Source organism: Rutilus rutilus, assembly GCF_951802725.1.
Source record: "Rutilus rutilus genome assembly, chromosome: 17".
Lineage (NCBI taxonomy): Eukaryota > Metazoa > Chordata > Actinopteri > Cypriniformes > Leuciscidae > Rutilus > Rutilus rutilus.
In genome coordinates, this window is record NC_140230.1 from 3291209 (window position 1) to 3435387 (window position 144179).

Consider the following 144179-nt stretch of genomic DNA (forward strand, 5'->3'; position numbering starts at 1 on the left):
TTCCGATTTGAAGCTTGTGACATATAAACGCGCACATCAACCCAATCACTTTATTTAGTGTTCATGTAAACACTACATTCAGATTCATCAATCATCAATCAGAATGAATTCAGTCCGATTGAAACCAAAAGGTAAACATAACCAGTGTCACAAGATCGTTTGAATGGATTGGCCAAAATTTCAATTGAGCACCAAAGCTGTCGCAAATTGGATTATTCCAAGATAATTGAAGAGTTCGCAGAAGCCAAAGCAAGAAATGTCCTCTTTTAAATGGTGAGTCAACTGTATTAATTCATTACACCCTTCTTAAGTCAACAGTAGGGGTCAATATGTGAGAAATTGACATTTTTTCTTGAAAAAATTTGAACACAGGGGGCGGCATATTCCTATTTTGCCCAGAGCGCTGGATTGTCTTTCCCCGGCCCTGGACACACATTTTGATTCATTTAAATGTAAATGAATAATATTTTTTCAATGATTCAAATATTAAAAGACTCTAACCTTCTTCACAAATGATGTGACTTGATCAGCCATTTTGGTGCACCAAATTTGTAGAACAGCTTCACAATGCAGGCTGATACCTCATCCTGATACCTTAGTTTTAGTGGGAGAGCCTCACACCACTTTGTGAAATAGTCTACAATTACACAAATGTGGCCCTCTTTAGTTGGTGTGAGCTTTCTGCTTTGGCCTTAAATTCGACTTGTTTTTTCTGGCATGCTGCACAAGTGCATAACCTAAAACATTTTGTAGTTTCATTTATGTTTGATAATGCTAGGTAAATGTTAAGACATGAATTAGATCTCATTTAATTGCACTCAGCCAGGCTGTAATATCCACAGTCATGGCAGGCCAATAAAACCGTTTACTAATGGCATCAGTTGTTTTCTGAATGCCACAGTGTGCACTAACTGGACTGCTGTGGAACACATCAACACTTTTTGGCCTCCTCTGTTGAATCCAACCCTTTGGCCAATACACCCTCTCCTCTTCGCCTTATAAACCATCTAAAAGTAATATGTTTTGGTCATTAAAGAGACTATCAGAGAAATCACTGAATGTGACTTAACTCACCTTTGATTGTGAAGTTTTTTGCCCTTCTAAGACCATGAGGGACCTGCCCAGATTTCTTTCAATTCATACAAGGTTTTGAACATTTCCTTATACATATTGACAGCAAAAATGACAAGTTTAAAAATATGTATATGTTTATTTATAGGGATTTGGGGTCCATAGACTTATTCATTTAACACATGACCAGCTCACTGGATGTTGAATGCTTCACAAATTGTTTTTGATGAACAGTTATTTATTGTCCAGAGCTATTTTTTTTATTTTTTTTATATATATATATATAAAAAAATATATATATAGTGTAGGCTAAAGAAAAAGTATATGTTAAAGCAGAACTCGGCAACTCTAGCGAACTCTAGTCACTTCTTCGCTGATTTTCCCTTTTGTTGTTGCATGTTTTCCCCACGAGCTCCCCCTACAGCTGTGGGAGGGTGTATATTTCACAACACGGTCGTAAAAAACTCACTTGCGGCGGCCTCCTCCCCCTCTCTACCGCTGCTCATGTGCATGTTTTGATCGGAGCAAGCCAACTGTATCGTGTGGAGCTATGTCTACCGAGGTGGGTAATCTGGTAATACATCATACATGCCTGTGTGTTTATGTCGAATTACCGTAAAGCAATTCGCGCTCGTTCTCGTTCCCTTTCGAAGGGAACTCAACAATACGTCATTGACGCTTTGGGGAACGCCTCAGGCGTGACAGGTGTCTGAAATCAAATATCAACTCACAGCAATCATGTTGACCGGCGACAGCCCGTGCATCATCAGCTTGAATGATGAGTGCGCGACCTGGATGTATAAAAGGGAGCCTTGCACACATGACAACATATTTTCGTCTTCAGGGACTGTTTGTCTGTTTGGAGAATATCGCTGAAACGCGCAGAGAAGAAGGAGAATTTTCGCAAGTGTGCAGACCCATGCCCAAAATATTTGACATTGGGTGAAACACACACGATCTGTGCGTTTTTTTGCTTGGGAGAAGAGCACGCATGGGAGGCTCTCGAGAGAGCCTCTTGTGCAAACTGTGAGCGTTTTTTCATTTGAAGACGCTCCGCTCTCGTCGGACCCTTTTCTCGAGGGAGGAGGGTTCAGCATCTGAGCCCCGTGGTGCACGCGATCTGTGAAACAATACTGTTTGGGTGCGAGGCATTCACAGTCAGCTCCTGAGGGTGCTGGCAGTGTTCATTGAGAAATATCTCGGCGCGCGCGCATACTTGCGCTGGCGGATGTTTCAACCTCGCACCTGTTGACTTTCTTCTCGAGGGATGAAAGCCAAATATATTTTAAATGGCTCGTATCTCGCGTTTGCCGAGGCAGTGTGTAGATTACGAGAACGTATAAATATCAGAACAGTATTATCTGGTGATTATGGCTGCATTTAATTCTATGGAATTAAAATGATGGAATATTATCTGACTTTGAGAAGTTAGATATTTTTATTCAGCCTACCATCCAGACCGTGTTTCACTTATCCAGTATTTTAAAAGAAAAGACTGCATTTAATTCTGAGGAATAAAAAAAAAAAAAAAAAAAACGTATGTGGTGTTCAGGTAATAGGCTTTACCAGGCCTTCCTGAATATGAGCTCCCATATACTGTGGTTTATCAGGTCAGAGGCCTCACTAGGCCTTCCTGAGTATGAGCTCCCATATACAGTGGTTATCGGGTTATAGGCCTCACCAGGCCTTCCTGATTATGAGCTCCCACATACTGTGGTTGAATATGAGCTCCCACATACTGTGGGCCTCCACATGTCAGGTTACAGGCCTCACCGGCCTTCCTGAATGTGAGCTCCCACACACTGTGGTCATCAGGTTACAGGCCTTACTAGGCCTTCCTGAATATGAGCTCCCACACACGGTGGTCGCCAGGTTACAGGCCTCGCCAGGCCTTCTTGGTTATGAGCTCCCACATACGGTGGTTGAGTATGAGCTCCCACATACTGTGGTCGCCAGGTTATAGGCCTCACCAGGCCTCCTGGTTATGAGCCTCCACATGTCAGGTTACAGGCCTCACCGACCTTCCTGAATGTGAGCTCCCACATACTGTGGTCATCAGGTTACAGGCCTCATCCGGCCTTCCTGGTTATGAGCTCCCACATAATGTGGTCGCCAGGTTACAGGCCTCACCGGCCTTCCTGGTGATGGGCTTCTACATGTCAGGTTACAGGCCTCACCCGGCCTTCCTGAGTATGAGCTCCCACACACCGTGGTCGCAGGTCTTCCTAGTTATGAGCTTCCTCATGTCAGGTTACAGGCCTCATCCGGCCTTCCTGAATGTGAGTTCCCACGTACTGTGGTCACCAGGTGTCAGGCCTCTCCACCTTCCTGAGTGTTAAGCTCCCACATTCAGTGGTCACCAGGCTTCAGGCCTCCTAGGCCTTCCTGGTTATGAGTTCTCACATGTCAGGTTACAGGCCTCACCAGGCCTTCCTGAATGTGAACTCCCTCTCACTGTGGTCGCTAGGGTATAGGGCTCACTGGTTGTGAGCTTCCACATGTCAGGATGCAGGCCTCATCAGGCCTCCCTGAATGTGAGCTCCCACGCATTGTGACTATCAGGTTACAGGCCTCGTCTGGCCTTCCTGATCATGGGTTCCCACATGCTGTGGTTGCCAGGTTACAGGCCTCACCGGCCTTCCTGGATACGAGCTCCCACATTCTGTGGTCGTCAGGTTATAGGCCTCACCGGCCTTCCTGAGGATGAGCTCCCACTTACTGTGGTCGTCAGGTTATAGGCCTCACTAGGCCTTCCTGAATATAGAGTGATGAAGTACATGCACCTTTACTTCATCTATTTTTCTTTTTGGTACGTACGCTCCGTACCTTCTTAAACCCATACTTATGGTAAGTCACACGACTGACCGTCTTGTGTACTTTCTCAAATCCATATTTTATGATAAGGGTCATGCGCTTTACGCTTCGGTCCCTTCCTATGTGGCTCAGACCCCGGTCTTTCACCTCGGGTCCCACTTTAGATGCGTCCTGTTGTCGAAGTATGCTACGACAGACGCCTTTCTCTAGCTACTTCCACATTCTGATGGGCTCCCACACACTGTGGTCACCAGGTTACAGGCCTCACCGGCCTTCCCGAGTATGGGCTCCCACATGCTGTGGTTGCCAGGTTAGAGGCCTCACCAGGCCTTCCTGGATTCAGAATGGCTAAGTACACGCACTTTCGTTTCGTGTACTTTCTAAAAAAAAAAAAAAAACATATTTATGGTAAGGGTTATGCGCTGTATGCTTCATTCCCTTTTTTACGTGGCTCAGACTCCGGTTCTTCACCTCGAGTCCCACTCTAGATGCGTCTTGTTGTCGCAATGTTTTACGACAGACGCCTCCCTCTCGAGCAATTTCCCACATTCTGTGGTTTTCAGGCTACAGGCTTCATTAGGCCTTTCTGAAAGTAGCCCCCACATGGTGTGGTTGTCAGGTTACAGGCCTTACCAGGCCTTCCTGAAAGTAAGCTCCCACAGGTTGTGGTCACCAAGTTTCAGGCCGCACCGGCCTTCCTGAGTATGAGCTCCCACCTACTGTGGTCGCCAGATTACAGGCCTCATAGGCCTTCCTGAGTATGAGCTCCCACATGCTGTGGTCGCCAGGTTAGAGGCCTCACCAGGCCTTCCTGGATTTGGAATGGCTAAGTACACGCATTTTTTGTTTCGTGTACTTTCTAAAGTCCATATTTATGGTAAGGGTTATGCGCTGTATGCTTCATTCCCTTTTTTACGTGGCTCAGACTCCGGTTCTTCACCTTGGGTCCCACTCTAGATGCGTCTTCTGTCGCAATGTTTTACGACAGGCGCTTCCCTTTCAGGCTATCTCCCACATTCTGTGGTTACAGGCCTCATTAGGCCTTTCTGAAGGTAGCCCCACATTGTGTGGCTGTCAGGTTACAGGCCTCTCCGGCCTTCCTGAATACGAGCTCCCACTTACTGTGGTCGCCAGGTCTCAGGCCTCACAGGCCTTCCTGAGTATGAGCTCCCACTTACTGTGGTCGCCAGGTCTCAGGCCTCACAGGCCTTCCTGAGTATGAGCTCCCAGCTTTACAGGCCTTCAGTTTCTGGATGCCTTATCCAAGGCAACTTCCAGAGGCTCTGTCTTGGACAGACAGGCAATGGCCAGACTGTGTGTCTTAGTATAGATCACCAGGCCAGCCTGGTGGCATTTCAGGAGGCATGCTCCCCTGAATAGTGACTGGCTGGGAGTCCCTTGGGTCCCCTAGCCACACTCCCTAGAAGGGACCCCTTCTATTGGAAGTTGTGGTCCTAAGCCTTTGAGCTGGCCCAGATATACCCCCATTAACTATGTTCTGGCGGTTTCTTGGTTCATTAGCTTGGGCTATGACCGGTAGGGAGTGCTGTCACTGACAGCCCGAGGTGACCTAAGGGTGAGTGGTTCCAGTGTTTTCTGAATTACTGGTTCTGACAGTTGTCACTGCCTTTTGGCATGCACTCCCCTTAGCATGGCGGCGTTGGTATATCGTTCCCCAAAGCGTCAATGACGTATTGTTGAGTTCCCTTCGAAAGGGAACGTCTCAGGTTACGAATGTAACCTATGTTCCCTGAGAACAGGGAACGAGACAATACGTCTCCCTGCCATGCCTCGGGGCCTGCCTGCAACAGTCCCTTCAGACGATAGGATGTTGTCATGTGTGCAAGGCTCCCTTTTATACATCCAGGTCGCGCACTCATCATTCAAGCTGATGATGCACGGGCTGTCGCCGGTCAACATGATTGCTGTGAGTTGATATTTGATTTCAGACACCTGTCACGCCTGAGGCGTTCCCCAAAGCGTCAATGACGTATTGTCTCGTTCCCTGTTCTCAGGGAACATAGGTTACATTCGTAACCTGAGACGTTCAAGTTGCAAGGTTGGTTTTCCGCCTGGGAACGCTGGGGGGAGCGGGGAAAGTCACCAATATCACCAGAACAGGTTGTTTAACCATCCAAATGATTTCTAGACAGTTTTATTAAGTTAAAAAAGTTACCAAGTTCTGCTTTAATTATATAATACAATATATGTAAAGTTATCCAATCTTAATACTACCTAGACTGTTTAAACTTGATAAGAAAAATCATCACCCTCCACATATTTCTATGTAAAATTAATTTTTTAAAGCATGTATTCATTAACTGGAAATTACTTTTATAGTAAGATGTCTTAAAAGTACACATTTGATTTATATTCATCTGTAAAAATTAGAATGTTAGACAAGAGGAATACATGGGATCAAGGAGAAAATTACTACAGCAAGAAACCCCACAGACTAATACAAAATATTTAAAATAATTCCCTTTATTTCTGTGCATACGTGTCTTGTACACCCATGTGTTTTTGTGTTCACTTGTTTACCCAGCAATTATAAAAAGATTAGATAAGAAGGATCACATTGCTAAATTAATTAGATGTAATTTTAATGATTAACGGTTAGACAATAATAAAACTGTCATAATGTTCACTTAATTTGACCAACATTATGAAGCATTGCTATATAAAACAACTGTTGATGCAAATTCATCTTAAATAACATTTATGATAACCTTTGATACTAAAGGTGGGTTGTGTATCAAAATGATTTTCAGATGGATGAACAAAACATTGAAACAACATTCAAATCACATGCAACTTCAAGTTCTTGTGTGGTCTTGAGCCATTAGCCTATAATTTAAAGGCTCTTTATAATAAAACATAAAAAAATCCTATTATTTTCATAATATGCAGACGACTTGGGAAGGTACAGAATAACAGCTCAAGAATATAATTGTAAATATTTATTTAAACAAGCAATCATACACATTTAAAAAGCTTAATTTCAGTAATTCTTACGGTGGCCCAGTAGAGCACAACACAACGAAATTTAAAAAGCAAACATAAGTTCCCTTTCAATGACGCTATGGGAATGTTCCCCATTGCACTCGAGGGAAGAGGGACAGGCATCTGGGCTCAGTGGTTCGGGTCCCGCTCGTGCTGAGGCACAGCGGCGACTCGGATCATGGGGTTCCCAGATGGAGCTTGCTGATGAGTTTGAGATCTCATCAGGATTTGGAGATCCCCCTCTGAGTCCGACCCACACCTCAACGTGGTGAGTAGGGTTAAGTAGGGGACTGCCTACTCGGGCTATGCCATCAGTGATGAAGGTGCTCGCACCAAAGTATCACCTAGGGTGATAAAGATAAAGATTAAACTGCATCTAGCCTCTTGGAATGTGTGCACACTTTTGGACTCTGCTGATCATCACGAACAGAGAACTGCAATCATTGCCCGTGAACTGGTGAGATACAGAATAGACATTGCTGCTCTCAGTGAGACAAGAATTTCTGGAGAAACCAAACTCACAGAAGTCAACGCTGGCTATACATTCTTCTGCACTGGGCATCCCGAAGGTCAGCCAAGGCAGGCTGGAGTTGGATTTGCAGTGAAGACATCATTGCTACCATTCCTAGAAGTGCAACCTCACGGCCTGTCGCTAAGGCTGATGACCTTGCAGCTAATGCTCTAGAATGGCAACAGTGCTGTCTTGATTAGTGCCTATGCACCCACAATGACTGCCAGTGATGACCAGAAGGAGTCTTTCTATGAACATCTTAACACTGCCTTACGTTCAGTGCCTTCAGTGCCTTCATGTTCCTCAGTGGGAAATGAGAACACAAACGGCACGCTGCTGCTGGAGATATGTGCGCAACATGAGCTGCCGATCACAAACTCCTTCTATCATCAGGTGAACAAGTACAAGACCACGTGGTAACATCCTCGATCAAAGCACTGGCATGTGTTGGATTACATCATCACCCGGCAGGAACATCTCAGGGAGGTCCATATAACTCGAGCCATGCGATGCACAAGCTGTTGGTCTGACCACCGACTGCTGTGTAGTGTGATGTCTCTGGACCTAGCTCCATCTCGTCAACATAAAGCCAAAAGGCGGAAGCAACTGGATGTTTTTAAGCTTCGTGTTGACTCTTGCCATATTAACTTCTGTCAGACTCTTTCAGACAGGCTCAGCACCTTGGAAAATCAAGCTGCCTTTAATGTTGAGGAGACATGGTCCAAAATCAGGGATATCACATACAACACAGCTGCTGAAGTCCTCGGCTTCACCACATCCAAACATAAGGACTGGTTTGACTATCAGGTGTTGAAGCGCAAGCCCTGTTGAACACCATGCACACAGCTCACTTGGCGTGGGTCAATGATAAATCCAGCACTGCGAAGAAGTCAGCATACACTCGGGCAAGAAATGCAGCACCCGCCTGCATGAAATAAAGAACAGATGGTGGCAGTCAAAAGCTGAGGAACTTCAGGTTGCTGCAGACCGATATGATATGAAGGCATTCTACCACATTCTATCACTCTTAAGCTCAGTCACTATTCGATTGTTTTCGAACTGCAGCTTCTAGGTTTGGGCTCACTGTCAGTCTAAAGAAGACAGAAGTCATACTTCAAGCGGTGAACAAGTTAAACTCCAATCCACTGGTAATTACTGCAGGTGAGACAGTGCTGACGGCCATTGACAAATTCTGCTACCTCGGTAGCATTCTCACAGCTGATACGACAGCGGACTCCGACATCAGTGCCCGCATGGCAAAAGCTAGTTTTACCTTCGGTCGACTGTCCAAGAGAATATGGGATGAGCACGGCATTCGGCTGGACACAAAAGTGGCATTATATAAGGCAGTCATCCTCACAGTGCTGTTGTATGGATCTGAGTCCTGGACCATTTGTCGCCGGCAGATTAACAAACTTGATCAGTTCCATACAGCTGTCTCCGTCGTATTGCACGTCAAATGGCAGGATAAAGCCCCAAATACTGAGGTACTTCAGACCTGTGGCATCACTGGTATTGAGGCCTTCCTGCTTGCTGTGCAGTTTCGCTGGTCTGGACATGTTGTATGCATGGCAGATTCACGCCGAAGCAGGTTTTTTTATGGCCAGCTCCAGATCGGCATGCGCTCTCAAGGAGGGCAACTAAAACGCTACAAAGACGGCCTTAAAGCGAATTTGAAACTATGGAACATGGACCCAAATGACCTTGGAGAGATGGTTGCAGACAGGACATCATGGCGAGCACAGTGCCATACTGCCATACACCCCTTTGAGTTCAGCCACATCACTACTACAGTAGACAAACGAAGACGCAGAAAGCACAATACCTTAAATCATCTATAACAACATCTAGCCAGTTTGTGTGCAACACATGTGCGTCAAGGATCGGCCTCTATTCACATCGTAGGACGCACCAACAACAACAATTGTGACAAGATATGTCGTGTCGACAGCTCAGACCATTCATTCATTAATTCAGGAGTTTGTAAGACGATCTGCAATTTTTTCGGCCCGAGTCCCTCAGTATTTGAGCGTAGGCTCTTTAGAGTTAGATCATCTGCAGTCTTTCTCTGTAAGGTCTAGTTTTTCCCTGGTATGGCCTCCTCTTTCTACAAGAGTTGTATAGCCTAGGCCCGCCTTTCTATTAGGGGATAATGCTAGTGGATGTTAAGGGTAGAATAAATAGCAGCATAGGTAGGCCTATTCCTAAGCCTCCCATGCGGGTATATTCTGGGCATTGTCAGACCTGTCTCTCTCTTGGAATAGAGTTGGAAGCAGTGATGCTGAGGTCTCCGCTTTCAGAGCTGTATAAATTATAGCTAGAATTTCCCAGCCAGACTTTAAGTTGGTTATCTAGGCCCCTCGAATAAATCTTTTAAGTCATAAGGTTAAAATGTCGTTGGCCTCATAGCTGAGGCCTCCATTTCCCATGGGCTTAGTGTTTTTTTGCTACCCACAGCTTTAGTTTATTCACCCTGTTCTACCTGGGCTAACTTTAGTACTCCGTCCCATTTGGGATGGGTTTGAGTACACTTCCTTAGAGCCTAAGCATGCCATGGGCTGACGCTTTTTGATAATTGAAGTTGTAGGCGTTTCTACAGGTCTCCTCGATAGTCAGGTAGCGTAAGACTGTACTCCTCTTGTTTAAAGGGTTGATAGCGCTCAGGCTGAGTGGACGGTCCATTGGCAATGTAACATAGAAAACCAGACGCACAGTATTTCTGTGAAAACACCTATGATATCTGAGGCTAGTTCTGCTAACAAGTATCACTATCAAGCAGCAAGCCTTCACAGGCCTCCTTGAAGGTGGCTCCACCATCAAGTGGATTTTAGCAATAACTAAGATCATCACGTTGTAGGCTCCCTTAGAGCCTCCCTGATTCTAGCCCAGAGTCTGGCCAAATATATATATATATATATATATATATATATATATATATATATATATATAATTTCCTAGCTAACCCTAAGTCTGGTCAGAAGGTTGAAGGACTCTCATGAGGCCTCCCTGTTAGATCAGCCCTAGAGCTGGAGGCACTCCCCTTATCTAGGGTCCCTTGTTAGAGTGGTTATGACTAGGTTGTAAGGAAAACTAATTTTACCACGATCCAAGAGCCCTCTAGTGGTCAGGAGCATTTCCGTTGTGTTGTGGCTTGATTTTGTTGTGTTGTGGCTTATTTCCGTTGTGTTGTGGCTTTATTTCTTTGTGTTGTGCACTACTGGGCCACCGTACATTCTTGGCATAAATACAGACTAATCAGAAACATGTTACACAAACAATGAATTATTCGCAAAATGTGAACGAGGGTAGTTTAAGTTTAACATCGTTCAACTTTATTACCTTATGGGAAATAACCCATAAGACAAAATGCAACCTGAGGCGGTCAAGCTTTTAATTTGTTCAATTCGCCTGTAGTAGTTGCCCATGATAGGGTATACTCATGAATATTCATATTAGCAGCACCCATTGGAACCGAATATATTGTAACAACAGTTGTCATTAACGCACTTGACTAAACAACATCCCTTAGGGTTTTTAGTTCAAAAGCATGCACATTTGGATTTATTCTCATACATTTACTTCAAATAGATAGATTTCTATTCTATATAAATAGATTCAAATTCTATAGAGAGGAGTAATATTTGTTCCATGTTTACTGAAATGAGGCGATGTGAGCAATATGGAGCGCTAAACACTTTCATGTAAGGTCTGTTTCACTCATATTAGAAGCCGGAGGGCGCCCTCGTGCGGAAAGTCCACAAGTGAGACTCATAAAGTCATAAAACTTATGACGTTACAAGAAAACCCTTATATAGACAAAGGCATACAGAGATCGCTGTGCATATAGATAGAGATGTTTTAACTGATGAAACATGAAGTCAATAACAGACAATTGTGATGACATGTTTCATCTGTTTTCTTCAAGCCATTCCGGGTATTTTCACACCAATAAAGTGTAATTATAATGCAGTGCTAATCGACATAGCCTGTATCAAAATGTATATATAATACTGTGAAATACTATATTTGCTGCCTCATTCTGTGATAAGAAGCCACATCGGATTACAGAAGTTTATTTTAAACAATTGGCTGACAGTATAGTGAGTTTGGAGAAAAAACAAGGTTTTAATCTCATAAATTGTCGCGTTTTGATGCTGTGTTAAGCTAACATGCCAACTAGCCCTTATGAACCTGTTACCAGCAATTATGTTTTGTGAATTATTTTCAAAATTAAACATTGAAATGTTTTTTTTATTATTATTATTATTATTATTATTATTATTATTATTATTTAAGATGGGCATTTGATACAAAGTCAAAGAAGAGTGAGAATAGAAAGGTAAATATATTACATAATTATATCCTGGCCGGAGAGGTGTGAATGTGTGCAGGTGAGACTGAAACTGCATATGGCAATAATATGTATTATTTATAAAAGTTTTATAAATAATACAAATTTATAAAAAGCTATATTTGTAAACGAAAGAATCCATTAATAGTATAAAAGCGTGCACATTAAGAGAAATAAACAGCTGATACTGCCAATTTCAGATGGTTCATGTCAGGAGTAGCCTACAGCTAATCATAAACACCACTTTAACTGATCTCTTTTTTAACTTAAACAAATGTGCATGTTTTAATGATAGTGAATAAAAGGAAACGATCCGCCGGCATGCCTCTGCTTATTTTCATTTGCAATACTTTGTTCTGCAAATAAATGTGGCATGAATTTGTTTTTATATACATTTGGTGCTTGGCTCCTGATTATCCAAAACTTACAAAGGATGACCACACGTGTTCCAGGTTTCCATTTCCATGCAGTATGTGTTATGTCTGTACGAAATAGCCTGTTGGCAAACTGCATCCTCATTTCCAGGGCCACATTTTTGAAGAGGTTTTTGTTGTACTCTAATGGGATAAACAGTTGTTTGCTTAGATTTTATTTTGAGTTTCAGTCTGTTTTCTTATTCCACTGAATACTCAATCCTACCCAGTCTGTGCAAAATAAATCACAAGGTCAGATTTTATGACTGTAATTTCAGATTTGAGCGATGGGTGAAAAATGCAAAGCATGCACTTCTTGAGAACATTAATTTATTTAATTCATTTTTGAGACCATTAGGAACATTATCCATCAGTCAGCAGGAATGATGTTAATTTGTTGTGGATTTTATTTGTACACTTCCAGAATAAACAGATCGTGAGCGTGTAGCAGATCTGATGTTCATTTCCCATCGAGTCAAACCACAGAACATGCAGCTTCTTTCCAAACAGTTTTATCTGCAGTGTTTTAAAAATTATGAGAAAAAGCGCATCCTTCTATGCTTATTTAAAATCAGATCCAGTCTTGATTCACAGAGGTTAATGTCAGATGACAAGCTGCCGGTTTATGAAGATGCTCTTCATCAAATACAAACTGATATCTCCCTCCCTCCCTCCCTCCTTCCTTCCTTCTTTAGAGGAGAAAAAGTGCTTGTGTGTCTTTTCCAAGGTTACTGAATGCCTACAGCTAGTCTTTTGATGTCCAAGAAACCTGGAAGAAGTTATGGATTGTGGAACAAGTCATTTTAGGTAAGAAAACAAATTTGTAATTCAATCTTATATAAACTTTAAAAAACAATTTGCACACCTGGACAATTGAGTCATACTTCAAAATGTGTACATGCCAATTCCTGGGATAAAATATCAAAACAAATGGCATTTCATTTAAACGAGTACCGCAAATGCACACTCTTCGATCATAATGTTTCTCAAAAATATAATTTGTTGGGTTTTAAATGATAAAAGAAATAGAAATAGAGCTGAAAAATGAAGATAAAATGTATTGTGAGAATGTATGTGGCTGACAAACATTTCTGAAACATGTCACATTTAAAACACATTTTAATGTGATGAACCATGCCAATGCCCACTGTATAAATACTCCAGCGATGGACCCGAGGGACCAGTCTGCTTTCAACCTCCCAAAACCTGATTGACAATCCAAATTGATTTTTAAAACACGCTCATACAAGGGTTATTATATAACCAGTGTTTTGTTCAGAACGAGCGCAGGTCCTGCCGATTCGTCATCATGGTCGCTGCCGATTCGCTTATGATCTGCTGGTCATCACTGGATGTTGTTTTAAATGCTGGTTTCACCTGAAGACTTCTTAACTGGATTAAAGGGTTAGGTCACCCAAAAATTACAATTATTTCATCAATTGCTGTACTCACCCTTATTTCATTCCAAACCCATAAGACTTTCGGTCACTTTCGAAACACAACTTAATGTATTTTAACGACGCAGAGAGTTGTATCCCTCTATTGAAAGTCCATTCCACCAACATGTCAAGCTTCAAAAGGTTTATAAAGACATTGTAAAAGTAATGCACATGAATTGAGTTGTCTTTTTGAAAAGACGTGATCACTTTATATTATGAACAGATTTAATTTAGGCTTTTGTTCACACATAAACATTGATCAATACACACATAGAGCACATCAAATATGGAAAAAGGCAGCTTGACGCACTTGCTTGACGCATGAGAACAAACCTAATTTGTTAAGACCTCAACAAACCTCAACTTTTCCAATGGATAAAATCAAGTCCCTGCCTACATTTTGGCTCCTTGAATATCATGTTCTGTAATGCATCCGATTACAAAAATAAAATGGTATTTCATAGACTTTACAAATGTCTTAGGTCAGGGGTGTCCAATCCTGTCATCCAGAATTTCGTTCCAACCTGCCCTAACACACCAACCTGGAAGACATTAACTAGCTGGATCAGGTGTGTTTAATTAGGTTGGGACTAAATTTTGCAGGATGGTGGCCCATCAGGAGCTGGATTGGAAACCCTTGTCTTAGGTCCACCAGCTTCACTACTTTTCCACTTCACAAGGCTTTGCTCATTCGCCAAACTTGACTACTTGACCTTACTGGTCAACCAGCTAGAACAGCACCAACAACTGAATCCCTCCCCTCACAAAAAAAAAAAATAGGGATGTTACAGTCCTCCCTATTTTTCAGAAGGACTTGTAGTATACGAAGAGACTTTATAAGGTGTGAAGGCCAATTTGAGCTGTACAAAACACAGCTCTTATCTGCTGACTCAAGTTTTCCATCACTTCCTACAAGCTCCTTGAATATCAAAAATGTCACACTTACAAACCGGAAAGAGTGTGTGACAGTGCAAAGCATTCTGAAATGGGAAATACAACAAGGCAAATGTTTTGTCGTGTGAAGCCCTCATAAATATTCAATAAGGAAGTGACAGTCGGATGGTGCTGCCAGCGATGGCTGCTATCTCCCCAAGACTGTAGTAGTTTAGATCAATTAGTTCTGCCTTCAAACCACTGTTTGGCAGCAATGTTCTCTGCCTGTACATGTAGCTGAATATGTCAAAACATTTCACTTCAACGTCCCAAAAAGTAAGTTCACTTTAAAAAGTACTGGAATTAAATTGTTTTAAGAGCAATTTCCTGACAGTGTCTCAGTAGAGATTTACTATGAACAATAACCAAAGAGGAATGATTGTTCAGTTCTTCCATAATTGTATATGTTATCAATTTGCCTCATGAAAAGCTTTAGTTTTATCCTCTTCACTCATAGAGATAGTTTTGAGGGATCCCAAGAATTATACTGTTCTTCAGGATAATAACAGCATGTCAGTAGGCGCGTTTCCATTACAGATTTGCGCAAAATTTTTGCTTTTTTTCTGTCGACAAAAAACTATTGCGAAATGACGGCGTTTCCATTAACTGATGTTATGCCACTAAAACTTAATTTTTCCTCTCATCATCCAAAATCATTCCAAAAACCATGGTGACGGACGTTGGTAGGTTTATGTACTATATCCCAGCCACTGCACTAGCCATTATTATTAATCAAAGGAGATGTATGTGTGTTTTCCAAGCATTAATGGTAGGGAACGACCCTTATTATACTTGTGAGCGACACGTATGAGGTGTTTCTGGGTGTTTCTCCCTCATATCTGCTTCGAGGTCTTGATTGTGGCATTTATTTGAGGTTTAGAATCCATTATTCCTGTAACTCTTTTGTCTTATATGAATTTAATAAAGAACTCTGTCTCGTATTCTGTCCAAACACACCGCGTCATCTACGTCAGGTGACCTGCAAATGCGCAAAAACTGTTTCCATTGCAGTTTTGCAAAATATTTCTTTTTCGAATTGCCTGAAAAACCACCTCATGCGAGCGTAAACACTTTTTTTGCGATAAATGGGTGTTTTTGCGAAATTGACGTGTTTCCATTGGGCGTATTTTCAATTCGCAATTTCAATTTGCGCAATTTGAAGGGTAATAGAAATGCAGCTAGTGTCAGGGTTCTGTTACTTCGGTCTAGTTTATTTCTTGGTTTTGTGACAGAGCCCTGACACTACTGTACAGTCTTGTCTGTGTGTGAGCGTGCGGTTTCGAACGTGCTCGAGCCGTGCGCTCTTCTGTCCACGTGTTGTGTTTTGTGTAGCACGCAGCTTGTGTTTTTAACTAGCTGTGTGCTTTCATGTTGTCATGTTTTGTGTGAACAAGTGGCTTATGAGTGTTTTCATTAGCTACGTGTTCATGTCTCGGTTTGTGTGAGCACATGGCTAGTGATTTGTTTTACTGGCCATGTGCTTGTGTTCTAGTCCTGTTTGGTGTGAGCACATGGCTTGTCATGTATGTTTCCTTGTGTCATATGCTCTCCTGTCGATTGTCTAACCCCACCCCGGTTACCTGATTATTGATTAATTTGCCCCACCTGTCCTCCCTCGTCACCTGCTTTGTTTGCTCTCCCTATTTATTATCCCTGTGTTTGCAGTCCTGTGCTGGATCGTTGTTGAATGTATCTTGCGTGCCGTGCCGTGCCTCGCGGTTTCCCCCTAGGGGTAGTTTTTGTTTGTGTTTTGCTCTTGTTTTTTAGTAAATAAAGCCCATTATTGTTTCCTGCACTTGAGTCCTCACTACCTTCACTCAACCTGACAGTCAGATTGTAAAGCTCTGCTAAAAAAGCTTGTCTTGCTGTTTACCGTCATAAGAGGCTGCCCAGCAAACACAGAACGTTGGCACAACGTAGCCAACCTTCTAACAACGTTTTAACAACATGGCCAAAAGGTTGCTATAACTACGTTGTGTGGTGAAGTTGTTACAGCGTTGTCACAATGTTGACATTAAACCATCGTTCAGGGCCATTGCTTAAGGTTGTGCCTAGGGTGTCTTGGCAACCACTGGACTACATAATGTACTCGTCACTGCCCTGAAGCGGGAAAATCAGCCTTTTAAATTCCAACCACCTGTTGTTGGGCTCATTGTGTTCTCATTCATCATCGAGCAAGGATACGTGAGTATTGCGTTTAGCCTACTTCAGCTATCAAACACAACCTACAGCTTTAATTTCTAATGTGATTAATGAAGCATCACTCGCACTGTTTAGTTTTTCGTTTGATTTTTCCGCTATTTAGTCTCATGCGTTTCTTTGCTCCTCTGGATTTGTGGATATGTTTCCCCGGTGACACCTGCTCGGCTACTGTCCGCCATACAGACCCGGTTTTGTTCATTAAATGTTCTGATCTGCCTTTGCTTTTCATGTTTTATTTATTATACTTAAAATAAATGTGTATTCGTTTATTTTTTTATTTTTTATTTTTATTTTATTTTTTTACAAATGTATGACTTTTGGAAGTGCAATTTGATTATATGCTATTTTAATAAAGTTGAATTAACGAAACCTTCTGTCATTTTTACTCTTTAAAGTGTAGGCTACACTTGTAGGTGTTGATAGCCCCATTAAATAATATAGATAAACAATAAACGATAAAAAGTATATAATTATCTAACAAAATACACCATATAAAAATATTGTCAGAACGTCGTCTCTCAGTTGCTGGATGTCGCGCAACAACGTTGCTACAGCCCTGTCACGTCTTACAATTCTACGTTGTTACAATGTTGCGAGCACGTAGACAGCGACGTTGCCATAGCAGAAATGCAACGTGCCAGAGACGTTGCCACAACGTAAATGTGTTTACTGGGTGCCTTCCGAAGCCGGGTTCACTCTGTATGATTTAGGGGTTGAACGACGTCTTTTTCAACATTTATGTGATGAAAGTCGAGTCGACGTCGACTAGTCACTGATGACGTCATTGATGAACAAATAAGCCTGAACCTTGAGCTGAGACTCGAACGCATGCTGCGTTGTTTACAGCTATGGCATATATGACACAACGCTTCTATATAACAGCTTATTTTTATCAGTACTTTTGTCTGTGGGTCGTTATATTTCTCACAGGTGTCTGCTCGTTCTAAATCAGATATAGGCAAGGCAAGTTTATTTATATAGCACATTTCATACACTATGGCAATTCAAAGTGCTTTTCATAGAAAATAAGCACAAACTTAAAGCAAGGGAAATTAAAACAGTTATAAAATTAATTGAAAGAGATAAATGATACAGTTATAAAATGAATTAGAGTAAAATGAATTAAAGTAGTAAAAAGATGATACATAGAATAAACTTCTCATCTGGCAAAACATTCTGTATATACAGATATAGATATAGTAGCACAGTAAATATTACTTTAATACGAATGCATTAGTGAGAGCGATTGCGTGTGAATTGCACCTGGTAGCGTCTCTCTTGTGAAGCTGTGGGTTTTAGTTACAAAGAAATATATGCTAGAACTTTTCAGTTTCTAAGCTATTTTATTGATAAATCACAGGACAGTTTACAATACATTTCTGCGCTACTGAATGAATCTGTGTGCGTGTGATCTTTACGTGATATGAGCGCTTCTGTCTGTGTGTGTGTGTGTTACAATCCAGCAGCAGTTTAGAACGACGATTTACTGACCTGTACAAAAAGCTGTGTAAAATGTGCATTCACGCGATCAATTTTGAGCATCCATATAGTATATATAGTATAATCAAATGGATCTTGTGGAGCACTCTCTGAGTATGCATTTATTTGTCGTTTTAACTGAATCGGTGTGTAAAAGTGGACTTCAAAGTTTTATTATCCGGTTGCGTCCTCTATAGGACATGAATGATCAGCGACTAGTTGACGTCAATCTTAAAGTGTCATGGCAGAGCATTAAAGTCGACTTGTCTGTTCAACCCCTAGATTTTACCCATGATTTGGCCGTCTGAGACAAATTGTGAGAATCCTTAAAGATTCCTCTGAACCTAGGCCAAAATCTGAAGTTTTTGATTGCTAGTTTGACATGTTTGTCGACAGTTGATTAATGTAAGTACCAGTAAGCTGGTGTGTGGTGGGCGTTCTGGCGCAATATGGCTGCCGTCGCATCATCCAAGTGGATGCTGCACACTGGTGGTGGTTGAGGAGATTCCCCCATCTATGTAAAGCACTTTGAGGTCTCAGAAAAAGCGCTATATAAATGTAACAAATTATTATTATTATTAATGACCATTGTGATCAAATTTGACCTCCAATGAAATTGTGGCAGTATCAGAAGTTTTGAGGCACAGTCCTGCAGTCATTTCTTCTACAACAACCATAACATCAAACACCAACATGAGTGATAAGTGAGAAAACAACAAACCAGCACTTGCTAAACACGCACATCATCGTTGTCTTTTCAACAGAAGCCATGATCAAAATTAATGCTAGAGATTGTTTTTGTCTGCTAGCCACCATTTCTATCCCACATGTAATGCAACTCAGCCACCGAATGTGCCACGGATTGATGATGTCAAACTCGGGATGAGTCTTCTTGCGTGAGTCCATTTTTAACTTGTCTCGACTACTGTATAAATGACATCTGAGATCCTACAGTGTGACACGGCTTACAGCACGGATCATGTTCGTATTTTTTCATCTTAAAAATATATCTAAATTACGTCATATGCTCTCAATGAAAAATGCCGCACAATTAGTCCACTCGTTCATGACATCAAGGCTAGATTATTGTAATGCTCTTATGGGTGGTTGCCCTGCACGCTTAATAAACAAACTACAGCTGGTCCAAAACGCAGCAGCTCGAGTTCTTACCAGAACCAGGAAGTATGACCATATTAGCCCAGTTCTGTCAACACTGCATTGGCTGCCTATTAAACATCGTATACATTTTTAAATATTGCTGATTACTTACAAAGCACTAAATGGTTTAGCTCCGCAGTACTTGAGTGAGCTCTTGACGCATTATAGTCCTTCACATCTATTGCGATCTCAAAATTCCGGCCAGTTGATAATACCTAGAATATCAAAATCGACTGCTGACGGTAGATCCTTCTCCTATTTAGCACCAAAACTTTGGAACAGTCTTCCTATCATTGTCCGGGAAGCAGACACACTCTGTCAGTTCAAAGCTAGACTAAAAACACATCTCTTTGACCTAGCATTCACATAACACATTATAGACTTTTATAATTCAATGTTAGGCTGCATAGTTTAGGTCAGCCGGAACCGGAAACCCCATAAATCCTGATGTACTCGTTACATCATAAGAAGGATGGTGTCTATGCTAATATTAGTCTCTCTGTTTATCCAAGGTTTACCGCAGTCCGCCGGATCGAAGCCGTATCCAGATCTGATGAAGGACCTGCGCCTGGACATGATGACAGCGCAGTCCTGAAGTGTCAACTAGTCCCTCCCCTGTGAAGGCCTCCTTCCCTTCCCTTTACCTCTGTACAGATAAAATGTTGTCGGGATAATTGCGGTTCACGTGGCTACGCAGACACGACAAAAAATGTCTGCATTATAAATTTTTACGTTTATTGAAGGTTGATTTGTAAAGAAGGACTACATGCCTGCGCACATATATATATATATATTCAAACGCGCATACTTTTGGACTGAACACGTAATGCGCATGTGCGCAATGTCTGCGTTTTCGCGGGTTTGCATTTTTGAGGTTTGCGCAGAGATAATGGATAATCATTTGTACCTTCAAACCTGTTTCAGGGAGTGTGTTCTCGAGACACCAGGCACTGTTTTGTGCGGATGGGCGGCCGGAGCGTGTTAAGGGTTTTCCTGTTAGAACGGTGTTGTGTTAGCGGCTCCTAAGTTAATAACTAATGATCTTCGCAACGGAAGTGAATCAATCAATCAAAACTAACTTTAGCTGGACAATAACTTTATCCTAGAGCTGTTATAAAGCCTAAACAATCTGATACAGTAATAGTCGAAACAATCCATATTGTTAAAAGCGCTATATAAATTAAGGTGACTTGACTTGACTAAAGTCTGACAAACAACATTCGCAAATAACTATTATAAATCGTACAGTGTGAACCGGTTTAAGGCAGCATACTACCTAAATTGAACCTCATTAGTGACGGATTTGAAACATTCATGATAGACAAGATCTCAGCGCTCCTCGTGAGAAGTGCATGAGAGACCCACTGTTGATTCCAAAATAGTTTGACATTCAATTCAAAGTTTATTTGTCACATACCAGTTATAGGTGATACAACGAGCAGTGAAATATAAGTCTGGCATTGACTTACACTGGCATTGCTCAGTTCTAGACAAAATACTGTTTAAACTAGTCAGGAATTACTTTGTAATCAACATTTTTTAACTCGTCTTACATCTTGCATGGATTTTGTTTTATCGTGCTTGTTGTAATAAATGTGTAATAAATGTGTAATAAATGTGTAAATGCAAAACATTTTGAGATGTATGCAGTGCTGACTTAAAAAACTGTCAAACATTATTTTGTTGCCAAATCCTACACTATGTCTTACAATTCTGTTTTATTATAGGAAGCTCAATAAGGAGACAACACCTCTTACAAGACATTCATATTTATCTTTGTCAAATGATGTCAAAAAAGTGACAAAAACTAATAATGTTGTTGTGTCGTGCATAAACCTGCAAGCCTCTGTGTTTCTAGCCCTGCGCTTTGTTCTCTTTAAGAAGTGAGCCATTAGCTATTATCCATGTGCCCTTTAATTTGAGAAAGACTCTTAACCCCTGGTAACTCCAGGCGGACTGACCCTATAACAAGTGTACTGGAAGTCACTTTAGATAAAAGCATCCACTAAAAGATTGCTTGCAAAATTGGATTGTTTTTTTTTTCTCCCAGTTTTATCACTCACACACATTCATAGGGAATCAAAAAGATGCAGTTATACTGTTAAAACGGCTGTCTTGATTATAGGACCGGTTGTGATTAGGCTAATATAGACGTCAACTTATATTATGAGTGTGTTAGTGGTATTCAAATTTCAGTGTTTTATGTCAAGGCCTATAAATGTCCAATGAAAAGTGCACTGCTGTCATTATCACCACCGAACTGTTTTACTGCCGCCAATTAAAAAGTAATGATCAACCCATATACCTTGTCTTCTGTAAGAAATAGCTAGCTGTATAATTTATACTCTCCATATGGCATCCTAACGTGGGAATCCATCAAAAAACAGATGACGCCATAAACACGATAGACACCACATTTATTTGAGTTCATTATATATGCACAACTATAAGGCTTATATTACAATGAGACAATGAAATCTGGCATGTTTGTAACTAGTTTTTTTATTCATTTAGTATTTTTTATTTTTGTTAGAAAGCACTACTGTGATCATGTTTCTGACATCAAATGTTTTAAAGTGACTTTACAGTTCAGAAACATAAATAGCATGGCATGTAATGGATACACAACAACAATACACAACTCTTTTTTTCTGACACTAAATAGTTGCTTGTGAACATAAATTTTGTTCGCTTGTTAGCCTGGTTAAGCTTGTTCTGTTATTATCAGCATCAGATCATACAATAACAATTTTAGCTCTACAATTGCAATTTTTGCACTATATTATGAATTTAAAATTCACAAAAAAAAAAGACCTGGAACAACGAAAATAGATTTTGATTTCATACTGTCTTTAAATTCCATGACCTGGAGATGAAAATTAAATGTGGAAATATCTTTATACAGTAAAAAAAAAACTATTTCTGTAACATGAGTGAACATGTCAGGTGCCATTAACATCCCCAGTTAAAACCACTCTGTGTCAGGAGGTCTTCAAACAAGAGGATTTATTTGGCAGTGTGAAAGTGAGTGGCTGGGAAAGGTAATTAAACGTTAAGCACACAGACACTGGGAAGCCTGTGTTTAAGGATTGTGGGACAGCTGACCCTTGCTAACTCCTCCTCCATCTCTTTCCCTGTAGAAATTTGATCTGGCAGGAGAGGCGTTTGACTGGGCCGGGGTGACGGTTAGTGCTGTTGCATATGGGCAAGTTTTGCCGTTGCACAGGCAGAATTGTAATGTGGTCATCAATAACCCCAAACAGCTGCTCGGAAAGAAACACTCATGTGAGTGAATGCCATGATGGAGCACCTCCTGAAAAAAAAAAAAAAAGAGGTTAAATTCAATTGGTAAATCCAACATTTATTCATTGCCTTTTAGATTAGTTTAAATCGCTAGTATATGCTGTGTCAAACTATTCATTTTGACCAAAAAAAAAAAAAAAAAAGTAGTCGACTAGTCTTATTTTGACCTTATATGAATGACGTAAAAATTTCAGTTCAGAAATGAAATATCCAGTGAGTAGCGCTAAAAGATCAACGCTCTATTGCATTTAAATATAACATACTACATACACTAAACCCGACCGATAGTGTTAACAGAAGGAAATGTGAGGTAAAATGCATTTGCTTCAACAACCGTGCCACTTTAGCTGCCTCTACAAGTCTTTTATTAGGACTTAAGTTTAAATATTTTAAGGTCATAAAAAAATATTGTGCAAAGAACCAAGCAAAAAAAAAAAAAAAGTCTTTATTTATCAATAATCTGACTTGTTTTCTTGTATTATACTGCCAATAGTTTTCATTTCATCTGGAAACTGCACTGAATTTTGAGTTCAGCAAAAACATAGGTAGAAGCACATTTTCCCATTGAGAAGTCATATTTTGACTTCTTACGCTGTCAGTGAAAACACACACACACACACACACACACACACACACACACACACACACACACACACACACACACAAACTGAAGTCCTATAGTTAAAAGGCATCCAGAAGTTCAGAAAGTTTTGCATGAACAGCGTCCATTGACGAGTGAGAATGCCAGACAGACAGGTTCACTTGTGCTTCATTTCTAACTGACCTGACTCTTTCCACATCATTTAAACATGTCCGATTCAGTCCTGTCAGTCACACACTCCAGTGTGTAGTCATCGTTACAGTGATGCAGCCATGTGTAGGGGTGTTTGATATATCTTGAAAGAGTTTTGCTAGTTTACCTGCTATTTCAGCTTTTATCAGCCATGGCCATATGGTGGATTTGTATGAAGCGCAGTCTGTCATGTCGATAAAAGTGTTTCCTTTCCTTTAGATGTATGACTTTTAACCTATAACTCCAGAGGTGTCTTTCCCTCCATCTTTCACCCTGTTGTTGTTGTTCTGAACCCCTCTAACTTTAGTGTAGCTCCTTCGATTGGCTGTCTTGTTACGTTAGAAGGGTCTACATTCCTCTACACTCAAAAAAAATAATGTATTGGTTTAAAAAAAATAAATAATAATAATACACAATAGTTTGCATACATTTTTTTGAGTTATGACAAATTTGAGTGAATTAACATTCAACCAACAAGCTACACTGAGTAAGAGGAACTTAATAATTTGTAGCATAAAGACACATTTTTGAGTTAATTACTCAAAAAAATTAAGTCGCTCCAACTACCAAAGTTGTTGCCCAGGAACCAATTAATCTGATCTATTTCAGTTCAAATCAACAGCTATCATAGCACATGCTAATATAACTTATTTAACATATTAAATCAAAAAGTAAGATATTACTGGCATTATTGCAGACATTGCTTATGTAGTGTTTACCTTCAGCACAATGGTAACCACAAAAACTTCAACATTACAGAAACTACAGAACACTAACACTAACACTTAATTTCAACACACTGTAAAAAAATTCTAACCTCCCTAACTCAAAATTTTCTAGTGACTGATAACATCTAAATTTTTCAATTGGCCCAAGTGAAATTCTGTACATTTAATGTTATAATTTACAGAATTTCACTTGGGCCAATTGAAAAATTTAGATGTTATCAGTCACTAGAAAATTTTGAGTTAGGGAGGTTAGAATTTTTTTACAGTGCATGTATTATCCATTTCCAGTCCTATACGAAGCATGCTGGGAACTAGAAATCCCCTACCTAATTTCCGAAGTTCAAGACAATTTAATTAAGTTACTAGAACCTAAAAAAGTTAATTAGCGCAGAGATTTCAGTTTAAATTACAAACGATATTAAGTTGATGTAATGATCTACATTATCATGTCAACAGAACTCTATAAAATAACGTTTGCCACTTAAAAGGTTTAATTAAAACAAATTCGAATTTTTGACTTGCAACCATATTTTAAGTTGTGGTAAAAGGTCCCCTGAATTACTTTTTAGAGTGTGTGTTGTGTATGGGGAAATTGGATTTTGGTGGTGGACGAACCTAATAAAACATAAAATGTTTAGAATATGGTCCTATCATTAATGAATAACTACACAGGAACAAACGAGTAACGCATTATTCATATTCTAGTAACACCTATTAACTAAGAAGAAACTCTGCTTAACGTTTAATTAGTAGGTAATAGCGCTCAGTTGTTCACTATTAGCTAATCAACCACACTTTTTTGTCCACACCTCCCAGAGGAATAATAAGAACTACTAAGAGGTTCATAATTGATGTGAATAATGCATAATGTGTAATTAATTCTAAAGTGAAGATCATGGTGGAGTCTGAGTCATTACTAGTGGCTTAACGCTCTTCACTTTAGAATCCTGTTCCAAATAATTAGTAATTCCTTTAGAAGGATGTAGTAACACTTGAGTCATTACAGAGAAAACATAATGGTTATGTAATGAACTTAATTTTGAGCAAGTACACTGCTAAATGAAATCTGCACTGGCACATGCAAGAAATAGAATAGATTTCTTTTAAAACGACCTAATTTGATTCAAAGATCCCGGAACCATTATGGGTAATTCTGGCCCAATTTTAACCCCTGCCCGTGTTTCTTTCTCTCAGACACTCTCTCTCTCTTTCTTCCTTTCCTCTTCAGGTCCTTGTCCAGTGTGTAGTTGGAGACGACAGCTATGAGACACAGGTGCAGCTGCTCTTGCCAGATCCCAACGATCGTTTTACTTGTGAATGAGCCGAGGTAGAAAATAACCCCAGAGTGCTTGTCATTACCCGTTTATGTCCCCGCCAACTTCTCTCACTCCGTCCATTCGTCATTTGACTGGAACACCGTGAGAACTGCCCATTGTTCATTGTCTGTGTCACCACTCTCCTTGTCTTTTGATAAGGGTCAGTGTGATCCGTATATTGTTATATCTACTTATAGGATCTAATCATAGCTTTGGATGAATTCTGGTTCCCTCCGCACAGGCCTCGGGACATTGTGTCCCTGTTCCTGTTGTGAGACTGAACCCTCTGCTTGAGAGCCATCTGTGGCGCTCCCGACTTGGACAGATGATTCTCGGACTCATTATTCAAAGCTGTACGACAGATGGAGGAAATTCATAAAACAGTATTTCGATTGAGGTTTCAGCTCCTCGTGCTGCACTTCAGAAATTTGTCACCTGAGAATTCCACACTTACACACAGAGAACGTAGTGAGCCATCCAAGTCGTTTACTGACAGACATTAGAGTTGTACAATTAGTATCAATATTTTACTCTAACTACAGTTTTGAAAGACTACAAAAACATATGTGCACATACAACTCACTGCAGTTTCCAGCTGAAATGGACACTAGTGACAGTAAAACATCATCAACTTTTGTTGCGTTTCAAACAAATTATGATTACAGGGGCAAATGATTGATTAATAAAAAATACAAAAATTTGCACTGTTCCTTGCACAATACTATGTAATGACCTCAAAACACTTTCATCATAGTGCATGATTTATAAAATAATACATTTCGATGTTTGCATCACATTATGAGCTCATATGTGTGGCTTCTATGAGGCAGTAAACTTGCTCAGTCTCTCACCTGATACAGCAGTGCACTTGGGATACGGAGTCACAATAAAAGAAATGAAGGACTTGAAGAGGCAGACTAAAATGTCATGGTTGTTTCAGCAAATTATTATTTTTGTTCATCATCTGACATTTGCTTTCATTAACACTTTCGGTTAGGTTTAAGGTTATGCTACAGACCATTAACCTTTTAACAAACTCACCAGACATCTCATTTCTGAACTGCTGCGAAACATACAACCAATATAATTAAACATGGCCAGCTTCACTTTCATCAGTTTCAGATAAAACTGTACAAGCTCACTGGACACTTTACTTTGTTCCGAAATTGTATATGTTATAGAAATGTCGGCACCGACTCGTTTCTTCAATGAGCCAGAGTTGATATTTTATAAATGATCAATCACTTCATAGTCTCAGATGACACGATCTTGGACAATTTGTGTACTGATTTAGCTTTACTAAAAATGTACTTAAAATTGTATATTTTTGCAAATGCGATTCAAACCCCATTTAAGCAGTCAGACTGGGGTGCGTTTCCCGAAAGCATCGTTAGCCAACTATGGTCGCAAGTTCCGTCGTTATCAGCATAGTTTACATTTAGTCATTTAGCAGACGCTTTTATCCAAAGCGACTTACAAATTAGGACTAAATTAAGCGAGTCATCATGAAGAGGCAAAAAACAACAACAACGCAAGAAGTGCTCAAAATACGAAGTTCAGGCATTATTCAGAGTAGCATAAGCACGATAAGTGAGGTTTTAAAGGGAAAGGTTTTTTTTTTTTTTTTATGAAGTTAGGTGCTCACGGAAGAGATGGGTTTTTAGCTGTTTTTTGAATGTTGTCAGGGATTCTGCATTCCGGATGAGGGTGGGGAGAGTGTTCCACCAGCATGGAACTGTGAATGAGAATGTTCTGGAAAGTGATTTTGTGGCTTTCTGTGATGGAACCACGAGACGTCGCTCGTTGATTGATCGTAGCCGTCTGGTAAGGATGTAGGCTCGTAGGAGTGAGTGAAGGTAGGAGGGAGCTGAGCCTGTGATAGATCTGTAAGCAAGCGTCAATGCCTTGAACTTGATGCGAGCAGCGAGAGGTAGCCAGTGCAGAGAGATGAACAGAGGAGTGACGTGGGCCCTCTTGGGCTCGTTGAAGACAAGACGAGCTGCAGCATTCTGGATCATCTGAAGAGGTTTGGTTGCACATGCTGGAAGTCCGGCCAGAAGAGCATTGCAGTAGTCAAGCCTAGAAATGACCAGGGCCTGGACGAGGAGTTGTGTTGCGTGCTCAGTTAGGAAAGGCCTGATCTTCCTGATGTTGTGCAGCGCAAACCTGCATGATCGAGCTGTCTTTGAAATGTGATCTGTGAAGGTCAGCTGGTCATCAAACGTTACTCCCAGATTTCTGACCGACCTTGATGGGGGGATTGATGATGAATCAAGCTGGATGGTGAAGCGATTTGGTGTTTCCCGAAACCATCGTTCCAACGAACGTTCGCGAACTGCATCGTAAACTTGTGTAGTTGGAACGACAGCTCTCGAGCTGTGGTTAGAAGCAGAGTTTCTAGTTTACATGAGATGTAGACTGAATAAATCCTTATCTTTAGCACAATAAGCAAGCTGACATTCAGTACAAACCCGTGTTATTTATTTAGAATGCATACAAATGTAATTTACGTCTTTTAGTTTGTCAAGAGATTTAAAGCACCGTTTTTGAAGACTGCGCATGTGCGAACGTGCTCTACTATGTAAGAACGAGCCAAATATTGAGTCTGGTAATAAAGCAAAATAACTGAGAAAAATTAGAAATGGTCTTCAGATGCCATGTCTGTAGCTTATATGACAAAATCTAGAGTTAATTCGATCTCAAACAGATTAATTAAAATAAGTTATTAGTCCACCACGTGCGAGACGTCATAAACCAACGTGGTTGAACGATACTTTGCGACATACGGTTTCGGGAAACAGTCGTGACTACCTAGTTAATTTCTCCATCGATACATCGTACTATGGTAGTTAAGCAGCGAATATAGTTGTACGGGAAACGCACCCCTGGAGCGTTGTCCCAATGTCATGCAAACAAATGTAAAAATGGTTGTTCATTTAGCATATGCTTCCTGACTCACTGTTGAGCAAAAGTGCAAACTGGAGGAAAGGCTAGAGTCGGTCGTGTGAAGAGCGTGTCTGTGTGTGAGAGTCGGGGTGTTGCCTGCCCTCCTCTTGTCCTCCTGAGAGCTTCAGCTGTACTCAACATCATAATGCTGCTATTTACAGCGTCTACTCAATAAGGCAATATCTTCAGATCGATTTTTACAGCTGCTCACCCTCAACCCCTTCTCCAAGCACACTGGGTTTGATAACTCAAGTGCTATTGATTTCTCTATAAGCAAAAGTAGTCTTTCTCAGGGCATGCATAGACAACTGCTGTGGGGACAGCCTCCCAAAGTTTCTTTCTTTCTTTTCATCTCACACGTTTCACCCATTTTTTTCTCACACACTTTTCCCTCTCTCTCTTGTTTGCGGTTGCCTTGTCCACAGAGAAAAGGGTCATATACTTTGAGCATCTTCACAGAGGACATGAATCTCCAGTGTCAAAAAATCTCTATACTTTGTTATCATACAGGAGTCATTCTCATATTCTCATATTTCTCATACGCGAGAAAGAATACGGTTGCCAACTTATAACTCGAGGTGCTATATATTTTAAAAACAGTATCTTCACCAGTGTTGTGCTCATTACTCAAAAATATATTCTATTACTTATTCTTTATTGCTTTATGTAACTAGTAATGTATAATTGGATCAAAGATATGTGGATGGGAAAGCCATGTAATGCCACAACTTACATTTGACAACGGTGTAACTGTAATATTACTGAAATCTTATTTGTAACTTGTTACACTACTAGTTCCTGCAAATAGCAGTATTATTAGTAATGCATAACCGTCCAACATTGATCTTCCCTGAATTATATTTCTAATAACCTGATCAACAAAGCTATGAATGGCTAAATTAACTTATAATTAAATTATATAAAATAGAAATATACAATTAGTATTTATGTTTTATAAGTGTATTTATGCCATGCATAAAATAATCAGTATTTTTATGATGATGATGATGATGATGAGATTCAGATGTGATGAATAAGGGAGACAAAATGTGCAGTGTTTGAGGACCGAGAAACACTGGTTGATGGTTCCCACTGATGGAGATTTTTGGAAATTATTAATATTTTAAATTCTAAATATTCTAGGGATTTTCTCAAAAATGAATTAAGTTAATTGAGTGCCTATCTATCTATCTATCTATCTATCTATCTATCTATCTATCTATCTATCTATCTATCTATCTATCTATCTATCTATCTATCTATCTATCATTTCACTTACCAGAACATTTTTTCTTTTAGAATAATAATAATTTTTCAGTTGTATTTCTTGTAATGATTACTTTCCAGAGAGAAATTAACTGTACAATTTACCTTTTTGAAATGTAAAAATATAAATGAAATGAGTTCCTTTTCCATTTCAGTCATATGTTACAGAAACCCAAAAGTACAAACTTACAAACGTACCTGTCATGTTGTGGTGAAGATGAGGCATAGCAGATCTACTTGCAGATAAACATTTATTAAATGAAACTAAAGAACAGAATCCAAAACGACAAGTAAACAAAACAATGTGAGTTTAATCAACACAAGACAATGCAAAGAGTGCACTGAAGGCCTTAAATACTCAAGATAATGAACTCAACACAAAACAGGTGTGCACTAATCAATCAAACAATAAATTACCATGACAACCAGACAAGACAGGAAATACTGATAACAAGTCCCTAAAAATGAAACCAAAAACACAGACATAACGTGAGAGGACCATCATTTGGTCTATAATACACAAGCACAGTTTTACATGGCTGTGGAAATGCCAGAGCAGTTACTAACAGGAAGCCCAACACGTATTTAAAGGCTTTGACAGATAAGCATGTGATGTGTGTGTGAAGTTTTTCACCCACACCGCTGAAATGGATACAAGCAGTGAATGGTTCACACCAGATATAATAGTCTTAGCTGTATCTCTAAAAAGGTTATAACGGCATAAAAAGGAGGAAGAGAAGCGAGAGGCAGCACAAAATTCAAATGGATGATAGAGATCAGGCTTCATCGGCACAAGGGTGTGTGTGTGTGTGTGTGTGTGTGTGTGTGTGTTGCGAGGAGACTGACAGAAAGTAATGGATTTCTGCGTCTGTTGTGATTAAGAGTGTGTGTGGAAGCTGTGATAATGTGCTGATATCTGTAGGGAACCGCCTGATGTTGGTTGCTGATAATGTGCACACACTCAGACGTGCTTCACTGCTGCTCAACACTAAGAGATTTATTTTCTCACTTTCTCATCCTTATTTCGCTCTAAGGTCATGAGTTTAGATGGTTAATATCAGTGTTAATCATGGCAGTTTTGGGCAGACAATGTTCCCGCCAAATTTGAGTGACCCTGCCCTTGGCAGAAGATACGATCAGGCCCCGATGATATAAAATATTGCTTCAGCTGTTTTATTGTTCATCTATCCAGTAGTGTAATATGATCTGTCAGACTCGTCTCAGAAGGGAAACGTCCCGCTTCGACACTGCTCTGGTCACATCAGTTCGCTGGGTCATCGTGTGTTTGAATGACGCAAAACGCAGAAAATTGTTCATCACATAAAGCTATCATATGTTTTCAAAAGACTTAAAATATAAAGCTTGGAATATATATATTTTTTTTTTCTTGTTTTTGAAATGAGTATTATGCTCACCAAGGCTGCATTTATTTGATCACAAAATACATTATAAACAGTAATAATGTGGAATATAATACATTTTAATTTAATTTAAAATTTTACAATTTTAAATAACTGTTATACATATTAATGAGGCCAAACTTTTGATCAGTCGTATATTTGTGTTCCACAGGAGAAGGAAGGTTAAATAAGTCTCAATATGATGTTGAATACACAATAATGCCATAAAATTTGACCACAATCATTTTTTAATCTTGTGTAAATGGTTAGACTTTATTTTGATGGTTCACTTTAGACATTCTACTAACAATGAGTAACTTTGCAACTACATGCCAACTAACTCTCTTAGTTACTTACAGTAAGTGTTATAAAGTTGTAAAAGAAAATTGCTGTAAAATTGTTGTTTCAACTTAAAGTAAGTGTTCCTGTTTGACTAAAATTTTAAGTTTAGTCAAATTGAAATGTGAAGTTGTACGAAGTGACAACTTGGATATTTGATTTGACTGAACTTAACATTTTAAGGCAGCATGAACATTTTTACTTTTTTAAGTTGAAACGTTTTATTTAGTGTACAACGTCTAAAGTGTTACCATGTAAATTAACGGATTCCTCAGAAACAAGTTGAATACATACAAAGTGACATTTTAATGCTTTGAATACGGTTGAAAAAATGTTTTGGTGGGTTTGGATATGACATTTGCTCATGAGAGGTTTTTGGAAATATTGTTTCAGCTGTTTCATTGTTCATCTATCCAGAAGTGTGACATGGTCTTTGGCATTGTGGCTTTGACATTTGAAGGGCATCACCTATCGGCTTAGGCGGTTATTAACATACATCTAGAAACACGACAACATTGAACAATTAATCATGACAGTACTTCATGGCATCTGAACAGACGCTCTGACCTTCTGATTTACTATGAAAAGCTCTTTAATATTGGGTGAATCTGATATCCATTCAAAGAGCTGTGAATTCAAGAATGGGATCTTTGTTTCCTTCACATATTTCACCATTTGCTTATACTATGGCAGTGTATGAGCGAAACTTGTGTAGATGAATGTGCCTTTGTTGTTGTTTTTTGCACTGGTGCCTATATGCTAGTTACAACCTTGTACAAGAAAGTTTCAGAAAATGGGTTGCACATTATTTTACCGTTTGTGCAATTTCAATGTACTTAAGGTAACAACATGGGTTAAGGTTAGGTTTAGGGTTAGGACCTAGTTATTACCCAGTTAATGTGATTACTACAATAAGTACATAGTATGTACATGCGAAACAGGACTGTAAAATAAAGTCTTACCAGAAAATGTTTTCATAACACTGTTCGCAAAAGAAATACTGTGCCATTATTTTAATGAGATTTTTTAAACACAGGCCTATTATTGTATCATCAATTTCAGTGTGAGAATTATACAATGACTTTAACGGGGGCTGATTTTTTAAAAGACGTTCTGTCAGTAATAATTGGGGAACAGTCTGTTAGGTTAATCTTTGCACAACTCAAATAGTCTTTTGGCGCTCCTAGCACAATTAGCTAACCATCAACTATCCTAAAACTTTTTAAACATGCCACTATCTAATGTTTTTGTTATTAGATTTGCTGTATGCATACCTATAATAAAGAGATAATTGTAGTACTTATGTTCAGGTGGCATACTGTCCAATAGAGAGAACACCTGATAAGTATACTGTCACTATACCTTCTCAGGCGATCACGAATGCTGTGCTGTTGAAGTCTATTTAGCGCGCACTGATGTACTTGTAATGTTACTTTTAAAGTTCATGAAAGGTTGTTTGAAAACGCTATTCACTCTCAGAAAAAAAAAGCACAAAAGCTGTCACTGAGGAGGTACCCTTTGTTCCTAAAGAGTGCATATTAGTGCCTCAAAGGTACATATTGGTATGAAAAGTGTACATATTATTACCTAAATGATACATATGTGACCCTGGATCACAAAACCAGTCACAAGTCGCACGGGTATATTTGTGGCAATAGCCAACAGTACATTGTATGGGTCAAAATTATCGATTTTTCTTTTATGGCAAAACTCATTAGGATATTAAGTAAAGATCATGTTCCATGAAGATATTTTGTAAATGTCCAACCGTAAATATATAAAACGTTTATTTTTGTGAGTGAATGCAGCACACTCGCGAATGTAAATGCACGACTTTAAAGGCGATTTTCTCAATGTTTCAATTCTTTTTTTGTACCGTCAGATTCCAGATTTTCAAATAGTTGTATCTCAGCCAAATATTATCATATCCTAACAAACCATACATCAATGGAAAGCTTATTCAGATGATGTATACAGCTCAATTAAAAAAAAAAAATAATAATAATTACCCATGTGACTGGTTTTGTGGTCCAGAGTCACATATTATAACCTTTTGAACGGGTACCATCCAAGTGACAGGTTTTGTACCATTTATTCTTAGAGTGTTGGAATGTATACATTTAACACTTTTATGATTATGGGGGGGTTCAAACCTTAATTAAGGGATTCAGACCCAGACCTCAATTAAGGGACTCAGACCCTATACATTTACATTATGTCATATATCCTTTTATAATTTCTGATAAGAAAGAAAGGTCTTTAAATGTACAACCAAACACGTTTCCATAACCAATTTATATGGTACTGCCATTACTGTTTAACTGATCCCGTGGGATTACTTACACAGGGAAACAAGTTATTCCCTCTTCTTGCCATATGTCCCTCTTCCCGCTGGGAGAATGACTCTGGCTGCCGGCTCGCCTTTAACTTCATTACAGACTTAAGAGATGCACATTTGACAACTAGTGTATATATCTCAACTCCAGGTTGCTTATGAAGAATATAAATGACTTACATGTGTACACTCAGATCATTAGTGAAGGGAATGAACATTTATTGTCTCAGCAGCTTTTAGGGAGAAGGAGGGGTCTTTGTATGGAGTTAGACATGACAGATGGCTAGTGCTTGTTATGAGTGACTTGTGCATGCGGCGCTCTTTGTTGTAAACAACAGTAGCTCTATTATTGCCTAACAAAGCTTTGCATGCTTCTGTTCTTAGATTAGATATCTCTGTTGAGTCAACCCGTGATTTAATGATATGCCTATTAAGTTAGCCAGTATTGGACTGGCCATCTGGAGCTCTAGACAAATTCCTCATGGGCTCATCCATCTGTGATCAATAGTCAAAATCATAATATTAAATAATCAAAACAATATATAAAACCAACAAATATATACAGTGGATATAAAAAGTCTACACATCACTATTAAAACAGATGGATTTTGTGATGTAAAACATGATAAAAGAAGAATAATCATTTAGAACTTTAGCAACATATGCAATGCCACTGAAAACCAAAACCAAAGTACATAAGTGTACCCTTTTATAATTTAGTTCAGAATGACTAATCATCAAGATCATGTGAAATAATACACACCTGTCTTCACTTGTAAGTTTGCTACTACAAGAGCCATCTTAATGTTGAAAATTAAGGGCAACAAAAACATTTCCCACGACATTAGATATATCATAACGCAGTGAAGACAGTCATCAACAAGTGGAGAAAGTATGGCACAACAGTGACATTGTCAAGAACAGGGCGTCACTTGCCGGCAAGTACTGGTTTATCCTATATGTGACGACTATCGCCTAGGTTACTAATGTAACCCCCGAATCCCAATTCGTCAGTCACTGACGTTAACGTTGAGCATGACTGACTAATAAGGAATGTCTAGGTACTAATGTAACCCCCGTTCCCTGAAGAAGGTGGGCCATCTAGACCTCGTCCTCCCTGACCTTGCACAGGGTCTATGCGAGCAGACTCACTGGGGGAAATGCGTACTTGCGCAGACCCTGGGGCCAGCTGTGTGCCAGTGCATCGGTGCCAAGGGTCTCCTCAGTCAGGGAATAGAGCCACTGGCAGTGGGTTGTCTCCGAGGTCACGAACAGCTCAGGTCTACCTGAGCGACCCAAACGAGTTCCCAAAACAGCTGGACTGTCCGGGAGTCTCCACGATTGAGCTCGCCGGGATGTAAATGACCTGAGTCGCTTCTTACTCCACAGAAGGAGACGGTGGGTGAGTTGTGACATACGACAGGAGCGTAGACCACCTTGACGTTTGATGTATGCAATGGTCGAAGTGTTTTCCAGACGGCAGAAACCAGCGCAGTGCAAGATGTACTGCTAGCAACTCGAGGCAATGTACTGTATATGCCACTGCAGGTGGGGTACTGTCTAGGAACCCGAGGCTGCTTACCCGTCACCGACAGCACCTCAGCCCGTGCTGGAGGCATCTGTTGAGACCCTTGGACACTTGTACTAGGGGAACACCTGCCCATAGAAAAGTACGGCAGTCAACCGGAGTGATTTCCACTCGTTGTGTGCCGTGGTGCCATGCCCATCTCAGGACGCAGTCATGAAGCCAGCGCTGAAGTGGTCTCATATGAAGCAATCCAAGCGGCGTGACTGCAGCTGTGTATGTCATATGCCCCAGGAGCCTCTGATACCCCTTTTCCACCAAGGCAGAGCTGGTGCTGGTTCGGAGCCAGAGCCTAGTTTCAAATCGGTTCTTTGTTTTTCCACCGCCAAAGCACCAGCTCCGAACCAGTAAAACTGGTTCTTAAGTAGCACCAAATCATTGCAGGGTCTAGAACGGAGCCAAGAAAGAACCGCTTGCGTCAGAGGCTGGGGGCGGGGTTACCGTGGCCAACAAGACTGAAGAGAAACTTGTGACCGCCATTTTCAAATAGCAGCTAATCGAGCTAACAGCAGCTAAACACGATGGACGCAATCTAAAATATAAATCTAAGGCTAAAGTCGGCATCTTATTGTTAAAAATAAATGTTATGTACATGCCGTTACTCTCGCTTGTAATCTCCATCTGTACTAATGGCGAGCCGCGCGAACACGTTGGATCCGCCGTGTTTGGATGCCGATGTAGGTCCGCAAAGCCATGAACATCAATAGCAAAGCAACGTGCGCCATTGTTGATGATGTGTTTGTGTTTGGCGCCGCCGCGCTAACGTTGCTGAAAAGATGAGACGTAGCTGTGACGTAAGACCTGGCTCTGCGTTGGCTCTTTTAGCCTGTGGAAAAGCAAACCGGTTCTTTGGAGGCTCGTCAGTCGAACCAACTCCGAACCGGCACTAGCTCTAGCTCCGAACCAGCACCTGGTTCTTGTTGGTGGAAAAGGGGTATGAAATAATTTCAGTGGAAACGCTATCCTGCTCTTGAACAAATTCAAGGAGATCAGTATTGACTGGGCATGCTCGTTTGTGAGGCATGCTGTCATGCCGACCAAGTCCAACTCCATACTGAGAAAAGAGATTATCTGCACGGGTGAGAGTTTGCTCTTTTCCCAGTTGACCCGAAGCCCCAAGCGGATGATGTTCCTGTGTTCGTATAACTGATCTCGCGACTGGGCCAGTATGAGATAGTTGTGGATGCGAATGCCTGCCTCCTTCAACGGAGTGTGGGCAGTCTCCACTATCTTCGTAAAGACGCAGGGTGACAAGGACAGACCGAAGGGGAGGACCTTGTACTGGTATGCCCATCCCTCGAATGCAAAGCACAGAAATGGTCTGTGTCGAGGTAGGATCGAGACATGAAAGTATGCGTCCTTCAAGTCGATCAATGGAAACCAATCTTGGCTGTGAACGCACGTGAGGATGCATTTCTGTGTCAGCATCTTTAGAAGGCCCCAGTTCAAGATGTGCAGATCCAAGATCGGTCGTATCCCAGCGCTTTTCTTGGGCACAATAAAGTATGGGCTATAAAACCCTGACTTCATGTTGGCTGGTGCGACCGGCTCTATTGTGTACTTTTCCAATAGGACTGCGATTCCACACGCAGGACAGGAGCATCCTTGTCTGCCACTGAGGTAAAGCAGACGCTACTGAACCTGAGGGGACACCGGTGAACTGAATCGTATAGCTGAGTCTGATCGTCTGAATGACCCAGCAAGACGGCCTGGTAAGCGCTAGCCAGGCTTCCAGACACCGTGTAAGGGGTGGGGCAGTGCTGTGGAGCTCAGGGGCCCACCTCGGAAGGCACAGCGTCCGGATGTGGGGGCCGTGAGTGTCGTTGCAGACGCGTGAGTAGGCGTTGCATCCTCGAACCGCATATTCCTGCCATTTGGCAAAAGAAGAGGGGAACTCTTTGAACAAACAAAAGATTCTCCGCCCGTCCCTCCACCGAAAGGAGTGGTGCGTTTACTATCTCCTGGATGGGAGACACGGACAACCCCGCAGGTGTTTTTTTACATTAAAAGTGGAAAAGTTTTCATATGATTTATCTTTGTTATCACAAAACCCTACTGTATTAATGGGGTGTGTAGACTTAGAATTCTGATATGGTTCACCAAATGTTTAAATGCACAACAAGAAGGCAGCATTTAGGAATGCCACACATCTGAGTGACACAAGTGACCCATCAATCTAAGAATGTCTTTGTTCAGCAAGTCACAAAATAATATATTTTGAGGGATGGTAAGGTCAAAACAAAAGTGTGCCCCATTGACTTTGTTTGTGACCCGATTGTTTGTCATGTTCTTTTTAATTTATTTAAAAATCATAAAGGTGATAGGGGAAAATCAATGAACTACCCATTGAAGATCAAAATGATCAAAAGAGGGAAAAAGATTGGGTCTCATTCACTAATAATTACATGGATAATTCATATTTATATGCACATGAGAACTTCTCACGAAAAAAAAATTCAACCTTATTTATAAGAGTATGAACATGGATTTGTTCTTAGGGTATGTTTACATGACAACGATGTACTAAACACAGAAACATATTAGTAGACTGTCTGCTTAATATCTGCTAACACTTTATTTTGATGGTCCGCCAACAGACATTCTACTGACTATATGTAACTTTGCAACTACATGCCAACTTATTCTACTAACCCTAACCTAACAGTCTACTAATACTCTAATGAGAGTTAGCTGACATGTAGTTGCAAAGTTACTTATAGTTAGAATAAGCCATCGAAATAAAGTGTAACCGAATCCCTTCTGATCTTCAGTCACAAATTCAAAGACTCCTCTCAAGTGTAGTGACTGGATTAAAATGAAAAGACATGTTCGTTCTTACTGTGTAGGTCGAATGGTAACTGTATTAGGTTGATTATACCAGCAGCACTGAGTTGTATGTGCATCACTTCTGTTCTAGAAGCTAGTGTTCCAAGTCAAGATCAAAATCATAAATCAAAAAGTTTTTAGTATAGGTCAGTCTGGATTTTTTTTTTTTTTTTTACATTTAAGGGATGTTAACATGATAGTACCCAGGAACGTAAGTGTCTCGACTAGTTTACCAACTGTACTGTTAATTATTAGTGACAGTTGGCTGGCTGCCTCTTGCAGGCTATTATCATCTTCACAGCCATTGGAACATTGAGCATCAAACTGCTTCAAGATGACTCCATCGCTCTTCTGAACCTATCAATGGGTTCATCGCTGCTGCTGATGAAACAGTGGTGTTGTCTGCACATTTGGTAGATAGCATGGATGGCAGTACAGTTATTTTTGTACTGGAAAAGTGAAAAGATAGACAGTGCACAACCTTGGAAAATAGATAAAAAAAAATTCACTGGCGGTTTAAGTTGGCTAGTTTGCTTAGAATGTAGGCATGATTAGGTGTGAATAAATGTTTTGCATCATTGACTTCGTTTACAGGCACCAGTAGTCAATTCCCAATAACCACAGTTTAAGGAATTATGATAATACTTTTTAGTAATTAGTTATGGTATTAGTTATGGTAAAACTAATTTCAGTAGTCCACTTTATACATTCTATTAACTATCAGTAACTTTGCACCTAAATGTCAGCTAGCAGTCATTAGAGTATTAGTAGACTGTCTGCTTCGTATCTGCTAACGCTTTAATCTTTATTTTGATGCTCCTCAACAGACAATCTACTACTATACGTAACTTTGCAACTACGTCAACTTATTCTACTCACCTGAACCCTAACCTAACAGTCTACTAATACTCTAATGAGAGTTAATTGCAACGTTATTATGGTTAGTAAAAAATGAAATATTGGGATAAAGTGTGACCTGAATTATTCAGATTAGTAACCTGTTTAGTGTGGCTTCTGTTCCACCTTGATTTAAAACCTGGGCATGATTGCAAGAAAAAAAAAGAAAAGAAAAAAGTATACCACATTTGTTAGTGCTTACTCTAATGTTGAGCATAATCACAAGACGGCTCCATAAGCAGAGAAGGAATGCATGTACTGGAAAACGAGAACAACGAGTGGGATGGGGGATTCTGGGGCTTTCTTTTTCTTGTACCAATACAATATTTGGAAGTTACTGAAAATATAGTTTATTGAAAATCTCACTAAAACACTTTCTTATTAAGCCAAGTGAGCAGACTAAAGCATGATTCTCTGAGAACAATTCAATTATTCCGCAATACTATGTGTTTTTCAAACCAAGAAGATATAAATTATTTGCCAAACAAAAAGAGAATTACTGTGAATGCAATTTGTGAAGTTTTCCGACAGGACCGAAAGAGTGGTGGTGGAAATCTAACAGCAATTATTAGAAGCAATTCAAACCTGTAAGTCTGTAATGGCTTCTCCATTCTGCAGTATTTTTCATAATGCTCCTTATTCATGGTTAAACTGGATTTAGAACAGCCTGTGTTTATCTATCACTATTCTTCTTTCTGAAACCTTTTCTCTGGGTATAAAACACAGATGAAGTTCTAATCTTTGCAGGACTAATTTCATCGTCTACCCAATTGGATTCCAGAAAATAACGGTTTAAAATGCACAGATTGACCACAGAGGTAAACTACAGCATTGCTCGTTTTTGAGGGCGTTTGTTGATTTAATAAATATTTCAACATGATCGATAAAACTTGATTACATTATTCTTTACTGAATCATTCCAATTGTTTCAGTAAGCATACAAGTTAGCCAGAGCACAAATTGTCACCTGATGCCAAATAGATGATAACGAACAGAGGTTGCGTTCTCCTGAGGCGGTAACCATGGTAACAGTGAGCTGCTTGAGTGCTGTGTTGCAATCAGTATCGGGCATTGCCTTAAGAAAACATGACAAGAACAGTTATTATCACTTTATTATACATGTAAATACCATCATTAATCAAAATACTAAAGTGTGTTTGTGATATGTGTATCTTTAAAGGGGTCCTCAAGTCTTGATTTTGTTTTTGGGGTGTACTAGAATATGTTTTCATGCTTGATTGTTCAAAAAACACACAAAAAAAATACATATTTGACGTTATTACAGCTCCTCTCTCCCCAGTCTGGCCCGGACATTTTGTTTAGTTCCAGTTTCGATGAAGCCCCTCCTTCTGAAATATGAAATGTGATGTGACACGCCCCTCCATAACTGTGAATTCTGCTCTAGTGTAAATGTTAATGATGGCATCAATTTCAAGGCAATTTGTGCCCAATTCAGACCCTGACAATGTTTAAGAACAAGAGGATCGTCCAGAGCGGATGTCATGCACAGATGTTGCAAGCATGGATTTCACAGGATGTTTCAGAGTGGTAGTTTTTTTTTTTTTTTTTTTATATAGTTTTTTGTTATTTTCTTATACATTTTAGATACGATGTTACACCATTTAATCATGATATTTGTCGGAAAACTATGGTAATACAGACAGCAATCGATCACAAAACCTTGAATTAATTAATTTTCCTAAGGGGCGATGAACAGTCTGATAAAAGCTATAGTAAACAACACTAACACTAACACTAATCTTGGCTAGCAGGCCAACTGAAGATGTGAAACACTGACAGAAATGTGCAAAGTTAACTCAAAGTCTAGATATCTCAATTGGTTTTAGCTTAAGCTGTTGATGATCTTTCCATGAAAGTGTATTTGACATATTAAACACAATGACTACCTCATTTGAGGGGATGGAGTTGAGTTGCTGCTCTTCCACACTGCATCTTTCTCTTGTTATTTTTGCCCATTAAAATGGTAGTTTCTTTTAATCTGGAGTCCGTCATCGTTCTGCATGAGTCGAGTCCATCTGCAGTAAATGAATGAACTGTTTCTATTAGCCCATGGTCATATCCCATGGTTTACATCATTATAGCGATGCAGCCTATGTATTCACACATTAAAGACTGCTGGAATTGCAATGAGCTAAAACACCAGATTATTAACTGATGAACACTAGTTAAATGTGCACTAAGGAATAGTGTTTGGTTAAAAAAAACAAACAAATGGTGACACTTTCTATGACCATGCTTATAATGAATTATAGCTCCATTTAAACTTATTTACAATTAAGTATTACTATTTTAGAAATACATTTATAAAGACTCATTAAGATCTATAATACATTATAAGAACAGTCATAGTTACATTTATATTATTTTTATAATTCCTTAAATATACATCCTCATAAACCATTGCACACTGATTTATAAGTATTAATTAGTCAGTCGTATGGTTCCATGAATGTATTTGTAAAGATGCAACCTGCATTATTATCAAATAAGTGAATATATTATGTTTAATAGCCATGTTGTGTTCTTATAAATACTTATTGTGAGTGATAATACAGTTACTATCCTCTATAGATGTATCATTGATGGCGTTAAGTAAAGTGAAAACATAGGATGCAATTTTCCTAAAGCAAATTTGAAGAAATCATGAAGATGTGCTCATTATACATTTTAAGTTGTTTACTTGTAAATGTAACTAATGAACAACACTTCCTGTAATAAAATAATGGGGGGAAAACAGAAATCATTAATACAAACAGTTGAATGTTTTATGTTACATAATAGCAAAACACTGCAACAATATTTTTTAAAGTATCATTTCAAACTAAGCAATGCCATGCATATGGCTGAGGAGATATAGATTTTAACAAATCATAATTTTCATTCGTGACCTCTAATGCAAACATTAGCTATTTAAGACATAATTGATAACTGATTGGTACAGCAAACAAGTGTCTCTGTAACTATTTTATATTTGATCATTTATAAATCTGTGAATAATGGATTATGAGCATGAACATTGAAAAAGTAAATGCATTTATAAGGAACTATAAAAAATTATATAAATGTAACTAACTGTTCTTATAATACAGAGTCTTTAAAATATATTTATAGAATAGTAATACTTTCTTATAAATAAGTATAAATGGGGCTATAATTCGCTATAAGCATGGTCTTCATAGAAAGTGCTACCAATTTTACAAATATTACATACAGTACATACAAAGATTGTTCAAAACTGTCCCGAGCTCATAGGTATAATGGTTATATTATTTTGCTATTCTGTTCTGTTTCTCTTAGTTCCTGTTTCACTGCTCTGTTTAGTTTTGGTTTTCTTGTTAGGTCCCTGTTAGTAATTATCACCTGTATCTCATTTAGTTCCATGTAATCTCTTGCATATATACGCTCTGTTCAGTTCAGTCCTCTGTCGGTTATCATCTTTATTTAATGTGTTGTTTATCTCCTGTGTACTCCTAGTGATCTCCTGTGTTTATTAATAAAGACTATTTAAAGTATTCCTTATTGTTCTGTGCGTGTCAACCAGTGGCGTCATGCCCATTCAAAGTGAGGGGGCACGTGCCCCCTCAGATTTTTCCTCCCTGATAATTTTTTTGTCACAACTTTATTCCTATTATGCTCCATAATATACCAGAGCCTATAACGACTCAAATGTATTCTTCTGGATGTGTAATAAATCGGTCAGCATCAGCCCGCCCCTTTTTCCTAATATGGTGTCTGTGTATCAAATCTAGAGCGCTACGCGCGTCTTTCGATAGGAACGCACGTTGAGCTGGCAATGTTTTACAGATGGTCTTGAAGTGGTAAGTGGGCAAAGCAACAAATCGGCATTGAATTAGTTATCGGATCATATTAAAAGGTAGTGGGATTATTTGTGGTTGACCTGGAAATTTTAACTTGATCAAAAAGTTATGGATTTGATATTAGCTGCGAATTCAGAGCATTAACTTAAGTTGTGTCAGTGTAATATTATCGATAGCTAGCCTAGTCTAACCGTAAACTAGTTGGCTAACGTTACTGCCATACAAAGCCATAGTAACGTTATCTGATCGGTTTTGAAACATAATAATGAGCAGTGTAACTACAGTATTTCAATGATTTTACTAAAGTAATGTTACATATTACTTTTTTACATTTCTGTCAAATATTAACCATTTTCAAATAAACGGGGTAGTGTTAACCTTATTCAGCACTGAAATCTGTCAAACTTCTTTCAAAGTCCTTCATCACATATTAAAATAAAATAACTTAATTTCAGAGCACCACAAAGTCAGACCTCAGCACCTTTATGTACCTTTAATGTAAGATCGTTCTTAGGTCACATACCAATTTAAAATCATAACATAAAAACTGCAATAGTACTGTTTTTAAAATCATGTGTAGTAGGCCTAAGTGTACAGTAAGTGTGTCTGTAAACATGCTTTAATGAAGTAGACTTCAAAAGCTTTTGAATTTGAGCTTACAGTTCTTTCATCAACCTGTCTTTTACATAAACTTACAAAATAGATACTTTAACTTAGTCCTCAGATAGAGGAGGGTTGCTGCTATCTCCGTTAAGGTATTTCTGTCCCTCCCAAACTGCATTGAAATGGTATGTTTAGCAGCCAGAATTTAAAAATTTTCAGGGGGAGAAACCCCCTGACCCCTCCTAACATGATCCATATCACCCGTCAGAAAACAATTGCAACGTCTCAGATTGTGCCCCCCCAGAATTTTGGCTTGCATGACGCCCCTGGTGTCACCAACTGAATGTTACAGAATAACCAATCAACTAACGAGTATTACTGTAAAAATAAATATGGATTTAGCAGCGGCCTTCACCAACCTCCACCACAAGGGACTTACTCTATTGAAATATTCCCTTCAATGTTGTGACAGCATGACTCCACCTCGGCCTGTCAGCCGTCTTGTAGAGGCAGATAAAATGGCACGGTTTCTTTAGCAAATGCATTTGCATCTCATGTTTACTTTTTTTAACACTATATTTAACTTATCGCCACTCACCGGACATTACATTCTCACCGGGTTAAATTTTAATTTGCACTGCATGACGCTTTATTTACATGTGTGTGATTGTTACATTTTTCTTCGAGAGTCTCAGAGCAGCTATGTTCACAGTAAATGCAGCTCCACACGAACTCAATCTCTACATGTGCTGTTTGACGGGGTCTCCAGTAACGTGCATTTGGAAACTCAAGTCTGACGCGCTTTGTGTTTCATAGCAAAGTGTTGCACTGTTATTATTATCATGCGTGGAGCATCTCAGCAGCTCAGTTAACAAACTCAATCTCTGCTTATGCTGTGAGTTTGGGTTGCTCATAACGTTCATCTTGGAACGCCATTTTACCAGATTTGTGATGTAAATAATTTATAAACCTGTGCCAACACAGAATACATCAACATTACTCAGCTGAGCTGCCATGTCCTTTTTCAGCTTCTTGTAGATAAGTCATTATTCTAATCAGCTGGATCTTGTTCCAGACATCTGTGTATTTTCCATATGCAATTCTTCAGTCAGAGCTGATTACCTCTGATTAACCCTGATAGATGTACCCAAGATTTGCCTTTACAACTTAGGACATAGAGTACATGTGATGGAATGCTTAAAGAAAGGCCATATAGAGCAAACCTAATGCCAGTTTGAGTGCTTTAGTATGTGTGCTTGTGAACATTTGTTGTGGATTTATTATTATTTTCCAAATGAGCCGCCTTTGTTACATATTTCTCACTGCTGCCAAATAAGAGTCAAAAGAGCAAACTATGCTACAAATGACAGAGTCAAATTAATGCATATGTATCAATCAAGAAAATGTAGATGAGGTTCATTAAGGAGTTAGACAATGGGAAACAAAGGCCCTATTATGTGAGCTCACAGTTGGGGACAAAAAATGTCCACATTAAAATGCATGCATTTCCCACCTAGCACGGGACCATATTAAAAACGTTGTGTCAGTACATATGAAACAGTCTCATTATTCTGCTATATGACCTGATCTGTGTGGGGGGAAAATGTGCACATCAGTTTTTGGAAATCTCCCTGGCTGTATATGTTTTTAAGTATATTATTGCAGTTCTGACTGTACATTGACTTGGTTTGAAGTTTAATAAAATAAGTTGTTTTAAAACAACAACGACCATTGAAGAAACAAAACAGTTTTTGTAAATAATGTATTAAAGTAACTTATTTACATGCATATGTAAATATGATGTCTTTAGAGTTCCTCATTTTGTTTTAGAGTCTCCTACAATAGGTTTACATGCTTCCAAAGTAAAATAATAATAATAATAATAATAATATCCATTGCAGCATCAGCTCTTTTCTCAAAGTGTCTGAAACGGTTCGGTCAAGGATTCAGTCTCTCTAAACCCCGCCTCTCTGAGAGCTGCTCTACTCTGATTGGTCAGATGGCCCAGTCTGTTGTGATTGGTCGACTGCTTACAGGACGTGTCGGATACGGAACCCTCATTTGCATATCTGAATTTCATCTCCGAGTCTTCTTCAGCACTTAGTTAGCTAGTTAGTTAGTTACAAACCTAACATGATCCCTCACATGACCGGAATTAGGAAGGTAACTGCATAAGAGGGCAGCCAAACAAACAAGGTCGCTAAACCAAAGACCAGATTGAAAAGTTACCTTTACGTGCTTACCTCAGAACATTTCATTGGATTGTCACTACAGTTGGATTGTAGTGTATATACACTGGTGGACATTTACACATTGAGAACACATTGAGATGGGCAACAAGTTTTTTTATTGACTGTTTTATAGTATGGTGAAAACGGACTCTTTACTTCTTCTAGTGTTATTGTGTTGTTTTGAGTACCTTGTGTTCATTGTCAATACATTTCATTTATTCATTCTATTTCTGTTGTTTGTCTCATCTTTTTAAAACACTCACAACCTCTCACAGTTAAATCTGACCCCATTTTATTTGATGTAGCAACCTATAAGGCCGATCGTTACAGGAATGTCTGAAAAAGCATAATAGGGCATTTAAAACAAACATGCAGATTAATTATAGGCTTTATGGGTAATGACAGGAGGTGCAGGTATGCAGTAACTTTTAACATGTAAAAGGGAAAGTCGTGTTTAAAACGATGTGTATTTTAACATTTATCCCGGTACAGTGCCTTGCCCCATAGACTTTCACTGTAAGTGCATTGCACAATTTTTGTTTTTACAAACTGAGGAACAAGCTGAAATTATTATCTGTGGTAAAGTTGTATTTAAACCAGAACTTTCATTTACACCTGGAGTGTGTTCAGAGGCTGAACTGATCTGTGTGTTCTCATGCTCCAAAGTTGCACTTCTCTACTGTTTGTCAGTCAAACAAAGGCAGAGCTCAAGAAGCCAGACAGACAACACCACTGAATCTATCAGATCTCTGTATCATCTCAAACTCAAAAGTAGACACAACTTTAACCAGTATGCAACTGAACTTATTACATTGATTGAATTCATAACTTGCATTTGATACCAACACAAACACCCACTAAATAAAGTCCTAGACATGCACATGCAAAAAAAAAATCATTTCAAAGCAAAAATCATGCATTTATCAGAGCACTATAGAGACTGGCTGTATGAATGATATGTAGACTATTACAAATGTAGTAGAGGTAATGTATAACCCTAAAGCATGCGAATCGGACATCTCCTCTCAGGTCTAATCTAAGTATTGAGATTCTGGACTGCCACTTCTAACATCCTTCTGCTGTATAATGAACTCTGAATTTATCTCACAAAATATAATATTTTCAAATTAACCCCAGTATTATGTCTAATTAAGTTAGCAGAAAGCCTGGCTGAAGCATTGAAACTCAAGGACTGAAGGTCAGCATGATGGGAAATGTAAAGGTCTTGAGTTCATATCGTTCTCATGGGGATTGACACAATTTCTACAGGTACAGTTAATTATACACCCATATCACTGAATATACTCTATACCACTATTTCATTAATGCGTATTTATCAACAATGAATATGCATTTAATGTATCAGGAATAGTCCACAAAATAAAATTTCTATTATTTACTCAAGGTATTGGAAGGAAGGCAGGCAAAAACCAGTGGCTCGAAGTGCAATGGTTTCAATAAGTATAAAGGGCTAATTAAAAGCCAGGAAACAGGTAACTTAGATGAAACAAAAACACGAAATATAAACATAACCAAAAACCAGGAACTCGTTAAATATCCAATAAAAAATATCCATTATGATCAGCCTTGGGTTCTACAAAGTAGGATGGTTCGATAATGTTAGACAAACCCAGTTTGAGCAAAAAGTCAAGTCAAGTATGTTTATATAGCGCTTTTCACAATACAGATTGTCTCAAAGCAGCTTCACAGTATTAAATTAAAATAATACAACAAAGTTCGTTTCTAGTGGAATTTATTGATTGATAAAATTAAATATCCCCAAAATATCCCCAACTGAGCAAGCCAAAGGCAACAAAAAGGACTTCTTTAAAATGTATTATGTTATTAGATTAGATCATATTTCGAATTAAAAGATTATCCAGACAACTGTGTTTTTTTTTTTTTTTTTTTTTTTTTTTTTACAAAATATATTGAAACAACCGAAATATCCATGTCCTCATCACTTTTATCCCATCTTGAAGTACGACCAAGCGTCAAGTAGTGCTTTACAATACACATAGTTTCCAAGCAGCTTCACCCTGTGATAAGAAGCCACATCAGATCACAGAATGTTATTTCAAACATTTGACTGATGTTATAAAGTGAGTTTGGAGCAAAAATATGGTTTTAATCGCAAAAATGTACATGTTTTGATGCTATGCTAAGCTAACATGCTAGCTAGCCATTATAACCCTGTAACCAGGAGTGATTATGTTTGATGACAACTTGTGTTAAAGTAAAGTTGTAAAGTAAAGAATATTGGGTAACACTTTCTATGAAGCCCATGCTTATAATTAATAATAATCCATTTTATAATTTATAATATATTAAGACATACAGTATACTGCACTATAAGAACATTTACATTTAAACTTTTTCATACAATTTTTATATAATTACTTATAAGTCATGCATTTGCTTTTTCAATGCACATGTTCATAATCCATTATACACTGATTTATAAATTATCACAAATAAAATAGTTACAGAGACACTTGTTTGCTTCATCAGTTAGTTATCAATTATGTCTTTAATGGCTAATGTTTGCATTAGAGGTCATGAATGGTAATTTTGATTAGTTAAAATCTATATCTCTTATAAATAAAATATAAATATAGCACATCTTCATGATTTCGTAACATTTTGCTTTAGGACAATTGCATCCTATGTTTCCACTTTACTTAACGCCATCAATGATGCATCTATAGAGGATAGTAACTGTATTATCACTCACAGTAAGTATTTATAAGAACACAACACGGCTATTAATAACAATATAGTCACATATTTGACAGAAATAAATCTGAATGACTAAAAAGTAATTGTAAGTATAATATAATAACATTATAGCATCATGGATCCATACGACTAATTATTACTTATTAATCAGTGTATAATGGATTATGAGCATGCACATTGAAAAAGTAAATGCATGACTTATAAGTAATTATAAAAAAAAAATAACTCATATAAATGTAACTACAACTGTTCTTACAATGCAGTATATGTCTTGATGTGTCTTTATACAAATATTTATAGAATACTAAATATAAATGGAGCTTCATTCATTCATTATAAGCATGGACTTCATAGAAAGGGTTTGAACATTGTTTCAAATGATCTTCTTAAAAAAAAAAGAAACAAAGTCAAAGAAGGTGAAGTGAGAAGTTTGATCAAAGAAATGATGGATTAAAGCAGTGTGGATACAAAGTCGTCAGTAAATATAATGAAGACAACATAATAATAATTAGATGCATATCCCGGCCGGAGAGGTGTGAAGGTGTGCAGGCGAGACTGAAACTGAATAGGGCAGTTTGCATCACAAAACAATTGAGACAATATAGACTGAATGCATCTTTAGAAGATGTGAATAAACATCAGTTAGCATTTTAGAGTCTTCTCTAAGTAAAATGATATGACATAAATACATTTTCCCCTCTACCGCATATCTCAAATATGATCAGATTTGATAGTGCATAATATTCAATGGCCATGTCAAATCACAGAGCTGATTGCTTGCACAATGCTAAACAAATGACTCACCCTTAACCTAAACCTTAGTATAGCTTTGGAAGCACATTCTGATAGATATCATTGCTGATTGTCGTGTTCAGATCCATTCATGATTGTTTTAAACTCCGAACAAATCCATTTAGTTGACCAGTGAAAACATTCTAACTAATAAAGGCAATGGAATTAAGTATAGTTACACTAAATGTAACTACACTATACACTATGTATGCAAATAACCCACACATTTGTACATAGAAAAACTGCATTTCAGATACAACATCAGTGATGAAGCTCACCGGAGTTCTGCTTGTTTTCTGCAGTTATTCAGAAGTTGTAATGTGGAGGTCTGGCCGTGACCTGGATTAACCTGGGATGAAATACATGGAAACAGGGAATCAATCTGTTTGATTTTTGCCCTGGGCAAAAGTTATAAAGCCCAACCTATCTAATTATTTATTTTACAAAACACAATTCACATTGAGAGCAGGGTTATCAAATTAACTAATATGAACAATTCTCACAGAGGTACAGAACAATATTGTTAATTGAAATCATCTTAGCTCATATATTCTCTTAGATGTTGTTGCACTCAATTCACAATCTGCAATCCCAGAGCACTTGGCCACAAACACAAAACCGAGCCGTGTTTTTGATGTGAAACAAGTCTTTTTCTCAATAATCAACCCATTCTCACTCCCAATGCGTCTAAAACCAAAGCTTGGTCAAGCGCAAAAATGTAAGAAACAACAAATGCTTAATTAAATGTTTGATAATGGGTTCAAACCAACACATTTAGCCTACCATTGCAAGTGCCTTTGCAGCTTTCTGTCTTCTCCGTTTACTTCTCCTCAAACAAGAATAGGCTGACTGAGTCCGAAAGGCCCTGTTGGTCATTTCATCTGAAGAAAGAGAAAAGAAAAGAACATTATTATGGTAAGTGTGGTTGTAAGGTTGTGGTTACTGTGCATTTACAAAAACAAACAAAAACATATATCACACTAAAACTACCAATACTGTAGTAAAAGCATGGTAGGTTTTGTGGTTACTGTCCTTTTACTACACCTGGCTATCACAGTAAAACTAAATTACTGTGGTAAAAGCATGGCATCTGTTGTTTTTACTGTGCTTCTACTACAACTACCACTTTGAAACTACACTGGTAGTTACTACTACTTTGAACCTGATATGAATTTGATTAACTGATTGAAGGTCTACATCCAGAGGCGGACAGAGTACACAGCTTCATTACTTGAGTAAAAGTACAGATACCCCTTGCTAAATTTTACTCAAGTACAAGTAAAAGTACTACAGTCAGATGTCTACTTAAGTAAAAGTACTGAACTTGTTTTTAAAAGTACTTGAGTATAGAGTACAAGAGTACATTTTCTAAATATTGCATTACTACTGCCACAGTGCTTACATTGGTAAACACAGCAAACACTTGAAGCGAAAACTATCATTAACTTGTTCAGGAAATTGAAATAGTCTGGCGAGGTGGGACCACGGGTTGGCACATTCCCGTGATGGACCTGCTGCGTCTTCATCCATTGTTTCGTCCATGGTTTCGTCTCTTATCTAAATCTGACCATGGAGTTGACTTTGGTGGAAAGCTGAAGGGGATTGCTGATAGGCTGTCCCAATCAGTGGCGCCTGCACAATCCAATCACGTTTGAGAGGGAAACAACAAATTGAGGGTTTCCGAGATGTTTCTTTTTTCCTTTTTTTTTCAGAAGTAGTAACGGGTACTCACGGTTATGGATAGAAATGTAGCGGAGTAAAGAGTACAATATTTGCCTCTCAAATGTACTTGAGTAAAGTCATGAGTACTCCCCAAAAATGATACTCGAGTAAAGTACAGATCCCTCAAAATTGTACTTAAGTACTGTACTCAAGTAAATGTACTCAGTTACTGTCCGGCTCTGAGTACGTCATGTGACAGACAGCGTTTAATCACCCTATTAGTAAGGTGTTTTGAATTAGAAAGCAATGAAATGCAGATATCATGCAGCGACTGAACGCGGGGGAGCTAATCTGATTAATAATGACAAACAGAAAATACTTCATATCAAACATTAGGACAGTGTATGTCCTACTATACTCACCAACATGTGCAAAAGTAAACTGATGGCAAATATCACAATGTGTTTTGAATGAACACGATTTCATAAAATTCGCGTCAGTTTTTGATGCCAAAGGTTTCCCATTGAAAGCAATGGAGTTTCCAGTTCATCTATAGAGTGACGCCGAGGGGATCCAGGGTGCGCGACCATGCTTCAGTTTTTGACGGCCTTGGGAGAATGTGTTGCAATAATCCACAGAGATTTGTATTTCTCCGTGTATATCTCCATCAATGAACGCCATGATTGCAAACATGACTATAGCAGTTGAAGACCCTCAGATTTGGAGCTTGTCACCTCCTCTTAAGCACATGTTTCATCATTGTCAGCAACAGATGTCAGGAACCTGACGGACCTCTGAAGGAGACTCTCAGTTGCTGTCCGGGGAAACACCAGGCAACATTACAGCCGAAGAGCTCTGACATGCTGACCTTGAGAGGAACCACTGCATGACTGAATGTTGTGCTGAGCTGAGAACTCCAGAACTGGGAGATATGAGCAGTGTAGGCCTGTGGAGCATATGAGAGTTTGTTTTCGTCATAGTATAAAACAATTCTGGCTTTTTTTCTCTTAGAATTGTGATTACAACTCAATTGCAAGTTATACATTTTGAGTTTATATCCAGCAATTCAGACTTTATAACTCTTTATACAGTATTTTACAATTCTGAGGCGGAAAAAAAAAAAGAGTTTTTTTTTTTGCCTTTTTTTTTATTTTTATTCCGTCGCAGAAACAAACTTCCATACTAGCATATTGTAAATGCTTTAACAGAGACCGTTCACAGATTTTGGAACACAACTGAGAATGTTCACTGCTTTGATAGACTAGTTGTGGTATTAATTGATCTCCAACAGAGATGTAAAGAACCAGACTAATTGTACTTCATTACGATTATTATTATTTTGGATAAACTGTTCTTTAAGTGAGTGCTATTAAACCTTTTCTCAATTAGATTCCTTAGGGGGGGGAAAAAAACTCATAACCATTTACTTAAAGGGGTCATATGATGCGATTTCTTGTTCCCTTTCAGTCGAGAACGTCAGACGTAGTCGACGTCGACTGAATGGGGATCACGCTTAGTACTGTCTTCTTCGCTACATCACGCCTGTCTTCTTCGTACTACTATTTAATCAAGCCAATTCAACATTGGCATGCGTGATTACACGCTCCGCCCCACAGCGCGTCAACTACGTCCTCCGTTCCCTCCTTCAGGGAACGGTGGGTTGCATACGCAACCAGGACGTTTTCCTTTTTATTTAGTGTGCTATGTACTGTAGCTGTTAGTGCAAGTATAAGATCTGCATATTTACAATGCTCAAAGTCTCAAACCCAGAGAGATATTCTTTGTAAAAGTTAAGGCTCAGCCACACCTTCTTATATATAATTAAACAAGAAGATCTGCTAAATTGGATATATATATAAACCTGATTAACCTAATGTTTTTAAACCTCAAAATTGGTCTTTGTCCTGTAAATTCTTCGAATTTGTACACAGAGGATAAGGTAACGTTTGATGCAATTTCACCCCTGTAGGTTATTTCTGATTTGTTAAACTGGTTGTATTAAAATTGTTACAACAATTTATCTCAATTTAAAATGTACTTGTCTGAAGGTTTTTGTAAACTCGTCGGAGAAAGTAACAAGTTCTACATCACATTCAGTACATACATGAATTCCGAAGCCGTCACCGTCTCAATACGTACTGTAGGCCTGTCTTAATAATACATGTGCATACGGTTATCCTTTCAAATAGTGTAGAGCAAACGAACAAAGGATGTTGAGAGTCTGAAAGATGCTGTAATTTCTTCTCTTCATGTGTCGTCATTTAATCTTTTCATGTTTTTAATCTCCTCTTTACTTCCATTTCCTGACCCTGTTTTGAACCCAAGCCTGTTCCCTAGTTACCTGCCAGAAAAGCTCAATAGAAAATACCATCTGAAATGTTCTGGTTACTGAAGTTCACAGGCCATTCCATCTGAGGGCACCTGGCCCTGGCCATTAGAATCGCACTGGGTTTTAAGGTCAAACCGGTGTGCTGCTGTTATTGCGCGCTGTATTTCAGGGGATTTGTATGAGGTTGTTTTGTGCAAACCTTGACTTCAGCGAACCGTGAGGTGGCCACTATTGAATCAGATAGACCTCCTGCAGATAAAATGCTATATAAATATAGATTGCCTTGTCATTCAATGGGAACTTAATCCACAACCATGACCTGGAGACAAGCTATTCTCAGAGCACCAGATCTCCTAAGAATGTCTTTGTTTGTCACACAAAGCCGGGTGTGTTAATCCGGATAGATTGCCTCGCTGACTTTAAATCACTTTTGACAAAAAAAAAATCCCCCCCAAAAAAACAAGGTTTGTTGCTTTGGTGCTGCGCAAACAGGAAAGGAATGTGCTATTTAAAAAAAATCAAGAAATTATCAAAAACATTTAATTAGCAGATAGACAATACAAGATCATTTAATAATATATATTATATTCTTATAGTTCTTTATGAATACAACATACATATTTTGGCAGCTTCTAAAACAAACAAAGCCTTTGGAGATGTACAAAAGGTTCTAATCTTTTGATATTAACAGCATATTGAATTGATATAGGTTGGTTTTATTGTATTTATAATAAATGGTGCATGAATAAACATAAATAAACATGCCTAATTAAATTGTATTTAACTCACTTTATGCATGTTCTTAATTTCCACATCATTAAATATAAATACGTATATGAAATTAATTAGAATTGGCTCTTTTCTGTTGCATAATTTAACTAATAAATACAAGATTGGTAATAACAATTTGGTTAACAATTCATGTTACAGTCCTTGTTGCATATGTTACTTGCTGTAGTCATAACAGTAAATTATGCATAATTGCATGCAACTAACCCTAAACCAAACCCTATAGTTATATGTTGTTAATTAATATTGTCCAGTACTTAAATGTATAATTACACTCTAACAAGGACAACTTGTAACAATGTAACAAACATTTTTTTTTGTCATAATGATGAGCAAAAAACAACAACACTGCTTCTAGTCAACAAACTGTGAGAGGTTTGTTCGCTATACATCCTCAAGGTGGTATAGGATGGACCATTTCTAGGGGATTCAGCCCCCTCACTTGCATGGCAAAGCATTTTCTTATTATTCACAAGCGCCTCAGGTGACAAGTGTACTCTCTTTACACTCTCCTTCTGCCCTGTAATATTCCTCTACCTCATTTAAAGTAAAAACACGTACCAAATATGACAATTATTTGCAATACCAAAAACTTTAAATATGTACACAATGAAAAGTTTTAAGTGATGCAATTAATTAATTCATTCATTTAATAATTTATTCCAGTCACTCACTAGCATGTTCTTAAAGTTCCCACATCATTTTTTTCTTACCTTTTCTATTGTATTTCTGTATTTTATCATGAGATGCAACACATCTAAAACACTTTATAAAGAAACATTCTGACCTCCACAGAAATATGTTTTTATTTATTTTTCACAACTTACACAGTGCAAAAAAAAAAAGTCTTTATTTGCTAAGGGTGGCTTCCAGCCTCATGGGAAGATTTATCATCGAAGCTCATGATACAGAATGTTTGTTCTGTATTTCAATTAGCCAACGGCCCATAACATTCTAAATGTACTGCTAACCGCTTTAAAGGCATATAGCAATGGCATGATAGTTCCAAGTTCCACTTTATTAGTATAGTTAAAAATATAGCATGCAAATATTTTTGTAAAATCAAGGTGATCTCATTCATATTCATAGGTAGGCATATTCATACATAAAGCATACACATTTGGTATAATTGCTTGCTATATCCACTCTTTATCTTCACAATAATTATTTTAGAGAAGATTTGATTAAGTCACATTATCTGCTACACTATAAGATTTCCAGGATTTAACAGTAATTCCGATAACACTTTCTATGAAGACCATGCTTATAATGAATTATAGCCCCATTTATACTTATTTATAGGTATTGCTATTCTATAAATATATTTATAAAAACGTACTAAAGACCTACTGCTTTATAAGAACAGTTATATTTACATTATTTTTATTATTACTTATAAGTCATGCATTTGCTTATTCAATGCGCTTGTTCATAATCCATTATACACTGATTTATATTAAATAAATAAAAATCAAACATTAAATATATCCAGAGATACTTGTTTGCATTACCAATTAGTCCCCCTTCTGACGTGAGTCAGAAGTGATTTTGACGAATGGGGATCGCTTGCGAGAGCCTATTTACTTTGAGTGAAACCAAACGAGCCAATGCACATTAGCATGCGATAATTGCACCAGCTGTCGTGCATCGCGGCGCAAGCATATAATGAGCAGCAGGTGCCTCGCATCCTTGTCTTTTCGCTTTGGAGCCAGACGGTGTATGCTGTTCCTAACTCCTGCAAAGATCTTCTGAGTGTCTCCGAGTCACTGCCAAGAAGAATCGCTTGTTCGTGGTGTTGGTGTGACGGTGCTGACAGCAAGGGTCGCGATCTCTCTGCATCTTCTCTCTCAGCATAAACAGCTGTTTTCACAGCTTTGTCGGTTCGGTGGGCGTGACGAGTGAGAGTGAGTTCGCACACTGGGTTGCATTCTTGGTGTGTAGCCGTAGCTATCTCCCTGTGCGTTTCAGCACATCAGAGCACTTCTAAAAGAGCTACGTGATCTGTCTGCGCCTTTTTCAAGATGTAATTCAGATCGTGTGTTTCTGGATGCGGCCAATGTTTGACTCCGGCTGACGGGCATGATCGCTGTTTCATGTGCTTGGGCTATAGGCACGCTGAAATGTGTCAAGTGTCGGGCTCGAGTGGAACCCTCCACCGTGTCCCGAACCTTCGCTCCTGGACGATTGGCATCTCAGGGCGGCCCGTGCTGGTTCTCAGTGCCCCGCCCCAGTGCCTTTTTTTCCGGAAGTGCATGAAGAGGTTACCAGAGCATGGATGATACCTTTTTCTGCCCGAAACTGTTCTGACCGTTCTGCCCGAAACCTTCCGAAATGGTTTCATCCGTACCATCAGACTCGACTATGCTATTCAGTTCACCCGGCGCCCTCCCAAGTTCAGGGGCATTGCAACTCTGCACAGAGGTGAAGTGGATGCCCCTGAACTTGGGAGGGCGCCGGGCGAACTGAATCGCATAATCAAGTCTGATGGTGCAGATTGCATCTTTATAAATACATTCATGGAACCATACGACTGACTCATTAATAGTTATAAATCAGTGTAATTGTTTATGAGTATGCGCATTGAAAAAAGCAAATGCATGACTGCATTTTTAATAAAAAATAATATAAATGTAACTATAACTGTTCTTATTATGCAGAATATGTCTTAATGAGTCTTTATAAATATATTTATTGAAGAGTAATACTTACTTATTTATAAGTATAAATGGAGCTATAATTCATTATAAGCATGGTCCTCGTAATTCCTTATATTAAAAAAAGTGTAAGCAGATTATTACTATGAAGTCAATGCAGGTTAGAACATTGCAATACAACACATTACTTTAGAAAAATAGGCATATTGTTAGCTGCATTGTAGTAGTGTAACAGAAGTGTCACGTACTCTACAGGCTTGGACACAATGACCAGAACTCTCGCGGAACAATGATTCACAGCTGGGACATCCAAAGGTTATCCATCCCTAGATGGATTGGAACAGGTTTAATTCAGTCTCAAGTTGTCGTAGTGAAATTTGGGCATACTTGGCCCGTGCCAGAAACCGGTGCCAGGAGTTCTGGGGGCTGTGGCAGACGGTGCGAAGAAAGCACCATATTTCCTGGATCTTCCTCTCCGTTTTCCCCATTATCTGAGGGTGATATCCAGACGATAGACTGGCGGTCACAACCCAGGAGTAAAAGGCGGCCTTCCAGACTCAGGAGATAAACTGTGATCCTCTATCCGAGAAAATATCTTCTGGCAAGCCAAATTTCCTGAAGACATGTTTGAAGAGTAATTCGGGCATTTCCATGGCTGTTGACATGCCCTTCAAAGGGGTCATACGACAGTCCTTGGAGAATCTGTGGATGATGACTATAATGCAAGTGCAATCATTGGAGGCTGGCAGATTGGTCATAAAAGCTTTCCGGTTGGCAGGTGGCTAGGTGTCTTTGACATGGCACAATATTCACAGCCTTGGATGAATCTTGTGATGTTGTGTCTTATCCAAGGACCAACAAAGTTTGATGACACCTCTCCCCAATGGTTTACCTATTGTTGACAGAATGAAGTACTCAGATGTGCAGGGTACATTCTTGAGCTTGAGTTTTTGGCAGAGCGTCCCTGAGATGAAGTTGCCGGCTGAGTCAAGGAGAGCAGTGACTGTGAATGATACATCAAGGGCAGTAAGTGTTACAGTAATAGCCAGAGGTTTACTGTTAACAGAGGGTGAGGAAACAACACTCACTGCAGGTAGTGGTGGATGAACGGGATACGTGGATTTTACGTGTCCCCCAGCTCCGCAATATGAACACAGATGCTGGGTCAACTGGCAATGTTTTTTAGTGGGTTCCAACTCTGGTTCTTGAGGAGCTGACGGAGCTGGCTGGCAGAGAGTTGGAGTTGACTGCAAGGCAGGTTGATATTCCTGAAAATTCCTAATGCAATGAGTACCTGGATTGACAGTTAGATAAATCACAGTTAGATCAATCACTCAAGCCTCATGGTGTTGTCGCAAGCAACGAGTTGGCAGTGCTGGATTGAGCCCTTGACAATATGTCATGAGCAGTGTTGGTTAGTTCCAGCCACTGGCTGCAGCAAGAGTCCTTAACTTGAGGGAATAATCAAGAATATCACCCTTTCCTTGACATTTTTATTCTTTCACTTTGTCAAATTTTCACCCCTTGTGATGAAAATCAAGCTTTTAAATATTGTTTAAAAGTCTATGTGGTGTTTTTAATGTGCTTAAAGACAAACCATGTGCAAATTCATTAGTCAACACCATTGCTGAGTATTTTCTCCTTAAAACTGCAGTGAATCAAAGACAGACTCAAAAACGCAATCTGAAATCGCTGGTGTTTCTGACGTCACAAACTACCTTGTACGTCACAAACTAGTTGTACAAACTACCAAACTACCATGACCAATCAGATCAACGTGTCATAGTCAACGAGTGGATCTCTGAGCTGGAGTGAGTGAGTAGAGGTGGGGCTCATTTGTATACTCATACTGTAGAACCGCATATACTAAATGAGGCAAGGGGGTAGAGTTACATTTAAGGCATGAATAAAGTTTTTTTAAGGAAAAAAAAAACATTTAAATTTGTCATTTTGGTGATCAAAGATGAGTTTCAAGTGATAAAATTATTGAGTATAGTATATAAGTCTATAGAACTGTGCAAGCATTAGGGGTGTTGGGAGACTCGATCTACTCCATTCTGAAACCGATCTGAATGTAGTCTGACAAAAACATGATTTTCTAAAAAAAAAAAATTAAAAATGTGCTTAATTTATATATATATATATATATATATATATATATATATATATATATATGAAAGCAGAGGGTCTGTTCAATCCTGACTTAACTGAGTTCATCAAAACTTAATTAAAATTTAAATAATGACATGTTTCAAAACAAATTACATTAAGTATTTTAGTTTACCATAAATGCAAGTACATTCAGAACTGAATACAGTAATTTGTTGTATAGAACATAAACTGTAATAGTATGCTTTGTGCCATGAATAAATCATCCGATTACGGATTATATCCATATGGCACCATTACAGCCATGTTACTGTTTGAGCTCCAAGCATACATTTAAACATACAGAACATTTTAATCTAGACAGGGTTAACAATTAAACCTTAAAATAAATACATATATCCATAAATATATCACATTAATGTTGTTTTTAGAGTACTTTTTCAAATTGTGGGCTTTTCTGAGTCGATATTTGCTGAAGCTTCATCCAGTTGGGATGTTCATTGGTGCTGGTTTAAACTGTTTAGTGGCCTCCCAAAAAATGAATGCATCTTTTCTTAGTGCTGTTTCATGAAGCCAAAAGCCACATATCTTCTCAGTCCTTCAGGCTCAGCAAACTGTACAGAGCTGATCAAAGGCATGAAATGGCCAAAAATCATCCTTAAATATTTATTTATCATCTCTGTACGGCGTGTGTTTCTCATTGGATGTCTCTTTCCTTCTCAAAATTGGTGTGATTGTTTTTGATCGTGTTTACTGTGGAGCTCTGGAGAGAATTCATTAGCAGTAATTAAGCTTTTACTTGATCAGGGCTTTGGGGAGCAATAAAAAGAAACACTTATGTGAAGTCAGATTACAGGAAGCAGTGTGGAATGGGAATGGCAGATTATCAAGCCTGAGACTCTCTGATCACAATCTTGTTAGCGCTTTATTTGTCAATCGCCTGCTAATGCTTACATCGAACCTGAACTAATCCAGACTCCAATTCCTGGACAACAGCTTATCGATGTGGTTTGGTGGAGGCTAGCGGTGTACCACCCTTTTGAAACCAAGACTCTGATTTAATCCAACAGTCATTAGTGTGTTAAATAATTAAACTGCTCCAGCCTGTTGTGTTCGACCAAACCCAGCCTTTTTCAGCCAGTTTGTAATGATTCATAGGGGGAATTCAGGTTGATTAGGACGCATTTTGCCATTGAGGTAACTGGGAAAAAGTGTCCCAATCAACCTGATTTCCCTCCTATATATTGTTTAGCTATATTTCTTGCTGTGTAGTAAACCTGAGCTGAGTTACAATACAACCCTTTTCAGTGGTTGATAGACTGAAGTCAAGTCAAGTCAAGTCACCTTTATTTATATAGCGCTTTTTACAATACAGATTGTATCAAAGCAGCTTCACAGTGATAACATGAAAATAATACAACAAAGTTTGTTTCTAGAAGAAAATTGCATCATTGTGTCCACCTTAAGTAAGGCAGATCAATAATAATGTTGAATATTAAATGTCCCCAGCTAAGCAAGCCAAGGCAACAGTGGCAAGGAACCAAAACTCCATCAGGTGACAGAATGGAGAAAAAAACCTTGGGAGAACCCAGGCTCAGTCGGGGGCTAGTTCTCCTCTAGCCAACGAGCGAACGGTGTATGATTATGATCCAGGCAGCATTACAGGTCAGAAGTCAGATTGGTCGTGTCGATGATGCCTTCACAGGGCTGATGAGGCTGGCACTTTAGGGATGCGTCATGGATGGGTCCAGTTGCAGGTCCACCATCTGATCTGGATACGGCCGGGATCCAGCTGACTTCACTAATTAGGGAGGGACTGGTTGACACTTCAGGACTGCGCAGGTCCTTCATCGGATCTGGATACGGCCTGGATCCAGCGGACTGCGGTAAACCTTTGGATAAACAGAGAGACTAATATTAGCAGAGATGCCATCCTTATTATGATGTAACAAGTACATCAGGATTTATGGGGAGTGTTCCTGGTTCCGGCTGACCTAAACTATGCAGCCTAACATTGAATTATAGAAGTCTATAATGTGTTATGTGTATGCTAGGCCAAAGAGATGTGTTTTTAGACTAGCTTTGAACTGACAGATTGTGTCTGCTTCCCGGACAATGTTAGGAAGATTGTTACAAAGTTTTTTGTGCTAAATAGGAAAAGGATCTACCGCCAGCAGTCGATTTTGATATTCTAGGTATTGTCAACTGGCCGGAATTTTGAGATTGCAATAGATGTGAAGGACTATAATGCGTTAAGAGCTCGCTCAAGTACTGCGGAGCTAAACCATTAAGTGCTTTGTAAGTGATCAGCAATATTTTAAAATGTATACGATGTTTAATAGGCAGCCAATGCAGTGTTGACAGAACTGGGCTAATATGGTCATACTTCCTGGTTCTGGTAAGTACTCGAGCTGCTGCGTTTTGGACCCGTTGTAGTTTGTTTATTAAGCGTGCAGGGCAACCACCCATAATAGCATTACAATAATCTAGCCTTGATTGTTCTGCATTTTTCATTGACAGCATATGACGTAATTTAGATATATTTTGAAGATGAAAGAATGTAGTTTTACAGATACTAGACACGTGACTTTCAAATGAAAGGTTGGTATCAAAGAGCACACCCAGGTTCCTAACCGACGACGAGGACTTGACAGAGCAGCCATCAAGTGTTAGACAGTATTCTAGATTATCACGTGACGACATTTTTGTTGTCCAATAATTAGAATCTCTGATTTTTCAGAATGAAGTAGTAGGAAGTTGCTAGTCATCCAGTTTTTGTATATCAGCTATGCATTCCGTTAATTTTGTGAATTGGTAAGTTTCGTCAGGGTGTGAAGAAATATAGAGCTGCGTATCATCAGCATAACAGTGAAAACTGATGCCATGCTTCCTAATGATATCTCCTAATGGTAGCATGTACAGAGTGAACAGCAACGGTCCTAGTACTGAGCCTTGAGGTGCGCCATACTGAACCATACTGAACGATAAGACATCTCTTCATTTACTGCTACAAACTGATAACGGTCAGATAAGTATGATTTAAACCATGCTAATGCAATTCCACTAATGCCAACATAATTTTCGAGTCTATTTAAAATAATGTTGTGGTCGATAGTGTCAAATGCAGCACTAAGATCGAGTAACACTAATAGAGAGATACAACCACGATTGGATGATAAGAGCAAATCATTTGTGACTCTAATGAGAGCTGTCTCAGTACTATGGTACGGTCTAAATCCTGATTGAAAATCCTCGCAGATTTCATTTCTTTCTAAAAAGGAACATAGTTGTGAGGATACCGCCTTTTCTAGTATCTTTGATAGAAAAGGTAAATTCGAGATCGGCCTGCAATTGACTAATTCTGTACGATCAAGTTGTGTTTTTTTAACAAGCGGTTTAATAATAGCCAGCTTAAAAGTTTTTGCCACGTATCCTAAGATCTATGACCTCTGGAAGCATCTCTTTCAGTAGCTTAGTCGGCATAGGGTCTAACATACATGTTATTGATTTAGATGATTTAACGAGTTTAGCAAATTCTTCCTCTCCTATAGCAATGAATGAATCAAATTTTTCTTTAGGAAGACTACAGTGCACTCCCTGATGCGATACTGTAGTAGACGGTTGCATAGTTATAATTTTCTCCCTGATATTATCAATCTTATAAGTGAAGAAGTTCATAAAGTCATTACTGCTGTGCTGCATGGAAACTTCTGGGCTTGAAGCTTGATTTTTCATTAGTTTAGCCACTGTTTCAAACACTGAAGCATTGATGTCATCTGACAATGCTGACAACAAAGGTTTGCCATGAAACATGGTTAAACAACTAGACGGGCAAACTCTAAAAACACAATTACAGAAAGAAAAAAAAAGAAGAAGAAAAAAAAAATCAATATTTTGAGAAATATGGTCAATGTGATCTTTTTTTTTTGGTATCGGTCCATATGTGAGCACTGTTATGTGTCAGTGTCTATCAAAGCATAAAATATGTTTGGTGCAACTAAAAGTATATGAATACTCACTTTTTTTTTTACTGACAAATATAACACATATAGTTAAAACTATATGAGTAAAAACAATTATAGCATACTCAGACGGAGGGAAACCTGAGCTCAACTATAACAGATGGCAAAAGAGAAGATAGTGAACAGGAAACAGACCCTCACAATATTTGCCAGAGCTTATTTGCATATGTTGTAATGCTATAAATTACTCAACCATCTGCTCACCTCATATGTTTGATTTGACAATGGAATGTAAGGTAGACAATGGAACAAAAACATTTGGTGGTATTCCAATAGTTCACAGTACATCTTTGATACAACTACTACTGTGATATGTACACAAAGCCTTGTTTATGAAAATGTGGATGAAGATATTCCATTAGTAAGCATTACGTCCTGTCTCACTATATTTACATGCCTTCTGTATGCTGTATTATGATAGTTTGGTGGGCTAGTAATGGATACACATGCTGCGTGTAAAATGCCCAATTTAAACATCAATAAGAACATGAAAGACTACTCTCTTCTCTTGCCTCTTTGGTGTGTGTGCTTTGTCTGAAAGCGAAATCTCACTCACTAACAGTTTTAACCACTTGGCTGGCTCATAAAAGACACACTGATCTTGTGTCCTTTGTGTTTGAAAAGCGATGAGGTATGCATAATCTTTTGCGGTCTTTGATGATCAAGAAGGAGCTGTTCACGTGACCAGCTGTGCTCAACTTTATGCTCACTCTTCTAATAGCATCTTTAATTGGAAAACATTCCTATCTGGTGAGTGAATGTTTTAAATGACACAAAAAGAATGAAACCGAAAGCTTCATAAATGTGTTTATATATAACCAGGGGATGTTCATGCCTTTGCCATATAAAAAGGCAACACCAAATCACCTCATAATCTGCTGTCTGAACAACTACCAAAACAATATGTAACTAATATGCAAACCTTGTATTTGCCAATTATTTTAGTTTCCTGGCACCCGTGGGAGTGTGATTCTGACAGTCAGTTTTTGACAGTAAAACAAACTCTATCAAACTGGCCAAACATGGCTAATGAGGATGCCAAAGAAGCACGCTTTCAATAATATGCAAAGGGCATTCAGCCATGAAGAAATCAAACGCTCTTTTACAAAAATTACTGTCGATTTCAGTCCTAATATGATGCCAGTTATTTCAGTTTGTCTTCAGAGTTTGTTGTGCAGCCCATATACCTCACTGTAGAGTAACACATTTTGTGAAGTTGCAAACACTAATCAATGGTGTGTGGGGTTGCCAATGATCCATTTGCAAATAAAATAAATAAATAAATATTTTTTGATAAAGTCTCATCTAATTTATAGTCTTTTATTTATTTGACACTCCTATTTAAGCCTTTCCTTTAACTGGGGTCAGAGCACTCCAGTACTCGAATACTGGGTATATAAGATGCTCTGTCAACTTGATACAAATTAAATTATTTAATATATATATAATAAATTGGAAATAGCATGTTGCCTTTATAATATCATATTTACGTATGGGGGTCCCAGGGATCATCATATTCCAGTGTTTTTTACATGGTCTGGATTTTTTTGTTTTCACTGTTTACTTTCAGCCTAGAGCTTACAGAAAGTCATTAGTTTAAGAATATAGACATTTTTCATGAAGGTATTCTTAATTAAGTAAATATTTAATGAAATTCCTTCTTCTGTTCTCTTTATCTACTGTGTGAAGATTGCTGCAATCATCATGGTAAATCATTTTATATTCATATCGAAATACATTGTGATTAAGAGTCTTAAGAGGCCTTTTTACACGACACCATTTTCAGCAAAAAACTTTTTCAATGTTTTGGCCATTCATTTACACGACAATGCCGTATTAGGGGCCTGAAAACGCAAACATTTGAAAACAGGTTTCAAAGTGCAAAGTTTTTTGAAAATGACACTGTTATCGTCTGCATGTAGACTACAAAACCGTGAATTTGTGAAAATGGTGACATCATTCACATGCATATTATGCTGGGTACACACCAAAAGATTTTTTACATCTTATAAGATTTTCAAAATGTGATAGACCACAAACATGAGGACAAAAAATCCTAGATTTAAGCATTTTGCTCCTATAGTGTGTGGTGTGCCATGATGTGACAAAGACAGCACACCACACACAAACAGATTTTCAACCAGATTCTCGACTGTGAACACAGGAAATCTCACAAAAGCTCGCGAGACTTCAGAATAAGCATGTCGGATGATATGCAGGAAGAAATTATGATGATAGTGTTTGATGAATGATTTTCACAGAAAATTCACATAAAAAAAAAAAAAAAAAAAAAAAAAAAACCTTGTACCCACCATTATATATAACCTTTTATACAGAAATATATTCATTCTTTATTGTCTTAATTTATTCTTTATTGTATTTATTTTCTCTTTAGAAAAATTTAGCCTATTTAATCCCTCACTGAACCCTTAGCCTATAACACTCAGCTTCCTGCGTGTGTGCGTGTGTGTGTGTGTGAGAATGACCGTCTTCCATCATCTCACTTTCTGATTGGATATTGTTTCGCTTCACGTGATAATCTCCAGAACGTTCGCGCGTTTGTCCTCGGGGTTCCCCCCACACATCAGGATTTCTGATCGTAAATATTAAACATGTTTAATATTTACGATTCGCGATCGGGGCGGCTCCGACGTTCTTCCGAGCAGGTTCGGACACTCTTAACACACCTCACACCAAGGGAAAATCTGATAAGATAATCTGTTGAACCATCAAGATAATCGGGACATAGCTAGGATTGTCGGAAGGGGGGAAATCGGCCGATTATCTTTTGGTGTGTACCCAGCATTAAATGTTCAGTCTTCAGACACGTGGCGTTTCTTTGCATAGTGACATCGCCATCTACTGGTCTGGCAGCAGAATACAGCGTTCTTTAATCGTTTTCGCAGATCCGTGGGAACAGGGATCAATTTTACAACGGTTGTGTCTGTACTCGAAAAACACAAAGGAATAACGTTTGCGTTTTAAGTACATTGTTGTCGTGTAAACGCACCCTAAATTAGAACTGTTGACACTTCAATGGACATACATGCAGCAGAATAATTTTCGAAATATTACTGGAGTGGGCAGATACATAACCAAATCTTTTTTTAGCTAGTTTTCCCCCAAAGAAGGGGAGTAGAAAGATATACATCGTATATATACATACATACCTCAACCTGTCCGTAGATATGCTCTACGGACAGGTTGAGGAGGTCCTTTGTCCCCAGGGCCATCCAGCTCTTCAATACCACACAAAGGGGGAGGGGAGAGATGGACTTTTGAGCAAGAGTCTGTGTCTTTTAGCTGTCTGTCAATTATATAATGAACATCTTCATTTTATTATTTATTTTCTGTCATGTATTGTCCTATTCATAGCCAGCAGATAGATAATATTCATAGTCATTGTTAATATTTTTAATATATTGGTATATATATATATATGTTTTATTATTATTTATTTTATCTTGTATGTATGTGGATGTGTTCTGTCTAAGCTACTGGATGCCTTAAATTTCCTTTGGGATGAATAAAAGTATCTACTACTACTACTACTACTACTACATCACAGGAAAAAGAAATTCATCCACAGCATTCACCTACAAACACTTAACTTGAGGATTGCTTCACATTGACAAGAAACTCACAGAATTCTGTTTTAGCAGTGTCAAAAAAAGAAATAAAAAGAAACTTAAAATAGGAATTTAAAAGAAAAGGTTTCTGAAGAAAAGGCACATTGTTCATTTGGGTAATGTATTGCTTCTAGTTTAAGATTAATTGGTATGTTTTTTGCTTTGCTGCAGGTAGAAGTCACTTGATGAGTTATATCAAGCGCACATCGCCAAAGGTTAATGTCTGGTGTGCATTTAATGTGACCCCAGAGGTGAAAAGGAACTCGAAGGACAAGTAAAAACCTTGCAGTGAACAAGCTGTACTGGTTTCTCTAGCACAAACAACCCTTCTCCTGCAGTTCATCAAAATTTCCATGCACATTCAAGCTGTGATTGGACTGAATCTGCTAATTCAGAAGACAGGAAGGGCTCAGACCATTCAGAGATAAAGCAGATGTGATCAAACACTGACGCCTGATCGCAAAGTGTGTAGGGTCTTGACTTGAAGGATCATGAATGATTGACACTGAAAAAGGGAAGAGGGGTTTACAAAAGTATAGTTGCCATGGTAACTGGTGGTGGTTTGGTTTAGCGTGGAAGCTCAAAACTCAGTTACAAATGGCTAATTAGACTAAAGGTACTTGAGAGGGAAGGAAGCAGTAGATTCAATCAAGACGGAAGCAGCTGGGCTCAAGATGACTTCTTTTTTCTACTGATGCTAATTTCTGTAATTAACTTGCAATAAAGAAGCAATGTTTGTTTCGGCGGTGTGTCTATGTGTGTGTGTGTGTGGATTTTTTATTTTAGTATTATTCTAACCTGGTGCACAAGGCATGTTTCCATTGTGAAAAAAGAGGTTTAATTGTTTCTTAAATTGATTTAAACAAGCTTCATCACCTACCTTAATTCTCTTTTATTCAAAATACTTCAGATTAACAATAAAACTAGATTTGCACATCCTAAAGGATACTTTCAAAGACAGGAAATCAATAGTATCAGGTAAGTTTAGGTTTTAAGCTATTTTTGGTCCCATTTTATATTAAGTGTTTTTAACTAGGCTAATATGCACTAACATTTATTTGATACAATGCACTTATTGTGTGCATACATGTTTTTGCATGATACTTATATTTAAAAAAAATAAAATAAAAATACCTGCATGTAGTTACAGCAGTAATTCATTTCTGTAATTAGGCTACATCTACACCTTAACCGACCCACAGCACCAAACATGGCCTAACCATACATCCCACCTCAATAACAACAAAGTGTTGTGCAATACAACATGAACACAATAAGTGCATTTTACATTTTGATGTACATACATAATAGTTAAAGACATCAAATATAAAGTGTGATAGTTTTTCTTTACACTTGTTTTTTTTTTTTTTTTTTTACAGAAATGAGGATCTATAGATCAAGAAGCTTCAAAATATTCTTACAGATTTCTTTCTTAAGCATTCATAAATACCAACCAGTGCTTCAGTTTTTCTGTCAGGTGTCATGTCATCTTATGATATGCAGAGGCAATTTCAATTCTACAAGCTGGGGAAAATGGGAGCTACACAGTTGATCTCACCTATCCTGCGACTGTGCTGTTTAAACCATTGTGCTGACACAGTACATGCAACAAGGATTTCTCTTAAAATCCTGCCATATAGAACTCTGCTTGTGATACACATAACCATTTTTTGGTCATCCTGCCAAAACATGCAAATAAAGTGCATGCACATTTTCCTTTCATGACCATAGATTACAAGTAGTATAATAAGTGATTGCATTGAGGCTGAATGTTAAAACGAACACCCTCAATTAACCTATGCCAGCTCGATTTAGAAAAAGCTGAACAAAAACAAAGAGAGGAGGTACACTGCATGTAAGTGCATTACAGAGGAGCAAACTGTGTGCGAAAACGAATGACACAGGTTAGGAATGTCTGTTTTATTGACTTTAGTGAACAAATAATTATTGTTGAAGATATGTCCATGTCTAATGCTATTTTCCTCATAAATTGACAACATCAGCCAGATGTGATTTAAGCTAACCTTTTTTAGGGAATCTTCCAATTTACCTTGCCTCAGTCTAAAGTGGAATCCAATTATGAGGCGTTTTGTTCAAATCCAAATTTCAATTAGTCATTAGTCATGGTCAAGATTTGTTCATCCATTTATGTGAGCAACTGCATAAATGGCCATAATGGCTCAGACCTTTAGGGTTGTTATGTCTGCTAATTTTTTTTTAAATATAATTTTAATTCAAAATTGCAATCAATGTGCAAAGTTATGACTCAGAGCCATCCATGTGCCAAAATGGTACAAGTAAAAGTATAAATATGTGAAAAAGCCAAAAAATGAATATATGTGTGTTAAATTTTAAAATCACTTTAACCATCACTGGAGGCAACAAGACTGGGACAGTGTCCCTGCTTTCATGTGACGTGGACAAAACAGCAAAAGCAGAATAGCTACAGAACATCTCATTCTGTACCTTGACAAGCCAGACCCACATCAAGATGTTGGGTCTGGGAACTCACCATTGGCAGGACTCAATCCGAGGGGCGGGATAAACGGTTCTTTCAAATTCCCTCTGCACGCAATAGGATAGCGCTACAACCAACCAGAGCAACGAAGAAGGTGACGTAGTCAGAGCGACGTATTCGGTCGGCAAAACTCCGAAACACATCTTCCTTTTTTAAGAATGACTTAAGTGCCATTCTTTGTTCTTTTCTCAAAGAAAAGCTTAACTCCAAGTCCTCCAGAGTCGTGACCAAAGCCGATTCGAAAGACCGCTGTTCGCCAGCAGCAGCAGCCATTCTTTGTTTTCAAGTAGCAGGGAATTCACGAGGAACCGTGACAACTCTGCCGTCATTATGTTAAGCCCGCCCACCGACTCTATACATGATGTGATTGGCCTGACTAGAGTTTGTTTTTTCCAGCTCGCAATCCAACGAAGGTTTGCTAGACGACACTGGCTGCAAAATAAAATTTGCTGCCGCTAGGCTGCGTCTAGATTTCTAAGCTACTCATTCTGGATTTTTCAGTAGGGTTGTCCTTGATAATTAAGCATATGGTCCAATTCTATCTAATAACTAACTATTAACTTTAACTTTTGCCTCAATAAACTACTTATTACTGCTTATTAATAGATTGTAAGATAATTGTTAAGTTTAGATATTGGGTAGGATTAAGGGATGTAAAATTTGTTCATAAGACATAGATATGTGCTTTATAAGTACTAATAAATCAGCACTATACCATCTCTAACCAGCATAAATCAGTGTGGGCCAACATGAAATTCATGATTAAGTTTGTTGGTCAGCATTGTTTGATTGTTTGCGCTAAATTCCAGGGCTGGAGCTAAACTCTGCTGGCAGGTGGCCCTCAAAGAAGCAGGATTGGGCATTCCTGAAATAAAGGATGCTCCTTACCTGCAAGTCTGCATCCACTAATACATCCACTACATCCATTTTGCTTCTAGACACACAGTCACTAACTTTCCCAATCACTTGCTCTCGGGTGTATAGAATGGCACATTAAACAAATAAGGGTGTGATCAAAGGCTTAGGAGGTTCCAATTCAACCCATTGCAAGGGTTCTGCCAGTAGTCAGCACCCAGGCAACGTGACATACATCCGAGTAAGCAAGATCAAGGGAAGTTAGTGAGGGAAGGGAATACAAAAGTGAAGTGGAACACATTCCCAGAAAGGCTGCATACCTCCGCTGCCACGTCACTCTCCGTCAAAGGTTTGGTAAAATGATTTGGTGGAAAAATCAGCCAGCACTGAGCTCATTCAGTTTCATTATGTAAAAAAAAAAAAAAAAAAAAATTGGAGATGAAGGCATATAGTTTTTGTTACAAATTAAATACATAATGCTAAACTTCCCATGGTGTAAAAAACCAAAACAAATGTTTTTGTAGATGAAGACATATGGTTTCTTTTGTATTTGTTGTAATTTAATTACATAATGCTAAACGGTACATGATGTAAATCACTGAGAGACCACATATGGTCATTCACAGTTTTGAATTATTTTTTTTAAATGCGGACGATACTGAGGAGGACTCTAGCCTCGAATCCTCAAGAAGGACTGAACTAGGAAGGACCCAGCCCTGCTAGGATGCACCCTTCCTATTGAGAAGCACCCAAAGAGAGTTAGCGATTACATCCATTTTGTAAATTTCCACCACAAATAAGGCTCTGATATACCTACAGCAAAGGTATTTTCCATTCTTTTCTTAGGTGTAAAAACTTCTAAATATCTTAGCAGCTGTAAACTTCACAGCAAAAATCACATTTTAGATCTAATTTAATAATTGATGATCTTTACAAATGAACTGAATCAGAACTGAACTGAACTGACTTCATGATACTTTTCTTTTTAGAGCTGCTTTACAGACGGATTGACCTATGTTTGCATCACTGAATCATTATTTTCCTGTTGAGCACTGTAAAGCTGCTTTAAATCAATCTGTCAACCCCCAAACTTCTGAAATCAACTCCAAAACAAACTTTGTTTTGGGCTGATTTTGTTCAAAATGGCATCACACCAGTTTGCTCTACAACTTTGCTTGAAGTATGTCGGGGCATTTGCCCAATTATAGCACTTCTATTTCTTCAGCCACACAGCCTCTCTCCAAAACCATGTCCTTCAAAGACAAGTCAGACAACTTGATGTCAGCAAACACAAATGTGCAAAATGATTCACAGAGTTTTTTTTCTTTTTTTTCTGATTGTCTAAAAAAGGAGCAGGCCAATCTTCTGATTAGGTTTACAAACCTGTCACAAAGAGGTGCGATTTCTCAAGACACCAATGGTTGCAGCATAACACTGAACATAACATGGCTAAAAGCTTAGGCACGTTTCTGGGATTCAGCTGAGATGGTGCATGGTAAGACAAAAGTTTTTACTCTCTATATATATATAATGCATTCACACTTTGTATGTACGGACAAAAGACTGATTAATGATTAGCTGAGTAACCAGCAAACAGAGCCAGAATGGGTATTCAGTGTTTGTAAGCCCCATCGGCCCTCTCTGTGGTTGTCATCTGCAGCTGCTGTAGGTATTGGCACTTAAAGGCTGCTGTTTAAATTGGTGCCTGGGGTGTCTTCAGAGGTGGAGAGTTTGAGTGAGAGGGCAGGCTTCTTTGACAGCATTGTCAGCTAAAGATGCTAAACCTCACAGCGGGGATGAAGTGCTCTTCACAAAAAGCTAAACAATGTGCCCAAAGACCTGGGGCCATCTGAGGACTTCAAAAGCACAAAGGAGGTGGAAAAAATGAACAATTTTAACTGTCAGTTCTCATGTTGCTGGAATGTGAGATAATGTACCAAGGTGATAGGACACTTGATTTATCAATGTTTTCTTGTGTGGACTTGGAGGTTAGTCCAAAAATGACACATTGGGTCCTTGCTTTACGTGTAAGAAAGGAAAAGTAGAGTTGAAATGTGGTAATGATTTGTTGAACAACCTACAATTTGGATTTCGAACCTCCAAAAGTAATCTGACCTTCCCTCACTGCACAAGTACTAAAATCTGATAACAGTTCAAAGTTGTTCGCACCTGCACATTGTAGTTGCTGTATTTAAATGGATAAACAGTTTGGGAAAAATACACAATGTACTTATGAACAGCACCAAGTTAAAATTCAGGTTGCCAGAGTGAACTGCAAGAATGACAATGTGTGTCTGTTAGTGTATTGCCATCCAAACACATGCAAATCAGTGTAAGAGGAGTGATGTACAGTCAAGTAGACTTTGTGGGCGCACAAGTGGTAACCGGTTTTTAAGTACCTGCACCACCCATATGTCACAGAGTTCAGGAGTGGATGACAGCCCAGATCCCTGGCAACAATGTCTTTTTTTGGCATTTATGTATTTTTATTTATAAGACAGTATAGAGATGACAGGAATTACCAGGGAAAAGGGATCAGTAAACCATGCAAGCCAGACCCAAACTCGGTGTCACCTGTTTGAGCACCACAGCGGAGTGATATTTTTAGCTGGATATGGTTTGATGTTTATATCCTGAAAGCCCTATAGGCCAGTGTCACCTGAGACGAGAAAGGTCACATTGAGGCATCTCGACCTGTAAAAAAACATTGCAGAGAGGCATCAGGAAAGACAGTATCATTAATTCACATATAGTAAGTTGCATCCAAATAATATTTAACTGAGTGAATTATGTTCTGGAGAAGTCAGACATCACCTAACTACATTGTACTATACACAGTTTTTAAATAAGCATGCAACAGCTTCAGTTTCTATTCTTCAGCAAGCCCTCTGTGTGTGTCATTTAACACTGTAACATCCTATTTGGTGTTGTTAGTCCTGACAAATGAAAATTTGTATAAAATTAGAAGGCTTACAAACAGTGTGTGCCTCCCTGCCCCAGATACATCACGGGTAGGGACACAAGTTTTGTGTTCTCAGCCTGGGAGTGGAGCATGCGGCTCCTCCGCGGAGCCCTCAGGAATCGATGTTGTTTACTTGCCGCCTTTTTGCGCCTCGGGGGACATTGGTTTACAGAGAATGCAAACCACAGTATCTGCCTGAAGTCACCGTGGCCCTGCAGAGTTCGCCTGTAGATAATAGTGTTCGGTTGTTCCCTACCGGTCAACCGCTTTAGGGCACCTAACTCAGTCTTTGCAAAACAAATCTCGAGAGACTGATCCCCTTAATGATTTATATAGAAGCGTGGAAACTTCTACCAAATATATCTCAGTGGGCACTGCGTAGAATAGAAATGGAGTACAGAATCCAGTTCGGGTCTCGAATCACCAAAATTCAAAGCTGTGCACTATGGTGGGCCCTGAGAAGGGTCGGGTGTCCCTCAGAGTGCAGTCCCTCTTGGTGAAGGAGGCCATTGGACGTGTTCCTCCTTCCAAGAGGAAGTTCGGATTCTACAGCCGGTAGTTTATAGTTCCGAAAAAGGATGAGGTGGTTGCGTTCAATCATTGATCTTCGGCAGTCAAACCGGTCTCTGAGGGGATTCAGGTTCAAGATGTTAACAATTCTGTTGATCGGAAGTCAAATCTAGTTCAATGACTGGTTTGTCACGATAGATCTAAAGGACGCATACTTCCATATATCCATCCTTCCTCCGGAGGGTCACTTTCAGAAGCGATGTGTTCCAGTAATTGGTTTCATTTGGCCTAGCTCTATCCTCCCCACATTCACGAAGTGCATGGATGCTGCACTGGCTCCTCTGAGACTACAGGGCATTCTCATGCTCAATAATATGGACAATTTTGCTCAGTCACCAGAGACGGCGGTTCGTCATCGAGATGTTGTTCTAGCCTACATAAGGTCCTTGGGACTGAGGCTCTATGCCAAGAAGAGCGTGTTATCCCCCCTTCAGAAAACTATGTGTAACGTAGGTATTTTTCTCTATGGGGACTTTTATTTTGAAAAGAAACATTGTTGTGTAAAACTGGAGACGCAGTTAAAGCAGAAGTTCGGTTGATTGCGTCATCGGACAGAGAACGGACATCGGACATCGGACACTGTTGCATTTTGCCGTTATCCTGACTGTAAGCCTTTTTGAGAGTCCTACTGTTTTTTGGAATCATCCATGAACTGTGTCGGAACGAGAGACACTGATTTCTTTCTGCGAATCATTTAAGTGCACTTGTTTGTGCGCGAGAATGCGTCTGTGAACTGAACTATCGGTTCTGAAGGAGTGATTCATTTTTTTTTTTTTTTTTTTAAGAGATTTGTTTTTGAGAGAATTTTTTTTTGTGATTCGGATCATTTGATCTATGCGTGCCGAGTGCGAGCTGAGCTGAGCTGCGCCATTTTGTTCCAGAAAGTTCCTAAGCTTTTTCTTCCTGGGCCAAGCTGAAAATATTCTTGTTTTGTTTTGTTTTGTTTATTACCCTGCCATCCTTACAACATCTCACTGTCCTGTCTCAGCTGTTTATTTAGTCATCACAAGTCATCACAAGTCATCACATCAAAGTTGTCGTTGCCATAGACTGGTACAACAGTTCGATACACACACACACACACACATACACACACACACACACACACACACACACACACACACACACACACACACACACACACACACACACACACACACACACACACTTCACTGATATAGAGTGAACCGAACTGAGGGTTTGAATGAACTGAGGGTTTCAACTGTCAATTTGAACTGTGTTTGTGATAACTGAGTTGAATGGACATAAATTGATGCATAAGAATCGTTTAAGTGAATTCAAGGTTATCCACATATTTGAAGTGAATCATTTGGATGGAATGAATTATTTGTAGTGAATCATTTGGATTGAACTATAAGAGTCATCAACATCCAGTGTTGTTTGTAAATCAGTTTGTGCCCTAATACTGACATTAATTTCCAGGAAACACTTCTGAGGTGTTAAAAGAGGTTTGTGTTGAAAGTGTTAACCATTCGAAGGTCTTTCAAGAAAATAAGAAACCTCAAAACTGTTTATTTATTTATATATAAAAATAAATTTTAATAAAAATAAATTAGTAATTGTTAAAACTAAGACATTTGACTGTTTTTTTTTTTTTTTTTTTTTAACTTACCTTGGGGAAGGGTCCATTTACACTTACACTATTAGGATTAGGTGGGTGGGGATGTGAATTTGAGTTTGTTTTCCATCACATGCACTTCAGGAAGCTACCGTATCGACATACTTACCTGAAGCCTGCACTACCTATTCCTGTAGTATATCATAAAATAGTGTAAGGTAAAAAATATACACATAACGTGCATATTGAGGCTCAAAGCACTGGAGTGGGGACTAAGATCCTTTTGCTTTTTAAGTCTTCCAGGGTAATGTTTTAATTTCCCCTACGAGGCGAATCTTACAGTCCTGTTACATATGTTTCTCGGGGTAGTTTGGGATTCGATGCGGGCACTGGCTATATGGAAGAAACCTTGGTTCCTGCTCCAAGGCCCGGTGCTGGGAGCGCCGTGTCATTGGAAAATCGTGACAACAGATGCGTCCCTTTCAGGCTGGGGTGCAGTCATGGAAGGCCATTCAGCATTCAAATAGACAATACGTCGGTGGTCTCTTACATAAATCACCAGAGGGGTCTGAGGTCATGCCCTCTGTGCAGACTGGTGCATCACGTCCTCTGTTCCCTGGGCAAACTGCTGTCGCTCAGAGCTATGTATATCCTTGGAGACCAGAATGAGGGGGCAGACACCCTGTCGAGGCAGGGGCTGAGGCCCAGGGAATGGAGACTCTACCCCGAGACGGTGGAGTGAATCTGGAGGAAGATTGTCTGTTTGCGTCTTGAGAGGGTCTGTTAGAGTTCTAGAGAGGGTCCGCCAGGACAGGGTCAGTCTACTCTTGGTAGCCCCATTCTAGCCGGCCCAAGTATGGTTTTCAGATCTCATCATGCTACTAGCAGGCCCTACATGACAGATTTCAGTCAGGAGGGACCTTCTGTCGCAAGCCAGGGGCTTAATACGTCACCCCCGGCCAGAGCTGTGGAAGCTATGGATCTTGCCCCTAAGAGGGACCTGCTCCTAGGGTTTGGTCTTTCAACTGAGGTTGTTGAGACCATTCTAAACTCTAGATCTCCCTCCACGAGGAAACTATACATCTTAAAGTGGAGAGTAGTCACTTTATGGTGCAGAGAGAATTAGTTGGATCCAGTGAACTGCCCAGTGGCTTTAGTGCTGGTGATCATTCAAGATGTTTCTCTGGGGGTCTTTCCCCATCCACACTTAAGGTTTACGTGGTGGCCATAGCTGCCTTCCACACACTGTTAAGCGGTAGACAATTGGGAAGACACCACGTAGTTGTTTTATTCCTTTGTGGTGCTATTAGGATGAGGTCTCATACCAGGGTTCCAACTTGGGACTTGGCTGTGATTCCAAAAGGGTTAATCCCTGGCAGCCTTCGAACCCAACGAGTCTGTGTCAGAGAAGGTCCTTACATTAAATGTGGCTTTCCTTGTTGGCAATAAGGGGACTGTCTGACTGAGCTAAAGTCATTCTCTACTCTAGACCATGTTAGGTGCTGACTAATGTGGCACGGTCCTGTTCTACAGTCCTTACATCCTCCACCACGTGTTGGCAGATTGTCTGTTTCCAGAAGACTCGACACACATCCTTTTCACAGACCCGAAGTCAAAGAGAGAAGATCAGAATGGGTGTGGGTTGTAAGACAGGGTTTTTGAAACCTGCAACAAAACTAATTCAAATCATCAGCCAGTTTTTGCAGACAATTGATATGAGGAGTGCTGCATCCTCGAAAGCTTTATTGTTGGGGTTTTCCCTACAAGAGGTCTGTGGTGCTGCGGGTTGGGCCTCCCCACACACTTTACTCGAGAACCCAGGGTGGAAGCGTTCCTTCCGGTTATTGCGTTCAACATGGCTGCCTGTTATCGCTGGACTACTGCTCTCGCATCTCCCAAAAGTTGGTCAAGACGATGTGGTGGGACTAGTGAATGAACACTCCAAGGTAAAATATTCCAAGCTGGAGAAAGGATACAAGTTCTTCTACGAGTAAGTGGCTTGAATTCTGTTGGCGAGTTATTGCTGATTGCTAGCTTGTTATTTTTAATAAGCTAATCGTCAGCTTGTTAGACAGCCAAAAAAAAACTTATCCTATTTGAATAATTCGAACAATGTGACTGATTATTAATGCTATTAAGATATTTTGGCTTTCAGTTGGGTATGTCAGTGTCAGTGGTTATTAAACTTCTGCCTGAGGAGCCCCAAAGGCTCTAGCTAACTTTAATGACCCAAAGTTTGGAAGGTCACTTTGGCTACATTGACGTTTCGAAATGCTGTTGCGGCAGTTTAAGAATTACAGGCTAATGTTAAGTTGTATGTGGTTAAACATTGAATCTTTTTTCAGTATGATGTGATAATATTTCCCCTTTTTACTGCAGTGTCAGATTTAGTGAGTGAGGAAGGCGAGCTGCTACCGTTCTATGTGAAAGAATGAAGAGCCACATACACTTCAGGTTACATTGTCAGGAGTCCGAAATCATGCTCTAGTCCCTACTCATCAACATGCGTTACTGGCTTTCTGTAGTCTTTTGTTTATCAACAGGACATCATGTAGATAGTAGCCTAATCTTTCTGATCCCTGATGGATTTCATCAGATTTACAGTTTGGATCCAGACAGTGCTACAGTTCCAAAATACCCCACACTTGTAATGTGTAGTGAATAGAGCATGGTTTCAGACCTACACAGGTTGCAGATGCTCTTTTTGTTGTTCCATATCTGCTGTTGCAGATGTACCTTTTTTGTTGTTTTACTGCTGTTGCCTTAATTTTGTTCAGCCTAGTTTCACAATAATGGACACCGGTAAACTTGGTTGTGGGTTTAAAGTTTGTAAGTAAACACTGTTGGAATACTGATTCTGCACTAATGGTGTAGATGTTTCTGCACAGTGTATCTATTCCCCTTTACACCTCATCCAATATGAATTGTTCACATGGTAATATAAGATTTGTGTATGGAAGTAAAATATTGACAAATGTTTTTTAAACAAAAAAGCTTGTTGAATTGCACTACTTAAAAAAAAAAAAAAAAAAAAAATGCATTGCATTAACCCTGCTTGCATTTTAATGCATTGTATTTTTAGGGCTTGCATTTTTATGGCCTGAAATTCAAAATGGTTGTATATTTAAGCTGTGAATATTTCAATTCAAAACATTTCACAGACGTTTTCATTAATAAAAAAATCCATAATCCATATTCATCTTTCAGATTTCACTTCCAAAATATTAATTCTGTAAAAAAAAAAAAATATATATATATATATATATATATATATTCGACAGGCAATTTTCAGTCCATTTTATTTCGCTTCACAAAGGCATGATGCACACCTTTTAGATTTATGATATGTGTCAAATCTGTCAAATCATGTGTAAATATTGCTATTTTTCAGTAGGCCTACTGCATGATCTCATATTTATTTTAATATAAACTAGGCCTATCTAAAAAGTGTGCATCATGCCTGACACCTACATGAACAATTTACAGTTGGTTTTATGACTAAGTCATTCTCTTCAAATGCTAGAAGTTATAAACGTGTTCAATTTCAGCCCATAAAAATGCAAGCAGGGTTAATGCAATGTGGTTTTTTTTTTCAAGTAGTGCAATTCTACAAGCTTTTTTGTTTCAAAAACATTTGTCATTATTTTACTTCCATATTTGTGTGGGTCCCTCAGATATAGCCATACATACTGTATACTCCATAATGATGTCTGAAATTCTAGTATTACACTCACACAACCCACACACCACATATGTGTATACATTTGTTTCCTTCTATTTTGCAGAGCAGCGGTTGCCTGCAGAGGATGTACACCTACAATATAGCCCCTTTCACACAGAGATTCCGGAAAATACACGGATAAAGTGACATCGGATTTGACCCGGGTTCGTTTGATTTTGGTTCATTCACACTGCCAGTGATTTTCCGTAATCAGAGAGTGCGTTCACACACAACCCGTAAAAATCCCGTAAAGACACGTGACAGACGTGACATGTAATGTCTCAGCAGCGTCTTAAGTTTGCTTATGAGCTGCGATTTCTCTCATGAGAAACCACACTTGTGCATTTTTTGCTCTGATTCGATCATAAACTTGCGCATTTACGTACCGTTTCACAGCTGGCGAACGATCCTGGCTTCAGTGTCATCGCTACGACACGGCATTATTACGGCTTTTGTTCACACAGCGCACGTTCCGGGACTGAACACGGCAATGTTACTAGGTCCCCAACCCGGCATCATTCCCGGGTCGTGTTTGCGTTCACACAGAAGGCGTTCTGGCAATTTGCCGGGATCATCGCGCTGTGTGAAAGGGGCTTATGACTGAATTGACCTGATACTCTCTCACATTTGCAACTGCATTTCATTTCTTTTTGTGTTGATCCAGGGGATTCATCCGGAACCCACGGATTAACTCGTGGTACGAAAGCCAAACTCTGTATCGAGCTTACGCTGGTAAGTATTCATTTATTTACTTACATACTTATTATTTTTTAAATATACTAAGGACTTTATATCAGATTAGCTACACTGTCGCTTGTAAATCATTTGCAGTTATTAACTGATGAATGGTTTCTGTTACTTGTGTTTTTAGGACCCCTTCCTGACGGTGTTGTCAGTTGAAGCCCAACTATGCAACCTTCAGCCACAACCTGGCATTTGCAAAATCTTATGCGGCCTCTCTGACCTGACTTTATTGGACTCGAAATTTGGACTAGTCCCTCGAGGTTCAGTTCTTTCTTATCAGTGCCCACCAGTAATACCCGAGAAATCATTAAGCATCCAGAAGCCCCCTCATTCCCACAACTTCCATTAATTAGTGTCTACACATTAGTCACAACCTGTGAATTGGCAAGCATCATTGAAGAGAATACAAGGGGGCAGTCGGAGAGTCCTTTGTGGAAGGAAGTCCGACAGCCCCGCCTAACTTCCAGTAGATTAGGTGAAGTTTGTAGCGTTAGAGGGGAGTCATCTAGTCAGGCTCTGACAGCCAGGATCATGAAGGGGGTAAGGCAAACACCTGCCATGAAAAGGGGTGTTGACCTTGAGCCAGAAGTTTTAAAACAGTACAGTGACCTTTGCAATGTCAGTGTCACTCCTTCTGGATTCGTTGTGAATCCTGATGCGCCTTGCCTCGGTGCTAGCCCTGATGCCAATGTGTATGATCCCACTGCAAATCCCCCCTTTGAGTTAGCCGAAATTAAATGCCCAACTGTTAACAGTATAACAGAGGTTACGTATGTGACGTTGATTGGTGGTCAGGCCAAACAACAACAAAAAAAACAAAAAAATATTTCTGGCAAGTGCAAGGACAGTTAGCCATAAGTGGTTTCACGAGTTCACATGTTAATGAAATCTGATGTAATATTAAAATGCGTATTTTGCTTGCTGTCCGGGGGGAGGGCTCCGAGCTCGGAATTCAGCCCGACCCCAGAGTACTCCCCCCTATAAATGTATAGATCATAGGTATCTATGAGCAGACCCAGCCGAATGTGAGGTGATGGGGTGGTGGCGGGATGCTGAGAAATTAGTCATGAGACAGGAGGTAAGGGAAGGCTTTATTTATACTGGCTTCTTCTTGTGCTGATTGGATGATTACCTGAACATGCTCCTCCCGAACTTTGTTACATAAACCTTCATTTAAAATGGTGTGATTTCATCACATCCACACAAAGTGACCTCACAGTAAAGTGAATTTGGCTCGACGAGTCGCTGATCAGTGAAATGAAAGATAAACTTGATATATTTTATTTTGCCACATATATGGAAACATACCTGAAATTAAAGTAACTCTATACATCCCATCTATGATATTCCTTCACTCTTTTGATGGCTCTCTCCACCAGGATTCTTAGTCGGGCGATGTTCTGTTTTTTCTTTTTTTTTCTGTGTCCTCTTTGCTGAACCTGGTGCCTCTTTTGAAGGGTGGGGATTATGAGGGTTGCTCCAACATCAGACAGCATCTGGTCAATGACAAAGCCTTTATCAGCCATGCACGCATATCCAGGCTCAAACAGGCTGAGGCCCCATCCACACTACTGCGTTTTAGTTTAGAAACGGAGAATTAAAACGAATACGATCTCCATCCACACCAGCGTTTTAGCTGCGTATTAGAATTGATCTCCGTCCACATTAAAACGACTGAAAACACGGATCACGTGACCATTCACCAACACTGGGTATGCGCGTGCCGGTGTAAACAGGAAACGGTGTAAACAGGAAACAGATTGACTATTCCTCAGATGAAGAAGAAAGTAGCTACCTCTGCAAAGATTAGAAATGTCGAAATGTCGGAGATATAGTATAGTACTATATAGTACTATAGGGGATATAGTAATGCTAGTTATACAAAAACATTAACATTAAACTGTTTCGTGTTTTGTGTTCACAGGGCAATTGACTACAAAACTCATTGTCACAGATCGCTCAAATAATAGCTTGCCTCCGGCGCATGTAGGCAGCTATAGCATTGTAAAATGCAGAATTTACTTGCTCAACAGCTGCTAGCAAAGACATCAAAGTCAGTAACGCTTGTAATTCGTTATCCATGTTGCAGTCACTAACGTTACGTAGTCCAGGCTGTTTTTGTATGTTTTCTTCCGGGGACGGGTCATGTGATGGGTGGCAATCAGGGAAGGATACGCCATGACTGATGACACCCAATCATAGAGCCGAGTGTGAGCCTCTGCGTCATCGTTTCTAAAGTCCTCCGTTTTGACCCGTCTTCACTAAAACGCCCTCCGGAGATTCAAAACGCAAAACGGGGTCGGCAGCATTTCTAAATATCTCCGTTTTAGGTCTTCGTTTTTGCCGTTTTAGTCTGGACGGGAGGTGCAAACGTAGCAAAAGGTCTCCGTTTCTAAACGAAAACGCAGTAGTGTGGATGGGGCCTGAGGATCCCTGGCTGCCGTGTAATTTCTCGGTCTGATATCGAACCTGTGAATAGCTTTGAGATAAAGGTGATAACACCACATGGGGCAATGCCAATTAGACATTTGAAAGTATTGGTGTTCTTGTAGGAAGAGAATGTTTCTGACTGGAGGGTAAGTGATGATGGTGCCTCACATCTTATTTCTGTGCAGTCCAGAATAACACGCACGTTCGGGCAGTACTGTGCAAATTTTGGTGGCATTGTTGCTTGCACCTGTTCCCTTGTCATCCAGATTGGTACTGACCTCAAAACAATGAATAGATAGTTGGCCCATGTAATTATTATTCTACTCACCGTAGTGAGACTGATGCCGAAGATGTCGGGAATCACCTTCTCCTTCATACCAATGGCAACTCGACAGCAGTAAAGAAACAGTTCATCCACAAGTGCCAGCCTCCAGTTCGGGCTCGGTTTCTCCAATGCCATGACATCGCTTGTCCTCTGAGCTCTGCTCCAGTAGACTAGCCTGGATGCTGAGGGAGCAACCGATTCCCAAAATGACCAAAACACCTTCTCTGATTGAAAACGGGTGTAGAACCGGAATTCCTCGTCAGTGGCACAGTATCTGCTGATGTTTAGTGTGCAGGACAGGTCCCTCAGTTGTCTTTCTAAACTCCTGACCAGTTACCTGATGGTTTTGGCAGCAGCATCGGCATCTAGTCCACCTGCGGAGTCGCGGGTGTAGTTGTGATCTTTGGCGGGTTCTTGATCCTCCGCGATCCTCTATAGCAGAGTCGCTGTCCTGAAACTCTTCAACTACTCCAAGACGCGCATTAACCCGATCGAAAACTGACTGGCGAATTACACGAGTCTCCCCCCAGCTGTTCCACGAAAATCGGCTTGGTGTAGTACTGGATTTTAGTCTCTTCCGCCCACTTTTCGAGACGCATATGCTCTCCTTGTCAAAGTGCAAGCTGCACACAAACATACTACCCCGACTTATATGGAACAAAGGACCTTCGTCCCTCCTTATCAATCTCACCCAAGCCATGCGGAGGTGTTCATCCTTTGGGAAGTCATGGAAGCTAAGGTATGACTGCATTTGTTTTGATGTTGAGCAGCCCGGCACACTGCAATATCACCGGCGAGAGGAGGTAGCCATAGTTTCTCTGGTAACTAAGTAACCACCGGAAGTGCGAGTACACCGTTTGGCGATTTCGAACGTTCCGAAACCAGGAAATGAGATAAAGGACTATCAGAATAGAACTAGTTTCACACATGCTTCAGATGCTGTCATGCTGGATGAATTCCCCAAAGTGTCTCATTCTACGCAGCATCTCGTTCCCTTCTCAGGGAACAACGGTTATATTTATAACCTGAGATGTTTTTACAGAGGCATGTTCTTCATCACCATGAGCTATTGGTCTGGCAACATACAGTTGATTCTATCTCTCAGGCATTTCTTATTCACATCTCTTCAGTTTTAGAAGGATAATGCTATTCGGTCAGGTATTGTGCTTGCACACACATTATCAAGGAGATACCATCCTTCCATGAGTGCAAACTGCAGTCTGTAATGCCACAGAGTCATGTGTGGCCATACAAGCGTGTAACAATATTGGAGACAGGTTATGAATACTGTTTTACAAGTCTTTAAATTAAAAGTGCTAGCTTTATTCCTGCAAGATTTTGAAAGGATAAGTGGAGGATGGAGTTTGGTTGCCGTCTTACTAGCAATAGGCTTGGGTAAGTTCAAAATATATCTTGCTCACATCTTACTGGTGTCTTGTGTATTTAAGTGTTCAGAATTGCCTACTGCCTGTTTTGAAACCTCTCTGCAAGTCCACAAGCATCATGAGTCCAAATGTATCAACATGACAGAGTGTATACCAGCATCACAGATCACCATTTTTTATTTATTTTTATTTTTCATCCTTGAAGAATAGAGCTGTTGGCTAGATGTCCCTCTACATCATGGGTTAGGAACTCTGGCCCTAATTTTAGGCTATTTTTCAAGTAATCCTAAATAGCTTGGTTAGCTTGTTCAGGGCTATTAGTGTTGGAGCTGGGTCTGCAAAGTGGAAACCTCAAGGGCCAGAGTTGTACACCCATGGTCTAATTTTCAACCTTACCATCAAAACTTATCAACCATAAGAATCTAGAAAAGCCAAGTAGGCAACTACACCCCAGACAGGCCATGTGGGGACTATTCTTCACATGGTTTAAAGATTTTACATCAAAAGTCTTGATGACACTGACACTATTAACATTTGTTGTATGAGTTGCATCACTATGCAATCACAAGTAGAGGTTCTGACTTGTTTGTCACATATTTGCCCTTGGATTATTGTTTTTGGATTTCCGTTTTATTGGATTAACCATTTCCCATGACCCTGCAAATTGTATCACATGGGATTTTTACTTTTTACTGAGATTTGTTGCATTACCCTCTTTAACAGTGTCCTAAACTTAAATTGAAGTCAATGAAACTGTCATCAGGAAATTATCACTGGTGTATGTTACTTTTGATAATGCATTTAGCATAGAAATATCTTTAGCCTCATAGCATAATTGCCTAAGTCATTTTTTGGCCAAATTGTGATATCTGCCTAACTTTACTGTCCTACCACAGCTGCAAAACTTGTCTTGTTTTCCAAAAACATTGAAATATGACTTAGGCAATTATGCTATGAGGCTAACGATATGATGAATGTATAGTTTTTGGGTCTGCATGTAGTTACATATAATCTGTGAGAGCATTATTTTGTTGTGTCATTGGATAATTGAATTGCAGGTTGAAACATATAATGAGTCATAAGAAGATGAGTCTGTTCATATTTTATTTTATTATTTCACATAATGTCTCTGAAACCTTTTTTTGTTTTGTTTTATGTGACCTGAAATATTCATACATAAATATACATAGAAATTAAGCACACCTTTGCTACAGAAGGCCAGAGTTTACACAGATGAAAACCAATTGCCATAATGAGAACAACATTGTCTCATAAATGGCATCAACCCATGAATAACTGCAATAATTACCTTGTTTGCTTTATAATAATAATAATAATAATAATAAAATAAAATGTTAAAATGAAAATCGTTCAGGCTGTGGATCTTAAGGACAGCTGTGAAAAGTGAATAAAATATATATTAAAACCAAGTTCATTTTCAGGCTTCTAAGTAGTGTTCTATCATTATATATTTTATTAAGATATGTTGCTTACAAGTGAATAATTGTTTGTTGATTATTATATTGTCTGCCATGACTATGTTAAAAGACAGGGGTTTATATTTTTTTAATTGAGATGGCAGATGTGTATGATAAACATCAACACAGCTTTTTGAGCAAGGAGTCAAGATTATGATGGTTAGTATGGTCAATGCAAGAAATTATTTAAAAAATATAAATATTATTTATTTATTCATTCAGAGTATGTTTTGCAAGGTAATATTATTATTAAAGCATGCATAGAAGTCAGAAGATCAGAGAGTGTTTGGGGCTTGATTTACCCTTGAAGAGGAGACAGGTGAAAGGTGATCTTTCACTATATCAGACCGTATGGTGTTTACACCACAGGCCAGTGATATATGGCCTCCATTGATAGGCCGCACTGGGTAATTAACAAATTATGTTCCAGCTAACAAAGAGTACACATGACGGGCGATGTATGGCTTTCAGAAGACCCCATAGCAAAGACCACCAGAGGAGCAGCTTTAATGTGGTGTGATGAATGAACTAACTCCTACACTGCGCAGGTGGATGCACGCATACACGCACACACACACATACTTTGCAGTATTTTTCATCCTGCACAGGGAGTTGTACAGCTGCAAGGTGAAAGATGGCAAAGCAGAGGGCAATTATCCTCCAGACAAATGGCCCAAAGGCAGGAGGCCTGACAATTAGTCCCACAGAGGTCCAGCTCACTCCAACTCAAGAGTGTCTAGAACTGATGCAGAACTCTGTATTTAATCATCTTTTCCTCTTCTTCTGAATTCAGGCCATGTCCACACTAATACGGTTTCGTTTGAAAACGTACATTTTTCTCTCCGGTTTGGAGAGCGTTTATAAACGAAAACGCCATTTTCAAATGTATCCGGATTAATGTAGACGTAACCTCAGCCTAAGTTTTTGGGGCTTAAAAACGCAAAAAAGTGAAACCACCCTCAAGAGTGGAAATCTTAAAAACGCTTCACCGTCGCATTCACGTCTAAATGTCAGACGGTGAAGGTTGTACGCAGGCACGCGGACTTGGTGTTGTTGTGTGGCAGTGCTTCACATTGCCACCTAGCCGCCTGGAGTGCATACTACATCGAATTTCACACACTTTTGCGTCACCATATGCACGCAGATTTCCCCCCCATAACGCTCGTCTAAACGCAGAATAAAAAGTGATAACGCAACGTCACTTTTGCGTTTTCTCTTCAGATCGTTTCCGTGTAAACATAGCCTCAGTCATTCAGTGGCCTCTAGAACAGGACCTGATTCCATTTATCAGGAAGTTATCAGGAAGCATGTTGCCATAAGGTAAACAGCACGGATTTAAAATGCAACCTCAGTCAATGGTATGAAATCCCCCTTGATTAAATCTGAGCAGAGCGGATAAATTATTTCACTTGAAATCATAGACCACACATATTTGCAAATACCAAAAACTAGGTTGATTATTTTTTGGAATATATATTAATGGCTGACACTTTTGATTAAATAAATAGATAAATAAATAATAATTCAAAATAGTATATCCACAATTCATTATATGGTCCATAGAAGATTAAGTCAAATTGACAATGATCAGTTAGTTTGAAGACCTTACCTTGTCTCTGTCACAACACTGAGGGTGAAGACAGCTTATACAAGGTTTTATCCACAAGCAGGTGATTGAACGTGTGTGTAATGCACACACAAACATCAACGGACAGAAACAGAGTGAACAGAGAGGAACTAAAGACATGGTGGTGGAGTGACGAACTAAGTGATGAACAGATGTGATGAATGAGTGTCCATGGTTATTGATGAGTGGCGGGAAAATCGAAAAAAGGAACGCGTGATGAAACTAAGAAGAAACAAAACTGAGTGAGTGGTCAACACAAAAAATAAAATAGAAATTATTTACCTAAGTTAAAGTCAACTTACACTCAATAAGTCAACTAATTCCCTCCAACTCAAATAGCTTTTAAACTGTCAATAAAGTGAGAAAAATCTTCTGAAAGGCAAATACAGATTGTTTAGCATTTAGCATTGCAAGGATCTACAATCCACATTATTTTGTCTTTTTGATTGATTTTCAAAGCCCATTAAATGATAATGGCATTATTTGCCTCTTACATCTTTAGACAAATATGCATCATATAGGCTAATTGAAAAAAAGTTTAACTTCTAGATATTTGCTAACTTCCACAAATTTACCTATATAAAATTCACTGCAGTTTCCAGCTGAAATGAACACCAGAGACAGTAAAACACACAGAGTATTTCACGTAAATTATAATTAAGAAACAGATTATTGATTAATAAAGACTTATTTTCTAATGCATACTTTTATCATAAGTGCTTGATTGGTAATTAATACATATTTGCATCACATTACCAGCTCCATAAATTATGTGTTTTTTTGTTTTGTTTTACGTAGTAAACTTGCTCGGTAACTCACCTGATACAACACTTGCGTTCAGGTACGAATTCTGTGACATAAATCACGATGAAAAAGTTAAAATACTTGTAGAAACAAGCCTAAAATGGCGTGGTTGCTTCAGCTTTACTGAACACTGAACCTCGGCTTTCGGGTAGAGTTGAGTGTAGGTGTGGTACGTTACTTTCAAACACGATAGTTGTTTATAGTGTTAACTCACCCAACATTTAATTTCCGAACTACCGTAATACATGCAACTTCACGTTCATCTGTTTTGGGGGGAAATGTAACTGACTTTTAACTGGACATTTCACTTTGAAAGTGCCGTGAAATGTAAGATGCAACGTTGTATCACATATAACTTCAGACACAAATCACAAACATGATCAATAAATACTAAGTACAATTAGTTTTTTACTCTAAACCACATGACAGCTGAGTTAAAGCAACACCAAAGCACTTTTCCTCTTCGGTCCCTCTACAGGTTGGAAGTGGAATTGTCCATTACTGCTGTCGTAAATAATTTAGCCTACCGCAGCCTACCGTCACACGCACGCTATTTGTTTATCCAGCACCGTCTTTGGAAATAACGATGTCCACAGACAAGGTAGAGTATGTTGCATGCTTTTATGAAAGTATGATGTATTGCGACATCAGAAACGAAGAAAAACAAAATAATGGCATTACTTGCTATTTTTTTTTTGCTATTGTAACGCTTGTCGTAAAGCAAGTCAAATTTGTAGTTTCTTATGTCTCATTCGAACTACAGACCTGATCTGGAAAACTTGTATAGTGCGGTTACAGCCAATAGAGGGCCGCAAAGCGAATGTCGAAGTGGCGTTCACCCTGTTACGAGTTGATGAACCACTGAAACCATTTTGGAAACATTATTTTAAGGTACAAAATAATCATTGGCGTTGCTTTAAGTTTGAGTAAGTTAACAACATTTTGTTAGCGACATGTTTAGTTCACACTAACTGACGAAAATGCTGCTTTAGACTATTTATTTATTTATTTATTAAACATTTTTAGAATTGTACGTTTTTACAGGATCTGCATTCCTTTTTCCCCAATATCTGGTTGTTCCAAACTCTGTTATCAACTTTGTTTAATTAAAATGATACAACAGACGAAATCCTAATTTAAATAATAAATCGATTTTTAATTGATTCAATTATGAAGGAGAGAATTTGATACAAATCCTACAGTGTGATAGTCAATGCAATCAAATAAGATTGGCAAACACAATTCAGATTGGAGAAAAGTTTTTTTTTTCTTTTTTTTTCAGCTTTAAGATTTTTTTGAAATAAATTTCTAATTTCCCCCAAGGTCCTTTTTTTTAATCAGACTATACTATCATTTTCCATTTCTGCTTAATGAATCATGCGAGTTATAGTCATATTACAAATGGCAAGGCTTTGCAGGCTATTAGTTTGTTTCTTTAGGGGTCTAATAGAAGACATGCTTCATTTAGGACCCGGTAGTATCCCAAAGCAATACAGAATGGATTGTACTATTTCCAACAGCTGCTATTTCTCAGCCATCTCTTCACAAGTGTTGAAATATAATGCGCTTGGGTGAAGTTATTATTCCCGACCAGATCCTTTAGATTCCAATGTAATGGCATTCCCTCTATTGAAAGGGACATTTTAAGTTTTCTATCCTCTGCAGACGCACTCTTTTGAATTGTACTTAATTACAAAATACATTTTGCCACTCTCTTAGGTACATTTTGCCCATTCATGTGTTGTGCCGTAATAATAACTTTGCTCTGAATGGTTACTTTAATTTTATTACCATGGACCATTCTATAAATCCTAAATGTAAAACATTAATGATATAACTGATCTTCTGTTGAGTAGATTTACCCTTGGGACGGATGACTTGACTTCATATAAGAGAATGTGTCTTTTGTTGATTTCATTTATCAAGATAAGTGACTCAGGATTTCATAATGCAAATGTGTCTTACAATGTTTCAAAGACAGCAAATCATTAAAAGTATTTTCCATTTCTAGCTGCTTTATCCATTTCTAAGTGATTCATGAAATGCAGAACATTATGTTGTGGACTTTAAATGTGTTCTAAATGAACTGTTTAAGGCTTTGGCTCCAGATAATGACCCCTGCCATCAGAAGCTGATTCCTTATGAGTTGCTCAGTCTGTGACAAGACAACCAATGAATCAGAAGTCATCATTGTCATCATGGTTGTCGCTAGCTATGATGGTCACCGTAACCCTCTGTTTAATAGACTGCATTTGTGGCATAAACCACAGAACATTTATTTATTTATTTATTTATTATAAAAAAAAAAAAGTTGTTGCAGCAGTCACTATGAAAAAGAAAAAGAAAAGAAAAATTAAAATACACTGTTTTTAGACACAAGTAGTATAGCCACATGACTTATACATTATATTATTATACTTATATATACATTATGTTTGTGTTTTTTATGTCAATTTAAAGGGGCTATATGTAGAATTCAGAAACCGTTGTTATTAGCAACACCGGTGGACGTTCAGTGAACTTGTGCTGTCTGTCAGGAGTCAGTAAGCAGCAATGAAGCACACGAGACGGACGTAGTGAACTTCATCTTGTTTATTCTTTCACTTCCGTTCTCCACAAATGGTGTCATTACACAACACTTTTCAAAATAGCAGTCCCAATACAGTTCTACAACTACAGCCAGCAACGTGTTGCTCGTAACGTACAAGAGACTGAATGTGATTTAAGGCCCTGAAATACTCACGTCACGTCAATTTTTCATTATTCGCTTAGAAGTAAAAAAAAAAAAAAGTTGGAAATACCTTTGCAGTGATATACGGTTAACAAACATTCCTACGCCGATGAAAGAGGAGGTCATTAAAATGACATAGTTATGATATTAAGAACAGTTTATGCTATAGACTATATAGATCTGACTATGTGAGACTATAGTTTGAATTAATCCCTTCTTTGCATGACACATTGACATGTACAGAATGGCTCTTTCGGCATTATCCTGAACATTGTATAAGCATTTGTTTCATGTGTCATTGAACAGAAGTGAGGCTCTCGGGAGCGCTTCCTTTTGATTTTCCTTGCAAAAACGTCCATAGTCCTTCATATACAAATCAGTCAACAGGCTTTCAGAGGCAACCTTGGTAGTCGGGGAAGGTCTTGTTGTTGTTGTTGTTGTTACGTATAGCTCCTTTAATGCCAGTAAACAGACGATTCCCAGGATTTCCCAGTATGAACTCATTAACGGATAAAGTGTAGGCTATGTGTGAATGAACTGTAAGTCACTATATATAAGTGTCTGGCCATTCCGTATAGAAAATGTACCATTTTACAGTAAATATATGGGTTATATGGGATCATATGGGTTATACATATATGGGATCACTTAGAAAGTGTAAGTAAATGATTAAAAAACTATTTAAATGTATATTCATATATGTTAAATATTTAAATGTTCTGTATCGCTGTGTTGTGTTTGTTTCCTTTCACTGTTTAAAAGAAAAATTAGCCTTTAAATCTCCTTTATAAATGCTTTACAAGTCATAAATAGTCCTCACTTTAGATGAGCTCACAAAAAATAGTTAACTTATAACTACTAAATGCTTTACAACTCCCTGAATTAACCATGAATTACAGTAGAAATGCATGTTAATAAAACATTTATTAACACACTAATTAACTATGTCTGAATAATATGTATGAATGTACATATAAATAGTTTATTAATCATTTAATTACACTTTCTAAGTGATCTTATGAACCACTGTTAACTACTAAACAACTGGTTTGTAAATAATGCAATACTTTATTTAGAAATGATAAATTGATCATTAATAAAGTGTGAACATACAATCATTAAACACATTATAGATATACTTATAAATCAAGAATAAAGCATTTATAGCTGTATTTATAAACTGCTTATTAATGTCTATTAATGCTTTATAAATGATGAATTAACTGTTTACCAATGCTTAACTAATGATTAGCGTGCGGTTATTATAAAGCGTTACCAATGTATGCATTTACTAGACACGTTTTGTTTTGTCAGTCAATTAGACTTCAGGAAGTACAATACATAATATGAAATGTCATTAATGAAGCAGTTTGACTTTCTTTTGAAAGTTCATCAAAAATATTGCTGTTTTTCTCCATTGGTTGACATTTTCTCATAGGCAGCCTTCTCAGAAATCATTAGAAGTCTGAGCATGTCGTGAAAAATAAGCAAAAAGTTGCATCGTCTCGCACACAGTTTCACACCGCAAGATTCTGAATAGAAAGAATGCACATTTTTATGGCTAATGAAGTCTGACAAAAGCGTAATTCATCTTGTCTACATAATTCACCCATACCAAATAACCCATCTCCAGTTGTATAAGTCATCATCATCCCAGAGCGGCGTCAGGGTGTCGTGATAATAAACTTCATTCTGCTCTCTTGTTTTTGGATCAAAACGGCCACTCACCGACTTGAATGGGAATAGATTGCCGTCTGATTGCTTAAATAAAACATGAAGGATCTAATGAACATATTCAGGCTGTGGCATATAACTCAAATGCATGGCAGCGAGCATTGATTAAACCTCCCCTGTTTGGCATTTGGATAATGAACAAACACTGTAGAGAAATGGCAACTATTAACCTTTTACCCCCATTTTCCCCATTGCTATTGAAATGGTCCTGTTTTGATTCCCCTTATGAAAATCAATGAATTAAGACTGACAGGGGATTATATATATATATATATATATATATATATATATATATATATATATATATATATATATATATATCCTGTATATATATATATATGCCATTATTTTTATTGTAATTACACAAGTTTTCCCCACTGTTTGGTGTTCAAAGGAAACAGTGTGCTGGCTCAAAGATATCCTGGATCAAAATTCGCACAGGATTTTGCAAAGTTGTGAAGGATTTCTACATATCAAAATAATAGATAGCATTTGTGTTTCATTTGTTTGGAGAAGTTTTTAAAAAAATGACACTTTTTCTTGATTTCACAATACACGTGGGAGGCTGCGAGTGTGTGTGTGTGTCTTTGCTCGTATACTGTTTTTCTCTCGCTACAGCTGTCCATCTCAGTGGTAGGTAAAGTCTGCACGGGGGGGTGTTTGGCACTCTTTTTGTCCCAGTGAAGTCCTCATTCCCTGTGAATCTTCTGAAAAGTTTCCAGTTTTTGTAATTCAGTCTTTGTGAATTTCTTCATTTTCTTTCCTTCTGTCATTTTTATTTCATGGATGTCCTGTTGAAAAGACCAGCATATGTTCGGTTTCAGATGCTGGTGTCCTGGTTTGTCCCCACCAGACGTCTAACCAGCGAGACCAACTTCCAACTTTTTAAAACCAACTTCACCAAAAACACTCAGATTTGAAGTCAAATAACTCAACAGTTCAATTCACATTGTTTTGTGTAGCACTTTTTACAATGCATATCTTTTCAAAGCAGTTTTACAGAAAATGCATGTTTCTACATTACATTTTAGAGTGTAATGTCATCAGAGGTGACTGTGTCAAAGTAATGTTCATGTTGCAGAAATGTACAGTTCTAAGATAATACAGATCATGCAGTTAGCTAACATCATTTATTTACTTAAACAAAAACAATGAGCACATTAAAGCAATTATTACATGTTGTGAGCATAATGATTACAATATATGGAAAATTTGGTAGTTTTGTACTCTATGTTGATTCAATGTTGGGTCATCTGAAATCTTGTTAAGAAGCTGGATCCAAACTGGAGCTGACATGATCTCTAGTTACCCTGGGATGACAGAAAAGTAGGCCTAAATGGAGTATAATTAGCATAGCTGCAATTCAAAACGTAACAAGCAAAAGATAATCATGAGCATTTGATCAGATATAACAGGAGCATTAAGGGAGCCACCTTAAGGGTACGTTAACAAGACGACATGCTTAAAATGGATACGTTTTTCCTTTGAATTTTCCACGTACAGACGTCACCATTGTGAAAACGATCCCCATTCACACGGATCCGCGAAGACGACTAAAAACGCTGTATTCTGCTGCCGGGCCAGTAGATGGCGATGAAACACTATAGACTGAACACGTAATACGCATGTACATGATGTCATAGTTTTCAGAGATTCTAAAGTTTGCGTTTTAAGGCAAACAAACGCGTTGTCGGATAAATGAATGGCCAAAACGCAAAAAAAGGTGTACATTTTTAGTTGAAAACGGTGTCGTGTAAACAGTCGTGTTGAATTTGATTGTGATTTTCCTATCGTTCATTAGCTGGACAAAATCGTTCTAAAAGTGATTCCAACAACATTGTTCCTCTGTGACGTTACAGTTATAGTTGTGTTTTGGACTTCCCTATTCTCATATAACAAAAATAAAACTTTATAGTTATTGTCCTTGGTGTGAATGGGCCTTAAAGGGGTCATATAATGCCATTTTTGTACAAGCTAATATGATTCTTTAGGGTCTAAATTAAAAGTTTGTAATATACTTTAATTAAAAATTCTCATTAGTATTGTAAGAAAACACTCATTTTACTGGTCAAAAACAGCTCTGTTTTCAGCACGCCGTTTAAGTGCATGTGTCTTTAAAGTGTGTATGTCAGGTTACATTTTTTTTTTAGATAAACACAAAATAATTAGGGGAAATACACGTTTGACAAGTTGATGTATTGTTTTTTTTTTTTTTTTGATACCTAAAGGCAGAATATAAGATGAAAAAGTTCGTTATTTTCAGTACTCGCTTAAAACTGCTCCTCCCCCCAAACGAATCGCTTGACGTCATAAGAGGGAGACGTCTCCCCAGTTCAGAGTTGAGGAGAAGTTTGTGAGCTGTGTTGATAATTGTACGAGTGATAGAGCGAGAGAATTAGTGATTAGGACATTTATTTATTTAGTTAGTTATTTAAGTTAGTTAGTTAGTTAGGTATACGCAGGCGTATTTTCACGATGGTGAATTACTGCGTTTGTGCTGGGTGCAAAAACACCGTTAAAACCGGTCACAGAGTCCACTTTTTCCCAAAAGCAGGTCTGTGTTCCGTGCCTGGGTCAAGTTTGTTCGGACCAAACGCGCTGATTTCAGTGCTGCTTCCGTATCCAAGACTTCGGTCATTTGTAATGAAAATGACGGAGAATGTTTTTGTTTCCACTGTTCGATCGCGTCCGCGCCTATCTCTATCTCTCTCTCTCTCACACACACACACACACACACACCCACCCAACCAACCAACCAACCAACAAACAAACATACATATTCCAGCATTGCAATCTTGACATCGCAGCCTGTTCATTATAGCCACGGAGCTTCAGAGCTGAGGCGGAGCTACAGATTTGGCGTCCCTAAATAACCCGCGTGACTAACAGTAGTTCCGCATTAATTCATTTGCACGCGAGTTTTATTTATTTTTATACCGTGTATTCTCAGTGTATATTCATGCACCGTACCGTTTCGGTTCAATGCTTTTACGGCGCTGATCCACTTGTCCGACACGACTGTCGCGTGGTGTCGCGACGCCTCCCCACATTGGTACGTTGATGGGGGTTTACCGCTATGGGCGTGGTTTTGACCCAGCGGGAAATGTAGCGTATCAGAACAGAGGACCTGCGAGAGACTTCCCTCCGTCTCCATATGCTCTACTTCTATTGGATAGACGCGCCGCGTTTGACGGACTTCATTTGCATAAAGATGGGCATCGGCCAGCTTTTTGACGCGCAGCACTTTTTCAAATGAAGCGCCGCCTTCCCGGAATGCTTTGCGGGTGCGACAAAGTCGCGTGACGTCACCCATAGGAATATAGTGGAGCGCGGCGCGACAGAAGTGTCGCACGGACAAGTGGATCAGCGCCGTTACATGTACCGTTCCACCTCTAAGTTATGCCTATACTTACCAAGACACCTGACCAACTCTCCACTGGTTCTCTTCACACCAGATGTTTATGGTTCTTCGATAGGAAGTAGTTAAATTTCTGTTTGGCTCCTCTTCCGTCTCACGCCTGGGAGGCTCAAAATTGTATGGCTGTGGGCCATCGTAGGTTTGAGGGGAATTTTGGATCTCCTCAGACTCAAAACTCTCCATACTTGAATAGAACTTTTTTGGCACGTCTCCCTCTTATGACGTCACAGCTCAGCGGCGTTTTAAAAATATGATCTTGACAGAAATGGCTATAAAGCTTACTGTAGGGCAATTACAGTAATAATTTTAATGATAATTACATTTTCACTCAGACATCTAAACATTATTTAATATATCTAAAAAAAATATTGAACCTGACATACACACTTTAAATGATAATGAGCTTTGCTCCCCCCGCCCCTCTGTTCTGTGCGTACACCGTTTGTTATAACCATAACACAATAACCATAACGCGTTGTTCATTATAAACGTGGGATTATGAATTATATTGAGAGTTCGTACATAGAAAACATGCCGTAATGTACCTGAGTGTAAACAGCCGCATTCATCGTGAAGCGTGCAGCAAGCGATTTGCAAAGATTAATATAAAGATTAATATAAAGGTTAATAAAACGTTACACTCACTTCAGTTCTTCTGGAGGTGCAGCAGGAACACCAGGAGCAGCTTCTTAGCTTCTTCAAAACCAGCTTTATCCTGACCCTCGTTTGTAAAGCAGTCTGGTGTGAAATGATTTGCACAAACATGAAAGCATTGACGTTGATCGTGGGGAATATTCCCTTCGAAAACACACAATTTGATTTGTATGAAAAAAAAAAAAAAAAAAAGATAAAAAGGCATGAAGTTCCACCCTTAAACCTAACTCTCAGTGGGGTGTAAGCAGATTGTACGAAAATAAAGAAAATGGAATGGTATGAATTCAAATTAATTTGTCCCCAATTCGCCAAGATTTTAATAATTGCCATTCCTTTTAGTCTATGCAACTAACCTAGATCTCCATTATACAAATCATTAAAGATGCCAAGCAAAGATACCATATATTTACATTAAAACCAATGTGAATGCATTTAAATGGCCATGCACTAAAGCATGATTAGTTATGCAGTGAGAAACAGCTGTGTTTAATGGACTTTCTAAGGTTTTAATAAATGTGTATTGCTTTCCTCCATAAGAGAAGTAGAAACTTTCCTACATCAAAGCTCTCAAGTGATGCATGACTAGAGAGGGCAGTTAAGTGTAGTGGGCCGGGCTCTGGTATTCATTGCAATTGTGCAGTGTGGAACATTAGTTATCGTTTATTATTTATCTTGCAGTGCATTTACGTTTTAGTGAACAAAATGAACCAAGCTATTGCAAAATATTTATTTTTTACTCAATAAAGATTAGTGACCCTAATGTATCCACAACATCCACTTATAATGTTGTTGACGCCACAAATATCCTTCCAATGCATGGGAAATCCATTAGGGAGTAACATAAAAATGAAGGTTTCAAAGGGTTTGGGTAATTAAACATAAATAAGCAGCACACATTCATAAACCTGCTCTGTGTACTCGTCCAGAATGATGATATCGTTCACATTTATCAAAAATAATAGGGAGCCTTGAAGAATAATCTCTCAGTTGTTCTTTTCAGCGGTTCCTTCACAGTAAATGTGAAATTCATCGGTTCTTTACACTTGGAGGGTTGGCACAGTCTCGGCAAGGTTTCTCTCAGACAGAAGAGTGGCTAAAGCACTGGCTGGACATAATGAGGCTGGGCTTTGAGAGGAGAACAGTTCTTTAACAATGAGGAGAAGTGTAGCCACTCTTTCTCTGTTTGACAGCTCAAAGCCAAGTGTGTGACAGAACGGTGTGCTGCGTTCACTCCATTACACACACTGGCTTAACGATCATCATTTGAAACAGTTCTTTATGATAAGGTGTTGGACTGCAGAAATAACAGTGGGATTTCTAGAAATTGTGTTGTGAAGTGAAGATTTCATTTCTTAATGTCCTCGACCTCTTCAATTGGCCTTACATAAGATTCTCACCTAAAAATAAAATGTAAAAAAAAGCCAGCCAGTTATACTCAAATTAATATTTCCTCGTTACTGGGAGCTTGTATAGGAAAGGGCTTTAATGTTTTACTGTTCTTCATGCTGAAGATGAAAGTACTACTGACATCCAACACATACAGACCGTAGCTCCTAGTTGAGCTTTAGGCCCCGTTTACACGATGGGAAGACGCAGATATTTCCCTGCGGTCTGGCCTCTCATTTACACGAAAACCCAGTTTTTATCACAGAGAACAATTATTTCTAAAAACTCTGGCCAAAGTGGAGATTTCTGATAACACCGGTTATGTGTTGCCGTGTCAACTGGGAGAAACTGGGTTTTAGGTTCTCAAACGTCACATTATGCACCAGAAAATGCGTAACGTCATGTGAGCACCCTAGGAAGTCGCTCGTGTTATTCGTTGTTGTCGATTCTGAGGATTCTGATTGGCTTGCATGGCTTTATCCTTCTCCATACACTGCCGCCCATAGGTTTGGCATAGTTATGATGGCGCTCGACGGCGTATTTATGTGGGTTGATGTAAATGACAACTTTTTTGAAAACGATGTTGTGTGCACAATGTTATTATTGAAAACAGAGGGGGGGAAATATTTGTTTCTTTAAATACCCGGCTATGCGTAAATGCGGCCTTATACTGTTTGTGTCACAGTTGTGTTTCTGTCTGAGTCTTGTTTTCATTAGTCACATGTCTTCCTTTGTTCTGTTTTCCCGGTAACCTTCATTAGTTCATCTGTCACACCTGTTTCCTCATTAGTCTTGTCAGCTGTGTCTCGTTTCCCTGATCTGTTTCCCTATGTATTTAAGCCCTGTGTGTTACCTTGTTCTTTGTCTGATCTATGTTGTATTATGTGTGTATGAACCCTCTGCTTGTCTTCTATGTACCAGTTTGATTTATGTTGTGAGTAAAAGTTTGCATTGGATCTTTTGACTCTTCTTCTGCCTGTACCTAGTGATGGGCAGATCGAGGCTTCATGAAACAGTTGAAGCAAATGTGCCGTATTGTGTCGAGGCTTCGACACAATCCGACACCCGTCTCAACGGTGACACCTAGTGGTCACTTGCAGGTGTTGATCTGAAACGACTTTTTTTTTTATTATTGTATTTTTTTTTATATGTGAAGCTTGTAACCTGTAGGCTCCTCACTGTGCATAATGTTATTTTGGTCATGAAAAATGGAATATTAATAAAAGAAATCAAGCCACAATGTCTCACTTTTTTATAGATTTTTATTCAAAAATATAAATTTCTCTGCTGTGGGAGGACTTAGCCTAGCCTGGTAATACCAAACTCTGCTACTTCGCTTTTCTTCGTAGACAGAGTCTGGAAGGGCGTAATAGAAAAGCGTTTTCTTTCTCGTGGGGGGGCGCTTGTCTGAAGTTTAAAATCATTGGTTACCCGTAAGCCAATCACATAACGTTTGGTTAAGAAGTGTGTTATGCGCCGACTCAGTCGCATTGAACTTCAACTGTAAACACATGTATGATGCGAAAACAAAACCATCGAGCAAAATACCGGAGTGAACATGGCTGTGAACGACTTTTGCAGATTATGTGAAGTAAAACTACGCATCCACGGTACAATCAGCGTCTACGTCACGGCTCTCAGCCCGCCCTCTGTTCGTTGATTGGCCGGCTGTTTTGAGGCCGGAGGAAAACTGAAAGACAGGTCGATATCTCAGACTGAGTACAGAAGCGAACTGAAATTGAGCGGAAGTCAGGCTAGACTTAGCCTACTTCTTTTTTTACAGATAATTTCTCCAGCCTTTGAAAAAATCCTCTCACAAGGGACACTTGTTGCTGGCATGCAAAGATATTTTTTAGCAAAGACATACAAATGAGGAAAGATTACTGCTCTCTCTTTCCAGTAAGTTAGGGGATCATGAGTTCTTGGCAAAAACGCATCGTTGAGGTGTTTTTTCACTTCCACTGTGGCATCAGCTGTAGCATTGTGTATCATCTGGGTTTCACGGATACGATTATCAAAAAGTTCCCATAAACTGTCCTGTGTTGATGTTGATGTTGATGATGATGATGATGGGCCTGATGTTGACATTTGTGGCTCTGAATGAAAATGAAAACAGCAGTTAGTAACAAATCCTAAACTGACTGCATATATGAAGTTATTACATGAATCATATTATATTATATTCACAGTGAAGCTGTTTTTAACATGATTGGCAGTTGTGATTGGGACGTTAGGTTGTAGGGCTTAGGTTGTCACAGGCCTATGGCCTTTCTAAAAAGTGTCCCAACAGTCTGTTATTATATTTCAATTATAATTATATTTCAAACAATGCATACCGTGCTTAGATGGCCCAGCAGTGTCAGTAGCAGGCCGAGGTACAGGGGGAATGCTACCATCCTCTGCACCCTGCAAAATGGCAGGATGAGTGCTCCTCAAATGGCGCATCATAGATGATGTATTGTTGCAGTAGGTTAGCTGCCGATCACAATACATACATCTCACTTTATTTGGGGTTTCCAAATGGAAATGCTCCCACACCACAGGTGTACGGCATCTATCTATCTATCTATCTATCTATCTATCTATCTATCTATCTATCTATCTATCTATCTATCTATCTATCTATCAAACTCCTCTCACAAAAACCCACGAGGTCAAGATGCGTTGACTTCACTTTTATACAGATGTGCGATTGTGTGGTCTTTTCCCGACCCTGTCAATCGAACGCTGATTCGGCGGACCATGCCACCTGTTGAAACACTTGTGAAACACTCCGAAGCTTCAATTAGCCATAGTCACGTGACATGGGTGTTTTGAATCACGCTTCGGATCAGTGATTCGAAACATCTGCGCTTCGGGATCTCGCAAAGCTTCGGAACATTAGTTTCGCGTCAGCCATCCCTACCTGTACCACACCGTGACAGAAGATTGGACTGCCCAAAATGGACGATAGGGTAAAAATTATTGTCATGGCTCAGGAGAGGCAAAACTTAGCATGTTGCTAAGCTAATGGCTTGTTACTCCAATAAGCAGAAAAATAAAAAAAAATGTAAATATTAGGTGTAATAGGTCTTTATTTTTATTTTATTTTTTTGAAATATTACCTAAATATAGTAACCCATCCATCAACATTTCCATCAAAGTGGTTGTCACAAATTTAGAGTTCATTCTGGGTTTTTTTGTTTTGTTTTTTCAGTCTGGTTGTTCGACTCTGCACGCTGTTCAAAATTCTGCTGTGCCACTAATGTAGTTTTCTATAAAATTACCTTATATTTTGTCCCAAATCTTCATAAATGTACATATTGACTTCATTCTGTGTTATATACACTATACATTCATAGTTTTAGAGCTTGAATAAAGTCTAAGCATATGTAGGGAAAATGTATAGGCCTAATAAATGTTGCACTGTCTAATCTTTTATTTTGTTCTGTTTTGCCATATTTTTCCTATTCAGTAACCTGAGTGCGAAATTATATACGTGTACTGCAACCTACTGGAGGTACCAGATCACAACATACTTTAGAGTTACATCAGTAGTGTGGAGTAGCGTAGCGATAACGATAAAACTGAAATCTCAATGAAGTTGGGACATATACCCTAAAATATATGCCACGAACTTCGGAATCTTTTGAAGACAAAATATGGAAATCAGCCTGAAGGAAGATCAGGTGATATTATCAATTAATTCAGTTAATGTACGGCCTGAGGTAAAATGTTCAAAGATTGTACAGTCATACTCATAACATAACCTTATCTTCATAATGTCATTAAACATAACAATTGTTGACCACAAACTGACCACAAACCGTAGCGCTATGCTTCTCGTCCGCTGTACGAACACCTTTACTTCGCCACTGAATCTGTGTGTTGTACTTGGCAACTATTGCTAAACATTGCTGAAGAACTACATTGCTTGGCGCCCCATTAAGCTGTGGTTTAAAATCACTGTAAGCCAAAACTTCTCGGGCTTTAATGCTTTAATAATAGACTATTTTCCTAAACTCAGTCCTCCATCTTGAACTTGTTGCAATACATTGAGGGATTACCTTATCCATGTTGAACATATGCAATGCTGTCCTGCAATTTGGTCAGAAAAGAGATCTAATGTTAGGTTACGTTTACACGAAAATTATATCCTTAAAATGGAGAAGTTTTTCCTTCGAGTTTTCCGCGTACAGACGTAACCATTGTCAAAACGATACCCATTCAGACGGATCCGCGAAAACGACAAAAAATCCTGTATTCTGCTGCCGGGCCATTAGATGGCGATGAAACACTATAGACTGAACACGTAATACGCATGTGCATGACGTCATTGTCTTCAGAGATTGGCGTTTTTGTTGTTTACATGGAGACACTTTTGTTGCACTTTGAAACCTGTTTTCTAAAGTTTGTGTTTTCAGCCACCCAAAACGCATGTAGAGCTAATGCTTACATTCATCTTATTAAAACCAACCTAATTATATATTTTGCTTGAAATTCATTGATGCGCAATCCTCACAAGTGCCTTTTGAAAGTAATGACTGACTATGTAGGTTTCAATATACTGTACATAAAATATGTGCTACCCATGATACATAATAAAATCATTCACAATTACAAAAACTACTTTTCTCTGCCAGTAAAAGACAGCTGGATTGCTTGTCCCTGTGCATTTCATTTCAAGTGCTGTTTAGCAATGACCTTGGCAGCTCATTAGCAATAAGCTGACAACCCTTTTCAGCAAATGAGCAAAATAATAAGGGTTGAGTCTCAATTAATTGCAACCTGCTGCTAGTTAGGCATGTCGCGTGTGTACTCTCCTCCCTCCAGGTGGCCACTGCTCATTGACAAGATGTGTCACATAAACAAAAGCTCAAACACTGGAACACTGTCCGTCTTCATACTGGAGGCTTTTGATGTTAAAATATACTGATATGGTGAAAATGAATGGTACCTTAGCTGTGGGGTGTTGTGTGAATAAATTATGAAATATTGGTTTCTTACTGGTTTTATGTAGTCTCAATTTCTTGCTTAAGTGATCAACATAGTTCTGCATGCTTTTCTTTGACAAGAAATTCACCATGATGTTTATCAGGTTTTGATCTTACTCTTTAAAAGATGTAGTAACTTCAAACATGAAGCTGTAAACCAAAGATTATGCAGCTAAATCAAATGTGTGAAAATGACAGAAAAAGTGTAAACAAATTTCATATTGCGTGAAACGCTCTCAGAATATTTAGTGCCATTCAAGCCTTTTAGAACACACCAAAAGGATGAATTACATCAAACAGTGCATACCTCATGGTTATTTGCAGCTAAAATGAACGTTTGTCACATCTGCCATAAAAATGAATGGCAATAAGTATATTTTCTGAAAAATAACACAGGTCACTGTGTCACATGCAGCATTTATGAATATTTCGAATAAGCTTTTATTATTGTATTTTTGTTTAATATTTTTTGTTTAGTATTTCCGTTTAATAACAATGTTAAAATACATTCATGGGTACACTTTATTTTTAGGTGTCTTTGTTACACTGTAATATTAAGTAATATAGTAATATTAAGTAACTATGTACTTACTATAGGGTTAGGATTAGGGTTTGGTTTAGGGTTGGTTGCATGTAATTATGCATAATTTATATGTTATTATTTACTATAATTTATAGTTATAGTGTGGCTACTGTAGCAGACTGAGAGTTTGGGGAGTGGCTACTGTAACAGGAGGAGAGTTTGGGGTGTGGCTACTGTAGCAGACTGAGAGTTTGAGGAGTGGCTACTGTAGCAGACTGAGAGTTTGAGGAGTGGCTACTGTAGCAGACTGAGAGTTTGAGGAGTGACTACTGTAGCAGGAGGAGAGTTTGAGGAGTGACTACTGTAGCAGGAGGAGAGTTTGAGGAGTGACTATTGTAGCAGGCTGAGAGTTTGAGGAGTGACTACTGTAGCAGGCTGAGAGTTTGGGGAGTGGCTACTGTAGCAGACTGAGAGTTTGGGGTGTGGCTACTGTAGCAGGAGGAGAGTTTGAGGAGTGACTACTGTAGCAGGCTGAGAGTTTGGGGTGTGGCTACTGTAGCAGGCTGAGAGTTTGGGGAGTGGCTACTGTAGCAGGCTGAGAGTTTGGGGAGTGACTACTGTAGCAGGCTGAGAGTTTGAGGAGTGACTACTGTAGCAGGCTGAGAGTTTGAGGAGTGACTACTGTAGCAGGCTGAGAGTTTGAGGAGTGACTACTGTAGCAGGCTGAGAGTTTGAGGAGTGACTACTGTAGCAGACTGAGAGTTTGAGGAGTGACTACTGTAGCAGGCTGAGAGTTTGAGGAGTGACTACTGTAGCAGGCTGAGAGTTTGAGGAGTGACTACTGTAGCAGGAGGAGAGTTTGAGGAGTGACTACTGTAGCAGACTGAGAGTTTGAGGAGTGACTACTGTAGCAGGCTGAGAGTTTGAGGAGTGACTACTGTAGCAGACTGAGAGTTTGAGGAGTGACTACTGTAGCAGGCTGAGAGTTTGAGGAGTGACTACTGTAGCAGGCTGAGAGTTTGAGGAGTGACTACTGTAGCAGGCTGAGAGTTTGAGGAGTGACTACTGTAGCAGGCTGAGAGTTTGAGGAGTGACTACTGTAGCAGGCTGAGAGTTTGAGGAGTGACTACTGTAGCAGACTGAGAGTTTGAGGAGTGACTACTGTAGCAGGCTGAGAGTTTGAGGAGTGACTACTGTAGCAGGCTGAGAGTTTGAGGAGTGACTACTGTAGCAGGCTGAGAGTTTGAGGAGTGACTACTGTAGCAGGAGGAGAGTTTGAGGAGTGACTACTGTAACAGGAGGAGAGTTTGAGGAGTGACTACTGTAGCAGGCTGAGAGTTTGAGGAGTGACTACTGTAGCAGGCTGAGAGTTTGAGGAGTGACTACTGTAGCAGACTGAGAGTTTGGGGAGTGGCTACTGTAGCAGGCTGAGAGTTTGGGGTGTGGCTACTGTAACAGGAGAAGAGTTTGGGGTGTGGCTACTGTAGCAGGCTGATAGTTTGGGGAGTGGCTACTGTAACAGGAGGAGAGTTTGGGGTGTGGCTACTGTAGCAGGCTGAGAGTTTGGGGTGTGGCTACTGTAGCAGGCTGAGAGTTTGGGGTGTGGCTACTGTAACAGGAGGAGAGTTTGGGGTGTGGCTACTGTAGCAGGCTGAGAGTTTGGGGTGTGGCTACTAGCAGGAGGCGAGTTTGGGGAGTGGCTACTGTAGCAGGCTGAGAGTTTGGGGTGTGGCTACTGTAACAGGAGGAGAGTTTGGGGTGTGGCTACTGTAGCAGGCTGAGAGTTTGGGGAGTGGCTACTGTAGCAGACTGAGAGTTTGGGGTGTGGCTACTGTAACAGGAGAAGAGTTTGGGGTGTGGCTACTGTAGCAGGCTGATAGTTTGGGGAGTGGCTACTGTAACAGGAGGAGAGTTTGGGGTGTGGCTACTGTAGCAGGCTGAGAGTTTGGGGTGTGGCTACTGTAGCAGGCTGAGAGTTTGGGGTGTGGCTACTGTAACAGGAGGAGAGTTTGGGGTGTGGCTACTGTAGCAGGCTGAGAGTTTGGGGTGTGGCTACTAGCAGGAGGCGAGTTTGGGGAGTGGCTACTGTAGCAGGCTGAGAGTTTGGGGTGTGGCTACTGTAACAGGAGGAGAGTTTGGGGTGTGGCTACTGTAGCAGGCTGAGAGTTTGGGGAGTGGCTACTAGCAGGAGGCGAGTTTGGGGAGTGGCTACTGTAGCAGGCTGAGAGTTTGGGGTGTGGCTACTGTAACAGGAGGAGAGTTTGGGGAGTGGCTACTGTAACAGGAGGAGAGTTTGGGGTGTGGCTACTGTAGCAGGCTGAGAGTTTGGGGTGTGGCTACTAGCAGGAGGCGAGTTTGGGGAGTGGCTACTGTAGCAGGCTGAGAGTTTGGGGTGTGGCTACTGTAACAGAAGGAGAGTTTGGGGTGTGGCTACTGTAGCAGGCTGAGAGTTTGGGGAGTGGCTACTGTAGCAGGCTGAGAGTTTGGGGTGTGGCTACTGTAACAGGAGGAGAGTTTGGGGTGTGGCTACTGTAACAGGAGGAGAGTTTGGGGTGTGGCTACTGTAACAGACTGAGAGTTTGTGGTGTGGCTACTGTAGCAAACTGAGAGTTTGGGGAGTGACTACTGTAGCAGGCTGAGCGTTTGGGGTGTGGCTACTGTAGCAAACTGAGAGTTTGGGGTGTGGCTACTGTAGCAGGCTGAGAGTTTGGGGTGTGGCTACTGTAGCAGGCTGAGCGTTTGGGGTGTGGCTACTGTAGCAAACTGAGAGTTTGGGGTGTGGCTACTGTAACAGGAGGAGAGTTTGGGGTGTGGCTACTGTAGCAGACTGAGAGTTTGGGGTGTGGCTACTGTAGCAAATTGAGAGTTTGGGGTGTGGCTACTGTAACAAAAGGAGAGTTTGGGGTATGGCTACTGTAGCAGACTGAGAGTTTGGGGTGTGGCTACTGTAGCAGGAGGAGAGTTTGGGGTGTGGCTACTGTAGCAGGCTGAGAGTTTGGGGAGTGGCTACTAGCAGGAGGCGAGTTTGGGGAGTGTCTACTGTAGCAGACTGAGAGTTTGGGGTGTGGCTACTGTAGCAGGAGGAGAGTTTGGGGAGTGGCTGCTGTAGCAGGCTGATCAGTCCATGACTGATGTTACATGGGAAAAGACATTCAGCTTCTATCTATCTATCTATCTATCTATCTATCTATCTATCTATCTATCTATCTATCTATCTATCTATCTACAAAGACCATTTGTGGCACTTGGTGATATATAAGGAATATAGGGAAATTTACGTATTCACCCTTTATCAAATTATGAACACATGCAAAAGCAAGACAGAACCAAAAAAAAAAAAAGGTTTTCTTTTATTAACATTTCTTAAAATTAATAAATAATTGATACTACAGTGTTCGCTGCTGGAAGAACAGATTAGTTGACTGTGGTATTAATTCTGCTACATCAAGTTAGTTCTATTAATTGAAACAAACATTTGTAATTACTTTTAATGAGATTTAATTAATTATTAATATTTCCATTGAGCTAATTTGCCACAAATTAGTGTAGCTGTAATTTTAACCCCTTTTTTGCCAAATAAATTTGTCTTATAAATACCCTAACCAAGTTTAGTATTTTGTTCTTAACTCATTTTTTAAATATTCAAAAAATTGATATGTTTTTCCTCGATTGATGGTTTAAGCAAACTTGTTGGGTCATTAAATACAAATTCCCAAACCGGTCCCCTCTAGACATCACTTTTGGCCACTACTATCTGAGCACTGAGCACTGTCTGACAAACTATTGCAAAGCTGTTTTTTTTTTTCTGTTTTTTTTCTTCCTGATAAGCCATGAGTGCTGTCATAACTTTTATTGATGTAATTGATGATGTGATGCCTATGAATAAATGTCCTGTTGCCTATTAGACCTTTATTTTACACTGGGCCTTTCACTTTCTTAGTTCTCTTCAATGTATTTGCTGCTAGGAAAAGAATGGTTAGGAAGTCTTGATTCTGGGTGCAAAGTCATCCTGCCCTGGGTAGAACCTGCGGCTGGTGTGGTTCCCTGAGGAAGTCCTAACCGGATGCCACATCACATTAAGGTGCCAGCGAGATGTTCTAGTGTGGAAGAGGGTTGAAATGCTTCCCTAGCCAGCCAGAGGGGGGCATAATTAATTATGTCCTCTCAAATTTTCTCAGTCACTCAATGTTTCTTAATAGGCAGTGGATGTGAGCATGTTTGTTTGAAAGGATTTCTACATGCGTGAAACCCTGCAGTTTCTAATATCCAGAAGGGGTTGGCACTGTGGCATGGTCAATGTCAGGCCACTGAAATATAGTCCAATATTTTTTCTCAAGCACATTCATGCACTCTGCATTTAGTACAACTAGTCCAGATTTAAAGCTGCAGCTTGTGATTTGCACAGTACTAGCATAATTAAAGAAATAAAGACCACAGAGATTTGCTCACCCTCTGTCTGCCATTATTAGGCAAACAGGAACGCCTAACTGAACATCATGCCACTGGTTGAGACAGTGTAGATCTGTCAAGCCGCTCAAACCCAAGGGTCAAGTTTTAGCAGCTAGCCAAAAATAATCTTTCTCCATTATTATAATTTTTTTCACCCACATATTTTTGGTGTATTTTGAGTATAAAAATGCAGGATCGAAACACCAATATATGATTACATTTAACAAAATGTGCATAACAAATTTATACACTTGCTTGGTAGATGCATTTTTTATTCATTTGCACATAAATCTCAAATGTTGCTCAGGTCTTTCTGAAGCCCAAATCTTCATAACTGACTTCTATTCCTTCTAGAACTTACTGTCATACTGTTGCTCTCATAAATGAGGCATCAGCCACCAATAGGGGTTATGCGCAACATTCTTCCGGGTTCTACAAAACAGGTTTAACTACTCAGTACATTACTACACAGCGTAGTATTGGCGACCTTCTATAGCCGGTGTTTACAGGAGCTACCCCTAATATCAATTTCCGATGTACACCGCATTGCCAAACGGACGTCCAGAGCCCCGAGTACTCTGTTAGACAAGGGATTTAAGTTTAACGCCTCCTCATTTATTCATAATTATGAAGGTATGTAGTATATGTAGCTTTTGCTAATGGCACCCGATATAACGTTAGCTAACTATCAGTAGTTAGTTTAGACTTGTATGCTATCAGTAGTTTAGCCTTTTATTTTTGCTAAAACAATCAAATGAAGACTGCATTTTAGCAATGGGGTTATAGTCCCAACAGTATAATTACGATTACCTGTGTGTTTATGCTGGTCAACCTTCAATTATGTATTATTGACCCGCGGCTCTCCTTCCCGTTCCCGTCCGAGGTCTCGGAGTGGCTGAGGCGGGCTCTCCGGGGACCAGGGGAATCCGACTGTTTAATTAAAACAAAGCATCGTGAAGGCCCGCGGCAGGTGTTGACGCGATGTGATTTCTGCCCAGTGCTCTGAAATGTCAAAATGAAGAAATTCAATGAGGCGTGGGTAAACGGCAGGAGTAACTATGCCTCTCTTAATTTTCCCCGACACAGAGCAGATCGGCACACAACAAAAACTGCTGTTCGGATGTTCCCGTTTCTGATATTTCAACATTCGTGACATTTTAATTAAAACAAATACACTAAAGTTTGATCAGAAATAAGAATTTTATTATAATAAGTGAAAATGAACAGTTACCTCAGAGATCACCTACCGCTGCAGATGTGTACGGAAGTGAAAAGCAGAAAGGATTAGACCTGTTTTCCGATTTGAACGATGGGCATAACACCTATTGTGTCAGTCTCCTCTGAAGTGACTGTTTGGTAACACTTTATTTTAATGGTCCAGTTTAGACATTCTACTGACTATCAGTAACTTTGGAACTACATGTCAACTTATTCTACTAACCTGAACCTAACAGTCTACAACAGTCTAATACTATAATGAGAGTTAGTAGTTGTACATTAGTTTATATTAATAGTTAATATTAGTTGGCATGTAGTTGCAAAGTTACTTATAGTTAGTAAAATGTCTAAAAGGGACTATCGAAATAAAGTGTAACCAACTATTTTGTTCTCTTATGAAACACTTTTATTTTGAATTTTTAACAAATTATTTCTGCAATATCATGATTTTTGCTTAAAGATTAAATGAAATCTATTTTGTAAACGCATGTTATAGGTATCAATTTTAACAATTCATCCTTCTTTTTTTTTTCTTTTTTTTTTATTATTATATAATTAATAATCAGAATTATATAACTCAATCTTCCAGTGAAATGACAGACTTCTCTCTAGTGACATATGCTTGACTTCTCAAATGATTTAGTCCACTTAAAACCGCTTTATTACAATCGACTTTAACTCTTTCCCCACCAGCTTTTTTTTTTTTAAGTTGCCAGCCCATTTTTTCAAATTTTTACAAAATGTTAATTGCCCTGAATATTTTGTTGTATGAATATGTGAACATGCAATATATATAAAAAAAAAACTTAAAAAAAAACATGAGTCTCTGCAAAAAACAAAACAAATTCTAGCTTTATGCATTCTTTTTTTTATCAGAGAACAGAGAAAATCGCATTTTTGTCACAGACGTCATTTCAGAACGATGATCAAAACACAGATGGAGTAGATCGAGTCCATCAACACCCAAAGCTTCACAGTCCTAAAGCTCGTCCTGGGTCGACTTTTCATTCTGTAAAATCAGGCAGTTTTGATTTAAATGCTGTTTAATGTTTGCTTGCGTTATTTTACATATGTTTAAGCAATGCTTTTATCACTTGTTTCTGCTTCTTCTTCTCCTGTGTTTTGATCAGGAGATTCTGTACTCTTTCAGAAGATGTGTAATAGCGCCCCCTACCGTATAACAGTGAAAACACGGATAGCCGGAAAATTCCGTCAATGAATTATCTGTATACAATGAAAATATGTTGATGTTTCTATGGCTCAACAAATGTTTATTACACAAAACAGTAGTATCAAGGTTGCTATAACTTCAGCGCTCCAGCCAAGCAACTACAAATGAGATGACTAGGAGTGCAAAGAGATATCAGGTTGTGTTTCAGTTCAGAACTGCAGAAATTACACACTGCGGCTTTGAAGTTAGTTGGAAGAATGCCTCAGTCACAGCACCTCACACAAACACACACTGTCTTTGAGCTCAAATTCAGTGTGTAAAAAGGCTCAGAATGGCTGAACGAGAGATATACTCCCTTCTATCGACGTTAGTCTGTGCAATAAGAAAGGAAATAAGAAAACACGAATAAAACAAGAGAGGCTTTTTTCTGCAAATGGGACGCGACAACACTAGCAACACAATTTTGACCTTGTTAATTATAGAGGGAGACAAAGGGGAAATGGAGGATATGTGTGTGTGTGTGTGTGGGCTGGGTCAATGATGGCAGTATAATCAAGCCTGATTTTTGGCACTATGTTGCCCTGGCAACCAGACTCATTTGCAACTGTACCAATTGCAGTGCCTGTGTTAAAAGCCCACTGTTTCATTCCCCCCTTTTTACCCGTAATGAGAGAAAATGGTTCTGAGGTCAGTTAAACAATTATTGCTATTTATGAGGAGCTGTTTAAGTGATTTATTCCTTATTTTCCTGAACAGCTAATGTGCTGTTGCTCTTGCTGCACAGATTTGAAGCAGAGAGCGTGTTGTTTTGGAGACCAATCGGACGCACTGTCACTAAGCAAGAAGCTCATGAGATTTAAAACAAGATGACTATCTTGTGGTCTTGATGTTGCTTTGGAAAACGTTTTTTAAGGAGTGAACAGGGAACAGATGGCAACATTTGAATCACTATTCGCTGCTTTCTACTGAGTGCCTTCCTTTTAAAATGCTTTTCCTTTTTAGACTGCTTCTTATTGCTATTCACACGAATACACAACACACAGACACGGACTATTGTTGCCATTCCTTTTCAAGCTCAGCTTATCAATGTGAGCAGCATTGTAATGAGGGTTGGCTAATGAAAAATCAATGCTCAATTTCAGGTTAGATTAATGAATCAGAATGTACATGGAGCAGTCGCAACATTATCTCTCAAAAAAGCCTCTCTAATACTTTAATTCTCACTAGTGGAGTAGTGCAGATCAGCAGATGTTGAGTAAAATAGGAATATATTGATATATCAGGTTGATATGTAAAAACGTTTCCTAATCTTTTGAAAACTGATAAATAAATTTTGCATTACATGTGTTGGGATCTCAAAGGTGTATAAAACAGGAATAAAAAAAACAAAACAAAAAACCTACAGGACATTGTTTTTATTGATAGTGTTGGTTAACTGTTACATGCACTTGCTAATTTCAAAACTACTCTTAACATTTGTATACATAAAAAAAAAAAAAAACTTAAAAATGTAATCCTAAAATAACATGAAAAGAATGATTTGTACAATTTTTTTTTATTTTATTATTATTTGGTTTTATTATGACAGTAAAGTAATACACACGCGTGTGAGTGTATACTGCATATATACATAAAAAAATATATATATATATATATGTATATATATATGAAGAGTTCAGATGCAAAAGCCTCTAAGTGCCATCTGAAATTTTCTTCTAGAATGATCATTTTTATCAAGCTTGTATATTTAAGTTCAATAATTTCACTTAAATGGCAATGAAAATCACCTATTAGTTGTCATTTAAGTGAAATTACTTAACTTAAATATACAAGCTTTATAAAAATGATCATTCTAGAAGAAAATTTAAGATGGCACTTAGAGGCTTTTGCATCTGAACTCTTCATATATATATATATATATATATATATATATATATATATATATATATATATATATATATATATATACAGTGTTGGGAACGTTACTTTAAAAAAAGTAATTAGTTATAGTTACTCACTACTTGTTCCAAAAAGTAACTGAGTTAGTAACTGAATTACTCTATAATAAAAGTAACTCGTTACCAGGGAAAGTAACTATTTGCGTTACTGTTCGAAAAAAAAGTTGCTATATGTCAAAGAATTTGGAAACATTTTGCAGTTTGAATGTCCTGTATAAACAAAATTACGGAATGTTTCCTAACGCCGTTCTTTTAAACTGCGTTATTCCAAACACTGTATATATACACATATTACATATATACAACTAAAATTAAGCACTAAAATCTCTCTTGCCATTTGGGACACCCCGGGCTGGGGCGATGAACTCTGTCTGGAGCGGAAGGCCGAAGCCCATCACCAGGTCCATCCCAGAGTCCGAGCCGTTTGAGCAGAGCTCTCCTGAGCCGGCCGAGGAGCACTGGCTCATCAACTTTTCTACAGAGCCAACCTTTATCCCAACCCTAAAAGCACTCAAACTAACCCACTGGATGATCCTGTCTCTCCCTGACTCCTGCCCAGCCGTTGTCTCTGTCCTCACTGCTGGCTCCGTCCAGTCCTCTGCTGGTGTCGCACAGCTCCTCTAGCTCTCCGTCTCTGCCTTTGGGTCTCCTCTCCACCAGCCTGGCTCTGCGAGATGGATGCCCTGTCTTCACCTTGGAGACACCCATGACTCCACCACGGCCTGTCAGCCCGTCGGCTCTGTGCTCCATCATCTCCACTGTGGTCCGACATCACTCCCTCGTCCCTCTGGCTCCACCTGGGTCTCTTGTTCCACAGCAGACTTCCTAACTCCGACCTTAGCCCTTCACCCGTTCAGCTCCACCTGGTTCCTCCTTCACTTCAGCTCCTCCGTGGTCTTCATTGCCCCCGATTAAGCCGGCGACATCGCCTTGGACTTCCTGGTCTGCGAAGTCGTCACTGTCCGTCAGCCCTTCGCTTGCACTGGTGTCTCCATCATTCTTCACCCATTTGTGTCCATGTTTTTACTTGCATCTCACCTCGATGGAATGAACAGAGCCATTAATGATTTCCATGTCAAAGAAGGCGGAGCCTCAGAGCCACACCCACTTATTACATCATTACAACAGACTAATAGTAGTTCAAAGGGGTTTATCAGCCTGAGCAAACTCTCGAAAAAAAAAAAAAAAAATAATATTTATCTTGCCAGAAATGTTGCCAGATTCATTCAAAACAGCCATGGGACCTATCCTGACCTGTGATGTCAGTTTAGAAAGGCAGTTTCTAAAACTGTGAAGAAGACAACATAAACATCGTCCCAATAAACACATTTTATGCCAGTATGCTTGATTGCCTGTAAATGTGTTGTCAGTACAACAACAGATGTTGGAAGTCTGTGCTTTCAAAATGTTCATAAAGGGTTAGTTTAGGGTTTGTTGCATATTTGCCCAACAAATATGGTAAACAGAAAATCCGACGTGCTTGCCTTGACACGCAGTCACATTCGAGCTTCCGCAAGAACCATTGAGGATTGTTCTTGCGTGTCAAGCAAATGAGGTGCATTTTTGGATTGTCTTCCCATTTAAGAGAAAAAAGTTCATATTTAAATCATATGGTGATGCTACTTAATGTTTAGACGTACATAAGGAAATAAAAAATAAGCTTTTCCGCAAAGGAACTTCCACAATAACACCTGACGCACAGAGAAAATGGCAGCATTGAAATCCTATACCGGAGAACGGGTGGAAACTCAAGATTAGCCACAGCCGCATGGATTCTTCATCTTATCTCACGCCAGCAATGGGTCTGTGAGATTGAATAGTCTGAAGGTTTTTGAGAGCAATAGTTCAGCCATCGGTGAGCTCTTAAAAGTAATATGACAATGTACTCTTTTACAGTTCATAAGCGTAACCTTGGTAACACTACTTCATCCTCTACCGAAGTAAACAAATTTAGGCTTAAAATGTTTTTATCAATGCAACCGTCCTTCGACAAAACATTTCCTAGCATACGCCTTACTAAATAAATGTATTAATACCACAGTCCATCTTTTCAATAACCCATGGCAATTTATCATTGAATTATCTAAAGGTTGAGTGTTTTGAATGGAGCTCTTATTTTAAGCTCAACACATTTTGCTTATTTGCAAGTGGCATTCAGAGGAAGCAATACAATTATGTTGTCTTATACATTTCCATCTCCAGTGGATGCAAAATAATCTTCTTTCTGTGCTAACAACCTCATAAGGAGTTGAAACACAGAAACAACCAGAATGACTTGCTCCTCCACATCCGATGCAAAGTTCAATTTGCAGTCTTATTCCCCTACTTTGTGCGGCTACTGGCATGTGGTCATTAAAGGTAAGGCTGAGTGGGTGGCACTATTTATGTGCCAGGTCAATACATAGGCAGGGAAGTGATAAGATGAAGGCCCTTAAAGCAAGGCTAGCGGTAAATTGCCAGTGGTTAGGAGTTACCAGAGCAAACTGAAATGTGGACACTTCTGTCTAGTCACAGTGGTTAAAGGAATAGTTCAACCAAAATGACAGTTCTGTCATTATTTACTTATCGTCATGGCATTACAAACCCGTATGTTGTTCTTTTTCCTGTAGAAAACAAAAGGTGATTTTTTTTAAGGATCTTGATGCATCTGTTCATTCATAACATTCAAAACAGTTCAGTCATGACAACTCAGAGTGCATTATTTTACCAGCATGTATCGTCACGGGGCATGGGATGTACATATGCTTTATTTTGTTGGATGGGATCTATTACGCTGCTGAGCAAATACAAGAATTTGTTCAGTTTAGTTAAAAGAACATACATAAAGGACATGCTGCTGCAAGAATGTGTAAGAGCCCCCATAGCAATTCTCTGCAGGTGGTGCTGGGGAGTAAAAATACATTTTCATTATTGCACATCAGGGCGATTGCAGGCTTGGGTACAAAAATATATGGTTATGTGGATTAGGAAGCACATATGTCTGGCTAATGCCACGGCGTTAGCAGAACCAATCAGTGCTCAGTTAGATACTGCATTTCGCACTGACCAAACATAACCAAAATAGGCCATACTTTTATGCAACATTTATGCCATAAGATAAGTAATGGTTTTCTTCTTTTTTTTCTTTTCTTTTTTTTTTAGCAGAGGCGGTCATCATTTTCCATGCACTTTTTCATTTTTCTCAATTTAAAGTTTATGTGCTTTATGTTTACAACTTAAAGTTTTAAAGTTTAAAGTTTACAACTTTATGTGACCAGTTTACATAAAGCAAATATTTTAATATTCTTATAAAAAATACTATCTAATTCATTACACATTTTTCTGTAATTAATCACAATTAGTCACACCTAACATTGTAATATAAAATAAATTGTAATATAAATATAATTTCACAATGAATCCAAATTAATGTAGACAACATAAAGACAGTATATTTTAAATAATTGTTTAATGACATATTTTTTAATAAGTACTATGAATGAATGCTAGTGTCACTGATACCAGTACTGATACTGATGTCTCTATTAACTAGATTTATTTGTATTTATTTTTCTGGGGATAAAATGAGTAATTATAGGCATTTAACATTACAATTAAAAGTCATAATTTTGACCATAATAGGCCTAAACTGCAAAACAGCAGATTGTTTTTATTTAACATTTATTAACAATTACAGAACATTTAAAAAAACAAATCACAAAAAATAAATAAATCTTATAAGACATTTCATCTAAGTGAACTTAAATCCATTATAATAAATGTCACATTTAGCTGTGCGCCTTTTATATAGTGTGTTTATTTCTGTCTCTGTCAATACTCTGTTTGAATGAGAGCTGTCAGTTCATTTAATAAAATTACTAGTTAAAAGTTTTGGTACGATATTTTTAAGTCAGGATTGATCCCCTCATACAACGTTAGTATTGCATTCCCAATTATTCAAACTTAGTTCCGCATTTACACCCGCAAGTCTACAAGATACTCGGTCCGATTTTGGGCCCAGTTCTCCCCTTCTGACAATCCTAAGTAAAGTCCCGATTACCTTAATGGTTCTACAAATTATTTTATCAGATTTTCCTGTGGTGTTAAGAGTGACTGAACCTGTATCCGACATGTTAAATATTTTCAATCAGAAAGTACACGTGCACGCTCTGTAGATTATCTCATGGAAAGAAACGATAACAAATCAGAAAGTGAGAAGACGGCAGCAGAACACAACTTCATCAACCCTTTTTCTTTTTTCCCCACAAAGTTTCTGTAAAAAGCATTCCAAACACTATTGTCACCATTCTTCTTGCCTGTCGTTCGCAAGTCAGTCAGGTTTTACAGCGAGAGATTTCCTGTGTTCACTGTAAAGGTTGTTTGTGAATGTCTTGGTCACATCGCGGCCCTCCACACACTACAGCAACAAAACTGTACATATACACAGCATACGTATAGATTATGGATACTAGGACCTTATGCCTTCCAGTAAACATTTGGGCTGAACCCTTTACAAGCAAGAGGCCATTAGCACCACAAACCTATCTAAATATAAAACATTAAGTCATACTTAATATCAGGGGCGATTCTAGGAGTTTTTCAACTGGGGGGCACAAGAGGGGCCACAATTAATACAGAGGGGCCAATCTTATGTTGTGTTTATATGTAAAACTGTAGATATCCAAATCATTTAAAGGTCAGTAAGCTTTAAAATCCTCAATAAACAGTGATAGCTTAAAAAAAAAAAAAAAAAATTATGGCATTTTCAATGCTATAAATAAGAACAGTCAAATTCAGTTTGTATTAACTTTTCACTTTTCAGAAGTGAAAAAACTGTAATAATTACAAGAATCCAACTCACAAAAATAATAAAACTCAGCATTAGGTTATACAAACTTTACACAAATCCTCACAACCTTAAATGCTTGGGCAAAAATAAATAAATAGAACAGCCTAATTTATACAAATGCATAAGTATATTATTCGTATAATAAATACACAATTAATTAATATAACTTTAATAATTAAATACAACAATAATAACTTGTATCCACATCCTATTAAATTTGTGTAGCAGTATTGTTTATTTCTGTCGGGTTACTCCATGTGAAGGGGGAGTGTCCTTTAATTACGTTCCCTGTGTATATAGGGGCGTCGCTACGTGTGTGCGTTCTCTTTCTCTCTCTGCGTCATTTGAGCGAGACACGTGTTCCGGCGGGACGCGTGAATGTTGCACGGTAAGAGCTGTTGGCAGTGACTATACTAGCATGGCTTGTTGTGGGGTTGTCTCACAGGGATTATATGATTTTATCTGTTAAAGGTTGGACAGAGGAACTCTGTGGGATGTCGTGATTTTAATGAGTGCTTAATATAAAGCTGTTTGGGTACCGTGTGAATCGCACTACAGGTATGTTTTAACAGCTGATGAACACATGATTGCTAGTAGCCGGGTAAATTAATGTTTTGTATTTTATGTTTAAGGTGTGGGCCAACGTGCGCAAGACGTTACAGTGGGCTTTCTCTGGGTTCATAACGTTATAGCAGCTAGACCGCTGTGTGGATGTTCCCTTTTGCTGTCTGCATTGTGTTTGCTGCCTTTTCCGACTTTATCCGACTTGTTACCGTGCTACAACTCTAGCTCAAATTCGCGTGTTGACGCGCTGCTGCTCGACCCCTCGCCACATCCATTGTTTACGTCCAGGTCCAGCGCGTGTTTCATCAGCTGGTCCGAGGACTGTGGGTCGTTGGCATGGTACCTTATCAACTGTGCTGTGAGTAAATAAATTGAGTCATAAACCTTCAGTGGTGCTCAAGTGTTAGATCAACCACTTAACTGTCACCAGCTCTTCTACATTTAGTTTTCTTTAAACATTATATAATTTTCTTGTTTATTGTGTAGCGGATTAATTTTATATATTTTCTTTTCTATTGATTTGAGTTTGCTGGGTATATTACCTATATGTATGGACTTTGTGTGACATATTTGGTGTGTGACCAAGTTTATGTATGTGTATGTTTCTTGTGTGGATACCTTGAGGGCAGCCCAAAAGAGGTGTTTCTCTACTTAACATTGTTGGTTGTCGTGCCCATTTTTGTCCACCCAGCATTGTAGGGGTGACCGAACGCGGCACCTCGAGTTGATGAGCCAAACTGATGTGAACTCTTTTAAAATTGTGTCTTAAATTGCCAGCTGCTCTGTCAATGTTTTTGATATTGTGTGTGTTTCGTGTTTTCTTTTTTTCTTTTCTCTCTTCAGAATTGGGGCAGCCAGTAGCAGAAAATAAGCGTCTTTTCCCGATTGTGGTGGTGGGTTCTTTTGCTTGAATGCTGTGTTCACAGTGAGGTGTGCAGTGAGTGTGCACGTATGATCGCTATATCCGTTCTGCTAAAAGAGAGCCAGCGCCCCATTCTGAAGTGAGCGTCCGTGTGATTTTGTGTTCAGATTATTTTTGTTTTATTGGTGTTGTCTTAAATAAAATTTGATATGTTTTATTGAAGAAATAAAGTTTTGTACTATTTTTCTACTCCATGTCTGATACCTGACTCTGATACAACGAACCTTTGAGCCTTATCTAATTAAAGGGCATTTCCCGGAAAGAGTCCCCCGGGTGGCGTAGTCGGTAACTTTCTTAAATCTTTAGTATACTTCTAGTCTAAGCTGCCACATTTGCATAGAAGCATTTGCAGTAAATTTGCATTGACGAATAGACAAAATCTAAATATGCCAGGGCTAATTAGCCTTGTGCATATATGATTGTATACTATCATATATCCTTTCTGTTAGAGGTATAGCTACTTTTTCAAAAGGGTATAGTTTAACTACATGCAAATTAAATTAATCTTATAAAAGCAGTTTAGAATAGCTTAATTAGTCCAGTGTTATTTTAGTATTATTTATTTATATATAGGCTATTATACATTTTTAGTAATATTTTATTTACATTGCTATTTATATTTATGTTTTTTTATTTGAGAATATTTCTGGATGTCATGACGTTTTGTCACTAACTTCTGTGAATTCTATCTTCATAGAAAACATATACATTACACACATTTGAGACTCATATTGTTCACTTTGCTTGACACACAAAAAAAAAAAAAAAAATAACCAGATTGTGCCACACAAGAAAAACACAATCTATTTTATGTTTCAGACATCAAGAAAACTCAACATCAAATATCTTCATAATCTAGATATTATGAGAAATTATCCATAAGAGACCGTTACATACCATGTCTGGGTTGCAAATTGTGCATACCAAAATTCTTTTTATTAATATGGTCCATTTCGAAGTGCTTAAATCCAAACAAACAATATTCGTAGATTCTCCTCCACTCCTGTATTGTTTTGTGCTTGCACAGCGTCATGCAGCACGTAGACTCTGATCAGAGGTGCCGGTGCCGCTTCTTCCGTCGCTTGCAGTTTGTAGCCTATATAGCTAATGTCGCAATCATTTTAATGTCGCAATCATTTTTTATTAACTTTTTTAAGTTTAATTACAATTCTTATAAAGTCATTATCGAGTCATGCGGTACGACACTGATTTAATTTAGAGTATTCGTTCTCAATTCAAAGTCAAGTAATTTTCTTCATTTATTAGAAATCTTTAAATTCGTGTGCAGTCACGTAACTCAAGTTTACCTGCACCTCTGATATTTACAGCTTTAAATTGTGGAAGATATATTTTTAAAGCGTGAGATAAACATAATAGGCTACGATTTGCTTCGGCATATAATTTGCAATATCAGTTGCGTATCGGCCAAAAAAAAAAAAAAAACACTATACAGGAAAACCCTGATTGTGTAATTACATTCATTCAGCCACAGAGCATTGTAATGACATCGAACACTGTTCTTCACTTTTTGAAGATGGTACAAAAACCTAGCGCTGCAACAACTCGCTAATATAAAAAAGGAATATAAATTAGCTCAACTTACTATGTGCTTTTTAAAAAAAAAACTGAAGCTCACTAATCTGTGTTCTACAACTACTAGCATCGCCGAACCGTTAATTATGCAAAAGCAAGCCGAAAGATATCATTTGAAATTTTGAGTGACAGACAAGTAGAATGGTGGGGGCACATTGGGGGGCCAATCAGTTTTCAGGAGGGGCCAGAGCCCCCATGGCCCCTCCCCTTTCTACGCCACTGCTTAATATTCAGCATTATTATTGACTTGACTGCACAGACACTGTTGGATGAGAACTTAACCGAGCTGGGCTGCATTTCCCAAAAGCATCGTAAGCCTAAAAGTGATCGTAGAGCAATTGCCACCAATGGTCTCTGCAATCAACTTATGATGCTTTTGGGAAACGCGGCGCTAGACGATGACATCACTGTATTCTACAGAGCTGCTTTATAGCTAAAATTGAACTCATTTCATTTCATTATTGATGAACTTTACACAGTTATCGAACTGAACTGAACGTGGCTGGAGACATACGTGTCCTGGGAGAGCGTATTTTTTATTGTAAATGTTACAGATATCAGAATGGAAAACTATGAACTGTACGTGAGGGAAAGGAAATTGAACTTTGCTGTCACAGAACCAGGACATCAGATAAGTAACGTTCATAATTGAGTTTCAACTGTGTATGCATAATTCATCTTGCAGTTAGATTTTTATTTTGTTCTTTCTTGTACTTTTTATTTTCCAGATTGGCTTTGCTGCACTTAAAAAAAAAGAAAAGAAAATCATTGTAGATTTAGATACATGTTTGAAAGTCATTCATGTCTTAGCATGCAGTCCATAACTGCACCGCAACAGAGAAGAATATTAAGTTCTAGTTTGAAGGACCCCAGAGGTGTGTCGTGTGCAGATTATTCACTCGCTTCAAGAGCCATTGCAATAATTCTCATAAACTAGGTTTAATCCAAGTTAATGCCGATCAATTCATTTATCTTTAGGATCAAATATATAGCATGTGTAGTGTCTATTCTTCATGAAACTTAAAATGTTTAAGTAACACTTTTAGGCTGATCTGCCGCAGCAGTCTAACTTGATGTCTAACAATGTTAAAGTGATTGAGATGGCCATTGAGATGTTCACAGAAGACGAGTGTGAATTCCAGCATTCAGCTTTAGTTTTTACAATGAGAATAATGCAGCTAAACATTTAATATTTGACAATGTTTTTTTTATATAGCAATGTTCAGCAACCGATAATATCCAATGCAACGTTTTTATGAAATTTCACCAGTTTTATACTGAAATATGCTGTCATTTACATTATTAATGTAATTAATAACTAATTGTAACAACAAAAGAAATGTTTAGCTTTTTCAACATATTAGACATACAAATAAGAGTGAATGCTTGCATATTTTTAAAATAAAATAGTTTGCAAATAATTTAAATTGATTACTTCACATCTACAATTAGACCTAGAACATTTTTTACATTCTTATTTCTTTATTCCCTTGAATCCCTTTTAATCCTTTAAATATTTAATTCCTTTAAATAAAAAGACCACAATATCCTCCCCTAATCTTCAAGATGGTTGCAGGCTTGGTATTTAAAACAGGCATAATACAATATTCTAAAGATTAAAACTAACATCCACGTCTTTGACGTCGAACAGTATGTGCATAGCTTTATGTATTTATAAAATGTCATGCCTCACTGGTTTGCGGTAAGAAAAACAAGCGCATCATTATGATTATTATGCGCTTGAGTACAAAAGCACCAACTAGTGGTTAAAGTAGTAGACTAGCCTATTCAAGCCCACTAATGTGGTACACATTGTGCTTTTTTACCTGTAGGGAAGGGTCAGAACTGGCCTCATAACCAGCTTGGACACCCCACTATCAAATCTGATTTCCTGCAGGAAAATATTTTTCAGGCTTTAGCTCAAAGGAGCAGACCACATGTTGTGAAATGAAGCAGGCAGCTAAACTAACCAGGTTGTCATTTGCCCTTGTGGCGATCCTATTGATTTACTGCTTCTCGCTGATGGTTTCCTGGAGGGTGCATGGACAACAAACCCTGAAAAATGTTCAAATGCAACAAAAGGTTCATGAGACTTCCTCCCATGAGGCCGCCAGCCTGAAGCACATTCAGTAATTCAAGAAGTCAGAGGTGAAACCAGATAACCTGTCTGCAATTTAGACGTACCGCTTTTTAATGATCGATATTACAGACATTTTTACATGGTCTGACAAATTACAAACTGCGTGCAACTGAGTTTGCGAGCTTTCCCTCCTTGAGCGCAGTGTAGCTACTGTAGACAGTACTGTAGAAAGGTTGTAGCCTAGTTTTATAGGTTAACAAATTGGACACTGATTCTGCCATTCTGCAGTTACCCAGTTATGTCAGTGTCACGGGACGAGACTCTGGACGGGCGGTCTCAGCAGGACGAGACTCTGGACGGGCGGTCTCAGCAGGACGAGACTCTGGACGGGCGGTCTCGGCGGGACGAGACTCTGGACGGGCGGTCTCGGCGGGACGAGACTCTGGAACAGGTCTGGGAATTTGGATAGTCCTTGGAGCAGGAACAGGTCGAGGCACAGAACGGGGAACAGGAACAGGTCTTGGCGTGGCGGCAGCCATCCTGGCTGAGGGCTCAAGCGGTGAGGCGGCGGCCATCTTGGCTGAAGACGAGGGCTCAGGCATGGCAGGCATGACGTGAAGAACAGGCTGGTCAGGCAGAGTTCTGGGTTGGGGCGTGACGCTCTCCAGACACCTATTGACGGTCTCTTTCCAGTCCAATCCTGTGGAGTCAGGGAAGTCGCTATGTTGGTGGAAAGTTGCCCCGATCCAGAACAGGGTCCTTAGGGTCTCGACGTCCAGGGCGCTGGTGGCGGCAAGACACAAAGTTCTTCACAAATGAAAAAAAGTTTAGGGCTCTCCTGAGCCAGGACGATTATTCTGGCCCTATCGTCCATGTTGGGTGGTTCATTCATCGGTCACTGTGTGGTGTAGGCAGAAGAAGACAAAGAGTCAAAAGCTCCAATACCAACTTTTATTTACAATATTATTCCATAAGGTACAGACAGGCAGAATGTGTACACATACACACACGTGTACACACACACACACACACACACACACACACCAAAACACACACCAAAACACACACACACACAAAATAGGACTGAGAACGGACAAAGACATAGATGATGATGATGAACTAACACAGGTGACACAGATGAGCTGATAAAGGTTGTCAAGGAAACAAATGAGTGGCGGGAAAATAGAACGAAGGAAGACATGTGACTATGAAAATACAAACAAACACTCACACGTGACAGTCAGACTGTAAGTGCATTGAACAGCAGTGCCATATTTAGGCCCCGTTTACACGAAGGGAAGACGCAGATATTTCCCTGCGGTTTGGCCTCTCATTTACACGAAAACCCAGTTTTTATCACAGAAAACGATTATTTCTAAAAACTCCGGCCAAAGTGGAGATTTCTGATAACGCCGGTTATGTGTTGCCGTGTCAACTGGGAGAAACTGGGTTTTAGATTCTCAAACGTCACATTATGCACCAGAAAATGCTTAACGTCATGTGAGCGCCCTAGGAAGTCGCTCGTGTTATTCGTTGTTGTCGATTCTGAGGTTTCTGATTGGCTTTATCCTTCTCCATACACCGCCCATAGGCATAGTTATGATGGCGATCGACGGCGTATTTATGCGGGTTGATGTAAATTACAACGTTTTTGAAAACAATGTTGTGTGCACGATGTTATTATTGAAAACGGAAATATTTGTTTCTCTAAATACCCGGCTATGCGTAAATATGGCCTTAATTATGTGCTTTTTCTTCTGGAAAGCACTTGGCACATCTAAATTTCACAGGAAAAAGAAAAAATTCCCAGAAATATTTAGTCTGCATTGCTGGGTATCATAAACATTGACAGGTTTTAATAATGCGAGACCATTTTGAAAACTTGGGGTAGCATTATAGGGTCATTATCGTATAAGGTTAGAATTGATTAGAATCAATTCAAAGGTGTTGATTGAATTCAAAAGCTTTTCCAAAAATTCAGAATAATTCATCATGAATCCTTATGAAATTATATTAGATTCAAATATTACGTATTTAAACATTTTTAAAGGGGACCTATTATGACGTTTCACACAGTCTTGATTTTATTTTTGGGCTCTAGAACAGGTTTTTATGCTTGTTCAAACTACATTATTTTCCCTGTATTTGATATCGTTTCAGCTCCTCTCTTCCCAGGCACTGTCCCAAATGATACACTTCATATGCACTTACGGTCTTGTGTATTTACAATGAGTGCACATATCCGTTAAGTCCACAAGACCGGAGGGTGTCCCATTTGACATTTTGTGGCTGATATGCGACCTCGATGCAAACCTTTTGCCAAGCCTACAAGCCCACGAGCTGCATTTACTTGTTTGATAAGTTTGGTTCACCAATGTAAAGTAAAATACTATAATTAATATTTTTTTGCATTTCCAATAGCTTCTACAGTTAGCTTTAATGACTACATCTATCCAGAGTGATGCTTTGCATTGGATTTGCTACTTTAAGTTTGTCTTGAATCATAATATTTCATAGATTGCAGTATGATTTAATTTGGCCTGTATTCATCAGGAATTGGAGCAGCTTTACAGGAACCTCTGACCTTGAAGACGTATTTGTGCATTCAAAGATATCTACAATGTCTGAAGGACAATATTCTCTTAAACAGGACAAGTGAGCATCGTGCTCACTTTATGAGCTTTCTGTCTGTATAGGATGAGATGCTGATTTTACTGCCGTTTGGCTGAAGCTGTTAACCTTTATTGTTTCCCTTGATTGTTTTTTAACAGTCAGTATTACTTTTAAATACAAGCTTCATTATGTTTATAATAAAAAAGATATGTGTTAACATGATTGTGTGTAAACTTTTGTTTGCATATTATACAGAACTGAACAGAAGTAACAATCACCAGTAACACAAAGAAAAACCCATATGCTGTTAACTGATGTGATAATATGAGTGTTACACTTTTCTTTCTTTTTTTCTCCAAGAATTAAATGTGAGAAAAATAAGACAATAAAGTTACAACTGTTATTAGTAGACCAAGGCAACAGCCAGCGAAGATGTTAAATCGGTGGAATGAAGAGAGGATGAAGGGTGCCTAAAAAAGAATCCTTCACAGTTGTAAGTTTTACTGAACGATCTCTTGTCCATGTTACTCAACAAACGCATGATGCAATCAAGTGAACTGAGTGGTTTCAATGAAAAAAAGTGTTGTGTCAGCTTCACTTGGCAAATGTTTGTTCAGTCAATGGTGAGTGAAATGCACAAATTGAAAAATGCAATGCAAGGTGTCCCAGCTGAGTTGAGGAACTGAAGGGCAAGCAATAGAATGACTTTAGAAACACTGAGCATTACGAGCAACTATCAATCTGCAGCTCCTAACTGGTTAACCAATGAAGTTCAGCAGGGTTGAGCCTGGGCAGTACCTGGAAGGAATGTGTCCAAGGAAGCTAAGGTTTCTGCTTGGCCAGCAGGGGGTGTTCATAATGGGGTTGCCAAAAAAATCACTAAAATACACCAAGGAGATGACAAATGGTTTTAGTTATTGGTGCCAAATGGCCTACTTGAGTAAACCATGTCAAGTGAATCATCTGGCATTAGCTAGATGAGTGTGTTTTCTTTTTCATTTGAAAGCAGGATTAGTTGCTATAGTAGATGACCATGCAGATCATAAACTGTGCATAGCATGAACAAACAGTGTCCTCCAATCAAAAGTTTGGACGCATAATGTAATTCTAATAATACAGTGGAACGTGTTAGCTTATTATACTTTAAAGAATGGTGACACTATTTGGGTGAACTATTTCTTTAAGAAGCCTGAAGAGGAAAACAGCACACCAAATTCCAAAACACAACATATGCTGGTCTTTTGAGCAGGGTAATTTAGCTATTGGGAAGAACACATGTTTAGTTCGAATCATTTGTACAATAAAATGGTCTGGCCTGCAGGGGATGCATGTAGAAGTACTGCAATATCTCAAGAGAGGTCTTCATGGAAAAGAGGGAAATTAGTGATATAAATGCTTATTGAAATACATTTATTTATAAAAAAAATTCAGCGACAAAGAAAAAAGCCAATTCAAGGACCATTAGTATGATTAAGAGGGCTGTCACATTTCTGTAAATCCATTAAATGAAATAATACAGTATATACTGTGGGGGGACACTGTTTAGTTTAGGCAGCATCAGTTTAACATTTTCCCTGAAGCTGGATCCATTTATATTTCTCTGTTAGCTCATTCTCGGGTTAACATTTTTATTTTTTCTATTGTGAAAATTTAAGTAAAGTACTGCATAGTTTATATTATTTGTGAACACCGATATATATAAACATTACTGTAAGTTGAAGTCTCTCTATTGTAAGGCTGGGAGGCTTACATTGCTATTTTGAACCAACAATCGGAACAAGATGCAGTTGAAGGATGCATAATTCAATTATTTATTAGACGCGCATCGCAGAGTTGGAGCAAGGGGAACATTTGTAGTTAAATAGTATATATTTATTTTTTCCCAGAAAATGACTGATCGTTTCGCTAGAGAAGACCATTATTTGTCAGCTGGGGTCGTGTAGAGCCCTTTGAAGCTGCCTACATATGTATTTTGGAACATGAACAATGGACTATGCTGATTCCTATTCACATGAATTAGCTGGAGAAAAATCCTGAAATGGTTTCCTCAAAAAACTTTATATCTTTAGCCAAAGAGAAATTAAGTTTTTTTTTTTTTTTTTTTTTTTTTTTTGGGTGAACTATTCCTTTACACAGTAGTTCCTACATTGTCTTGCTGTATGGCTGTATAGTAAACGCACAACACTGGAGATTCTGAGAAATAAACATTCTTTAATCATAAATTCTAGGAAAAACTCAGGAGAACACAACCACATTAAAACATAGCCAAGACTGAACAAAGAACTGAGAGGAACGTCTCGGTTCCGTATGTAACCCTCGTTCCCTGAGGAGGGAACGGAGACGTTACGTCAGTGACTGATGAATGGGGTTTCGCTTAGAAAGCCTATCACCTTCGAGTTCAAACAAAATGAGCCAATGGCAAGGAAATGCCATGGGTCTGCAGAATTTGCATAGCGTAACTCCGCCCCACCTCGTGGGTATATAAGGAAGTATGCTGGCAACATGCATTTATGTTTTCCTGCTGAGGAGCCGAGACTGAACTCAGACGGTTCCAGCGGTACAGCAGAAGTGGCAGGGAGACGTTACATCTCCATTCCCTCCTCAGGGAACGACGGTTACATACGTAACCGAGACGTTCCCTTTCGTTCAGTCACTCCGAGTTACGTCAGTGACTGACGAATAGGGTTCCCAGTCTAATCACGCCACCTCGGATGTCTTCCAGTGCCCTGCGTAAGTCTGAGCTCCCTGCCGTGAGACTAGCATGAACAAAGGACTCCTACTTAACACAGAAATACCAAGGTACACTGGGAAGCATATCTCAGTGGAAATAAGCAACACAATGCCTGCCAGAAGGAAGGACTTACAGAATACACATATGACCCACGAGCGGGCTGCATATGGAGAACACTGGGGTATCCAGCCCACTGGGTGGAATCTTTCAACCCTGGGGTGGCAAAGTGGCTTGCCAAGGGAAAGACACGTGCTCAGAGAGGCTTACAGTGGAAATACACATTTGGTCGCCCAAGGGGGGGGAACCAGGCACATGGAGGCACCTATTCAACACGAAAGCTGCCGCAGGCATAACTCTGGGGTCGACGTCAACAGTGCTGGAGGAGCTCAGGGCTTCCGGAGAAACTCACCTGAGGAGAATATCGCACGTATCCAGTCCGAGGAGTGGAATGACGAGCAAGCGAAGACACCTGAGCAGATCCTAGTTACCTGTTACTTGAAGCAAGTACACGAGAGGACACTGGTTCCTGAGATTGTAGAATCTCGCAAATGTGTCAGGTGACGCCCAGCCTGCAGCTCTGCAGATGTCTGTTAGCGAGGCGCCATGCGCTAAAGCCCAAGAGGAGGCCACACTCTGAGTGGAGTGTGCCCGAACCCTAAGGGGACATGGTCGACCTGGCTGCTGGTATGCCAAAGCAATGGCATCCAATATCCAGTGAGACAACCTTTGCTTGGAGAGAGCCTTTCCCTTCAGCTTCCCACCATAACAGACAAAGAGCTGGTTTGAGGTCCTGAAACACTGCGCTCTGCCTATGTAAGCACGGAGGGCGCGTACTGGACAGAGCAATGCCAAGGCTGGGTCTGCCTCCTCCAAGGGCAGCGCTTGCAGGTTCACCACCTGATCTCGAAAGGGAGTGGTGGGAACCTCGGGCACGTATCCAAGCCGGGGTCTCAGGATCACGTGAGAATTAGTCAGCCTGAATTCTAGGCACGCTTCGTCAACCGAAAATGCCTGCAGGTCCCATACCCTCTTAATGGAGGCTAATGCAACCAGGAGCGCTGTCTTCATAGACAGGAACTTAAGCTCAACTGATTGCAAAGGCTCAAAGGGAGCTCTCTGTAGAGCAGATAAGACCACTACGAGGTCCCAAGAGGGTACGAGGGGAGCGCAAGGAGGATTTAATCTTCTGGCTCCCCTCAGGAACCTGATGACCAGGTCGTGCTGACTTATTATTTTCGACTCCAGGAGGTCTTGGTAGGCTGAGATAGCAGTCACGTAAACCTTGAGGGTGGAAGGAGACAGCCTTCTCGCGACCCAGCAGGACAGGTTGGGAAGCTCTAGCCAGGCCCCCAAAGAACTGAACCAGCGGGGTCATGGGAACCACAGACGTACCTTCGGTGGGGCAGCGTGGCAGAATGCCCGGCCCGGACGTGGGAGGTGGAGCGTCTCGGAGTGGGGGCACAGTCATAAGCCGCGTCCTGACAGAGGAGACCAGAGAAGGATGTGCGTTCCACTGGGGCAGATTCTCGAAGATGACACTCAGAAACAGGCTTACAGGAGTGAAGAGGACCTCTTGGCTCCAAAGCAAAAACATAACTGCATGTTGCCAGCGTATTTCCTTATATACCCACAAGGTGGGGCGGAGTTAGGCTATGCAAATTCCGCAGACCCATGGCATTCCCTTGCCATTGGCTCGTTTTGTTAGAACTCGAAGGTGATAGGCTTTCTAAGCGAAACCCCATTCGTCAGTCACTGACGTAACTCGGAGTGACCAAACGAAGGGGAACTAGGTAATGAAGTGGAACAGAAACAGGTACGTGTTTAATCAGAAACCATGGAAACTAATAATGATCAGGAACTCAGGAAAAACAGGAACAACGAATTCGAAACCAAAACACAATAAAACTAAATGGACTTAAACATTGCCCTGACATACATTAGGATACTTTAATGTGTCTATTAAGTTCACCACAATTCTATTCAGTTTATAAGATGACAGACAAACCCAAACATGACACAGTTACATGTTAGAACAAACAAGTTGATAAATAATATGTAGTGGGAAGCACATATGTCCTGTGAAGAAAATGGCACAGATGTGTATTAGAGTTGCAAGTGACTCTGCCTCCCCAGACAGAACCATCCTGTTTCTGGATTGTCCCAACAGTCCGCACTTAGCATGCTAATGAATCCCTTTCACCAGATTAAAATGATGACGAAGAGCATTGTCCCACATTTAATTCACTTGTACAGCTGTATATAGATTACTTATATATTAGGGCAGCTATTCGCAACTGCCTACGCTATTGCCATTCATTGCCAAAAAAATCATAAAAAAACATAATAATAATAATAATTAAAAAAAAAAACAAAAAAAAAAACATGAGAACAAAATTAATTCATTGTACCCATTGTCATGTTCACAGTCATCATCACAATTGCAGTGGAGGACTTAATAACAGTAATTAGTTTAGCCTGACATGTTTAGGATGGGAACACAAGCCCTTTTTTTTTTTTTTTTTTTTTTTTTTGTGATGTTTACTGCAAGCTGCAAACCCCCTTCTTATAATCAAGGGTTGTACTAACAGTTTTAAGTGCTCACGCATACAAGATTATGAGATAAATTCACTAAACAGTTGTGGTATTATAGTGTGTGGTATTTTAAAAATCATTGCAATCCAGTAAACTAAATGTACTGTACTAGAAAAGCACAATGCATATGTCACTGTCATCCTTTTTTTGACACAACTATACCTCCTTTTGGTGTAATTTAGGAGTATTATAGAGCCTTATTCATTCAAGTCAGAGTTAAAGTCTTAAAGGGAAACATGGCAACTCTAGCCATTTCTTCGCTGATTTTCCCTTTTGTTGTCGCGTGTTTTCTCAACGAACTCCCCCTACAGCTGTGGGCCGTATATTTCACAACACTGTAGTCAAAAAATCTCACTTGCGGCACCCTCCTCCCCCTTTCTACCGCTGCTCATGTGCATTTGTTATTATGGGAGTCGGCCAACGTTATCGTGTGGAGCTATGTCTACCGAGGTGGGTAATACATCATACACAGTTTCATATGGCATGTGTGTTTATGTTGAATTGCCGTAAAGCAGTTTGTGTTTCTTGCTCGCTCTCGCTTCTCACGAGACTTCCTATTTCCAACTTACCGGGACTTTAGTCCCCATGTTGCAAGGTTGGTTTTCTGCCGGGGAACGCTGGGGGGTGCGGGGAAAGTCACCATTCTCACCAGAACAGGTGATCAGCAAACCTAGTTAGTTATTTTATGGTAATCTGCATATGCAATGGACATAGGTTATGCTCATCTTTGCCCGCTCCTTTGATGGTACCTTAAATAAATGGCTCTATATTTAACAAAGCACATATAAAAAACCTGAACTGGAATCGATGCAACCTGTTTTACAGAATACAGAAGTTTGTTGAGCATAACCCCCATTTGCTTAGTGTAGTTAATATTGTATTACTGGTCAAAGAATGCAGGTGGTAAAATATTTTGGAAAAATATGTTTGTGTACGTTTTCTATTGATCATGGCAGCAATACACTGTAAAAAAAAAAAAAAAAAAAAAAAAAAAGTATTTCGACAAAATTTCACATTTAATACAACAAAGAAGAAATTATTTTATAAATGTTTATACTTTCATAGATATTTAGGAGAACCTAACCACACCCCTACCCTAAACCTACACACTTAACAACAATATAAAACATGTAACAGGCAAATAAAAGTACAACTTATTGTATAGTATTACATACAACTCATGTTGCAAGACATATGATATCTTTACGTGAAGAACAGAGTAGATCTCATTTAAAAGATACACCCCATAATTAGGCATGATGCAATCCGTCACAAGACACATAAGAGCCAATGCCATTTAACAATCAAAGCTGAAATAACCCTTCTTCTGGTGGTAATGTCTGAATGCGTGCAGGATCTGAGTTTTACGGTGGATGGATTTCCTGGAAACAAATCAACGGATCCCAAAGATCCCACAATCATAGACTTTAAAACAAAGAAATATAAGACTAAATATGAACCAAAAACTTTACCGAGAGACAATGAACTGAGGAAGACTGAGGGCTTAAATATGGGAGGACGGTAATCAAAGGAACAGGGAACAGGTTTGACACTAATCAGAGACTATGGCAACAAATGAAAGAACTCAGACAATGACAATGAAATCTATGACAAGACCTAAACAAGAAAGAGAATTAAACATGACCGTGACATTAATCCCCCTCCCTGGAAAACACGTCCTTGTGCCACAAAACAGTCCAACCTGAGGGAGGAAGGTAAGGTGGGGGCTCTGGAGGAGGACAAGGCGCAGGCAGAAAAAGACACCAAAGAGATGAGAACCAGAGGAACCAGTCCTGAGACAGGAGAATCAGGAGGATGACCCAGAGTCATGACAGGTTGAAGGTCCACGGAGGAGTCCATGGAGGGAGGAGCCAGGATGGAGCCTTGGTAGATGGGCCAGGCTGAACCAGGGAGATGACTGAGGTAGAGAAAGTGGAGACCAAGGTGGAGCCGAAGAGCCAGGGTGATGCTGAAGGCCTAGAGGGCCACGGTGGAGCTGAAGGGGGGCATGATCGAGGAGGAGGCGTGGACTTGGCAGGAGACAGTGGGAGTGAGGACCATGGCAGAACCGAAGGGAAGGAGAAGCCCAACGAAGACAGAGGGCTGGAAGGTCGAGGCGAAGCTGCTTACTCTGAAGTTTGTGATGATGTTGTATTGATGAAAGCATTGATGTTGTAATGATAGTGATGATGGACCAAGGTGGAGCCATAGGGACGAGGGAGCCCGTCAGAGCCTTAGGGAGGGCAGTTCATGGTGAAGCCGAGGGAGCAATGAGCCACGGTGGAGCTGATGTGTCGGAGGGCCGAGGTGGAGTCCAGAGGCTTGGAGGCTGAGAAGGAGCTGAGGGATCCACGAGCTAATGGGAAGCTGATGACTAGGAAGGCTCTGGTGGATCCATGCAGCATGGCAGAACCTCTGGAGGAGCTGAGGGGCTGAAGGGAGACAGTGGAGATGAGGTGAAGAACTGGATAGCGAAGACAATGGAGGAGGGAGAGGGAGGCTGGGTGGGATCCATCCTCACAAACTCCACCAATATGCCCTCAACGACGGACGCTGGCGGCTCACACACCTCAGCAGACTCCATGTTGGGTTTGGGCTCCGTGATGAAAATAGCCTCTGGTGATTGCTCTGGCTCTGTTGTCATGGTGGAATCGGACTCTGTGTCATCGGTGGGCTCTGGCATTCCCGTGGCAGGCATGGCTGACGCATGGCTGGGCTGTGGGGCTGGAGTGGGGCTGGCGATGTCCTCTTCCACAGGGCAGATGGTGAATGGCGAGTTATTCTGCACCAGCACTCACTCCACATATTCGGCAAATCTCCCTCGAGGCCCATCCACGGGCAGGCATGCCTTTGACCGCTCGCTAAGCCCTCTGTGATAGATTAATAAAGCGACCAGTTGGGGTAGTGGGTGAGGCACGCAAGGTGGATAAAGTCCCTTGTGTGATCCTCAAGGGAGGGAGACTATGGCAACAAATCTGCTCCAGCAGAAGAAGGCTAACTGCAGGAATGTCCAAAATGTTTGCTGATGAAATAGTTCAATCTTTTGGTCTCTCGTTCTATCACGAGTTGGCTGTAGCTTAAATCCCAAAGATAATGTGTGATGCAGAATGAAGGAATATTTATAGACTTTAATTAACAAAGAATGATAAGATAACATCCGAATACACTTTAATGAAAGACAATGAAATAACTCAGGCAATGACAAAGACAATGAAAACTATGACAGGAACTAAACAAGACAGAGAATTAAACATGACTGCGGTTGTATCTGCCTGTTATATCCTGTGTTTTATATTACATAATGTACAAATGGGTAGGTTTAGAGGTAGAGGTTGGGTTTTGTGCTCAAAAATGTCTAAATAAAGTAAATACAATTGTTGTGGCTGTTTAAATTTAAAATCATACCCCAACATATGTCATAATGGCAAAATGATATTCCAATATATAATTTCATCTGCATATGTGTAGTGACGCTAAAGGTTTCTTATTGAAAGCAATAGAGCACACCGCTCATCGAAAAATCATGCTAAAGGTGTACCCTGTGTGTTATTTATTTTTTTGCCAAGCCTCCATATGTAACAAGATGGGAGTGAGAATGTGTGGTTTAATTCACTGCATTTTTTTGCTGTTTCTTTGTAATTATTTGTGAAATGTATGTACATTTCACAAAAAAGAAAAGAAAAAAAAGTTCAATGTAATTCATCAAAAGAGGCATTATAGTGAATTTGTGAACATAGGATGTGGAAATAAAATAATCACTAATATGAAAATAAATTAAAGTATAATGAGATTAGCTAAACTGATAAGTGTAATTTTCGTATTCCCAAAATTCCTGCATGATTCCTTTTATGTCTTGCGACAGTACTGAAGCTAATTCTTGACAATTTTGAAGAAGAAACGTGACCATTTAGGGAAATAAATTCTCTTCAAGGAACCAGACTGTCAAGACTGAATATTAATAATTCAGATATGATCACACCATCCGCAACAGACCATTATTAGTCATAGAGGTATTTCGGGAAACACAGATTTGTGTGCGTTGGGGACATAAACACACCACCATGGCTTAGTGAGGGAGTGAACATCTCACCCACATACAGTATGTGCTGGAAGGATCAGGTGAGGATTAGGGTGTGGACTGACAAAACTGAGAACTTTACACATTCCCCATTCCATTTAAAAAAGGATTAATAGCACAAAGAAAGATTATTGGTGACTGGATAACATGTTCAAACTTTAGAGGTACACATCACTTTGTACCATTGAATATCAATTCTGAATCTAAATTACTTTGGGGAGTTTGAGTTAGGTGAGTATGTGCTCTGTTTCACAAAAGAATATGATAGCTTTGTAGAGCTTTTTTTAAATGTAGGCTTCTATAGCACCAGTTCACTAAAACACAGTTAGTTTGAGCATGAAAGGTTAAATACTACTCAATATTCACTTCTTTGTTGCAATATATTCAATAAACTTGAAACCTCCTTTTATTTTCCCAATTCAAGGTTTAGCTTGCACCTCTATTAAAATGTGTTTAAAAGTGTTCTCACTGCTCAGAGATATTTTAACAGTTCAAAACCTCAAAGTTGCAGAGCTGCCAATCAATTTAAAAAAAGCGACTTAATTGCAATTAAAAGACTGAAGCTTGTAATTTGGGATATTTAAATGTAAAATGTAAATTAATGTAAAATCAACACAAAGAAACTATATTTAAATTCAAATACTATTGTCACAGATAGGTCTTTTTTAATTTAGTTTTCATTGTGTTCAGTTCCTGTTTAGTTTGACCCAAATTCATACTCTTTCAGTTCATTGTCAGTTTCTACTTTGCAGTTACTTTTAAGTAGTAGTTTACTTTTTAACTGGGAACACAGATTCTCTCCTCTGAACAATATGTTTCCAATAAACCTTCAAGACCCTCAAAATGACCTGTTGGCTTCAAAGGCATATTTCTTACAGAAATAACAAAACACAGGCCTATATGTTAAAGTGCCATCTGAATTTCAAAACAATTAAGGCCAATAAAAAACTAAAATGTTTTCCACGTTTAAGTGACTTTAAGTGTAATACTCAATATAAAATAATATTGCTGAGAGTTCAGAACATTACCTAGAAAGTAGAACCAATTCAGCTCAGTCCTCTTTTACATTCATCCAGGTGCTGAGATAGACCAGTCTGTTGACATTATCAGGGGACAATGAAGCTCTCTTCTTTTGAATGATGTGACCTGAGAGCGAGAACAACCTCTCACAAAGCACTGTGGTGGCAGGGGTTGACAGATAGGGGTGAGCGGGGCTTGTTTTAACACACATGGTTTAAAACTTTCCACACATGCCAGCATGACAAAACGTCTCGGGTTACTGGATGTAACCCTGGTTCCCCGAGAGAGGGGAACGAGACGCTGCGTCGAAATACAACGCTACGGGGAATGCCTTCGGCATGCGCTATCTGAAGTCACTATACAACTATCCCAATCTGGATTGGTGCGCGTCATCGTGCGTCATGACGTCACATGTGACGGTGACCCGGACGCTATATAAGGGTCACAGGAACAAGGAAATGACAGCTTCGACAAGGTTCAAAGCAGCTGCTCTCGGGGCGCCCCGAAGGTGGGGAGAAGGGACGCAGCGTCTCGTTCCCCTCTCTCGGGGAACCAGGGTTACATCCAGTAACCCGAGACGTTCCCCTTCGTTACGGGGAACTCCCGCTGCGTCGAAATACAACGCTACGGGGAACGAGTACCAGCTAGCCCCCACCGAGAACAGGCGCCCCTGGTGTGAAACATCTGGCACACTCAGAGGCGCTACGCCAGGAGTTGACAAAATCCCACTAGACTAAGAATCATAATCCTTATTTGGTGTGGTAAGGGAAAGATGCCTCAGCAACTTCAAAATTGAAATATGACCTGTATAACCTAAGCAGGTCCTTCCTTCAACTCCTAACCCGTCTAAAGGGAAAACTCCTTTCTTTGGAAGCCCAAAAACCAGGCTCTCTTGCACCGTCCATGCAACAGAGGATAAATACCTGAAAAATTAAAAGCCTCCGGTCCTATAGAGACCGGGGATGAGAGAAAGCTTATAATTCCAAAATACCCTGCAGCGCCGACAGGAGCCAGGGGTCACCTGTCAGCCTGCAACAACAGGATTCATCCAAGAAGCTACAGGATCAAATGGAGGTTATGGGACGGTCCCACGTGCCCACCCTCAGAGCATACGGAGGCAGAATGCGCCATAGAGGCTCTGAACATGGATGAGAGGTCCCGGAAGGGTGTAGAAAGTCCCGTACTGAAGCCAATGGGCAGTAAACACTGGGTTCACCCTCCCTTAAATTATCCTGCATAGCCAGGAGTTCCAGAAGAAATTAGAACTAAAGAGATCTAAACCCCCTCAAGGGCCAGACCCAAAGATTCCAATCTTCAGGACGCGGGTGGAATAAAGAGCCCGCCGCCTGAGTCAACAGATCTCCCCTAATTGGTAACTGCCATGGGGAGCCTGCCAGGAGACTAACCAGGTCGGAAAACCAAATCCGTGTCGGCCAGAATGGAGCTACATGTACAAGAATAATATCTACTCCATACCTCCTTACTCTTTCCAGAACTCCAGGGAGCAAAGACACCGGGGGAAAGGCGTACAGACGTCGCCTCGGCCACGTCTGTACCATAGCATCCAGGCCCAAAGGCGCAGGGTGCGAAAGAGAGAACCAGAGCGGGCAATGAGAATTCTCATGAGAAGCGAATAAATCCACCTCCGCCTGGCCAAATCTCTCCCAAATGAGCTTCACCACCTCAGGGTGAAGCCTCCATTCCCCGGGCCTCGGCCCCTGCCTCGACAGGGTGTCCGCTCCCACATTCTCAACCCCAGGTATATACATGGATCTCACAGAGAGAAATTTGTCCTTAGACCACAGTAATATATGATGGGCTAACTTACACAGAGGTCGAGACCTCAAGCCCCCCTGATGGTTGATATAAGAGACCACAGATACATTATCAGACCTAACCAGGACATGATGGCCTCTGAGATCTGGGAGAAAATGCCTAAAGGCAAAAAACACTGCCATCATCTCGAGGAAATTAATATGTCGAGAAAGATGGCGGTCTTCCCAGACCCCCCGGGTGAAACGGCCCTCCATAACCGCACCCCAGCCAGTGCGGGAAGCATCCGTGGTCAGAATTTTTCTGTGACCCGAAGTTCCCAACACCTGGCCTTGAGACAGGAACCGAACATCTTTCCAACTGACTAGAGCACGTAGGCACCTGGACGTAACTCTAATCGTGCGGAAGGGGTTACCCCTCGGGGAAAACCCCCTGGTCCTGAGCCACCACTGCAGGGCCCTCATATGGAGCAAGCCGAAGGGAATTACCACTGAAGCGGCTGCCATAAGGCCCAAAACTCTTTGAAATCGTTTTACAGTGATGGCCTGACCTAGCCAAATCGTCTTGACCTCAGTTAAGATACTCTCGATACGAGTTTGAGTTAGTTGGACTCGCATGGCTTGCGAATCCCACTCTGTCCCCAGGAATGTTGTTCTTTGCTGGGGACACAAGGAACTCTTCTTAACATTGAGTCTTAATCCCAAGCACTGAAGATGACGCAAAACAACATCTCGATGTTGGATTGCCAGGCTCTCTGACTCTGCAAGAATTAGCCAATCATCTATATAATTAAGAATGCGAATCCCCTGAAGTCTCAATGGAGCAAGGGCTGCATCCATACATTTCGTGAACGTGCGAGGAGATAAGGCTAGGCCGAAAGGAAGAACCCTATATTGATAAGCTTTTCCCCCAAAAGCAAATCTAAGGAACTTCCTATGATAAGGAATGATGGAAATATGAAAATAAGCATCCTTAAGATCTATCGTCACAAACCAGTCCTCGGATCTAATTTGTTGAACGATATTAGGTATAGTAAGCATCTTGAACTTAAATCTCCTCAGAGATCTGTTCAAAACCCTAAGATCTATTATAGGACGAAGTCCACCATCCTTTTTAGGAACAATGAAGTACCGGCTATAAAAACCGAATTCCCTCTCCCGAACGGGGACAACCTCTATCGCCTCCTTTGCTAAAAGGGAATTAACTTCATCTTCCATCACCTGGCTTTGATCGGCAGGAACCAAAGTGTGCAACACCCCCTGAAAATGAGGTGGTTGAATTTTAAATTGGATCCTATAACCCTTCTTAACTATATCCAGAACCCATTTCGATATATTCGGAAGGCCTTTCCAGGCGTCTAAATAATCTGAAAGCGGGATGAGTCTTTCTGGGCTAGTCTCAGGTGATAAAGCAGATTTTACAGTGACCTGAAGCAGTTTACTGGCAGGACATAACTGAATCTTTTTCTTCTCTTTTTCAGCAGACCTCAAGAGGGTCGAATGAGACAGGGTTTTTAATAGTGCCATACATTCGTTAGAAATGGGTGTAACCAGAGTCTGGTTACATCGATTTCCTGAGGGCTCCGTGGAGCGAAGTTTTAAAATTGTCACACGGAGGGGGACACCCTCTGAGGCCTGCGGATCCCGTCATGGCCTCTTGGCCGAAGCCTTCCTGCCCTGAATGACGGTCCTCAGATCCGCCTTCTGAGCAGGGGCTTTCGACCGAGCGAGTTGCCTCCGGAGCCAGGCCTTTTGCGGGGGTACCCGGGAGGCAACACTCTCCTTCTGCTGCTGGATGTGAGAGGAGCTGGAGGCGGCGCCCTCGCGAGACTGCCCCCTGGCGGCAGGCTCGCGAGGTTTGGGATGACGGCGGGGAATCAGCTGTTTGAATGCGGCTTACTGCCTCCTCGTCTCCTGAAACCTCTCGACGACATTATTAACGCCGTCGCCGAAGAGGCCACGAGGAGAGAGGGGGGCATCGAGCAGACAAGCCCTGTCCTTGTCGCCGATACCCGCTAGCGTCAGCCACAGGTGCCTCTCCGTAGCCACCAGTGCTGCCATAGAGCGGCCGATAGCACGGGCCGTCTCCTTGGTGGCACGGAGAGACACGTCTACCGCACGACGAAGTTCTCGAACATCGTCGTAGGAGACTTCCCCACTCTCATCCACTTCCTTTAGCAGGTCAGCCTGGTATGCCTGAAGCAGCCCCATAGTGTGCAGGCAGCTACCAGCCTGACCCGCCGCCATATATGCCTTCCCCACCAAAGCTGATGTTGTACGGCAGGGCTTGGTGGGGAGCGCCGGAGCCTGCAGAGACGATGCCGCGTCGGGAGAGAGATGAGAGGCGAAAGTCTCCTCCACCCGCGGCATCGCCCCATAACCCATCTCCCTCGCTCCCATTATATCTGAATATATGTGCGTATTGGGACCGGAAATACGGGAGGAGAAGGGTTTATTCCATGTCCTCGACACCTCGGTGTGAAGATCATGGAAAAATGGCAGACTACGGCGTGGAGGTTGTGACCGGGTCTGCAGGAAACGTTCATCCAGCTTGCTTTTAACGGCCGTTTCCTGCACCTGCGGCGGCCATTCGATATTTAACTTGGCCACCGCTCTAGTCACAACATCCAGCAGCTCCGCAAAAGCAGGGGAATGGGATGGCGGTGTCACACATTCCTCTGCCTCGACACCCACAATATCTAACTCCTCAGAGCTAGATAAGTGAAGCATCGGGTCCGTTTCGGGGACGGGAGAAGCCGCAGCGCGGGCTCCCGAACCCTGAGCGGGACAGATGGATTCAGCATTGGAATGTTGAGAAAGGACCTCAGTCGTCTCAACATCCATTGCTAAATCCTTTTGTGATCCCCATGAATGCAGTCGCCGCGCTGCCTCAGCAGACGCGGGTCCTGATCCACAGGGAGCACGTGGTTGACCTGACTCTTTATCGAATAGAGCCAGGCGGGAACGGAGCTTTCTTAGGGGCAACTTTTCACAATGCTCACAGGCAGCACCCTCAAGTGCTGCCCGAGCATGCTCCATTCCCAAACAAACCACACAAAGAGCATGAGTATCTCCTTCACAAAGAAAACGTGGGCAAGGAGGTACACACTGTTGAAATTTCTTTTCCGCCATAATAAACTCTTTCCAAAAGACAGACAACACCAAATAGAACAGACAGTAACACAGAGCGCTGCTGAAGAACAGAAGCTGTCATTTCCTTGTTCCTGTGACCCTTATATAGCGTCCGGGTCACCGTCACATGTGACGTCATGACGCACGATGACGCGCACCAATCCAGATTGGGATAGTTGTATAGTGACTTCAGATAGCGCATGCCGAAGGCATTCCCCGTAGCGTTGTATTTCGACGCAGCGGGAGTTCCCCGTAACGAAGGGGAACTTGTATTTACTAGTTGCCTTATCTATATAGAGAAAACATTGTGCCAAAATTAAAAAAAATCTTTGAAAGATATCACTGAACATTTATTTAACCATAGCAAAAGTAAATTCCTTCCTGAAGTTAATTTTTCATTTAAGTTTTTTTGTGTTTATTTAAAATTAGAATCTTATATTATATTATATTATTTTATTTTATATCTGTTATTTAATGGTTGAGACGTAAGGGATGATGTACATCCAGCCAGTTGTTATCTCAGAATAAACACTGACAGGGTGATCAGGATCAGGTCTTCATCAGCCTGAAGGGGTTTATTCTGAGAGAACAACCGACTGGATGTACATTATCCCGCTTATTACATGGCTACACTGAGCCTGTAAGTAAATAATTAGACACGGAATATTTCATTAGGTCTTTAAACGCAAAGCTTCCGCGGAGAGAGCAGTTGCTAGCGCATATGCATGTATATATTTAAGGTTTTTATTTATTTATATATAAATTATTTATATTTATATATAATATAAATTATGTATAAATACAGTATATACATGCAAATATTTCTTAAATAAATACATGCATATGTGTGTATTTATATATACAAAATAATTATACACAGTACACACACATATATTATGCAAATACAAACTTTTATTTTGGATGCGATTAATCGAGATTAATTTTTTTCCCAGCACAATTTTTTTTATTAGATCAGATAACAATTAAGTCTGTCATATGGTCATGTTACAATACCCCACCTGTGTTGCATGTTGTCACATTTCACTTCTATTCTTTCGGGGTAAATTAAGAAAAAAAAACTAGCCTGGCAAGCCAGACCCACATCAAGATGTTGAGTCTGGGAACTCACCATTGGCAGGACTCAATCCGAGGGGCGGGATAAACGGTAATAGGATAGCGCTACAACCACCCAGGGGTGCGTTTCCCGAAAGCATCGTTAGCCAACTATGGTCGCAAGTTCCATCGTTATCAGCATAGTTCAACGATTTGGTGTTTCCCGAAACCATCGTTCCAACGAACGTTCGCAAACAACATCGCAAACTTGTGTGGTTGGAACGACAGCTCTCGAGCTGTGGTTAGAAGCATAGTTTCTAGTTTACATGAGATGTGGACTTAATAAATCCTTATCTTTAGCAAAATAAGCAAGCTGACATTCAGTACAACCCGTGTTATTTATTTAGAATACATACAAATGTAATTTACGTCTTTTAGTTTGTCAAGAGATTTAAAGCACCGTTTCTGAAGACTGCGCATGTGCGAACGTGCTCTACTATGTAAGAACGAGCCAAATATTGAGTCTGGTAATAAAGCAAAATAACTGAGAAAAATTTGAAATAGTCTTCAGATGCCATGTCTGTAGCTTATATGACAAAATCTAGCGTTAATTCGATCTCAAACAGATTAATTAAAATAAGTTATTAGTCCACCACGTGCGAGACGTCATAAACCAACGTGGTTGAACGATACTTTGCGACATATGGTTTCGGGAAACAGTCGTGACTAGCTAGTTGATTTCTCCAACGATGCATCGTACTATGGTAGTTAAGCAGCGAGCTATATAGTTGTACGGGAAACGCACCCCAGAGCGTTTTCCCACCAGCGGAGCTAGTTGATAGATTCAACTTTTGCCATATCTGGTCGGCAAAACTACGAACACATCTTCCTTTTTTAAGAATGACTTCAGTGCCGTTCGTTCTTTGTTCTTTTCTCAAAGAAAAGCTTAACTCCAAGTCCTCCAGAGTCGCGGCCAAAGCCGATTCGAAAGACCGCTGTTCGCCAGCAGCAGCAGCCATTCTTTCTTAGCAGGGAATTCAACCGGAACCATCACAACTCTGTCGTCATTATGTTAAGCCCGCCCACCGACTCTATACACGATGTGATTGGCCTGACTAGAGTTTGTTTTTTCCAGCTCGAAAGTCAACGGAGAGTTGCTAGACTACCCTGGCTGCAAAATAAAATTTGGTGCCGCTAGGGCGCGTCTAGATTTCTAGGCTAGAAAAAAAAACTGTATTAATGAAACAAAACCAAATAATTGTTCTAGACATGGGTAAAACTGAGGGAAAAAACTCCGAACCCCAAGTGGATTTACATAAACTGAGAAAGTCACAAAGTGTAAGGTTGTGCCCTGCTCTCCCCTACTTGCCTACAATGGGTGCACACCCTCCATGTCCACTTTGGACTCTTCTTTGTAGGGGTTCAGATATTGTTCTATGGACCCTTCCTCTTCATCTGTATCTGAATCAGATGAAACCAGCAAGACTTATTTTGGCAGCTGTTGCTCTTTTGTCTCTTTTGACTGTTGTTTTCCAGGACTCGCTGCCATTACCAGGTTGCTTACTGAAGTCCACACCTCATTCCTTTCATCTTTGGGAAGACACTTCAGGTCTTTAAACCTTGGGTCAAGCGCAGTAGCAATCTTCAGCTATGTGAGGTTGGTGCCGTCCTTCCTTTTTGCTAGGTCTGTGGTAAAATCTTTTTTGAATTAGACTACATACATCGTCTGTGGACAAGTGGCACTAGGCTGGCAACACCACTGAACAGGAGACATAATGCTCTCCCTCCAGCAGTTCAGTCACATATCTGCAATGGAAAGCACAAGATGTTGTAAAAATGCCAGTAAATTGGTATTAATTGCACTGAAACTCACTACTTTCCTGTCTGACACACACACACACACACACACACAACACACACCTGAAACAGAGAGAGGGAGGGGGATAGAAAACAGAGACTAAAGAAATATTAACTTGCCTGCTAGGTTCAAGTAGTTCCTCCAGCTTTTACAGTTTGGCAAGCTCCTATGAAGTCAACATGGAAACATTGTGAAGATTTGTTTTGCTGGATTCGCTTGACCATTTCTAGAGACGAATTCCATTTTGTTGTAACGTCCTGAACGAGTGAGTCTTGCTTCTGTCCACATGCAATTTGCTGTTCACTTAACTCCTGAGTGTTTGATGGACTACGCTTAAAGTGCCCGACAATCTTACGACATTTAGCTAGAACACTTTCAAATCCACTGCCGTGAAAGGAAACCGTGACGGTTTGTCTCAAAATGTGGGCCGTTCAGGGCAGGTGTTCAAAAGAAAGTAGTCTCACAGCAGCAACCATGTTACGAGCAGTGTCAGTGCCAAGTGTCGTTAACTTCTTGATTTTTCATTCTTTTGCAACATGGAGAAAATGATCAGCACATGCCTCAGCGCAGTGTCGTTCTTCTGTGTTACTCACAGTTAGTGCAAATGATGACAATTTCCATTCTTTATCAATGAAGTGTGCTGTGATGCCATTGAAGTAGTTGTCATTGTTCACAGAAGTCCAGTGGTCTCCTATGAGTGTGACCTTGCTGGCGCTAGCATGTTCATCCTCTCATCTAGGATACATACAATACAATGTGTGAATTTTTGACATGATGGTTCCTCTCGAAGGCAGATTATATGAGGTGTCTCCCGATGCAGTTCAAATGATGATCTCAGTCCATCGTCATCTACTATGTTAACTGGGCGGCAGTTTTTAGCTATCCAAATATCCAAAGCATTCATTATCTTATCACTTACAGATCTCCCGTTGGCGAGGCCCTGTAGAGATAGTTTCTGTAGGGTGTTGTGCTTTTAAGTGAATTACTTCTGTGGTAATAATTATTTGGCTTTGCAAAATGCACAGATTACTTTTGTTGTATCCAAAGATCCATCAAGGCAATGTTTTATACTGAAACTTTCTGTCTAAAAGTCCTTCTTTGCTCTTATCCATGTTTAGTCAGGATGATTCGGTTCAGACGAACTCGGGACTAGGGTGGTGCACACGTCAAACACACATCAGCCACCACAGGAAGTAAAAAATAAAATAAAATAATAGAGTTAATTCCATAAATATTTTTAATTAATTGCATGCGTTAACACACTAATTTTGATAGGATATATATATATATATATATATATATATATATATATATATATATACAGTACAGGCCATTACTATTTTTAATGTTTTTGAAAGAAGTTTCTTCTGCTCATCAAGCCTGCATTTATTTGATCAAAAATACAGAAAAAAATAAAATAAAAAAATGTAATATTGTGATATATTATTACAATTTAAAATAATTGGTTTTCCCTACTTTCCTTGCAGCACCTCACATTCCATTTACCAAATTTATGTGTATGTTTCGGCAGTCGTGAAAGTCTTATGACTTGACTGTCAGTGACACAAAATGTTGCAATTATATTTTCAACCTCTAAAGCCTGAAATATGAATAATATTTGTTT